Source organism: Sus scrofa, chromosome 12 (genome assembly GCF_054392235.1).
Source record: "Sus scrofa isolate SSC_HxYL_T2T_F1_AM1 chromosome 12, Sscrofa_HxYL_maternal_Yorkshire_Landrace_v2.0, whole genome shotgun sequence".
Classification (NCBI taxonomy): Eukaryota; Metazoa; Chordata; class Mammalia; order Artiodactyla; family Suidae; genus Sus; species Sus scrofa.
In genome coordinates, this window is record NC_139394.1 from 34,792,935 (window position 1) to 34,937,113 (window position 144,179).

At 36.0% G+C, this 144,179-nt stretch overlaps 1 pseudogene; it reads right to left on the bottom strand.

Annotated features, from left to right (window-relative positions):
• Positions 1 to 80,062: 80,062 nt before the first annotated feature.
• On the bottom strand, positions 80,063 to 80,861 carry LOC100521150 (complement component 1 Q subcomponent-binding protein, mitochondrial pseudogene; annotated as a pseudogene).
• Positions 80,862 to 144,179: the final 63,318 nt, after the last annotated feature.

A 144,179-nucleotide genomic window follows, 5' to 3' on the forward strand; every position in this document is an offset into this window, starting at 1 on the left:
TGCACTACAGTGAGATCCAAAAGTTCCTCCAGGCAGAAAATCTATGCAATTGTAGAACTAACCCCATGTGTTTTCCTTGTTTCTAGAATCACAGACATATGCTATCTATTTCTCAATGACTAAAATGAGTTGGTTCTTATACTTTGGTCAGATTTTTGTTGTTTATGGTGGGAGAACTAATCTGGAACCAGGAAAGTGATAAGGGCTTGGAGAAGTCCTAAAGCTGCTTTTGCACTCTATTTATCTCAGTACCTTTGTAAAGTATCAAATTCCCCTTTAAGTGTTAAGGCCATTTTGCTGTAATAACACCTCTTCGTCAGAGTCAATAGACAATTTCCTGGCCTTTAATGTTCACTTATTGAGAGATTTAGACCCTGGGTGACAGACTTCTTATTTGTAGTCTGTATTATCAATATGTTAAGAGATGTCACTATCCATCTAGTGACATGAAAGATCCTGATTCTCAATTCTTTGATTTGTTTTTCTTCAATTGGTTTTCATTCATCTTCAGGTCTGCAGCCTATTTTGTTATCTACTCTCTGGATTTTTATCATCACTTGAAATGTATTTTACCTCTTAAAAAATAAATTCAAACATCTACGTTTGCAAACACATCCTCCTGATCTTTAACTAAGCTGCTCCCATATATTCTTTGACTTCCTTAGGACATCTACTATATGCGTACTTACATCCAATATCTTCCTACCATTTCCTTCTGACTTTAATTTCTCTCTCTGTGTATCAGAGATTCAATTTCAACCACATTTTTGTCAAATACCCTCAGAAACTACATTTATCTTACTTGTTGCGCCCTTCCCGATCAGAATAAGACAAAACAGAATACTCTGTTTCCATCTGTCCACCTTCTCTGTAGTGCATTGCTAAACATTGGACAACAATAGCACCTTACTCAGATTAATGACACTAAAATGTATTTGTGATACACAACTTCCCATGAGGCTTCAATTTGGCACAACACTCCTATGTCTCTTTTGTTATGTCCTTTCCCATTTACCATAGAAACTATATCAAAAATATCTACTTTCTTATTATACCTGGCTGATTCACCATCTCATTCTCAGTCAATACCCTTCTCTGAATGGAAGTCATCAACTGATAAGTCTATAACTTCCTTCCACCAGTCTGACCAATATTAGCACCATTTTGCCCATCTCTCCCATGACAATGGATTATGTCCCTTCCCCCCCTTTATCACCCTACCCATGACATGGACTGTGAACTGATTTCTTAATATCACTGTCTCTTCAAAGATTCCCCCATCACAGCTTCTTTATTTTAACATCTAAATATATTCGAGTGTCTCTTTCCAAAAGCCTCTCTTGACCTCAGGTCCCTCTAATTCTATTCCATTTCTTTTTCATAAGGAGGCTCTGGAGGCAGATTATTTGAGTGTACATCCAAGATCTGCCACATATTAGTTACCAATAATGTAACATTGAACAGCTCATTTAATCTGACTGTGGTTTCCTCCTCTATAATACCTACCTCATAGGTTAGACTAAATACTAAATACATGAAGCATTTACAAATGCCTTAAATTATTATTTAAGCCAAACTTCCTGATGAGAGTATTATTACAAGTTGTATTTAATTTTTTATCTCTATCATGGCCCTGAAGATTCAACAATCTGGAAGCTGTATCAGATATTTAGTGAAGGGTTTTTGCTAAGACATTTGCTCAATCCCACGGGTATTTCTGTCTTTATCTGGCTTTAGACAGTATTTGACATTGCTAAACATTTTAGCTTCCTATAGCATTTTATCCTTTTTATTTCTTTCAAGTCACACTCTTGATTTTCTTCTAACCTTTAGATATATCTTCTTACTGTATTCTGCATGTTTCCTTTTTTAAATTTAATTTTACATATTTTTAAATGTCTTAAATGCCAGGTTCTCCAGAATTCTCTTCTAAGTCTCCCTGATCTCATTAACCCTATGCCTTCAGCATACTTGCTGATTATTTGTGAATCTTAGTCTTCAGCTTAAACCTATCTCCTTATTCAGCTACTAAAATCTCCATAGTTACCTTAGATTCAAGTCATAGAAAATTTAATTCGTCTTCTGCTTCCTTAAGTTGGTAATATTCACATTTTTCTCCAACAGGGACACAGGCTGAAGAACCCCAGAGGCAACATTCTTTTTGCAGTAAGCAAGGGAGGGAATGTACATAAAATACAATTTAAAAGATGACCCTAGATTCATGTACTATGGTCATCTACCTTGTAATCTAAGTCAAAATCCCATATATTCTCTTGAACCTATCTCTCAATCACATCCTATCAATTTCTGCCAACTCCAACTTCTAGTTCTCTCATGATCCCATCCTCCTCCCAATCTCCAGTCTTGACACCTTCCTGATTCTTTTAAAATGAAGCCCAAACTTCCTCACTCAGTTTTTATTATTTTCAGGTACTGTCCCCTTTTACCACTCTGTCTTCAACTCTAGCTATTTTGTCTTAGCACTTGACAATCAAGTTTAACTGAAAGTTTCTCCATTATGCTACACATTGTCTTACCTCTACGCTTCTAGTCATGCTTTTCTAGTCATCCTTGTCTTGGAAAATCTATTGATTCTTTTTCCCAGAAAAGACATGGCTTTGAATCTAAGTAGTTTAGTTAGAAGATAATTTCAGAAAAAAAATTAGGAAAGTGGGTGAGATAGAAGAAAAGAGAAGTAAAAAAGGCCATATTAGTGAGCATGTTACCACTATGGGCAATAGAAACTCAATTCCATTAGGAATTTTTGTGGTATAATATAGGATACATCTCAGAATAGTCCCACATAAGAATCATGGTAGCTGGGCTACCCACCTTCCATCTCTTGTCCCTCTTTGCCTGAGAGCATTTCCTGAGGGATCAGTGCTCCAACATGGCATGGACAGATTAGGAAAGCTTGAGAAACTACTAAAGCAGAGCATGGCTGGTATTGCAAGTGGAAGGTCATCAGCACACACTGGAACATACACAGAATGCCAAATTTTATCACTGGTATTCCTTTAATATTCCTCTCCTGTGCTCCTTTAAGTTCCTTACCACCTTAACCTTGTCATTTATCACATTTTAATGTGAGAAATTACAATGAAACAATAAAGCACCATGAGTCTAGTTCAACATGGTTTGCCTAAAACATGACCCTAAGCAGGTACTTCCTGTACCTTTGGCTGAATTTTCTTTTGTTGAATGGGATATTCTGTGTTTGGTAGTAGTAACTAAACTTGATTATCCAAGGTATTGTAAAGTTTTATTCCATGATTTCTGCCTCATTCATGTAGAAAGACTATTATTTGGAAATGAATTTGCCATAAGGTGCAAGTCACTGTTTGAGGCATTGAAGAGCAATTGTTAAAATATAATTTTCCGGAGTTTCCGTCGTGGTGCAGTGGTTAATGAAACCGACTAGGAACCATGAGGTTGCGAGTTCGGTCCCTGCCCTTGCTTATGGGTTAATGATCCGGCATTGCCGTGTGAGCTGTGGTATAGGTTGCAGATGCAGCTCGGATCCCGCGCTGCTGTGGCTCTGGCATAGGCTGGTGGCTACGGCTCCGATTAGACCCCTAGCCTGGGAATCTCCATATGCCACTGGAGCGGCCCAAGAAGTGGCAAAAAGACAAAAAAATAAAAAATAAAAAAAATAAAACATAATTTTCCTACAAAAAGAGCCTGCACCCAATTTGCCCTTTATCATTAACCTTCCATCCTGAAATCTTGTTTGAAAGGTTTCCTTTGAATGCTCACATTTTAGAAATGCCAGAAGACAAATGTTTATATTATGCAAGATTTCATTTTTAATATGTACTAATTGGATCTAATCATATTGTCTGGTGAGATTTCCTCTCCAAAGATAACTAATTGGAATGGCATAGTTGTAACAGTGAGTTCTGGGTGAAATAATCAGACATTTCCAATCTGAATAAATGATTTTTTTGTCAAAAGTTTCAGAGATGAAGTATTACGTTTTGTTTCCAGGTATATGTTTTCCACTTGGGTTTAAGGTCTCACTTTTTCTTCTCAGCTTCCTTTTTCTAGCAGGAAAAGTCCTTACTTTCTTCCCCTGCCCCAAACATCATGGATCTCATTCCCAAAATTGTCAATTTTCTCTATCCTAAAAAGCATTAATGGTGTCTTGTTTGTTTATTTATGGCTCTCATTCTTTATACCTTAATGGTAATAGTGAAATGATGTTTTTGAGGCTCTAGTTATTTTTGCGTGCCAACCACTACACTTGATATTCTACACATCATATCATTAATTTATCCTTAGTGAAAATAAGATAATTATCCATGTGGAACCAGATTTAGGTTGAATAATGTATATAAAGCCTGCAGAGATACAACTAGGAAGTGATTCTAAGCCTAACTAAAAGCCAGGATCCTTATCCTTGACATCTGCTGACTCCTCCCAGACTCCTCTGAGGGCGAATACTACTTCATACATTAATATAGAGCATCTCGCTAAGCATTGAAATTCGTACCATAATTATTTCACAGATAATAAAACTGAAGTCCTGCAAGGTTAAAATTTTGCCTGAAATCACATAGTCACTAAGTGGTAGAGTCTGGACTCAAGTCATGTATATATGAATACAAAATCTATTGTTTTTCCACTCCATCATATATTCTCATTATGTGGGAAATTCTCCTCTTTATTCTTCACCTATCAAAATTCTACCTATCCTCCAAGTCTTATCCAAAATACTATTTTTCTGAGCTCCTTCCTCTGAACTCTAGTGGAAATTATCAAACTTATGACACATTAGCATTGCTTTATATTATGATGACATGTCAAAAAATAAAACAATAGCCTATCTGTAGTATAAAGGATATTTACACAATCATTAAATCATTTGACTTCTAAATCTGTCCTCATCATTTCAATTTTATATAACAAATTGAAGTGACTTGCTAGAAACTACGTATCTGCTAGTCTGTCAAGTTTTGATTTAAACCAGTCCAAGATTGTATATGTATTTGCATTGGGAAAAATATAGAATTATATGATAAACTGCTAAGACTGAGGTAATTCCAACTTCAAGATTCCTCCTGTGTATGTATATCCTACCTAGGAAATGAAGAGGAAGAGGGATAGTGAGAAGTAGAGTTAGGAGGAAAACTAGGAAAGCATGACAACTGGAAGCCAAATGAAGAAAACTTCTCAAGGAGAATATGGTGGGAATTTGGCTCAGATGTGGCTAATGTATCATGTAGAATGATGACTGATAATTGATCACTGGATGCGGCAATATGGAAGTCACTGGTGACCATCATAAGACTGGTTTTTTGTGGAAGGGGGATAAATCTCTGATTGGAATAGATTAAATAGAGAAAGGAGAAGAGAATTTAAAGACAAGGACTATAGCTGCCCAGGGAAGTAAAAAATTAGAATGGTATCTGGCGTTGGAAGGGGTATCAGAACAAGTTTGTTTTAAGATGGTAGAAAAATAACATGTGCGTATTTGGGGAGAATGACACACAGAGAGTGAATTTTTGAGAAAATAGGCAAGAAGGGAACATCATGGTAAAATATTCTAGAAGATGGAAAAATAAATGACATCAAGTGTAAAAGTAGGGAAGTTGGGAGAGTTAGCTTTAAAGAAAAGCATAGATAGTTCATTGATGTTAACAGTCAAGAAGAGAGTATGTGGAAACAGGTGCTGAAGCATGGATAAATGTGCTGGTAGGATTCTATAAAAGTTTCCATCAAATCATTTTGATGTTCTCCATGAAGTAAGAAACAAGGTCTTCAGCTGAGAGTGAGGCAGAGGTTTGTGGGGGGTTAGGGAGAGAGGAAGAGGAATGGAAACTTTGTCTAAAACATGAAAGAGGAAAGAAATTATCCCCTTCATAACCAACACTTAGTAAAATCTTACTGTGGTAAGTACCCTACTGTCATGTTTCAGTTAATCTCTCTATGGTGTGAATTCGCAACTGTTAGTATTCTCATTTCGTAGATGAGAAAATTGAGTTTCATAGAAAATAGGAAACTTACCACAAGTCACATAGGTGGAAAATGATGTTATCAATATTTAACTCTATCCTATGTGACTTCAAACTTGAAATTTTATATTTTTTTTCTTTTTGTGGCCACACCTGCATTATATGGAAGTTTCCCAGGCCAGGGACTGAAGCTAGCCACAACTGAGACCCAAGATACTGCAATTGCATTCTTAAACCACTGTGCCACAGTGGGAACTCTTAGAATATGTTTTAATATAGCCAAGTTCCCTTGGACATGAAAACGACTTAGAAGAATTGAAAAATATTAATTGACTCATGTGTGTGTGTGATAGAGAGAGAGAGACAGACAGACAGACAAAATTTAACCACATAATTTCTGGTTGTTAAAAAAAAGTTATTTGATGAAAACTTCATTCTGAAAAATATGCAAGAGAAGGAAATGTTCTAAGTTCAATTCTAAGTTCAAACACAATCTTTTACTTCATCATAATATTACCTCTTTTGATATGAAAACTTATCTTCAATTTTCTAAATGATGTCAAGAAGTTATGATGGTTTTATTATTAATTTCAAAGATCTGTATGTCCTAAGCTTGTGTTTGATTTTTAGGAGATGATAACTGTTAGTTTTGAGTTTAAAAGTTTTGTTGATTAGGAATGTTTTCAGCAGCAAGTAATTGAGGGATCCAAATAAGTGTGGCTTTAAAAAGAGGGATTTTTCCCATCTTACAAAACTCTAAAAATAGCCTTCTCCTAGTTTCAACTCAGCATCTCCATAATATCAGCCTTGAATCTCTGATTATCTTGTGTTTTTATTTTTGTTTTTTCTCATGCCCACAATTCTAGGCATCATAACCATTGAAACATGAAAAAGAATAGATCCCACAATCAATAGTTGTCCTTTTAATTAAAAAAGAAAAATAAAGTTTTCTGAGGAAACTCCTGCCCTAGCAGACATCAACTCACATTTCAGGAACCACAAATTCTCAAATGTCCACCAAGAACAAGAAGGGTGTTTAACAAAGTACGACCCAGGAGAAAAGATTGGGGATGGGTGTCGGGGTTGTCAACCAAGAGCACCTATCTCAATAGTCATTTTACTTTCCTAGATATATCTTTTTTACAAGAACTTCTGCTGAGCCAAGGCCTCTCATCTTATGTATATATAATTTTATTGTATAATTAAAATTGTAAGGTTTTTAATTACTTTGTAAAATATCTTATTGGATTTTGACCCACATTCTTATTTAATGATATGTTTGAACCTTGTTTAATTTTTATATCATATTGGTAATTCTTCCTACCTTGGTATCATATGCAAAAGAATGATAGGTGTTTTTGTATCTCCATCAACATCATAAAAGTCTGATAGAATTATAATCATGTAACAGTAAAATGGGAACTGATCAGAAAGGCAGACACACTGAAGTAGGGAATATTGGAGTACAATAGTAGCATATCTGTAGATAAGTGAAGATAAAGGATCTAATTACACAATTTTAAATTATGTTTCATCTTCTTGCATGAATCTTCTCACCTTTCTTTTTTTCTGCAGCATATGGAAGTTCCTGGATTAGGAGTCAAGTCAGAGCTGCATATGTGACCTACACCATAGCTTGTGACGTTGTGATCTTTAACCCTCTGAGAGAGGCCAGGGATTGAACCCACATCCTCAAGAAGTGAACATCAGGTTCTTAATCCCCTGATCCAGCATGGGAACTCCTCCCCACCTACTTTCAAATTCAATTGAAATAGATTTTTAAAATCACATTCTCACTTCATATGGAATGAGAACATAAACATGTATTTTTATCTTTTGTTTGCTATATGGAAGACACTGCTATGTGTGTTGGGAAAAGGTGCAATGAACAAACTAAGAAGGTAACAACCACAATCATGAGATAAAATTATTGAGTTTCTGCTTTGAGACAGACAGTTCTGTGCCTTATTTACTTGATCCTCATAACAGTCTATAGAATAAATATTATTAATCCACCCCATTTTAGAGATGCACAGAAATACTGATTAATTTTCTGAAGGTCACACAGTAAGAACAAAGTCAAGATTTAAATCCAGGAAATCTTGCTCCAAATATTGCTGCATGTTAAGTGAATTGTGGAAATAAAGCTGCTAATGTAGTCATGGAAATAAAGCTGCTAATGTAGTCATGCAAATAGCAATGAATTTGGGATCAAGAGACCCAAATCTCTATTCTGCTACTTACTTAGTCAAGATCTCTAATCTCTCTAGGCTTCAAATAGTTTTATAAAGTCCACCTAATGCTGTTGTTTTGAGGATTAAATGATAGCATAAATGTTGTAGAACATAGGTTGTGACCATATTGTGGAAAGATATGAATACAATATGGAGAGGATAGCACTAAGGCACTCATAACAGTGCTTTCTGAGAAAGAGAATGAGAGAGGGACGTGACAAGAATTGTCTAGAGTGTAATCTAGAAGCAAACATAGGATTGTCTGGAATATGGAAAGCAGGGGTGAAGACAAGGAAATCAATTAAGAGTTTATTAAAGTAGGTTGAGATATGAGGATCCAAATTCCAATTACGTTGGACTTGAATATCAGAAACACTTAAAGAAGTAGACAAAATTGGTTTCACATTTGATTTTGGTGGAAAATGGAGAAAACTACTCAACCATGATTCTGAAACCTTAAACCTGGTGACTAGGAGAATAGTCATTGACTAAAAAATATCTTGATGAAGAAAAGATTTTCTTGGGAAAGAACATGAGTTCAAGGAGTTGGTGAGACATCTTGGTTAGATTATCCTGCAAGCAGTTGAATATGTGTATCTGGGGTTTGGAAAGAGATAGAGATAAGGAAGAGTATGTGGCAGATAGAATATTAAACACTTAATGTGTCCATATCCTAAGATGCAGAACCAGTGAATATGCTAGATTACATAGCAAATAAAGAATTAAATTTGGAAATGTAATTAAGGTGATAATCAGCTGAATTTTAAATAGGGAGATTATCCTAGATTACCTGGATAAGTAATTACAAAGATCCTTAGTGATAAAGAAAGGCAGAACAGAATGCTGGAGTGATATGAGGTTTTTCATCAATCAGCCTTTTCAGACTTTGAGGATAAGAAAGAGAATCACAAGCCAAAGAATGTGCCCTTTCTAGAATCTGGAAAGGGCAAAGAAAAGCATTTATCCATTAAAGGCTTCAGAAAGGAACACAGTTGCCAACAACTTGATTTTCACTCAACAGGTACATAACTTATAGAAATTGTAATATCATAAATTTCTGTTTTCTAAACCACTAAGTCTCTGGTAATTTTTCACAGTGGCAATAGAGAACTAATACAAAGTGATTTTGGAAAACTCGGGGTGGAAAAACGTGTTTAGAAGATGTGAATTCTCTCTGAAACAAATATAATTTCAGGAAAAGTGGTAAACTCTTAGCATGAATGTACAGTTTTCTTGTTCTAGCACAGATTATTGGAATTTTAGGAGCATATAAATTATTTCATTTGCTATATAGTATGATACTACAGCAAAAAAGTCATCAAAAGTTATCTTAATCCATTCCAGAATCTTCTTCCTCCCTTAAGTGCATGGACCTCAGTATTGTGAAATAAAGAATTCCATCTTGGTGAGGAGGAGGAATTTGATCAAATTTAGACATTCTGAGTTAAGTACCTATTAAATAATAGAAAGAGAAAATAGAGAAAATTTCAATCTTCTCCTCTCCATAAATTGGCACTCTACTTTCTGAAAACATTCAGTTTTTCTATCTCATAGCCTTCACCATGGGCTGCATTTGTGTGCAGGGATGGCACTGGTCCAGGGTGCAGAAGGAGAAGCAGGATTGTTTTCCATTTCATTGGATACAGAAAACACCTCAGCAAATTGTACTTCCCTATTGACTCAGCTCCACTGAGGGTCATTTCTCAAGTTATTGCTGGTCATTGCCTAGATCTGCTATAATTATGCCCACTCATAGAGAATATGTTTACCCTAGATGGGCATTAGTGGGACAGGGTCTATGGTATATGAGGGCAAGCATCCCTTTCTTTTTATAGCCCAGGTATTTTATTTCCCACAGCATAAAGCTGTGTTAGAACATCAGATTTCTCCATGAGGTAGTATCAATAGATATATTAAAAGCTGTTTAATATGTCTTCCTCAGGGTTATAAAGGAAAAATATCCTTATTTTTATAAGTCCCTTTATTAACAAATCCCAATTTTAGCCTTATCTTCTTTATCTCTGAAAATGCAACACATTTTCCCCTTTCGAACCAACACAGAATGCATTTCTCCTCTACTGTTGTTACTCACACACCCACAATATCTCCAATACCCATCCCTACCTCAGAGCATGGATGAGGCCCAATGTAAAGCAAGGCTAGATTACTGATCAGTGCTCATACAGGGAAAGAAGTAGGAGAGGAGGGTGATCCAACATTTCAGCAGAATAGCCCAGGTTGGATGTTAGCAAACAAAGCCTTGCCACCTTTGATGTGCAAAAAGCATTCTTCCTGCTTTTCTAATAGGTAGATGTTTATTTAAACATAAAGCATATCAATATCTCTTGCATAGCAAATATTAATTCTCAGTGACTGTGGAATCTAAGTCCAGAAAAATAATACTTTTTACATGTGCCATAGATATATACAGACCCCTGTTCACAATAGTAATCATAGTTTACTGTATACCCAGAAAAATGTCAGTGTCCTTTCAGCACCAGAAAGCATACATCTTCTCTATATTTCTGTATTAATTTTCTAAATCTGAGGCTGTACTCTTGGACATATTGGTGTCAGAATAAATATTCACTGATTTTTATATAAATATTGAGCAAAATTTTCCAATTAACATTGTTCTCTTCTTAGGCAAGTATAAATTTCTGGTCAAAAATTCTACCTTAACCTGACTTTAGGGAAGCATATATGTGAGAATATTGGACTATAACCTCTCAAATTATGTGGATGAATATTCTATTAAATAAAAACAGAATGTTGAAAGTCTTTCCTGGTGCTTTTCTTTCTGCAGTATAAATTTATGGTCAACAATTCCACACTAACCTGACTTTAGGGAGGGTATGTGTGAGAATATTGTATTATAACCTCTCAAATTCTGTGGATGAATATTCTATTAGATAAAAACAGAATGTTGACAAGTCTTTCCTGGTGCTCCTTTTCTGAAATCATGACAAGAGCTATCCAAGAAGGAGGGTAAAATATGCAAGAAACACATCAAAGGATTTGATGAAAACCTGCTTCCAACTGCTTCCCCATCCTTATTGGATATCCTCATGAGCCCTAGTAAAAGGTGGATCCATTTAAAACTTCTCTTTTGCCTCTTTTCTGGGCCCTAGGAGCTATGATTGCAATTATCTTGGACATCAGTACTGAAAGTATGTGAGAGCCAATGGTTGCTCTCACATAAGGTATGCTAAAACTGACAGATTTAATGTAATCAATTATATTCTGCAGCCATCTTGCAGAGCTGTAGTTCTGAGTATGGAACATCTGGAGCTACACTTTAATTGGTGGTGATAAGAGCTAAACAGCTGTTTGTAACTTTTCTATGTTAATCACAGCTGCAATGATGCTTATCAGAAAGCTGCACTAGAGAGGCCAATTCATGAGTATCAACAATTGTTGACTTAGAAGTTTACATTATATACTTCCCTATTTAGCAACATATAAAGAAAAATTAAAATACTTTCTTATATAACTCACATGTGGAATCTAAAAAAATAATAAAATGAATGTGTAAGTAATATAGACGCAGACTCACAGATACAGAAAAAATTAATAGTTGCCAAAGAGAAGAGGAAAGGGAGTTAGAGGTATGGTATTAAGAGACACAAATTCCTATGTATAAAACAGAAAAGCAACAAGAATATATTTTGTAGTGCATGGAAATATAGCCATTATCTTGTAATAACTTAAATGGAGTATAATCTGTAAAAATACTGAATCAGCATGCTGCATACCTGAAACTAAAATAATACTATAAATCAACTATACTTCAATAAAAAAGAATCAAAAGGGCAAATGAAGAGTAGAGCTAATAACAATCTCAAATGATAAATTTCAAAACATGTTTGAGTTTAGAAACATTAACAGATCATTTCTTGAAATATACAACCAAACTACTAAAAACAAGGGTCAGTCACTGTGTTGCAGGAATTTTCACCATGAAAGGAAACATGTTTATAGCATAGTGTTTGGCTTAACAGAAAAATAACAGTCACAATAACATAGAAACTGATTTCTATATAAAAGTTAACTATATTGGAAAAACAGAAAGGAGAAATTCAGGATAGAGGTGGGTAAAGGAGCTATATATTTATCCACATTTTCACAAATTGACTGTAAGTTCTGGATAATACTAAATTGATAATATCTAAATATGATAAATCAAGAAGTTACAGCATAGGAGTTCCCACCGTGACTCAGCAAGTTAAGAATCCAATGTAGTCTCTGTAAGGATGCAATCCAGTCCCTGAGTATTTTAAGGATCCAGTGTCACCACAAGTTGCAGTGTAGACTGCAGATGAGGCTTGGATCCAGTGTTGCTGTGGCTGTGCCATAAGCCTACAGCTGCAATTCTTATTTGACACCTAGCCTGAGAACTTCCACATGCCACATGTACAACCATAAAAAGAAAAAAAAGAAGTTACAGTATAGGTGTATTACTTAGAAGAGAATTGGGTAAATGCAAGAAGAAACAGCAAATATTTTGGTTGCCAAGGGGGAGGGACAGGAAGTGGGATAGACTGGGACTCTGGGGTTAATAGATGCAAACTATTGCATTTGGAGTGGATAAGCAACGAGATTCTACTGTATAACACGTGGAACTGTATCTAGTCACTTATGATGGAATGTGATGGAGGCTAATGTGAGAAAAAGAATGTATGTGTATGTATGTGTGAGAGAGAGACCGGGTCACTTTGCTGAATAGTAGAAAATTGACAGAACACTGTAAATCAATGATAATAGAAAAAATTAAAAGCATTATTAAAAAACAATAAAAAATAAATGAAAATCAGTTGGCTTTGGTTAATGGGCTTGTGGGTGGTGCAGGAAAATGTCTTAATTCATTATAAGCCTTTAAAAATGATTTATCTTTTTGACCATATATATCATCTACACTGAAAAAAAAAGATTTAAGCTGAAAGTAAATAAAAGTTTCAATCTCAGCAATGAATAGAGATATTTACAGACTAAAGATCAATTCTAGAACTTGATATTTCTAGGAACAAATATTTTAATATATTAGGACCCTTAGGAGTCTCTCCTATACCTTTCTTGAGCAAGTCACATGCTTCGCTATGCCCTTTCACCTACTCTCTTCTAATGGTCAGAATTTGCCATTTTTCCTCTCCTTACTATTCCTACCCAATTCTGCACGTATTTTTAAGAACAGCTAAAATATCTCATGTATAAGATGCTTTTGGTCTTAATCTCCCCTACCCCATTAGGCACCTTCAGTAATGTTGATGTGGCACAATGAAATTTGTAAAGTTCTACTACTCCATGTATTTTTTATTTTGATCAGTCATTTGTTAATGCAAAAAAGTTATTGCGTTTCTGTTCTAAGTCAGTTATCCAGACAAGAAGATGTTAAAATGTCAACAGAATAAACAGGTTTACTGACTTCATTGAACTCCTTATTTTCTAGAGGAGGCACACAAACATAGAGAGTATATGTTAAAGATATTTGCTCTGTTTGTGGTTATTTAACATTGCAGATAAGATAAAATCATTAAGCATGATTTCAAGTTTAGAATCTTTAATGAATATTCCAGGTTAAAATATACAATGAATCCAAAATTCAGCCATAAGGGCATGCTTTATTAATCTAATTTCCTCATGTACAATGATTAGTTAGACCTAGTCTTCACCACTTCTGCTCTTTTCACCCCTTCCACTTCAAATAACAGTCAATTGGCCAACCCCATGAAGCTGGGGGTAGGTACACTGTAATTGTCCAAGGCTTATTCACAGACTGAGGCTTCTGTGATCAATTTTACTTCCATTCTCCCGTGCTGGTTCCCTGCTAGTGTTTCAATTTCCCCTCCCTGGAAAGGAAAGATGACATCCCTTTCAATAGTGCCACAGTTCAAAGGGAATTCCTATCATTTTCACTGTAAAGAACATCAATCCTTAAAAAAAAAGGTTTGAATTCTTGAGCTGGGACTTAAACTGAGGTCTTCTCACACCAAAACCTGGTCTGATTCCATTCCACCATGCAACCTCATTTTATCACTCACTGAATCCCAGTGGTTTGTAGCCTTTAAGGCCAGTGAAAAGAACTTTCACTATGTACAAATTCCTACACATACATTGCTCAATAAATGTTAGTTAAAATGAAATATCTATTACAGTCTTTTTATGAAAGTACTATCTCTGAAATACAACCATTTCTTTCTATTCCTTTGTCACATATTTCTTCCTATTCCATTGTTCATTTTTTCTCAAGAACCACTCATACCATTTTTAGGCAGACAACCTTCTAAAAGTCACGCTCCCTGTGCTGGAGCCACAAGAGAAATAAAAAAACTATTTAAAATTTTTTTTGGTTCTCTAGGGTTTGCACAAGAATGATTATTTATCATGAAAAATCCAAGTGGGCATTTGCTTTTCTAAAGCAGCTGAGACACAAACCCATGCAAGATCACCCAGTAACCTAAAACCAGTGGAATAGAACATTTTGTGTTAAGAGTAAGCCATGCAGATATGCCCAGACTTGATAAATAAGAAAACATATTACAGAGTAAAATCCTAAAATCCTAGTAAGAGAATAACTGAAGAAGAAAAAGCAATATTTAGAAATAAAGATACATAATTAATACTTTGTCTCCAGTTTAATAAGCATTTGTTCAATCGTCCATTTATTCAAAAATAGCTATTGAGTGCCTAATGCATGAAATGTAGTGGTTTGAAGATTTAAATATATTTCTAAATGTAAGAGTTCATAACCTAGAGGGAAAGCCACACTGAGAAACTTACAAAGGGAAAGCTATTGTCTTAAGTACCAAAAGTAAAAATAATTACCTGAACCTCAATATAATCTTTAATTTATAGAAATAATTGATTTGCTTTTATAATTTTATTGAAGTGTAATTGGCACACAAAAAATCTGCACAGATTTAATATGTACAATAGGAGAAGTATTTGACATATGTCTATCTCCCTGAAACCAAAAATACAATTAAGAATTCACTAGCGACGCCTCTGGGTCTGGGTTGTTCATGCTGTGAAAGTTCTTAAACACAAATTCAGTTTTAGACACATATATATGTGTATTTATATATTCAAGTTATCTATTTTTCTGACATCTTTTATTGAGGTGTAATTGAGAAAATCATAATGTATTTTAAGTGTACAGTATAATGATTTGATAGACATATACATTGTGAAATGATTCCCACAATCAAGTTAATTAATATATCCATTATTAAACATAGTTACTTGGTTTTTGTTTTTTTTTTCTTTTCTTTTAGGTCAGGATGCTTAGGAATTATTCTATTTGCAAATTGCAATTAGAGTATTTTTAGTTATAGTGACAATACTGAACAATAGATCTTTAGACTTTATTCATCTTACATTCTTTGACCAGCTTCTCCTCATTTCCTCTACTCAGCCCCTGGCAACAACCTTTCCACTCTGTTTCTGAGTCCAACTTTGCTTTTTCTTTTTCTCCTTTTTTTTTTTTTTTTTTTTTTTTTTTTACGTGTCCCCATATAAGTGATACCATACAATTTTTGTCTTTATCTGACTTATATATGGTAATAAGTCTTTCTTTCAGGTTAATTTAGTGTAATATCTTCCTGGTTATTTGCATCTTTCAAGGAATTTTCCCATTCATCTAAGTTGTCAAATTTATTGACAATGAAGTTGTTGATAATAATCCCCTAGGATTTATCTACTATGTAGAGAATCTATAGTGATAGCATGCTTCTCATTCCTAATATTTGATAACTTGTGCTTTTTCTCATTATTCCCCAATCTGTCTGACTAGAGGGTTTATAAATGTTATCAGTCTTCTAAAAAAAAAAAAAAAAAAAAAAAACTAAACAAACAAAAAACCTTTTTAACTTTGTTGATTTTTTTCCCCTATATTGTTTCTCTATTTTAACCTCAAGAATTTCTGTTCAAATTTCCTTTCTATTGCTTATTTTGAGTTCAGTTTTCTTTACATTTTCTGGTTTCTTATTATGGAAGTTTGGGTCACTTAAAATCTTCCTTTTTTAACAAAGGTATTTAGTGCTATACATTTCTTTATAGATATTTTTTATCTGCATCCCAAAAATTTTCATGTCTTGTTTTCATTTTCATTCACTTCAAAATATTCTGCACTTTCCCTCTGTTTCTCTTTGACCCATGAGTTATTTAGATATGTGCTATTTAGTTTCCAAACATTTGGTCATTTTCTCAATATTTTTTGGTTGTTGATTTTCTAGTCATTGTACATGCTTTGTATGATTTAAATCCTTTCAAATTAAATGAGACTCATTTAGTGGCTCTGAGCATGGTCCATTTTGGTAAATGTTCGAAGTGCACTTAAAAAGAGTGTATATTATGTTTTTGTTAGGTGGAGGGTTCACATTTTATTTTTTTTAATTATTTGTTTCATTTGGATAGTTTCTACTGATTTTTCTTCAAGTTCATTGTTTTCATTTACATGTTTAAAATACAATTAGTACCTTCCAAGGCATTTTTCACTTCAACAATTACAATTTTCATTTCTAGAAATATTAGTAGGGTCTTTTTATTTTCTCTCTGTCTCCATCTAATAAGTTCAACCTTTCTTTTACTTTTCTGAATTTATAAAGTTATAACTATTCAAATGCCTTTGTCTACTAACACTACCATCTGTGTCATTTCTGCATGTTTTTAGTATTTGAATGTTCTCATTATGTATCACAATTTCCAGCTTCTTTTCAAGCTGAATATTTGTGATTGGATGACAAAAAAATTATGATTTTCACCTTTCTGTATGCTTGTTATTTTGTAGACCTACAAATATCCTTAGCTTTGTTTGAGACATGGTTTATTCACATGGAATCAATTATTCCAAACTTGCTTTGAAGATTTTTTCAGGTGATATTAGAGTAAGCTGTATTAATGAGGCTTTTACTCTGGCTGATGGGAACACTGGCAATGTGTAAGCTCTGAGAGTTACTCCCTCTCCTTTCTGGATCACTCTCTCTCAGGCTCTTGGGTGAATCCATCATATATGGGCACTGAGCAACACTCCATAAGGACTCTTTTGGTAACTCATGAAGATCTCAAAAGTTCTCTGTGTAGCTCTCTTTTCTTCAAATCACTATTCTCTGACCTTGAACTTCCTTGGACTCTCTGAATTCCAACTTCTTCCTCTTCAACTCAAGAAGATCCTATGTTCTGTCTACATTCCCCTCCTTACGTTGTTGCCTGGAAACACTCTCAGGAAGTAACCTGGGGCCATTGTATTACTCACCTCATTTATTTATCTTCGGTCTTTCATCACTGTCCTCTGTTGCCTGGTGTCCCAAGGCAGAAAAGCATTGTTTTTACATGTTGTGAGCAACTTTTTGTCTGCTTGAGGTGGATGGATAAATTAGATCTCCATTACTCTATTGGTCCAAAGTAAACACAGATGCTTGATAATTGATTTATCGTACAATTGGACTTTTCTTGGTCTAGTTAGCAATTCACCTTATTCCATATTCCATACTTTTGAGATAATTTTATTTTTCTTTTCCTTTTCAGAATGTCTTTCTTTTTTTTGTATTATAATTGCATGCCAGAATTTAGTCCTTAAGGATCAAAAATGTTTGTGACATGTCACATGAATTGCTATGTTTTAATGAGTTTGTGACAATGCTCTCATTGGTATCCTTTCAAACACAACCCATGAGGGACAATTTTCATGAATATCAAAGTGTCTTTAATGATTAGAATAACAGGAAATATTTAACATGGGATAGAGAAAGTCCTTTGGACATAAAAGCTAGTGTCCAACATAATAGTAGCACTCAGGCTGTTAGGTCACAGTTATTAAAAAGAACTTTCTTAAATTAACTAGAGTAAAATAAGGAGGGTAGTTATTATAGCACTCAATATGACACACAGGAAATCATCCAAGAAGAGACACTACTGTACCGCTGGGCCACACTGAAACTTGAACTAGACCCAGAAATTGGAACATGTTTTCATTGTCCTTCACTGTTCTCTACTTTTTTTGTTCCCTTTCAGTGTCTTTTATTTTTGTTTTTGTTGTTTATTTACATTGTTCTATCAATTTCTACTATACAGCAAATAGACCCTGTAATACATCTATACACATTCTCCTTCCTGTATTATCTTTCATCATGTTCTATCACAAGAGATTGGACATAATTCCCTGTGCTATAGAGCAGAACCATGGTGTCTATCCATTCTAAATGTAACACTTTTCGTCTATTAACCCCAAACCCCAGTCCATCACACTCTCTCCTGCTCTCGTCCCCCTTGTCAACCACAACTCTGCTGTTCATGTCTGTGAGTCTCTTTCTGTTCGGTATAGGTTAATACGGGCCATGTTTTAGGTTCCACATATAAATGATATCATGTGGTATATGTCTTTCTCTTTCTGACTTACTTTACTTAGTATGAGAATCTATAGTTCCATCCATATTGCTGCAAATGACATTATCTTGTTCTTTTTTATGGTGGGGTAGTATTTCATTGTGTATATGCATCACATTTTTTAATCAATTTTTCTGTCGATGAACATTTAGATTGTTTCCATGTCTTTGCTATTGTGAACAAGGAGGCAATGAACATAGGGGTGCATGGATCTTTTTGAATAAAAGTTTTAAACAGATATATGGCAAGGAATGGCATTGCTGGATCATATTGTATTTCTATACTGTTTTCCAAAGTAGTTATACCAATTTACATTCCCATCAACAGTGTAGGAGTTTTCCCTTTTCTCCACACCTTCTCCAGAATTTTTTATTTGTAGTCTTATTAATGACAGCCATTCTGACCAGTGTGAAGTGGTACCTCACTGCAGTTTTGATTTGGATTTCTCTAATAACTAGTAATGTTGAGCATTTTTTCAATGTGCCTCTTTGACCATCTGTATATCTTCTTTGGAGAAATGTCTATTTAAGTCTTCTGCCATTTTCAATCGGGTTGTTGGGGATATTTTTGCTGGTGAGTTGTAAAAGTTGTTGATATATTTTGGAGATTAAACCATTGCCATTTGAATCATTTCTAAATATTTTCTGCCATTCAGTAGCTTGTCTTTTTTTTTAAGGTTTCCTTTGCTTTGCAAATATTTTAAGTCTGATTATTCCCCATGTGTTTATTTTTGTTTTGGGAGACTGACCTAAGAAAACATTTGTACGCATGGTGTCAAAGAATGTTTTGCCTATGTTCACTCCCAGGAATTTTAAGGAGTCTTGTCTCATGTTAAAGTATTTAAGCCATTTTGAGTTTATTTTTGTGCATGTGAGAGTGTGTTCTAGTTTCATTGATTTCTAGGCATCTGTCCAGTGAGTGTGTTCTAGTTTCATTGATTTCTAGGCATCTGTCCAGTTTTTCCAGCACCACTTGTTGAAGAGACTTTTTCTCATTTTATATTCTTGCCTCCTTCATGATAGATTAGTTGGACATAAGGGTCTGGGTTTATTTCTGGGTTCTCTATTCTGTTCCATTGATCTGTATGTCTATTTTTGTACCAGCACCACACTTTTAATTATTGTAGCTTTGTAATATTGACTGAAATATGGGAGAGTTATGCCTCCTGCTTGTTTTGTTTTGTTGTTGTTTGTTGTTGTTTTCTCCCTGAGGGTTGCTTTGGCAATTTGGTGTCTTTTGTGGTTCCATATAAATTTTTGGATTGTTTGTTCTAGTTCAGTTGAAAAATGTCCTGGGTAATTTGATAAGGATTGCATTGAATCTTTAGATTGCTTTGGGGAGTACAGCCATTTTAATAATATTAATTCTTCCAATCCAGGAGCTCGGAATATCTTTCCATTTCCTTGAATTCTCTTTAATATCCTTGATTAATGTTTTATAGTTCTCAGAATGTAAGTCTTTCACCTCCTTTGTTAGGTTTATTCCTGGCTATTTAATTTTTCTGGGTGCATTTTTAAAAGGTATTGTATTTTTATATTCCTTTTCTGATGTTTCATTTTTAGTGTACAGAAATGCAACCAATTTCTGAATGTCAATCTTGTATCCTGCTAATTTGTTGAATCCATTATCAGTTTAAGTAGTTTTTGTGTGGAGTCTTTAGGGTTTTCTATATATAGTATCCTGTCATCTGCATAGAGTGACAATTTTACTTCCCTTTCAATTTGGATACCTTTTATTTTTTTTGTTTGTTTGTTTCTCTGATTGCTGTGGCTAAGACTCCAATACTATGTTGAATAAAAGTGGTGAGAGTGGGCATCCTTGTCTTGTTCCATATTTTAGTGGAAAGGCTTTCAGCTTTTCTTTGTTGAATATTGTATTGGCTGTAGGTTGTTCATAAATGGCTCTTATGATGTTATGTTCCCTCTATACCCACTTTGTTAAGAGATTTTATCATGAATGGATGTTGGATTTTGTCAAATGCTTTTTTTTTGCAAATTTTGAGATAATCATGTGGTTTTTGACTTTTTTAATGTGGTGTATAACATTGTTTGATTTATGCATGTTGAACCATCCTTGTGAACTTGGGATGAAACCTACTTGGTCGAGGTGTATGATATTTTATATGTGTTGTTGGATTCGGTTGGCTAAAATTTTGTTGAGAATATTTGCTTCTATATTCATCAAAAATATCAGCCTATACTTTTCTTTTTTGACACTATCTTTGTCTGGTTCTGTTAGAGTGACGGTATCTTCATAGAAAGTCTTGGGGAGGGTTTCTTCTTCAAACTTTTGGAAAACTTTAAGTAGATGGGAATAAGCTCTGCTTTGTATGTTTTGTAGATTTTAACTCTGAAGCCATCTGGTCCTGGACTTTTGTTTTTAGAGAGTGTTTTTATTACATATTCAATTTCATTTCTAGTGATCTGTTTGTTCATTGATCTTCTTCATTCAGTTTTGGAGGGCTGTATTTCACTAGAAAATTATCCATTTATCCTACGTTGTCAAATTTGTTGGCTTATAATTGTTCATGGTGTTCTCTTATGTGTCCTTTACCTTGAGGTGGGTCTCTTGTAGGCAACATACTGTAGGCTCTTTTTTTTTTTAGCCAGTCTACCACTTCATGTCTTTTGATTGGAGCATTGAAATTTAAGGTAATTATTCATAAATATGAAATTATTGCCATTTTAAACCTTGTTTTCCAGTTGATTCTGTTTTTCCTTTCTTACATTCTTTCTTGATTGGATGATTTCCTTTATGGTAACCCCTTCTTATATCTGCTTGTTTTACCCTGATATTCATAGAGGCTAGAGCACATTCTTAAAAAAAAAATAAAAAGAAGAAGAAGAAGAAGAAGAAAAGAAAGGGATCTATATTTTCTTACTTTCCTTCTCCTTCCCCACATTTTATGATTTTGATGTCCTTTTTTACGTCTTCATGTTTATCCTTTTGCTGTTTCTTGTGTATATTGTCACTTTTACAAATAGGTTTTTTTTTTCATTTTAGGTCTGTATACTGGTTTATATTAGTGGTTACTTTGCTGTTGTGATTTCCTTCATCTTATATCTTCTTATTTCTTTCCTATTTCCTTCTTCTCCCCTTACTTCTCCTGTTGGCTTTAGCCTCCTCCCTTGATCCCTTGGCTTGTATGCTCAGCTGCCCAGCACCTGGTGCAAAGATTCCTTGTCCCTCAGACTGTCTCCACAGAGCCAACCCTAATCTTCTCTCTTGAACTGACCTCTGAAGCCTAAGTGTCAGCCCCCAGCCCCCACCTGAAAGTCTCTCCACTTGAGGGAGGGCAGTGGTACCAACTGTCTATGCAGCTTTCTGCTTTGCCCTCCTCAGTCCTTCTGCTTTGCTCTTCTCTGAGGCTGTGAGGTTCCCTCTCTGGAACTGTGGCCTTCCACAGTACAGATTCCTTTTCTCTTTCATAGCTCCCTCTCAGGAATGCTGATCCTGTCCCAATTGCATTGATTTTTTTTTCTCTTCTCTCTCTTTTTCTTTTTTCTTTTTGTTTTCATTTTGTTCTACCCAGTCATGTGGAGGATTTCTTTCCCTTTTTGGAGGTTTAAGGTCTTTCTTCCAGCATTAAGTATATGTTCTGTGCCAATCATTCTATATATAGGGTTTTTTTTTTTTTAATATGTTTTTGGGAGAAGGTAAGTGTCATATCTTACTCCTCTGCCATCTTGTTTCAGCCCTTCTTTCACTGTCTTCTTGATGCCTATTTCCCCATCCGCTGGCTCTGTTGCCTTCTATGCAGTACTATGTTTCTCTATCAAGTTCAGTTTTTCAGAGTATCTTCCTTTCTCTTATTTAAACTTACTATGAAATCCACTCTAGGCCTCCCCCATGCTTGGTAGGAGAGCACTATCATTTTTATTTCACAACCACCTATTTCATATATTTTATTATTCACAATTGAAGTATTCAAGAATAATAATTCCATTGACCTAACTCATCTTTTGGCACAAGAATATGCCAAAGTTGACAGTTTAGACTTTGAGTTGGTTTCCTAGTGATCAACTATGCAAACATGTAAAGTTTCAAAGAATTTTATAACAATCATAAATGGATTATAACCTTTAAAATTGTGAACTACTATATTGCACACCTGTAACTTATATACTATTGTACATTGACTATATTTTAATAAATAATAAAAATATAAAGTCATCTATATAACTTCCTTAATACACATATAGATGATGTAACATTCTTCAGAATGTGCCATGAAGCTAGAATACACTGTGATTCACAAATCTGGTACAAATGTGGAAAAGGAAAAATTGATTTTTTTTTCTTTTTATGACTATATCTGTGGCATATGGAAATTCCTGGGCCAGGGATTGAATCACACCACAGCCATGGCAACACCAGATCGTTAACCCACTGAGCAAAGCCAGGGATTGAACCCACATCCTTTCAGAGATAATGTTTGGTCCTTAACCTATTGAGCCACAATGGGAACTCCAAGGCAGAATTGAATTTATGAGGAAATAGTCTTTGGTTCAAGGAATGATCACCTGAAAAAAGTGCTATTTAAGATGGTTAACTTGAGACCCAAACAACATAAAAGTTGAATCTTTACTTTTAACATTGAGATTTTGATTTTTAAGTTTTTGAGATTATAGCAAATCACTCTAAATCATTGAAATATTTTTTTCAATTTAAATGAGATCATATCTCTGAAGACTACAACTTGGAGTGTGAATGGCTAAGTATTTTTTTAAAGACATGGGATCCCAGGGATTAAGATGGCGGAATAGAAGGACTGGAGCTCAACTTCTCTCCTAAAAACAACAAAATTCACAACTAAAGACTGAGCACTCTTCACCAAAATGGACCGGAAACCTTAAAAAAGGTACCCTACTCCAGAAGAAAAAGAGGAGGCCACATCAAGAGGTAGGAGGGACGATTTAGTGATATAAACAACCCCATACCTCCTGGGTGGGAAGCTCCACAGACTGGAAACTAACTGGTTCACAGAGACCTACAGGAGTGAGAGTTCTGAGCTACACATCAAACTCTCAGTGTGGGGATCCGGCAGGGGGGCAAAGAGCCCTGGAGCATCTGGCATTGAAGGCCAGTGGGGCTTGTGCACAGGAGCTCCACAGGACTGGAGGAAACAGAGACCCCATTCTTAAAAGGTGCACACAGACTTTCATGTGCACTGAGTCCCAGGGCAAAGCAAAGTCTCCATGGGAATCTGGGTCAAACCTGACCGCAGTTCTTGGAGGACATCCTGGGAAAACAGGGGTAAATGTGGCTTGTTGTGAGGGGAAGACATTGAAAGCAAAGCTCTCAGCAGCTGCATTTCTCTGGAGGTGGCCATTTTGGGAAAATCTGGCCCCACCCATCAGCCAGGTGCTGAGAAGCCCCAGGGTAAACAACAACCCAGGTGGGATCACAGCCCCCCCTCCGTAAACAGGCTACCTAAAGACCACTCAGGCACACAGCTACCTCTAATCCCTTCCAGAGACTAAGCCCCACCCACCAGAGGGATTAGAATTGGCTCCTCCTACCAGGGGGCAGGCATCAGCCCCTCCCATCAGGAAGCCTACAGCAAGCCCCCATACTGACTTCAGCCACAGGGGGGCAGACAACAGAAGTAAGAGAGGCTACAACTCTATTATCTGTAAGAGGGTCACCACACCAAAAACCTATAAAAATGAAAAGACAGAGGACTATAACTCAGATGAAGGAGAAAGGAAAAACCCCAGTAAAACAGCTATGTGATCAGGAGATTCTCAGCCTCCAGGAAAAAGACTTTAGACTGTTGATGCTGAAGATGATGCAAGGCATTGGAAATAAGCTGGAGGCAAATATGGATAACTTACAGGAAACACTGACCAAAGAGATACAAGATATAAAACTTAAACAAGAAGAGATGCAAAATACAATAACTGAAATAAAAAATTCACTAGAAGCAGCTAACAGCAGAACACGGGAGGCAGAAGAACGAATAAGCAAGGTGGAGGATAGATTAGTGGAAATTATGGATGCAGGATAGAAAAGAGAAAAAAGATTGAAAACAAATGAAGAGAGACTCAGAGAACTCTGGGACAATGTGAAATGCACCAACATCCATATTATAGGGGTACCAGAAGGAGAAGAGAGAGAGAAGGAGACAGAAGACATATTCCAAGAGATAATTGCTGAAAATTTCCCTAACATGGGGAAGGAATCACTCACTCAAATCCAGGAAGCACGAGTACCATATAAAATAAACCCAAGGAGGAACACCCTGAGACACAAACTAATCAAACTGACCAAAATTAAAGACAAAGAGAAAATCTTGAAAGTAGCTAGGGAAAAGAAACAAATAACATACAAGGGAACCCCAATAAGGTTATCAGCAGATTTTTAGCAGAAACTCTGCAGGCCAGAAGGGAGTGGCATTATATACTCAACGTGATGAAAGGAAAAAACTTCCAAACAAGATTACTCTAGCCAGCAAGGCTTTCATTCAGATTTGAAGGAGAAATCAAAACCTTCACAGAGAAGCAAAAGCTGAGAGAATTCAGCAACACTAAACCAGCCTTGCAACAAATACTAAAGGAACTTCTATAGGCAGAAAAGAACAAGAGAAGAAAGAAAGGAAAAAGAGCAACAGAAATAAATCCAAAGTAATTAATAAAATGGTAATAAGAACATACATATCAATAATTACCTTAAATGTGAATGGACTAAACACCCTAACCAAAAGACATAGACTGGCTGAATGGATACAAAGACAAGACCCATATATGTGCTGTCTTCAAGAGACCCACTTGACTTCTAGGGACACATACAAATTGAAAGTGAGAGGATGGAAGAAAATATTTCATGCAAACGGGGATCAAAAGAAAGCTGGAGTAGCAATACTCATATCAGACAAATAGACTTTAAAATGAAGAATATTTTCAGGGACAAAGAGGGACATTGTATAATGATCAAAGGATCAATCCAAGAAGATGATATAACAATTTTAAATATCTAAGCACCCAACATAGGTTCACCACAATATATAAGGCAACTGTTAACAACCTTAAAAGGACAAATCAACAATAACACAATCATAGTGGGGGACTTTAACACCCCACTTACATCAATGGACAGATCATCCAGACAGAAAATTAATAAGGAAACAGAGGCCCTGAATGAAGCATTAGACCAGATGAACTTAATAGATATTTATAGGACATTCCATCCAAAAGCAACAGAATACACATTCTTCTCAAGTGCACATGGAACATTCTCTAAGATTGATCATATCCTGGGCTACAAATCCAACCTCGGTAACTTTAAGAAAATTGAAATCATATCAAGCATCTTTTCTGACCACAACGCTGTATGCCTGGAAATCAACCACAAGAAACAAACTGCAAAAAACACAAACACGTGGAGACTCAACAACATGCTACTAAACAAACAATGGATCACTGAAGAAACCAAAGAGGAAATTAAAAATACCTAGCAGCAAATGACAACAAAGATACAACACTCCAAAATCTATGGGATGCAGCAAAAGCGGTTCTAAGAGGAAAGTTTATACCAATACAAGCCCACCTCAGGAAACAAGAAAAAGCTAACTAAAAGCAAATAAATAAACTAACTTTACATCTAAAGCAGCTCGAGAGAGAAGATCAGACAAGACATAATGTTGTTAGAAGGAAAGAAATCATAAAGATCAGAGCAGAAATCAATGAAATAGAAACAAAGAAAACCATAGAAAAGATCAATGAAATGAAAAGCTGGTTCTTTGAAAAGATCAACAAAATTGATAAACCCCTAGCTAGACTTATCAAGCAAAAAAGAGAGAGGACTCAAAGCAATAAAATTAGAAATGAAAAAGGAGAAGTAACAACGGACATCACAGAAACACAAAGGAACATAAGAGACTACTATATGCAACTATGTGCCAATAAAATGGAAAACCTAGAAGAAATGGACAAATTCTTAGAAAAGTATAATCTTCCAAGACTAAACCAAGGTGAAATAGAAAAGATCAATGGACCAATCTCAAGAACTGAAATTGAAACTGTGATTAAACAACTTCCAACAAACTAAAGTCCAGGACCAGATGGTTTTAGAGGCGAATTCTCTCAAACATTTAGAGAAGAGCTAACACCTCTCCTTCTGAAACTACTTCAAAAAACTGCAGAGGAAGGGATACTCCTAAACTCATTCTATGAGGCCACCATCACCCTGATACCAAAACCAGATAAAGACTCCACAAAAAAAGAAAACTATAGGCCAATTTCACTGATGAACATAGATGCAAAAATCCTCAACAAAATACTAGCAAACTGCATCCAACAATACATTAAAAGGATTGTGCATCATGATCAAGTGGGATTAATCCCAGGGATGCAAGGATTCTTCAATATCCGCAAATCAGGCAGTGTGAAACACTACATTAGCAAACAAGAATAAAAACCGTATGATCCTCTCAACAGTCACGGAAAAAGCCTTTGACAAAATCCAACACCCATTTCTGATAAAAACACTTCAGAAAGTGGGCATAACGGGAACCCACCTCAACATGATAAAGGCCATATATGACAAACCCACAGTGAACATCTTTCTCAATGGTGAAAAGCTGAAAGAATTCCCCCTGAGATCAGGAGGTACAAGACAAGGATATCCACTCTCGCCACTACTCTTCAACATAGTTCTGGAAGTCCTAGCCACAGAAATCAGAGAAGTAAAAGAAATAAAAGGAATCCAAATTGCAAAGGAAGAAGTAAAACTATTGCTATTTGTGGATGACATGATACTATACCTAGAGAATCCTAAAGACTCTACCAGAAAACTGTTAGAGCTCATCCATGAATTTGGCAGTTGCAGGACACAAAATCAATACACAGAAATTGATGGCATTTCTATACACTAACAATGAAAAAGCAGAAAAGGAAATTAGGGAAGCAATCCCATTTACCATCACATCCAATAGAATAAAATACCTAGGAGTAAACCTACCTAAAGAAACAAAAGACCTATACTCTGAAAACTACAAGCCATTGATGAAAGAAATCAAAGATGACACAAATAGATGGAAAGATATACCATGCTCATGGATTGGAAGAGTTAATATTATCAAAATGACTATACTACCTAAGGCAATCTACAGATTCAATGCAATCCCTATCAAATTACCAAGAACATTTTTCACAGAACTTGAACAAAATATTTTAAAGTTTATTTGGAAGCACAGAAGACCCAGAATAGCCAAATACATCCTGAAAAAGAAAAACGGAGCTGGAGGAATCAGGCTCCCCGACTTCAGACTATACTACAAAGCAACAATCATCAAAACCACATGGTACTGGCACAAAGACGGAAATGTAGATCAGTGGAACAGGATAGAAAGCCCAGAATTAAACCCACACACCTACAGCCAATTAATCTATTACAAAAGAGTCAAGAATACACAGTGCAGAAAGGACAGCTTGTTCAATAAGTGGTGCTGGGAAAACTGGATAGCCACATGGAAAAGAATGAAATTAGAACACTTCCTAACACCATACACAAAAATAAGCTCAAAATGGATTAAAGACCTAGACATAAGACCAGACACTATCAAACTCTTAGAGGAAAACATAGGCCAAACACTCTCTGACATAAGATGACAGCAACATCTTCTCAGATCCACCTATCAGAGTATTGACAATAAAAATAAAAATAAACAAATGGGACCTAATCAAACTTCAAAGTTTCTGCACAGCAAAGGAAACCCTAAACAACACAAAAAGACAACCCACAGAATGGGAGAAAATCTTTGCAAGTGAATCGACTGACAAGGAGGGATTAATCTCCAAAATTTATAAACAACTTCTCCAGCTCCATACCAAAAAAACAAACAACCCCATCACAAAATGGGAAGAAGATCTAAACAGTCAGTTCTCCACAGAAGACATACACATGGCCAAGACACACATGAAAAGATGTTCAACCTCACTCATTATTAGAAAGATGCAAATCAAAACCACTCTGAGGTACCACCTTATACCAGCCAGAATGGCCATCATCAAAAGTCTACAAACAATAAGTGCTGGAGAGGGTGTGGAGAAAAAGGAACCCTAGCACACTGTTGGTGGGATTGTAAATTGGTGTAACCTCTGTGGAAAACCGTATGGAGATTCCTCAGAAAACTAAACATAGAACTCCCATTTGATTCAGCAATCCCACTCCTGGGCATCCATCCAGAAAAAACCACAACTCGCAAAGACACATGTACTCCAATGTCCATTGCAGCACTATTTACAATAGCCAAGACATGGAAATAACCTAAATGTCCATCGACAGAGGAGTGAATCCAGAAGATGTGGTACATATTCATAATGGAATATTACTCGGCCTTTAAAAAGAATGAAATACCAGCATTTTTTGCAACATGGATGGACCTAGAAACAATCATGCTAAGTGAAGTCAGCCATACAATGAGACACCAACATCAAATGCTTTCACTGACATGTGCAATCTTAAAAAAGGACAGACTGAACTTCTTTGCAGAACAGATGCTGACTCACAGACATTGAAAAACTTATGGTCTCCAGAAGAGACAGTTTGGGGGGTGGAGGGATGTGCCTGGGCTGTGGGATGGAAATCCTGTGAAATCAGATTGTTATGATCATTATACAACTAAAGATGTGATAAATTCATTTGAGTAATAAAAAAAATGGAAAAAAAAAGACCCTTAAAAAAAAAAAAGACATGGGATTCCAATGACTTATCATTATTTTCTACCTTATTAAGATTATTTAATATGAGCAGAGGACAGGACGAGTCAATCCCAGATGTTTTGCTAGTAGCTAATTTTTTTTCAAGATTGTTCTGAAATGTGAAGTTTAAATGTAAAGAACTAAAATTTTTTTTACCAAAACAGCTTTTCTTGTAACTAGAAAAACTTCCAGAAAAGTACCTGATAGCAATTGTCTCTCAGATGTCTCTTATTCACCCTCTGTATTCTAGAAGGCACCAAGCCTTCATTGATTACATTTTCTTTGCAAAATTGTAATTGTCAGTCAACATCAATCTTAACCCAATATCTGAAATGGTAAATAAATGGAAAAAGTATCACCAAATAGGGCAGTATCATTTTAAATGCATAATAATATAATCAGTGATATTAGTCATAAAACTAAATTGTGAGACTCTGAAGCCTAAACTAGATACACATAAGAAAATCATTAAATGTTTATGTCAAAATATCCTGGTTGATCACACTACATTTGAGATTTTTTAAGTGTAAAAGCTGCTACTTAAAGAGCTATCCACAGGAAGAGGTAAAAAAAATGCCAAAAACCCACTTTCTGAATAAAAATTTTGAAGTAGTCTAATCAAGCATATCTTCAAGCAAATGTTTGTAGAAATCCTCTTATGTAGAAAGAATTATTGAGATGAAAAAAATAAGAGTCAATATGTATGTACCCCACTTCTTCAGGAAAATAATAAATGTTACATCCAGGCATTTGCACATCATTAAATTTAAAGCCATTTTGATAGTTAACTATCCAGTTACAGAAGTCTAACTTTGCAACATAGCAGTAATCACTCTATGGAAAAAATGCTTATATTAAACACTTGAGAAAAAGGACAACCTGATAACATAATAAAATCCTTTACATTAAATTTAGTCTGTTTCTCCTAATGTAGATTCAGGCATCATTAGTTTTTGGTGCATAATTCTTTTTTTTTTTATACTGTTAGATCTTATTTATTTATTGTAAAAAACATTCAAATTTCATCTATAATGATATATGTTAGAATATTTTGTTTGGCTAATTCCATGATCTCACCTTAAATAGAAGGCTATGTATGCATTTATTTCACGGAGTTTATTTCAACAGTTAGAATTTTTACTCTTTTACTTTAAAAATTATCTTCTAATTTAATAAATTCTCATTAAGAAATGTAATTCTGGAGTTCTCATCGTGGCTCAGTGGTTAACAAATCCGACAAGGAACCATGAGGTTGCAGGTTCAATCCCTGGCCTTGTGCAGTGGGTTAGGGGTCTGGCATTGCTGTGGGCTGTGGTGTAAGTCACAGACACAGCTCAGATCCCACATTGCTGTAGCTCTGGCATAGGCTGGCAGCTACAGCTCTGATTAGATCCCTAGGCTGGGAACCTCCATATGCCACAGGTGCAGCCCTGGAAAAGACAAAAAGACAAAAAAAAAGAAGAAAGAAATGTAATTCTGAAACATTTTGTTTTCACAATGAATCGTGTTGATTTAAACAGAATATTATCCTTTTATACCATTTTCCTCTGTATGGGTGGAATAAATAGCTTATATCATTGCATTAGCTTGCTTATCCATATGCAGATGTAATTACTTTTCCTATTACTTTTTAAAGTTTTTGAGGAAAACAGCACCAAGAAAATTTTTAAGCAAAACCATACAGTATGATTTGTAAAAGTTCAAAGAGAACAGAAAAAAACATTTGTATCTACATTATAAAAACAATGTCCATGAAAATTATAGTGAAAGAGATGCACTAGTTTTTCCAAACTGTAATATGTTCTTTAAACCTGTATTGATTATCATCTCTTTTTTTTTCTTCTTAATGCAAACACTGCCACCACCAGCATCTTCAACACGATCATAGACTGTTCTCCATTATTACTCAGAATTTCTAATTTGTTCTCAGTTTCAATAAGGGATCAGAGATATAGTACCTAGGACAATGTTGCTAATATATAACTTTCTAAAAGTAATAACATAGCTCTCATAAAAATGTAAAATGCAGAGTTTTAATTTTGGCACAGTGGGTTAAATATCCAGCATTGCTGTCTGTAACTGTGGCAGAAGTCACAGCTGTGGCTCAGATTCTGTCCCTGGCCTGGGAGCTTCCACATGCCACAGGAGCAGCTGGAAAAGAATAAAAAAAATGTAAAATGAACATGTCAAAGATGCTATTTAACTCATTAGTTAATGGAGCAATGTTAAAACTGGTTCAGTTGAGAATTTAAAAAGCTACTTACAGAAAATTTAATAAAGAAATGTTAGGATAGGATTGCTGAATGATAAAAAAAATGTATTAATGGACAATCAGTCAATAAAACATAACTTTTGTGACTATCCTAGTGGAAAAAATTATTTGCATCTCTATGCTACATAAATCTAGAAGTTAATCTGTACCCCTTCAGAGTTATAAAATATGCTAGTCAATAGAAAGACAACCAAAAGGACAAACTCAGCACTGCACTGAAAGAACACACAAGAATATCTTTTTATCATTTTCCAATTTTAATATTTTGAAAGTGACTTGAACTTAGCTGACATTTATTAAATATGTGTGGAATTGGAAGAATGAAGACCAGGTGGATCTGAAGTTTTATATCACAATGTTAGGGCATCACTGTTTAAAACAATTTGTGGCTACAGCTCCAATTCGACCCCTAGCCTGGGAACCTCCATATGCCGCGGGAGCGGCCCAAGAAATAGCAACAACAGCAACAACAACATCAACAACAACAACAGGCAAAAAGACAAAAGACAAAAAAAAAAAAAAAAAAACAGTTTGTAACTGGGTGACCATGAAGTACAGTAGAAAAAAATATGTATATATACATATATAAATAAATGATAAAAAATAAATAAAATGTAAAAAGAAACATGCAAAAAAGAAAAAAACCAGTTTTGATTAAAGGCCATAGGATTGTTGCCAAGCAGGCTCCACTAGACAAAGAGCAGATCAAGAAGGTCAGGGGACATAGAACAGAAGTGTAACTGCTTTCTGAGCAAATCTTGGAAAATAGTCCTGGGCAAAATGCAAATGTCACCGCTCTTGTGATATCTTGAAAACTTGAAAGAACTAAAGGAATTTTGCAGGATTCTGAGATTAGAAAGTGCTTTTTGCACTTACCTTGTTGAGGATACTCTCATGTATGAAGCCTCCAATAGACTTGGGGGGACTTCGTTTTAAGTCTTATGTGTAAGAAAGAATTGACTAAAAGTTCAAATTTAAGCACTGGTTGCCACAAAAATTTTGTTTGGATTTATTTTCTTTCAGTCTTTTTTTATCCTTTTTTCCCCTTCCTAACATTTGAATTTAGGTTTGAACCCCAAATTCATTTTACCTTCCCCGTTTGTAAAAGTATGCCAAACATTATCTTCTTAAAAACTTTTTTTCAAAAAATATATAAAATGAATAAAAGTTGATAGTTCTATGCCAACTGTTTAGAACCTGCTTTGTTATAATCATCTACTGTGAAATATTTCCTACGTATCCTAATAATGTAACTTCTCTTAAAGTTAGATTTTTGTTATAGTCTATGTCTTAGATTGAATTTCTATAAATGTCTTTGAAATTCCATTGAAGTTTTGGTAGAGTAAATTTCTATTTGTATAATTTCTAATTTAAATGATATACATTAATTTTAAAACAATTTTAGGTGCATTGTCAAATTTTCATCCAGAAAACAAAATTTTCTTACCCTTTCAATTAACAGTTTATGCATGAGAAGGCTCAATTCTCACTTACTCATCCTGTTGACAATTTGAAGGTTATAAAGGAGTCCTTAAATTCTGTTTTTAATTTTCATATATTTCATTACTAGGATAAAATATGTATTCAAGTGATTGTTGATCAAAATGCTGTGTTGATTAGTAGATGTTTTTCCATTTGCCCCTCCAGAATCACTTTTCTCTGCTTTACATCTTTGATCCATGCCATCCTGCCCTTTATAGGATATGGCAACAGGCGACTTCTCCCTCTGTGTCCAGCTACATTTGGCTCCTGGGAGACACTGACAGGAGATAGAATAGTGGGAGTGATATTAAGCCATTTGTTCCTCAGTTGCCTATCTCCTGCTTCGCCATGTACTGGATACGTCCCTCTAAGTACTGGAGAAGTAGGCCTGCCTCCTGAATCCTCTTTACTGAAATAGTGTGTCCATCTGCCAGTTGTTTATTGGTTGCCAACAGCTTCCTTTTGTCTTCAGAATTGGCCTTGACCAAACAGGAGTCCCCTTGCCAAGGAAATTATTCCTGTGCCCCCTGGAGCAGCCAAAAGGCAAAAACCAACTTCCATGGGATAAAAAATTTGCCCCTCCTTCCCTCTGGTAGGATCAAATCTGCGGGATTCAACTCCAGAGCTCTGGGTAGGATCAGATTGAAATTCTCTCCTGCTGAAGACACACAGTTTCTTAGCTTTTTCTTTCCCTGTTCTTTTCTGCTTCACTCATTCACCTTTCTCTTAAGAGTACTTACTCAGTAAGTTGATTGCCCAAGAATACCTGATTTAGGCACTCCTAAAGAATTTAACCTAATACCATCTGTACCAGGATGAATCTTAAATAGTAGATTCTATTGATGAGTTTGGATATTTTGTAATGAGAATTCCATCACTGGTGAGGTACTGATGGGCTGTGGTGGTCTGTAACTGTGCAATGTTTAAGATTTTATCTCTGGTGAAAAAATACTGGAAAAGGTAGAAGGAAGGTTATTTGGGGATTTTCTTTTCTATTTGAGAAGTATACAGAAAAGAATACAAGGACTATGGTACTGGATATGTGTCACTAAGTATTCATTTAAAATGCAGATGAAAAATTCAGATCTAGTGATCATCAACACAAAGCAAACTGTGAGGTTCAGAAGCCTCTCTTTGGCTTCATCATAGGGATCTCCACATCCTATAGTTGGTGGATAGTCAGGGACTAAAGATCAGGCACAGGACATCATTATGAGTGACAGAATCTCATACAAAGCTGAAATTTCAGCCTCAGTAATTCTCTCATGCCACAGTCAGGGCCTGGCTAGGGAAAGTCTAGGGTAGTGACATGGAATACAGGGATATACTGGTAAATACACTTAACCTTGAATCCCCTGACTACTCTGATACTACTGTGTCTGCAGAAGTCAGACCCTCCCTGCATTTTTTGGTTGTACCAAATATTTTTAAAATTGAAAAATAGTTGAAAAATAGTTTAAGGTATACAACATAGAAATTCAATATTTTTATAGATTGCATACCATACTATAGGGAGTTATTCTATTGACTTCTAATGTTCCCAGTGCTGAACATTATATCCTTGGAGTTGATTTATTTATTTAACTGGTAGTTTGTACCTCTAAACCTCCTTCACTTATTTCACCCCTTCCTCCACCCTTCTCCTTTTTGGTAACCACTAGTTTGTTCTCTGTATCTTTGAGTCTATTTGTATTTTGTTATATTTGTTCAATTTTGTTGTTTGTCTTTTAGATTCCACACAACAGTGTAAACAGTATTTTTCTTTCTCTACCTGATTTATTTCACAAGTATAATAACCTTCAGGTCCATTCATGTTGTCACAAATGCCAAGTCTTCACTTTTTTCATGGCTGAGTAATTGTGATAGGTATCTACATATATATTATGTATATCATCTGTTGATATACTTAAATTGCTTCCATATCTTGGCTGTTGTCGATAATGCTGCTAAGAACATTGGGGTGCATATATCTTTTCAAATTAATGTTTTCATTTTCTTCTGATAAATACCTAGGAGTGGAATTGCTGGATCTTATGGTAGTGTTATCTTTAAATTTTTTTATTTATTTTTATTTTCTTTAGTGGCTGCACTAATATTTTAATAATATTTTCTGTAGTGGCTGCACCAATTTACATACCCAAATTCTCCACACTCTCATCATGACTTATAAATTTCTTTCTTTTTCTTTTTCTTTTTTTTTTTTTGATTTTTATGGCTGCACTCATGGCATATGGAAGCTTCCAGGCTAGGGGTCGAATTGGTACTACAGCTATCAGCCTACACCACAACCACAGCAATGCAGGAGCCCAGCCATGTCTGCGACCTACACCACAGCTCACAGCAATGCGATATCTCTAACCCACTGAGCAGGGCCAAGAATTGAACCCACATCCTCATGGATTCTAGTTGATTCATTTCTGCTCTGCCACAATAGGAAGTTCACCACTTGTAATTTTTTATCTTTTTTTCTTTCCCTTGTAATATCTTATCTTACACTTTCCCTTGGCTGCACCTACAGCATGTAGCAATTCCTGGTCCAGGTATAAAATCCACAGAGCCACTGCAGTGACAACACAAGATCCTTAACCAACTGAGCCACATGAGAACTTTTTGATAATAGACATTCTAATAGGTATGAGGTGATATCTCATGATTTTCTCTTGTGTTTCTCTGATGATTAGTGATGTTGAACATCTGTTCATGTGGTGATGGTCATCATATGTCTTTTTTGGAAAAATGACTACTCAGGTCCTCAGCCCACATTATAGTTGGACTGTTTTTAAATATTGTTATATGAATTTTTATATATTTTGGATATTAAGCATTATCAGACATATTGCTGGCAAAAGCTTCTCTCATTCACCAAGTTGCTTCATTTACAGTTTCCTTTGTTGTATAAAAGATTTTTAATTTTGATTAGGCTCCATTTGTTTATTTTTTACTATTGGTTCCCTTGCCTGAAAAGACAGATCCAAAAATGTATTTCTAAGACTGATATCAAAGAGCATACTACCTGTAGTTTCTTCTAAGTGTTTCATGGTTTCAAAACTTACATTAATTATTTAATCCATTTTGAGTTCATTTTTTTAATGGTGTGAGAAAATGTTCTAGTTTCATTCTTTTTCATGAAGTTCTCCATTTTTCTCAACACCACTTACCAAGGAAACTGCCATTTCCCCATTGTATGTAATTGATTTTTTCTCATAGGTTAATTGACCACATGTGTGTGGGTTTATTTTCAGGCTCTCTATTTTGTTCTATTGATCTATGCACCTGTTATTTATACTGTTTTTATTACAGTGGCTCTGTAATATCATCTAGAATCAAGGATTGTGATATTTCCAGCTCCCCCCCCCCCCAAAGATTGCTTTGGCTATACAGCGTTTTTTGTGTTTCCATGCAAATTTTAGGATTACTTGTTCTAATTCTGTGAAAAATGCTATGGATATTTTTATAGGAAGCTGGGTAATATGAATAATTTAACAATATTAATTCTTCCAATCTATGAATGTATTTTCATTTATTTGAAATGGGTAATATGGATATTTTAACAATATTAACTCTTCCAATCTATGAATGTATTTTCATTTATTTGAAAATTCAATTCAATTTACTTCTTCAATATCTTATAATTTCCAAAATATGGGTCTTCTACATCCTTGATTAAATTTATTCTGAGATATTTTATCATTTTTGGTTTGATTGTGTACAGGAGTTTCTTGATTTTTCTTTCAGATAGTTAATTATTAGTGAATAAAAATGCAACTGATTTTTATATAATAATTTTATATTTTATAAATGTACTGAATTTATTGATTAGTTGTGGTAGTTTCTTTGTGGAGTCTTTAAGTTTTTCATTATATAGTATTACGTCTTCTGCAAATGCTGCTGGTTTTACTTCTCTTCCAATTTGGATAACTTTTCTTTTCTTCTTTTTTTTTCATCTGATTGTTGTGGCTAGGATTTCTAATACCTTCTTTAATAGAAATGATGAGAGTGGGCATCCTTGTCTTGTCCCTAATCTTTGAGGGAAAACATTCAACTTTTCTTTATTGGATATGATTTTAGCTGTGGGTTTGTCAAATAGTCCCTCTATACCAATTTTGTTAACAGTTTTTATCATGCATAAATTTGAATTTTATAAATGCTTTTTCCATATCAATTATGATTGGGTGAATTTTTTTCTTTATTTTCTTAATGTGATCTACCACAATGATTGATTTATAGGTATTGAACTACACTTGCATCCCTGGAATAAACCCAGTTGATCATGATCTATGATCCTTTATTTTTATGTGGTCGAATTAGTTTTGCTAATATTTTTTGAGGATTTTTGCATTTATGTACATCAGAGACATCCATCTGTATGTTTCTGGGTTTTTTTTTAATTTTTTTGAACTCACAGAATGAGTTTGGAAGTGTCCCTTCCTCTTCAATTTTTTTGAAGTAATTTGAGAAAAATAAGTATTAAGCCTTCTTTAAATGTGTGATATGATTCACCTTTAAAGCAGTCTAGTCCTGAATTTTTATTTGTTGGGGCTTTTTAAATTACTGATTCAACCCATTTCTAGAAATGAGTCTGTGCAGATTTTCTTTTCTGACTCAGTTTCAAAAGATCACATGCTTTTAGGAATTTATTCACTTCTTCGAAGTTGTCCAATTTGTTTGTATATAACTGCTTATAGTATTCTCTTATGACTGTTTATGTTCCTATGATATCAGTTACAAATTATGTTTCACTTCTATTTATATGTGTTTGAACTCTATCCCATTTTTTCTTGATTAGTCAAGTTAAAGTTTTAATAATTTTGTTTACATTTCCAAGGAACTAATTCTTGATCCTTTCTATTGTGTGGGTTTGTGGGGTTATTTTGTTTACTTGTTTTTGTTTGGGGGTCTCTATTTTATTTATTTCTGCACTGATCTTTATCATTTTCTTCCTTCTGCTGACTTTGGACTTTGTTCTTTTTCTAATTACTTTAGGTGGAAATTTACATTATTTATTTGAAATATGCCTTGTTTCTTGAGGAGGGTTTGTACGACTATAAACTTCTGTCTGAGAACTACTTTTGCTATGTCACACAGATTTACAAAGTTGTATTTCTGGTTTAATTCATTTCAAAGTGTTTTATAATTTCCTCTTTGATTTCTTTGTTGACCTATTGATTTTTAGTAGCATATTGTTTACTCTGCTTATGTTTGTGCTTTTCCATTTTACTTTCTAGTTTCAAAGTAGATTAAATCTTGTTAAAATTATTGAGACTTGTTTTGTGCCCTTGGATATGATCTATCCTAGAGAAAGTTCCATGTGTACTTGAAAAGAATCTGCATTATGCTGTTTTTGAAAGGAATAGATATCTATTAGGGTCATCAGATATAATGTGCCATTTAAAGCTACAGTTTCCTCATTGTATTTTCTATAATTTCTGTATCTGTATTGATTTTATGTCTAGGTGATCCATCCTTGGTTATAGATAAACTGTCCTGTGAATATTTTGGTAATTTTCAGAGAGAGTTGCTCTATATGTAGTTGTAGTTTTAATATGTTTGGGGGAGGAAGTGAGCTCAGCATCTTCCTATTCTACAACCTTGACCCAACCTCCCACTCCCTTTAGTCTGAAGATAAAGCCCTCACCTCCTGCAAAAAAATATTATGCAGAAGCTTCAAGTTAGATAGCTGCCTTACAGCAGAATGCTTCCCTTCTTCAGGATGCTACCACCCTCTCTCCTGGCTACTAGACTTATAATAAGGATCAAATCCAAGCATTATCTTGGTCTGCTCCGGGATAATGATGAATATAAGCACATAAGCTTCAGGACCTATCCAATATACTGTGAGGAACCAAGATATTATCTCTAAAAATGGATTATGAGGTTGCTGGATCATGGAAATTAAAATATATAACTAGATAAATAAGAATTTGTTAATATGGGGCCACTATAAGTGTACCTCATTTTATTTCACTTCATTTTATTACACTTTGTAGACATTGCATTTTTTACAAAATGAAGTTTTGTGGCAACCCTACCTTTTCAGATGATGGTTAGCATTTTTTTTTGGCATAAAGAATTTTTTAGTTAAAGTATATGAAGTGTTTCTCAGACATAGTACTATTTCACTTAGTATACTACAGTATAGTATAAACATAAGTTATATGCACTGGGAAGCCAAAAAATTCATGTGACTCACTTTGTTGCAATATTTGATTTATTGCAGTGGTCTAAAATAAAACCCCAAATATCTCTAAGGTATACCTCTATTATGACATAGGATTTAACATCCTAGTGAGAGCCCTTGTAGAGGATTCTAATACGCTGCTGAAATGTCTCTTGGAAGCTTGTAACAAGGAGAAGTACAGATGCCAAAACTGCCACAGCAGACTATGAAGAAAAAGATCAAAATCTCAGAAAGTGGGCCTTTTAAAATAAGTCTACCTGTAATACAAAAAAAAAAAAAAAGAAAAGAAAAGAAAAGAAAAGAAAAAACAAAAGAATTAGTTAACTATACTTCTCATGAGCATCCATAGTTTTTTCCAACATATTTACAAAGATGATAAGGAATGCTCTGAGGAGAGGAATGCCAGTATCATTTAGAGGTCTGGGTTGGCTGGGGTATGTAAGCAGAGCTAAGAGCAGGAGATAATATTACAAACCGGGCTGTATAATAACAGTGGGTATTATAAAATCATAGGAAAAAGGCAAGATGGCAGTGTTTAACCATCAGAATCATGGTGGGCATAATTACTATGGTCAAGATCAGCATGGCAGCTGGAAGACTTAATCTAAAGAAATGTATGTAGATGCTCTTAGGATCTTGATAAATAAATGGCCAACAAAGGTATTTTTTAAATCTATACAATAAAAAGAAAACAAGAGCTGGGCAAAAAGCTGAGGTCAGCTGTCCAACAGAAAGCTACCTCCTCTTCCCAGTTTCCAGCTCTAAGCAGTCCTTAGATCCAGAGCCAACCAGTTGAAAATGTGTCTCCATCCTGGTGAGAAGAAACTCTACAAAACCATGGCAAGAACATAGAGTATTGATTTCCTCCAAAGGATGTATGACTTTTAATTCAGGTAGCCTTGTCCTACCTGAAAGATGAAAGCATATCTTTTGAGCATTATTGGATATATGTTCAAGTTAGTGCTTCTATAGTTAGAATAGAAATGTGTAGGTATCAGGGCAGATGATGAATAGAGCCCTGGCTCTTGATTCATTGGCAGAATCTTCACATTGTTTCCTAGACTTGTAGATTTTTATGTAGTTCTGACTTTTGTATGGTTGTTAAGTGTATTATGTTCTAAAAACAAGAAAGAGAATGCAGGGGAAGAGTGTTTCTAAATGGAATACAACAGAAACAAGTGAACCTAACTGTATTTCACATACAAAATATGACTAAACTAAATGAGGGAAAGGAAATGATCCAAGGCACTTTGACACATAGGAATGGACAAGAGGACATCCTGTCTCCTGATGTGATGTATCAAGAAGTATCTTTTATTTGATGTTGTTTCAAAAATGTATAACCTAAATCTAATCATAAGAAAGCATTAGCTAACCCAAATTGAGAAACAGTCTACCAAATAACATTTATATCTTTAAAAGCAACAGGTCATGAAAGACAAAGAAAGTATTGAGTTAATCACTTAAAGGAGAATACAGACACATGACAAATAAATGTAATGTATGATCTGGATTAGATTCTAGGCAAGAAAAAAACTTATTTTGTAGGACACTAGTGAAGTAATTGGTGAAACTTAAGACCTTCAATAATAGCATCTTGTCAATATCAATTTCCTGATTTTGATGATTGTACCGTGGTTAAGATAAATATATTGGAGTACTTAGAGTGAAATATCTGGGTGAAGCATATATGAGAATTCATGCTAGTTTTGAATTTTCTCTGTCAAATTATTTCATAATTTAAATAACTTTAAAAATTTATGCAGAAGTTGTAATTAAAAGGAGTATTATTTTTCCTTTTAGGGTTGTACCTGTGGCACATGGATGTCCCCAGGCTAGGGGTCAAATTTGAGCTGAGCTGCTGGTTATACCACAGCCACAGCAATGCCAGATCAGAGCCATATCTGAAACCTACACTGCAGCTCACAGTGACAATGAATCCTTTAACCCACTGAGCAAGGACAGGAATTGAACCCTCATCCTCATGGATACTAGTTGGGTTCTTATCTCTTCGAGCCACAATGGGAACTCTTAAAGGTCTATATTTTTGGATTCACAACAGCATTTAGAGCTTAGTGGGCATTTTGTTTTCTGTACGTAGAAGGATAATATATCTGATAATAATGTCATAATTGTAACAAAAACTTTTTTCAAATTTTCTCTGTATCGAAATGACTTAGCATCCCAGGTGGGGAGGGGAATTTAGAAAACAAGCCACATAATCGAAGTATATTTGGCCCTCTTCCTTTAAGCATTCCTTACACCATATCTACGTACCTATAAAACAAAACATGGCTATCCCTGTGGTTTTAATAGCAGTCCTTAATACATTTTATTTGATTCTATACTTAGTTTTGGCTAAGTATAGAATTGGCTCCAAATTCCAGAGATTTCATTTAATATTTCTTGTATTTAGTCTTATTGTATTCATTCATTCATCAGCAAATACTTATTGACCATATAGCTGGTGCCTAGAAATAGAGTTTTACAAGATTTTTACATTCCTCAAACTGCCCCGTTTATGACATTAAATTCTCTCTGAAAACACCAACTTATAGTCATGTCTCTTGGTTTGTCCCAATTTGAGTATCTATAAGAGGATGTTCTGCTCCAATTCTTCAGAGCCCAACTTTATCCCCACTGAGGCATATATGGTGAAATCAGTCCAATAATCTGCAAAAGAGAGATCTGGTAAAATAAAGTTGAGTGAATACTTCAATGAGATTTCATTCTTTCCAATCTGCCTGACATGCTCCTTTAACAAATTTAAATAATCAGAGAAAACATGTATGTATGAATGTATTCAGAGCATGATAGTAGAAAATGATCTCAAGCTAAAATGTACATAAGGATAGTGTATTTTAAAAAGCTCAAATAGATGTAACACACTAAGGAAATATAACACACTAAAAAAGTATTTATTTTCAGCTTCACAATATTGGAAACTAATGTTGGTCATGTCCCTAGGTTTCCTTTTGGCAATTAGGGGGAATTTTAAGCAATTTAAGGTTAAGAGATGGCAGTGAATGAAAATCACTGACTTTATTCAATTCAGTTATGACCAACCTACCATAGTTTTAACCTATTCCTCTGCCTAATATAAGAATATTGATCCACAAACACTAAAGCCTTCTTTATGTTCATGATGTATATTTAGTCCAAAACCTTGCTTTTTTGTAATTATTATTATTGTTTAATAGCTATTTACCCAATACAATTTTTTTCTACTGTACAGCATGGTAACCCAGGTACACATACATGTACACATTTTATTTTTTCACAATATCATGCACCATCATAAGTGACTAGACAGAGTTCCCACTGCTAAGCACCAGGATCTCATTGCTAATCCATTCCAAAGGCAATAGTCTGTATCTATTAACCCCAAGCTCCCAAACCACTGCACTCCCTCCCTCTCCCCCTTGGCAACCACAAGTCTCTTCTTCAAGTTCATGATTTTCTTTTCTGTGGAAAGGTTCATTTGTGCTATATATTAGATTCCAGATATAAGTGATATCATATGGTATTTGTCTTTCTCTTTCTGACCTACTTAACTCAGTATGAGAGTCTCTAGTTCCATCTATGTTGCTGCAAATGGCATTATTTTGTTCTTTTTTATGGCTGAGTGGTATTCCATTGTGTATATATACCACATCTTCCTGATCTGATCGTCTGTCAATGGACATTTGCATTATTTCTATGTATTGGCTATTGTGAATAGTGCTGCAATGAACATGCAGTGCATGTGTCTTTTTTAAGGAAAGTTTTTTCCAGATATATGCTCAAGAGTGGGATTGCTGGGTCATATGATAGTTCTATGTAAAGATTTCAAGGTATCTCCATACTGATCTCCATACTGGTTGCACCAGCTTATATTCCCACCAACAGTGCAGAAGGGTTCCCTTTCTCCACACCTCCAGCATTTGTTATTTGTGCACTTATTAATGATGGCCAATCTGACTGGTGTGAGGTGGTATCTCATGGTAGTTTTGATTTGCATTTTTCTAATAATCAGGGATGTTGAGCATTTTTTCATGTGCTTGTTGGCCATCTCTATATCTTCTTTGGAGAAATGTCTATTCAGGTCTTTTGCCCATTTTTCAATTGGGTTGGTGGCTTTTTTGTTGTTGAGTTGTATAAGTTGTTTGTATAGTTTATTGATTAAGCCCTTGTCAGTGCATCTTTTGAAACTATATTCTCCCATTCTGTAAGTTGTCTTTTTGTTTTCTTTTTGTTTTCCTTTGCTGTGCAAAAGCTTGTAAATTTGATTAGGTCCCATTGGCTTATTTTTGCTCTTATTTCTGTGACTTTGGGAGAATTACATGTGAAAATATTCATAAGGTTGATGTCAGAGAATGTGTTGCCTATTTTCTCTTCCAGGACTTTGATGGTGTCTTGTCTTATATTTAAGTCTTTCAGCTATTTTGAGTTTATTGTTGTGCATGGTATGAGGGTGTGTTCCAGTTTCATTGATTTGCATGCAGCTGTCCAGGTTTCCCAGCAATACTTGCTGAAAAGACTATCTTTTTCCCAGCTATATTCTTGCCTCCTTTGTCAAAGATTAATTGACCATACGTGTCTGGGTTTATTTCTGCATTCTGTATTCTGTTCCATTAGTCTATATATCTGTTTTGGTACCAGTTCCACACTGTCTTGATGACTGTGGCTTTGTCATGTTGCCTGAAGTCTGGAAGAGTTATGCCTCCTGCTTGGTTTTTGTGCCTCAGAATTGCTTTGGCAATTCTGGGTTTTTTGTGGTTCCATATAAACTTTTGGATTATTTGTTCTAGTTCTGTGAAAAATGTCATGGGTAATTTGATAGGGATTGCATTGAATCTGTAGATTGCTTTGAGTAGTATGGCCATTTTAAAAATATTATTTTTACCAATCCAGGAACATGGAATATATTTCCATTTCTTTACATCTTCTTTAATTTCCTTGATTTATGTTTTATAGTTCTTAGCATATAAGTCTTTTACCTCCTTGGTCAGGTGTATTCTGAGGTATTTGATTTTTTGAGGTGCAATTTTAAAGGGTACTGTATTTTTGTATTCCTTTCCGAATATTTCATTGTTAGTATACAGAAATGTGACTGACTTCTGAATGTTAATCTTATATCCTGCTACTTTGCTGAATTTGTTGATCAGTTCAAGTACTTTTGGGGTTGAGTCCTTAGGGTTTTATATATATAGTATCATGTCATCTGCATACAGTGACAATTTTACCTCTTCTCTTCCAATTTGGATACTTTTATTTCTTTTGTTTGTCTGATTGCTGTGGCTAGGACTTTCAGTACTATGTTGAGTAACAGTGTTGAGAGTGGACATCCTTGTCTTATTCCAGATTTTAGTGGAAAGTCTTTCAGCTTTTGTCAGTTGAATATTATATTTGCTGTGGGTTCATCTATAAATGGCTTTGATTATGTTAAGGTATGCTCCTTCTATTCCCACTTTGGTAAGAATTTTTTATCATGAATTGATGTTGGACTTTGTCAAATGCTTTCTCTGCATCTATTGAGATGATCTTGTGGTTTTTGACTTTTCTTTTGTTAATGAGGTGTATGACGTTGTTTGATTTGCATATGTTGAACCATTCCTGTGCACCTGGTATGAATCCCACCTGGTCGTGCTGCATGATTTTTTTATATGTTGTTGGATTCAGGTGGCTAAAATTTTGTTGAGAATTTTTGCCTCTATATTCATCAAAAAAATTGACCAATAGTTTTCTTTTTCAGTGATATCTTTGTCTGGTTTTGGAATTAGGGTGATGGTGGTGTCATAGAATGTCTTTGGGAGTGTTCCTTCTTCTTCAAACTCTTGAAAAAGTTTATGGAGGATGGGTATAAGTTCCTCTTTATATGTTTGGTAGAATTCTCCCGGGAAGCCATCTGGTCCTGGACTTTTGTTTGTAGGAGGTGTTTTTATGACATATTCAGTTTCATTTCTAGTGATTGATCTGTTCAGTTGATCTATTTTTCTTGATTCCGTTTTAGCAGGCTGTAAGTCTCTAGAATGTTGTCCATTTGTATGTAGGTTGTCAAATTTATTGGCATACAATTGTTTATAGTATTTTTTTCATGGTTTTTTTGTATTTCTGTATTATCTATTGTGACTTCTTTTTCATTTCTGATTTTGTGTATTTGGGTTTTTTCTCTCCTTTTCTTGGTAAGTCTAGCCAGAGGTTTGTCAACTTTGTTTACTTTTTCAAAGAACCAGCTCTTGGTATTATTGATTTCTTCTACTGATTTTTAATCTCTATTTTATTGATTTCCTCTTTAATATTTCTGATTTCCTTCCTCCTACTGACTAGGTTTTGTTTGTTGTTTTTCTAATTCATTTAGGTGTTGGTTGAGTTGTTGATTTGAGATTTTTCTTCTTTTTTAAGGAAGGCCTGTATTGCTCTGAATTTACCTCTGAGCACTGCTTTGGCAGCATCCCATAGATTTTAAGTGAATGTGTCTTCATTTTCATTTGTCTTGAGGTATTTTTTAATTTCCTTCTTGATTTCCTCATTGACCCATTGGTTTTTTAGTAGCAGGTTGTTTAGTCTCCATGTAGTAAATTTTTTCTCATTTCTTTTCCTGTGGCTGATTTCTGGTTTCATGCCATTGTGGTCAGAAAAGATACTTGAAATAATTTCTGTATTCTTAAATTTGTTGAAGTCAGCTTTGTGCCCCAGTATGTGATTGATTCTTGGGAATGTTCCATGTGCACTTGAGAAGAATGTATATTCTGGGTTTTTTTTTTTTTTTTTGGATGTAATGTCCTGAAAATGTCGTTAAGTCTAACCTTTCTATTGCATCCTTTAGGATCTCTGTAGCCTTATTGATTTTCTGTCTAGAAGATCTGTCCATTATTGTAAGTGGGGTGTTAAAGTCTCCTACTGTGATTGTATTCCCATCGATTTCTCCTTTTATGTCTGTTAGTATTTGTTGTAGGTATCTGGGTGCTCCTATATTAGGAACATATATATTGATGATTGTAATATCTTCTCCTTTAACCATTAGTGTCCTTCTTTGTCTCTTTTTATGTCCTTCATTTAAATGTCTATTTTGTCTGATATAAGTATTGCAACTCCTGCTTTCCTGTCCTGTACATTGGCATGAAATATCTTTTCCCAGCCCCTCACTTTCAATCTATATGTGTCCTTTGCTCTAAGATGAGTTTCTTGTAGGCAGCAGATCGAAGGTTTTTGCTTTTTTATGCAATCTGCCACTCTGTGTCTTTTGATTGGATCATTCTTCCATTGACATTTAACGTGCTTGTTGATAGATACATATTTATTGCATTTTAAACCTTGTTGTCCAGTTGATTCTGTGTTTCCCTTTTCTTCTTTTCTTTTTTGGGTTGGATGGTTTCTATTTATTTTATTCTTGAGTACTTTTCTCTTCAGTTTTCGTGAATGTAATGTTTGGTTTTGATTTGTGGTCACCCTATTTTTTAAGCACGTTAAGTCCATCCTATATCTGCTTGCTTTTGCCTGATAGTAATATAGGCTCAGACACATCATTAAAATTAAAGAAAATAATCTATATTTTCTTACTTTCCTTCCCCACATTCTATGATGTTGATGTCCTTTTTTTTTTAAATATCTTCATGTTTAGATCTGTATACTGCCCTATTTAAATGATTGCCTTCCAATTGTTGTTTCCTCCATCCTAATTCTTATTTCTCTCTCTCTCTTTTTTTTTTAATTTAGAGAAGCCCTTTCAGTATTTCTTTTAGAATGGGTTTAGCGTTGCTGTACTTTTTAGCTTTTGTTTGTTGGAGAAATTCTTTTTTTTTTTTTTTTTTTTTTTCCCACTGTACAGCAAGGGGGTCAGGTTATCCTTACATGTATACATTGCAATTACAGTTTTTTTCCCTCAACCTTTCTTCTGTTGCAACATGAGTATCTAGACATAGTTCTCAATGCTATTCAGCAGGATCTCCTTGTAAATCTATTCTAAGTTGTGTCTGATAAGCCCAAGCTCCCGATCCCTCCCACTCCTTCCCCCTCCCATCAGGCAACCACAAGTCTCTTCTGTTGGAGAAATTCTTTATTTCCCCTTCTATTTTAAATGGTATTCTTGCTGGATAGAGTATTTTAGGTTGCAATTTTTTCCTTTTAGCACTTTAAATATATCTTGCCACTCCCTTCTGGCCTGTAGTATTTCTGTAGAGAAATCAGCTGATAGCCTTATGGGGGTTCCTTTATAATTAATGCTTTGCTTTTCTCTTGCTGCCTTTAGGATCCTCTCTTTACCTTTAACTTTTGCCATTTTTATTATAATATGTCCTGGTGTGGGCCTATTTGGATTCAACTTGTTTGGGGCCCTCTGTGCTTCCCGTATCTTGATATCAATATCCTTTAGATTTGAAAAGTTTTCAGCCATAATTTCTTCAAATATATTTTCAATCCCCTTTTCTTTTTCTTCTCCTTCTGGAATTCCTATTATGTGTAGATTGGCCTGCTTTATTAATACCACAGGTCGCTATTATTGCTTTCATGTTTTTTCATTTGGTTTTCTGTCTGTTTTACTGATTGGTTGATTTCCATTATTTTATCTTCCACATCTCTAATTCGTACCTCTGCATTATTCATTCTACTCTTTATTGCCTTAAGCTCAGTTTGTATCTCTGCAAAAGAATTTTATAGTTTTTCTTGACTCCTTATATTTTCTAGTTCCTTTCTAAAGGAATCTGCATTACTGTTAATATCCTCTCTTAATTCCTTCAGTATTTTTAATACCTCCCTTTTTAACTCAATGTTGGTCAGATTGCAGAAGTCTGTTTCATTGGTGACTGCTTTAGGTGAATTCTCCTGTTCCTTTAACAGGGAATGGTTTCTATGCTTCACCTTGCTTGTGTTTTTCTTTTTCTTTGAGTTTGGGGAAGCCAAACTGTAGTCTTGTAAGGCTACTTCTATGCAAGAATGCTGCTTTGTATTTGGGGGGGGGGGTTACTATTTATTTTTGGTGTGGGAGTTTGAATATTTGCTGTCTCTTTCTTCTGTGTGAGCAGGCTGTTTTCCCAGGATGCTCAGTGTGTTTTCAGGATGAAGGAGGCAATGGGTAGGACCAGCAGTCTGTGCCTGATTGTTGGGCTCTCAATAGCAGCAGGGACCTTCAGGAAGTTGGCACAGGCTACTCCTAGTTGCAGAACTCTGTGAAGTGGTAATAATCTCTAGGCAGAACTTCAAGGTGACCAGAGTATTTGGCAGTAGCAACAGCAGGGCTTGTGAGTTCCCAAGGGAGTGAGAGCAATAACAGCTTGTGTTTGATTGCAATGCCCTCCTCTTAGTTGATTGGAACCACAGGTGGTGCCTATTCCAGGACCCCTATTGGGAGTAGGCCATGACCCTCTCTAGAGTCAGTGATAACTGTGGTGGTTTGTTCCCACCAACTGTAGACCATTCATAAAGCAACCCATCTCACTTAGCCCACATATGAGGTGTCCTGGGAAGTGACAGAGATCAGTTCTGGGTACTGCCCAGAACATTTGGCAGTGACAACAACAGGGTGGGTGTGCTCCCAGGGATTCAAGAGCACCAGCAGGTGATGTTTGGTCACAATGCCCTCCTCTGTGATGCCCTTTAGGTGAATAGATATCTCCAATGGCAGTGGGCCACCCCCCCACCTCTGGAATCAGGGATAACTGAGGTGGTCTGCCCCTGCCACACGCAGACCATGCAAGAAACACCCTGTCCTTCTAGCCCACACAGGGGGTGCTGCACCAGTTGCTCCTGTCTGGGCATCACCCAGAGTGTTTGGCAGTGGCAGCTTCAGGGTAGGTGTATTCCCAGGGAGTGAGAGCAACAGCATATGGTGCTTGGTTGCAGTGTTCTCTTTTTTCTTTTTTGTCAACCCCTGAGGTGACTGGGGTAACTGGGGGAGCCCACTCACAGGACCCCAGTGGTGGCAAGACATGCCTCTGTCTGGCCTCTGAGACAACTTCTGCAGTCTGTCCCTGCCACCTGTAGATCATGAAAAAGACACCATGTCGCACTTAGCCCCCTTATGCCCTTAGCCCACACAATAGGTGCTTGGCCACAGGTAGTCTGCACAAGAAGGGCCTAATCTCCCGTAAACAAGCAAGAGGCTTCTCGCTACCCATAGCCTCTGCAGAGCTGCCCCACACTCTAAGCTCAAGGGCATGTCCATTCTCTGGTGCAGGGAGTTTCCTATGTTGGCCCACCCCTCCTCTACTTCCCTCCCCAACAATGGCCCCTTGCCTCTCCTACAGGTCCAGACATTCTTCCAGGTTCTCTCTACCATGGTGTCCCCCTCCTTAGCCCATGGCACACTGCTCCTTTGCCCCTCATGCCATCCCCTGTTCTCTCCCTGGGGCTGACATCTGGATCCTGAGTCTAGCGCACAGCCCCTGCCCAAGCATCTTACGCTGTGGTGTCCAGGCCAGTGGTTCAGATAGTCTGTGTGTCTCTCACTCTGCTTTGCTGTTCTCAGTCCAGCTTCTGTGCTTTTCTTGGAGACTTTGAGGTCCTGCCAACTCAGCTGATCTTTTGTCAGTTAAGTGGCATCCCAGGAAGTGGGTTCCTTTTCTCCTTCATGGCTCCCTCTCTGGAATGCTAGTTCCATCCTGATTCCTTTTCTCTCTCTTTTTTTCTTTTGTTCTACCCAATTAAGTCAAGAGTTTCTTGCCATTTTTGGTGGTTTAAGTTCTTTTGCCAGCATTCATTTGATGTTCTGTGCGAGTAGTTTTACATGTAGATGTGTTTTTTTTTTTTTTTTTATGTGTTTGTGGAGGAAGGTGTGTGTGACCTCTTACTCCTCCACCATCTTGCTCCTCCTCCTCCTCCTGTTTCTAAAATATATTATTCCATCTTTTACACACTTAAGAGTCACAAGGTTTTGCAGATGCATTCAAAGTAATTAAACAAAAATTGAGTTTAAAATTCTATAATTGTCAAAGTCAAATAATAGTTAGATTATTGATAAATCCACCAAGCTTATAAATAAAAATCATCCCTCTTCTTCCTAAGAATCATAAATTAAAAATTTTTGAGTTAATGCTAAAATAATGATGATAACCTTCAATATAATCAGTAGTACCTCATCTCTCTATAGCACTGTGAGACCTAGCAGGGCCCATTTATTACATGAAATAACATGTCTGCATCCCCCCTTCCTTGACATTTGACTCTGAAGTTGATGTGGAAACAAATCAATGAAACTATCTATCCTTAAACAAATCAAGAGCAAGTTAAGGTTCCTGAATTTTTGAATAAATTACATCTTTGGCTGCTCTGATGAAATTAAGAAACATGATCTAATTCCAGGAAATGGCACTTTCCTGGCATTTGGGGATTCTACCATTGCTGCCTTTGTCAAATTCATACAACCCTGCATTTTAAGCAGGATTACAAAAGCAAACAACTTGTATTCACCCCACTGGGGTTGATTGCAAATGGTTAGTGTAGAATAAAACTCTGGCAACAAATTCACATAGCACTCTCATAGGACCAAGAGATCAAATAAGGTCACCATGACTATGAGTTTTGGCTCAAAGCTCCCATTCCCATTTACTTGAATTCCAATATTCTTGTCAAGTTTTGTTTTCCCAGCATCTTAAATTGTTGTGACCATTTCTCATTTGTACTGATTTTTAAAAACTCTTGACCTCTTAACTTTTAATTACCCTAGATTTCCTCTTTACTGTACACTCTATGGAGATACTATACAGTCTCAGAACGTTAAATATTGTATGCATACCCATACCCCCAATTTTATATCTCTATCTCATTCCTCTCCCTGAGCTCCATGATCACTTATCCAATGTCTACTTGTCATCTCCACTTGAATACCTAATGGTTATATTAAAGTTAACATAGCTAAGACTCTATTTATAAGTTGCATCCTCAAACCTCTAGTTCTGGCTTCATATACTACTACTATATATTACTTAATGATAATTCAAACTGTCTACTTTTTCAGAATACAACTCTTAGAGTGATATTAGGATAATGTTGAATCTTCTCTTTATCACACCGTTTATTCAATCTATCAGGAATACATACATGATCTCACTTCAAATTATATTCAAGAAAAACATTGTTGTTGCAGATAATAACATTTATGACAGCAGCAAAAAGAATAAGATACGTTGGAATAAATTTAACAAAAAAGGTGAGAAATTTACATGTGAAATAATGAAATACTGATGAAAGAAATTGAAGACACAAATAAATGAAAATATATCCTGTGTTTTTATATTGGAAAAATTAATATTGTTAAAATGTCCATTTTACCCAAAGCAATATACAGATGCAATGCAGTCTCATTCAAAGTCCCAATAGCATTTGTCACAGAAATAGAAAAAAATCTAAAACTTATGTGGGAGCAAATGTGAAGATTCCTAGCTAATAGGAACAGAGACTTCCCAGCAGAAACCACCATGGACATCAGCACCTAGGTAGAAAAACCCTGAACTGCAATTTATGATTTGCTGAAGGATCAGTGTAGACCAGTCAGTGAGTTAAAACTGCAGAAGGACCTGGTCATGGGGTTGGGGGAGCCCAGGATATTGTGAGATTTACCTTCAGAAACTTTACCAGTTTCCACAGTAAACATAAGAGAAAAATCTCTTTGTGCATCCAACAGAGTGAGAGGAAAAGTGAAATACATAAGAGCACTCTTCCTAAGAATTTCTCACATCAAGGAAATTGGTCAGCCTTCCTGTCATTGTGACTATATTAATCTGTTGGAGTATTAGTAGAGTCTAACTGGTATGGGGAAAGAGAAATACTCAACTGCAGCTGATTATAGTCTTTCATGTGGGAGAAGGAAAATACCCAACTCCAGCCTACGCTACCCATTCTGTCTCATCTAAGAGGGGGAGAAAAACAGTTCATATTTTTAAGTTCACATTCTAGAAATATAGGCTCACTGAAAGACTGAGATCTACTCATAGGGCAATACAATGCTTCCCTCCCCCTTTGCCTCAGCACAGCATGGCTGAAAGCATATTATATCAGTTCCTTTTAGCCAGTACATCATGTCTGACTATCAAAAAAAATTACTAGATATTTCAAAAGGGAAAAGACACAAATTGAAGAGACAGAGCAATCATCAGAACCAGACATGGAATTATCAGGCTGGGAATTTAAAATAACAATGATTAACATGCTGTGGACTTTAATGGATAAGGTAGATAGCATTCAGGAACAGATGGACAATATAAGCAGAGATGTGGAAATCTTAAGAAAGAATCAAAAAGAACTGCTAGAAGTAAAAAAAAATACTGTAAAAGAAATGAAGAGTACCTTTGGTGGGTTCATTAGTAAATGGATATGGATTTTTCTGAGCAAGAGTCTGTACTGATGGACTCCTCAAAAAGCAAAGAAAGCAAAGACTGAAGAAAAAAAATAATAATATCCAAAGACTGTGAAACAGCTAAAAAATGTAGTTTTCTACTCAAAATCCTTTAATAGCATCTCATTTCATTCACAGTAAAAGTCCAAGTTCTTACAATAGCCTACAAACCCTACAGCATAATCTGTTCCCATTGCTGCTCTGAATTCATCTCACTGCCTCCACTCCATTGCTGCTCCTGAAACAAATCTTGCATAAGAGACCACAATCACTATTATCCTTGCCTGAAATAATCTTACCTCAACAATTAATGTGGTTCACTCTCATATTCATTTTAAATCTTTTCTCAAATTTCACCTTCCCTGAGATGTGTCATCTGATTACATAATTTAAAAATGTTCCCCTCTCCCTTTTCCTTCTCCAATTATCCATACTGTTTTATTTTTATCCATATTACCAGATAACTTACTAATTGATCTACATGTTTATTTTCTGTCTTTTCACTAGAATACAAGCTTTCTTAATGGAAAGACTTTCATTGATTTTATTCACTGCTATATCTCCGGAACCTAGAAAAGTGCTTGACAAGTAACTAAATATTTGCTACAGGAATAAATGAATTTATTTTGTATACAAAGCACTATTTTTTCCTCTTTTTAAATTTATGTTTATTTTTTATTATTATTTCCCCAGTATAAATTTTTTTCTACTGTACAGCATGGTAACCCAGGTACACATACATGTACACATTTTATTTTCTCACAATATCATGCTCCATCATAAGTGACTATACATTGTTCCCAGTGCTACACACCAGGATCTCATAGCTAATCCATTCCAAAGGCAATAGTCTGTATCTATTAACCCCAAGCTCCCAAACCACTGCACTCCCTCCCCCTCGGCAGGCTCTTCTTCAAGTCCACGATTTTCTTTTCTGTGGAAAGGTTCATTTGTGCTGTATATTAGATTCCAGATATAAGTGATAGCATATGGTATTTGTCTTTCTCTTTCTGACTTACTTCACTCAGTATGAGAGTCTCTAGTTCCATCCACAATCACTATTCTTATCTGAATCAGCCTCCTGGAAATTGCCCTGATGGTATATCCTCTTAACATACTTCTGATTTTGAAAATAGGCATGTGTAAGCAAATTTTACTTAAAAAAAATGTGGTCAGTAGATAACAATTAAATTTTCACCCAGAAAAGCAGACACTCTTTTCTCAAAAATGTCTGCATTCACCCTGCACAGGATTTCACCCTTAGATACATTTCTCCACAAGCTCTCATTACCTGTCATGCAGTTTATTGCCTCCCTCCCACTTTCAATACCTTACCTCCTACCTTCCCTACTCTTATCTCTAGCTGCTCTCCCAAACCAAATATTTCTGTTGTCCTCTTATATAGATTGTCTAATTACCTCTTTCAGTGCTCTTTCTCCAGATCATGATTTTCATACTATCGGGTTCACGATTTTAAAATCTGACCAAACCAATCTGTTCATAGCCAGAGAAAATCCTCTTTTCAAGAATATCATTTAAAGCTGTTTAAAATACATAGCTTACTTTGCTACATAAGTTAAAATTAGAAGCAAAGAATTCTGAGATATTTTTGATGACAGATTTCTCTGGAGCACTAATGAGTCAAATTTTCAGAATTACTATGGAAAAATCTCTATTAAAATTTAGTGTCTCAAATGCAGACACTTGTAAGTGACTGGTGTGAAACTAGGATATGCCATCTTTGTGAAAAAAGGTACTTGCTTTTAACAGAAAATACCAATTTACATAGAAAAATCACATTTTTAAATTGAAGTCAAGTCCATATTATCAAACAATTAATCTTTTAATTAACCCTTACTTAACATTAAATAAGTAGGGGGAAAAAACTGTAACTGCAATGTATACATCTAAGGATGACCTGACCCCCTTACTGTACAGTGGGAAAATAATAAAAAAAAAAAAAAAAAAAAAAAAAAAAAAAAAAAAAAAAAAAAAAAACATTAAATAAGTAGCCTTTAGGACAGGCTTATTTTTCCTCCAGTTTTTAGACCTTGTTTCTTTGATGACTTGGTATGGCATTTCCTACAACTGCGCCAGAGCTTGATCCACAGATTGGGGTATAGAAGCCTTTCTAAAGATGTAACACACACTTGAAAATACAAATTATTCATTATGAAACTTTTCACAGTATACATTATCTAATTTAAACCATGACATGGAATTCTTCTCTAGGAAAATCAGATCTTTGAACACATACCAAAAGAATAATGCTCAAGGAGAAGGAAAAAAAAAAAACAACAAAAAAAAATGCTTTTAAAGTTGTATCCAGAAATGCTAACAATAACACACTGCCCCAGGGACCACAGATTTAAATTAAGAATATTGCTTTTATTGCACTATGAACTATATATTTTTTTTTGCTCAAGCTGAGACATTCAGCAACTAACAATGTTACTGTTAAGTGCACTGTTAAAAGGAAACTAGGGTATTTCTTTGTGCAGAAACACCAAAATGGGAACATACTGTAATCACATTGCATTTCCTAATGGTACCACAGAGAAATGGACAAAGAACAAAAAATAAGTGTAGATAAAACCTTAGATTTAATGTATAAGCTATCTCATATAAAAGGAATTTAATATAGAGACATCTTCATAACAATCAATGTTGCCTCGGGAAGATAACACCATAAACCATTTTATCTGCTATAGAGAGAGTAATGCAGAACTTAATAAATGCATTCCAAATTCTTTGCAAGCAAGGCAAAGTAAAAGTTAGTTAAATTGTTAAATGATGAGATGATTAACTGTGTTCAAATAAAGAGGTGGCTATGTTGTGAATGGGTTAGATCTTTATTAGAAAATACAGCTTTTAAGTATAGGCTTCTGTGCAGATCATATTTTCAACTAATTTATGACTCAGTTGACCTTAGGAGATCAGATGCCCAGCTTCTTGTGTTCATAAAGGGTCTGATATACATTTTTCTAAAGTTGTTTGTATTTGTGATTTTTAAAAATACTTGAAAAAAGGTGATATCCTGGTCTACCATGGCACAAATTATCTGAATATAGAATCACCTTCAACTTCTTCTGGAGAGGTTTCCTTTGAAGTTTTTCTGGGTTCTCTATCATGTGTAGATATCAAATGTGACATGAGACAGTTAGTGGGTCCTTTCAGCTGTCACAATGAGAATAGTCATCCACCACCCTATTCCAAGGGATGTCATTTACTTTAATTGGAAGGAGTATATATGTACTGTTATTGTTACTGGCCTGGGTTCTAGGCCTTCTTTAATTAATAAAAATTGATAAGAGGCAAGACAAGAAACTCAAGCAAGGCTTTATTGGGGCCTCTGCTATAGCAGAGGGGAGCCACAACAGACAGCCATTTCCCTTGCTTGCTTCATTACCAAGGGCGTGAGGGGAGGAGAGTTGATTCCTTATATGAGGCAAGGGTAGGAGTGGGCCCAGGGGTCAGGCCAGAGGGTTCTGCCCACACTTTGGTAATGTCATGTGCAGGGGGTATACATAGTACCTGACACCCTGATTTTGTTCTCAGCTCTTCAGAAGTGGCAGTTGTTTTGTTGTTGTTGTTGTTGATTTTTTTTTATCTCCTTTCCCATAATTTGCCCCAACTGCCATGTACCAAATTATTTTTAGTTCTTTATAGTATCTTGTTGCTGGAAGAGATGTTTGTCCAGGTACAAGCATAGCAGCCCCAGTAGCAAGGGTTCCACATCCCAGTCTGTCTCAGAATCAGACAGAATCCACTTCACAACTTTGGAGATAACTTTAAAAGTCTATTAACTTCACTGACAACCCCTTCCAACCTTACCATTTTCCCCACTGTAAACTGTATAAAATGTCATCCACCACTCCCGGCTGCTCTGAGGATTAAATGATAATAACACACAAAGGGCCTGGCATATAGAAAGTATTAAGTAAATCATTTTTCCATTTCCTTTTTTTGTCCTGAAAAATACACAACATGAAATTAAGTCTAATCCGGCCAAGTTCTCTTTCAGTAAACCTTATATGTTTGATTTTATTTTCTACCTGAGAACCCTTTAAATTAAAAAACAAATAAACAAAAATGGTTTTGAGAAAGAAACCAAGAAATTATTTTTAAAATTTATAACAACTAGAATGGAAAATGTCACAATTTATTACTCAAACATGTAACAAATGAGGGCATTCCTGCTTCTATGATGTTCAAACTTTGTAGCCAAGTCAAAAAATGTAGAAATGTCTTAAATTTAGAACAGGGTTACCCCTCCCTTGGAGCCCAGAGAATCTTAGGATGGTAGTTTAAGACACTTTCTTTTTCCAATATTGGCCAAAATCAAAAAGAAAAATTTAGAGAAAAATGAAATGTATTGCTTTTTTATTATCTTAAAAATCACATGTCTGATCAAGCTATACTTTATTCAATCTAAATAAAACATCTGGTCTCTGTGGATAATTGAGTAGTGGGGTCCAAACTTGCGGTGTTGGACTATTGAAAAAAGAGAGTATAAATCCTATATATAGAAGGAGTATTCAAAGTGAAATGGATGATGTAAATCCCTTTGCAAGTCCCTTCTGCAAATCCTTTTGACTTATAAAAAAATCAGTATGTACTTCACTCATATGGTAGAATCTTTAGTCTCTGTGATAATATAACTAATATATAATTGAGTTCATTATCAGTTCAAATAAATTTTTCTTTTAATCTGCTATTGCCAGCATTATTCTAGGCACTCAGGATAGAGAACAAATGAACTACAGCCTGTCCTTGGGGAGCTCAGAGTATAGTTGAGGAAATGCTCAAGGAAAAATGTCAAACTGTTGTTTAAATGATAGCCACATGATTTGAAAGCTAGTTCCACATTTTGAAAAAGCTTAGTAAGGAATCAGAGTCCCCGACTTCAAATGATACTACAAAGCTACAGTAAACAAAACAGTATAGTACTGACACAAATATAGACATAAAAATAAATGGAACAGGATAGAAAGCCCAGAAATAAATCCACACATATATATAGTCAGTTAATCTCTGACAATGAAGGCAAAAAATATACAATGAAGAAAAGACAGTCTTTTCAATAACTGGTCCTTGGAAAGCTGGACAGCTACATATAAAAGAATGAAATTAGAACACTCTAACACCATTCACAAAAATAAACTCAAAATGGATTAAAGGCCTAAATGCAAGACCAATTATTGTAAAACTACTAGCAGAAAACATAGGCATAGAACTCTTTGACATAAATCACAGCAATAAACTAATGGAAATAAAAACAAAAATCAATAAATGGTACCTCACTTAAACTTAAACAAAATGAAAAGACAACCCACAGAATGGGGGAAAATATTTGCAAACAAAGCAGCTGAAAAGGAATTAATCTCCAAAATATATGAATGATTCATATAGCTCAATATCAAAAAAAATTTAAAAAGGGCAAAAAATCTAAATAGACATTTCTCAAAAAAAAGAAACATAGATGGCCAAAAGGCACATGAAAAACTGCTCAACATAATTAATTATTTGAGAAATGCAAATCAAATCTCACACCAGTTAAATTGTCATCATCAAAACATCAAAAATAATGAATGTTTGAGAGGGTGTAGAGAAAAAGTAACCCTCTTACACTGTTCATAGAAATGTGCAATCACTGTGGAGAACAGTATGGAGGTTCCTGAAAAAAACTAAAAATGGAACTACCATAAGAATTAGCAGTCCCACTCCTGGACTTATATCTAGAGAAAACCACAATGTTCATTGCAGCACTGTTTGCATTAGCCAAGAAACGGAAGCAACATAAATGTCCATCCACATAGGATTGGATAAAGAGATGGTACATATATACACAATGAAATACTACTCTGCTATAATGAAAAAAATGAAATAATACCATTGCAGCAACATGGATGGACCTAGAAATTATTATATTAAGTGAAATAAGACAGAGAGAGAAAGACAAATATTATATAACTTATATGTGGACTCTTAATAAAAAAAAATAATACAAGTGAACTTATTTGCAAAATGGAAAAAGACTAAAATATTTTATTTTATTTATTTTTTATTTTTATTTTTAGGGCCACACCTATGGCATGTGGAAATTCCTAAGCGAGGGGTCGAATTGGAGCTACAGCTGCTGGCCTACACCACAGCCACAGCAACATGGTATCTCAGCTTCATCTATGACCAACACCACAGTTCACAGCAATGTCAGATCCCCAACCCACCTGAGCAAGGCCGGGATCAAACCCACATCCTCATAGATACTAGTTGGAGTCATCTCCACTGTGCCATGATGGGAACTCTCAAGACTCAAAATTTTGAAAATAAACTTATGATTACCAAAGCAGAAAGGGGAAAGAGTTTGGGATTAACATATACTCATTCCTACATATAAAACAAATAACCAACAAGGGCCTACTGTATAGCACAGGGAACTATACACAAAATTTCATAATAACCTATAATGAAAAGAATTTGAAAAAGAATATATATATGTATGTACATGTAACTAAATTACTGTGCTATACACCTGAAAAAAACACATTGCAAATTGATGATACTTCATTAAAAAAGAAAGCTTAGTATTTTTTTACTATTTAAAAAATAAATTTCAGTGAGAAAAATACATGCCAAATAAATTTCTATAGAAAGTCTATGGTTTTTATCATTTTATTTTCCTGTGAAAATATGTCACAGGAATTTCAAAAGTTATTATTTTTTTTCTTTTTAGGGTCACACCTGCAGCATATAGATGTTCTCAGGCAAGGGGCTGAATCTGAGCTGTAGCCTCTGGCCTGTGCTACAGCCAGAGCAACACAGGATACAATTGCATCTGTGACTTATACCACAGCTCAAGGCAACTCCAGATTCTTAACCCATTAAGAGAGCCAGGGATCAAACCCACATCTCCATGGACACTAGTCAGGTTTGTTACCACTGAGCCACAAGGTGAACTCCAATAATTACTATTTTAATATAACAACCACAGTAACATTATCACATATAAATTATTCATACATCTCTTAATATCACCCTAATAATATTTACTGTTAAAATTTCCAATTGTCACATAAGTGACAAGTTTTATTCATAATTTGTTGTTTAAAATCAAATAAATTCTGTTTATTTTGATTGGTTGATGAATCTCTTAAATCTCCTTAGTCTTCAAGTGTCTCCTCTCCCCTTTCTCCATCCTTCCATTTCTCTTTGTCATTTATTTGTTGAAGAAACCAGGTTGTCCATCTTTTGTTTCCCATAATTTGTGTCTTATTTGATACATCCCAATGTCCGCTTGGTTGTGTTCAACTGGAATCTTTTTATTCCCTGTAAATTGGATCTAAAACTCAATCCAATTCAAGTTTTATTTACTCACTGAATTAATTTAGGCAAGGTTATTGCATAGACAGTATCATGTCCCTTTATCAGAAATTATATGTCTTGTTATTTCTCTTTTTATTATATTGGCAGTCATTGATAATAGATGTCTGGATCCATTCATTCATTAGGGCCGTGATATGGTGACATTCTAGTTCCATCAATTCTTCTTCCTTTATTAGCTAAAATACTTCCATCTACTACTAATCACATCTACTCTTTGGTTTCCAATGGAAACATTCATATAGAAAGTCAAGAAAAGTGCTTGATACTTTAACTTACTTGGCAATTTTAAAATAAATGAAATCACTACTACCCAATTTCACATTTAATATCATTATGATCTCACAGGTTTTAGTATATCTGATATGTTTTCTCTTTTAGGCATACTATACTTAGTGCTCTATTTTTCCCATTTTTGACCAGTGTAAGCTTCCTTAGTTCTCTTAAATCTTTTTAGTGCAATCATAGCAGTCTATTATAGCCTCATTTTCTGATCATTACAAAGTAATCCAGGTTTATCTTGTACATTTTATATGCCAAGACTCTAATGAACCCTGGTTCCTTTTAGTGGGAAACAATTTTAAGAGACTGTTCATTTCTATAAAGTTGACAGTTGGTTCTAAACTTTTTCAGTATACTGAGTTAAGAAATATGTTTTCCTCTGCAAGAATAAAATACACACAGAATATATATCCATTCTGATTCTTCTAGATCAGATTTTAATGTCATTATTGAAGATATTCAGAACTGAACCTCTTTTATCAAATATACATTTCCCTTTCCTGCTTGGAAATTCAAGTTTTCAATATTCCTAGAAATCAGGAAATCCAGATCTATTTTACTCCTATAAACAACCATTTACAATACCTTTTTTTTTTTCCAATCCCAAGGCATGTAGAAGTTTTCAGAATAGTGACTGAACCACAGCACAGCAGCAACCCAACCCACTGTGCCACAAGGGAGCTCCCTTTATTTTCTTAATATAATTTTAGTGGAACAGAATTTGCATGGTTCCAAATTCTACTATAATTTTAAACATTCACTGAGTTTTTACCATTTAATATTATTTAAACTTTGCAATAACCCCATACAAAGGTATTATTCTCAGTTTATAAGTGACAACATTTAAAGCTCAGAGATGTTAAGTAATTTACAGAAGGTGATACAGTTACTAATAGGGACTCCAATCACTAGTTTTGCTGACACTAAAACCCTCAGAGTTAACCAATTATTAATGATCATGCTATAGTGCCTTTTTAATTAATAATACTTTCCTTTTCTTATAATCAACTAATCCAAACCTATTAGCTAGAACCCTAGTGGCAGTTAGAAAGAGTAAGTGGTACATAAATGATTAAGGCCTCATGGCCTATTATTTCACACATGATACTTAATTATATATGCATGTGAGTGTAACAAGCTGGGCATACCTTAGGAAAGTTAATAATATTTTGCTTGTGAAATCACATAATTTGTTTGACCATAGGCTCTTCTCAATCATCTGATATACTCTCAAGAGGAACTTTGTAAAGCTCTTCTAGGCTATGGTTTTAAGACCACTTAGCAGATTTATAAACCCCATTTTTATAATCCTTTTGTTAAAAGTAGAGCTGAATTTTGTATTTCCAGGTTTTGTTTGAATACTGGAATTCAAAAATTTTAATTGGCTTTAAAGTTGTAGGAGAGACACCAAAGTATTCATTTACAATTTGATTTTGAAGTGTGTGCCAGAAGAAATGATAAATGTTTGCAGTATAGAGTACTATACTTGAATTATAACAGTCAGCATTTAAATAGGGTAAATGTTATTTATTCCCCCTGCTACACACTGTGAAGATGGGCACCCATTTAAAATAGAGGTTCTGAGTCTACCCTTTTCATTAGCTTCAGAAAAAAATGGTTCAATCCCTCCAAACTAATCAGGAGTGATTGGCAGAAGTCAGAAATGTGTTGGTGAAGGAGTAGGATGTGAGGCTCACCTACTCCCACAGATTCATCAAAAATCCATCTCCATTTTTTTCCCAGAAAATTTGCTCAATGCTGACAAAGGACCCTAGGGTTCTGATAGAGGAAGAAAACCTTCATGAAACTGGGTGAGAAAAAAGAAAGAAGGGGAAAAAAAGGAGAGAAAAGGAGAAACAAAGTATGTCAGGACCTGCACTTCTGGGAGGGAGTTGGAAAAGGAAAAGGAAAAAAAAAAAAAAAAAAACCATACCCTGGGAAGTCCCCTACACCAGGGAGGAGACCAGCTGACACAGAGGAAGAACTTTGGGGTATTGGTGGGGAACACAGAATTCTGTATAAAGCAGTTAAAATGGAAATTGTCCTTTATAAATGGTCACTGTCACCACCCTGCACTTCCCAACCATAAACTGAAGTGTCCAGGGGCCAGGAGCTGAAACTCCAGTTCTGGCTACATAGAGAAAAACTAGGATTGGTAGCACAGAGTCAGACTGAAGGGACTGGAGGCTAGTGTGACCACATTTTAAGCTGTAAGCTGAGGAATCTGGTCAGGCTTGGAGGCTAGGTGCCATTGTTAGGGGGTGCTGGAGGGAAGGGGCAGAATCTACCACCATAGCCCTACCCCCTGTGAGTGCTATCAGGCTGTAAGACCCCGACTGCCCCAGCTCCAGGATGTATCTACTCTTGAGCAGTGGCTTCTTAGCAATAGTTGTGAAGTAGCCCACAGCCTTTAACACTGTAGAGGAAGTGGACCAAGTGAAGGAAACCCATGGAGCAGGTGGAGGGATCTCAGGAATACCAGAGTCTGTGCATCGCCAGCCAGCAGCTGGGTGGGGGAACACTGAAGCAATTGCTGTAACAGTGCAGAAGCCTCAGGGAATTGCAGATGGCCCAGTGTGGGTAGAGAGCCCATATTTCCCTAGGGAACAGAGGTGATTTTGGACACAGCACAGATGGGTGGTATTCTGCAAAGGGTCCCCAGAGCAGACAGAGAGCCTCAATTTGCATAGGGGATGGAGAAAATTATTTCAGAAATAGCATCAATGATCCTGGATCCTGGGGAGTCCATAAAGGGCCTTCTGGTAGGTATAGAACTGCAATTTACCTAGGGGGTGAGGAAAGTTGTTCCAGAAACAGTGCAGAGTAGCATGATTCTGCAAGGGGCCTCCTGGGTGGGCAGAGAGCATAGATTTCCCTAGTGGGTGGAAAAATTTACCTTGGAAACGGAAATATCCTGGGAATCTGCAAGAGGACTTCTGGGATGATGCAGAGCTACAATTTGCCCAGGGGACAGAAGGTGATTTTAGAAACAGTGTGGACTGACTGGAACTCTACAAGCATCCACCTTGGCTGATGGAGAGCCTCAATTTACCTAGGAGGTGGAAAGAGTTATTTCTGAAGCAGCACGGAGTGGCAGGATTCAGCAAGGGGGCTTCTGGGCAGGCACAGAGCTGAGATCTACATAGAGGGCAGAGGAAGTCATCTCAGAAAGAGTGAAAGACCCTGGGAGATTACAAGGGGTCTTTGGGGTTGGCAAAGAGCTGCAACTTGCCTATGGGATAGAGAGTGATTTGGGAAACAGCTCAGACATTCCAGGACTCTGCAAGGGGCCTCCTGAGTGGACAGAGAGCCATGAATTCCCCAGGAAGAGGAGAAAGTTACCTCAGAAATTGGCAAAGATCCTGGGAGTCCTGGGCCTTCTGGGTAAATGGAGAGCTGTGAAAAGCCCATTGAACTGGTAAAGCTATTTCAGAAATGCAAAATGTCCTGGGAGTCACAAAAGGCCTGGTGTGTGGATAAATAGCCATAATCTGCAAAAGGGACAGAGAAAGTGAACTTGGAAACAGCTCAAATGATCCTGGGAGTCTCAAGAGGCCTAGTGGGAAAGTGAAAATCTGCAAAAGGACCAGTGAAGGCGCAAAATGAACCTGGAAACAATGCACAAAGCCTGGGAAAAACAAAGAGCCCAGTGGATTGGCAGAGTGATCTCAGGAATAGCACATGCTCTGTGATCCCTTTCAAAAATCAAGCAGGGGACCACAGAAGTAATGTATGTTGCACACCTAGCCAAAGCAGCCCAGAAAGGCCCACTGGTGTGCATTTTTACTTTGCAACAGCCACAGGGAGAACTCTGCCATCAGCCCAGTAGTGGGAGGGAACACTGGAATGGTGCTGGCCTTACAGCTACAGAGAAATGCTTTTAGCAACATTTGGAGCATCCCCTGCCTCTGGGGCTATAGAGAATATCCCATAGAAAAGCCAAACAAAAGGAGTGACCACAGGAAGGTGCCTGCCACCCCAGCTACAGAGAGCCTGACAAAGGGAGAGACTGTAGGATCAACTGCTGAGGTTGCTAATTACAGAAAACTATCCTATGAGCTATATGGAATAAGGAGGGGATCACAGGAGCCAGTCCTGACCTCACCGCTGGCAAAAAGACCAATCCTGTGAACCATGAACCACTGCCAACACCAACACTGTCTACATTCCTAATAGCTACCTGACTTCAGGGGAGGTAGCATAATACTACAGATCCCATCACATGCTCTAGGTACATTTGAGCCACTACCACCCTGAAAAGTCAAAGATGAGACACCAGCTGCTGTATCTACATACTTGTCATCAAGGGGACAATAAACATAGAGAGCTAGACATTATGAGATCACAAAGAAATAGCTTTCAGACAAAGAAACAAGCCAAAAACAACTAAATGAAGAGGAGATAGTTAATCTACCTGAACAAGAATTCAGACAAGGATAGCCAACAGGCACATGAAACAAAATGCTCAACTTCACTAATTATTAGAAAAATGCAACTCAAAACTACAATGAAGTGTCACTTCACACCAGCGAGAATGATCATCATTAACCAATTAACAGATAACAAAAGCTGGAGAGGGTGTGGAGAAAAGAGTACCCTCCTTTACTCTTGGTGGGAATGTAAGTTGGTACACCCACTACAGAAAACAGTATGGAGGTACCTCAGAAAAGTAAATATAGAACTGCCACATGATCCAGCAATCCCAATCCTGAGCATATATTTGGATAAAACACTCATTCAAAAAGATACATGCAGAGTTCCCGTCGTGGCGCAGTGGTTAACGAATCCGACTAGGAACCATGAGATTACGGGTTCGATCCCTGCCCTTGCTCAGTGGGTTAACGATCCGGCGTTGCTGTGAGCTGTGGTGTAGGTTGCAGACGCAACTTGGATCCTGCGTTGCTGTGGCTTTGGCGTAGGCCGGTGGCTACAGTTCCGATTAGACCCCTAGCCTGGGAACCTCCATATGCCACAGGAGCGGCCCAAGAAATGGCAAAAAGACCAAAAAAAAAAAAAAGATACATGCAATCCTATGTTCATCGCAGCACTATTCGCAATAGTCAAGACAAGGAAAAATTTAAATGCCCAACAAGAGATGAATGGATTAAGAAGATACGGCATATATACACAATGGAATAGTATTCAGCCATAAAAAGACAAACTAATCCCATTTGCAGCAACATGGATGGAACTAGAGATTCTCATACTAAGTGAAGTAAGCCAGGAAGAAAGAGACAAATATTGTATAATATCACTTATTTGTGGAATCTAAAATATGGCACAGATGATCCTATCTATAAAAGAGAAACAGATCATGGCCAAGGAGAGCATGTGCTATGGGGGTTGGGGAAGGGAGTGGGAGAGACCTGCAGTTTGGGGTTTTTGGATGCAAACTGTTATATTTGGAATGGATATGCAATGAGACCCTACTGTAACTCTGTTTTATTGGGTCTCTTTGCTGTACAACACAAATTGAAGAAACATTGTAAATCAACTATAATTTTAAAAAGTGATTGACAATGTTCATATCTCCAAAAATAAGATTTTCAGCTCCTAAGGCAATGAGCAGTCTGGCTATATGGCCTCCTAAATCTTCTAGTGACAAGACTGCATGAGGACCCTACCACTGAGGGAACAAGTTCCCAGTGGTGGACTGCACATAGCACCAGCATCTAACATTACTTCTGAAGCAATTACCTGCAACAATTTAGAAGATTTAGGGTGGGAATCATAAAGGTGGTAGGAGAGCAACTACTAGATATGGTCCTATGCCATGAGTAATACTGTTTTACATGAGTTAAAAGAAAACATAATAATGGGCAATAACTGTAGAAATAGAACTTTCTGTCATTGTTTTCAGTAAATGTGCACTAAAAATAACAAATTTATGTTTTTATTTATAATAAAACAAGTCAAAGAAGGCTACTTCATGTTCATGTGTTTTCCATCATAGAATGTCACTAAGGATGCACTGTTGGATCAATTTTGTCATGGTGCAGTTTAAGAGCAGCATATGTGGAGTTCCCGCCATGGCACAGTGGTTAACGAATCTGACCAGGAACCATGAGGTTGCAGGTTCGATCCCTGGCCTTGCTCAGTGGGTTAGGGATTCAGCATTGCCATGAGCTCTGGTGTAGGTCGCAGACATGGCTTGGATCCTGCGTTGCTGTGGCTCTGGCATAGGCCAGCAGCCCTACAGCTCTGATTCGACCCCTAGCCTGAGAGCCTCCATATGCCACAGGTGCAGCCCTAGAAAAGACAAAAAAAAAAAAAAATTAAAAGCAACAGATGTGTATTTGCATGCATAAAGGACCAGTTTAAAAAGGAGAGTTCATATGCTAATATTATCCAAGTGCTGTTGTTTAGACATTCCACAATACAGACTCCTTAAAACATATTAAGACAGTTACTGGAATGCCCCACTTTACAATGAAGTGGGGCATTCCATTTTTTTTCTTAGTAAAAGCTAGAAATATGACACACTTTAAGCATAGAATATCTCATTTAAGGCTTACACAAATTCCTATAAGGAAAGCATTATTCTCATCCCCAATGTACAGATGAAAAATTGAGATCATGGAAGAGTAGATCAATTGGTCAAAATGACACAAATAGTAAAGATTAGAGCTGGAAATTTAATAAGACATCTTGACTCTTAAAAAGCCAGGCCAGGCAATACTCAGCCTTCAAGCAAATGCAAACACAGGGGCTCATAATGGGTAAGTCAATTCTGAATCATTTTGAATATAAAATCAAAAGCTCTATTTTCACTGTAGCATCCATAGATTACACAAAACAATTTTATTTACATTACCGATTACATATTTTACATTTATAGCACACTCTGTAATATATTTTAATTAATATAGCACCAAGGAATGAAATAAAAACTAAAGTCAAAATAAAGATCCAAATTTAATGGAATAAAATAAATGATGCTTTCAGCAGAAAGAGAATTTTTACCCAGAAAGAAAGAAGGGTGTGAAAATGAGGAAACGGTGTTCAGTAACTTTTCATGTCCCATTTGAGAGAATTAGAGAATCTGTCCTAAAATGAAAAAATGGGAGTTTTTTCAGGTATTACAGTAATCTTTCTTCACGGACTAGTCAATGAATCTTGAAGAAACTGAAAACTGTCTTAGAGAAGTTTTTATTTTACCAAAATTAATGTCCTCCTTATGTAGCTTTACCTTATTTAACTCAAAACTTTCCTAAACAACAGGATAATTCTTTAAGATAAAGTATCAGGCTCATCTAAAAATGTAAACAATATACTATTCTAAGAAGAGGTGTAGTTGTGCTATTTTTATTGGCTTCAAAAAAATAAAACTTCTACAAAGTTAAAATGAATTTATTATATCCCAATAAAGACTTCAAATTTCACCTGGAAATAGAAATGTTAAATTTTATAAAGTGCTTTCTATACAAATGACATTTCAATTAGGAATTGGGGAACAGGAGTCTGTAGGCAGAACATGTCCAGATAAAGGACACTATCTGGTCCCTGGGCATTGGATACACATTTGCTTGCTTACATTCCTCATTCTGTATATTTTTACATTCTGGCTAATTTCAATATCAACCACACTTTCTCCCACTATGATCCATTTCTTGCTAATAATTATTTTCCTCTGTCTATGACCTTGCATATCCTTAGATCTACTCAAATTTCCAATTTCCAGTCCTCTCATCCTGAGTTTTAATGCCCTATACAGCTCTCTAGAGGCAATAGACTTCTGTTCTTGCCATTTTCCCACCATTATTCTTCATATTTTCCTGTCTTGATTTGGCCAGTTGCATTGAGATTTACCATTGAAGTGTAAGCAATGGTCTGTGTCTGTACTGGGTGATGTTAAAGGAAATGCTGAATTGAGTTCAGGGATAATTTTATGCTAATAAATGGAAAGCAACAGAGAAAATAAATTTTTGAGCAGAAGTTGAGGTAATGTCTTGATCCAAAAGGATCATCCCAATAGCCTAGGAAGAGAGGAATAATCTTAATACAAAGCCAAGTCATGAAAATCACAACAGCAGATTAAAGCAAGAATATTAATTCTATTTATACCTTCATTCCACTTATCATGTGTCAGACATTGTTCAAGGAATCTTATAGATCATTTTTAGAATTCTGCCTGTTTTAGCTCAGTACCTGGAATAAAATCTGGCACCTCAAAGGCAGTCTGTACCAGATCCTGTGCTCCTTTACCTAAAAATTCCATATCTTCTCATTGACACAGGGTCTAGATTATGGCAAAATGATTCAAAATAAAGAATAGAAAATAAAACCTGAAAAAATTCCTTGCCAAAGGAAAGTGACTTTTTAATGATTGCTTGGATCTGTGCCTCTTTAGAGACACTGGTCACAGTTGTGGTTTAACTGGAGACGCCATCCGAGGCTTTTTGTAAGCTGAACAACACTGAAAATTTTTATGTAAATAAATGCTATACCAGTGAAACATATTAACATGCAAAATGAGCTAACTCTTTTGTGACTTCTGATTTTTATTATTTTTCCTATTGATCACATTTATTATTTACTTTATAATAAAAATCCATCACAATGTGGCAGTTTAGAAAACCATTAGAATGCTGATGGTCATAGTATAAGCTTTCGTTTTAGCTTGTATGTCATTCTCCAGATCTCTGTTATAAACAGAAATGGAAAATTCAGGACCACATTTGTTTTTATTTATTTTATTTTTTCAAATATTAACAGAGCATTCTTTCCAAGGACTTTGTCAAATTTTTCTCTCAAGCTCCAGATTGAATTCTCAATGTTGAATGAATGAAGTTTTTCTTCTGCTTCTGTTTGAATTAGCCTTGTCAACCTTTCCATTAAGTGGCAACTCAAGGGTCAGTAGGTAGAGTGAGACATTTCAGCAAGGCTTAATAAGCATAGGAAAATTAATACTCTTTCAACCATGGCAAAAGTAAAAGGGTAATTATCTCATAAATTAATCAGTATACACAATCGATGAAAATTTTTCTGAACAAAAAATCCTTTTCATCTTTGCAATAGGGATTTTTGTAGGAAATACATATACATTTATCTTGGTTGACATAAGACCAATCTTATACTAGACATCCAATTGTTTTAAAATTTTGATATTTCATCATTGTGTGAGAACTGACTCTGATTGGACTGATGTTCCATTAAGACTTCCAGGAGACAATAACTTATCTGAATCTTCAACTACATTTTTTAGCATATTTGCCTTCCTCTCTCCACATTTTTTATAATCTATGATTTGTTTATCAGTTTTATTTTATGTATATTTTGAGTGAATACAAATTCACTTGTATATAAGCATGAAAATTTTTATAAATAAATAATAGAATAATTCTTAGAACTTTGCCTAAATTTCTTTTGTGTGTGTTGTAAAACAGAGGGAGTAGAAAAGCACTTCTCAAAATACAATACGTAATAAATTCTGACAAACAAATATTTCTGAGGAACTTTTATTAGAAAATTTATATGCATTTATCATGTTTGAGTCTACCCTTCCAGAGTTCATTTTTATACATGTTAATTTTAGTGTACACTCTATTCTTAATGAATGAATCTTGTTCATAAGCAAAGCAGGAATTATCATAATGGTAGTACCTAAATGACCAAAGAAAATATTTCAGAATATTGGATAATTTCTAGCAAATGAATAGTCAAAAAGAATATAAAGCATAAGATTATTTCAAGAGAAAACATTTAGTTGTTTTCTTGTGTTAGTCAATGACAATTTGGTTCTATCTAGAGTCATTGGACTTTGGAGGTGAGGGTTATAGTCACTGTTAACTGATTTGCTCATATGCATTTTATTTCTTTGTCAATACCAATTTCCCATGATTTTTTTTCCCTTTTTAGGGCCACACCTATGGCATATGGAAGTCCCTGTGCTAAGGGTTGAATTGGAGCTGCAGCTGCAGGCCTATTCCACAGCCACAGCAAACCAGATCTGAGCTGCATATATGACCTACAATGTAGCTAGTGGCAAGGCCAGATCCTTAACCCCCTAAGCAATGCCAGGGATTGAACTCACATCCTTATGGATACTGGTTGGGTTCTTAACCCACTGAGCCACAAAAGTAACTCCCTATTAATAGTTTAAAACCCTTGTTTATGAGAACATTTTACAAAGTTCAAAGAAAATTTTTAATTTGAAAAACTTTTATTTAAATAATTCAGTCTTGATTATTCTTACCAACTTAATGTATCTCCTGATCAATGAATCAATATTAATTCCTCAGCATTATTCTCTATATGTTCTTAATGTGTCTTCTCTGATTTCACAACTACTTATAAAAAAATAGCTTATCCTATCTCACTGCTCTCAACATCTTTCATAATTGTCTTGGGATGCTTAAAGTTTCAGATAATTCATATATGAAGTATGTTTGTCTTTAATGTATCCCATTTCTTCAAATTCTCTGCCTTCAAAGAAACCTTAAATCTAATTTAAAACAAAGTTCAAAATTAGACCTGTATAGCCTTAAAAAAAAAAAATCTGTATAACATCCATGCTGGTATTTTCACTTTGAAGATACATGAAATATTACAGCCTAGCTTTTTTAACAGGAATGAAAAGAATAAACATCAGAAAGAAAGTATTTTAGTGCAAAGTAGTTGAGAACTCATAAGACATCATCTGTTTGTTTCAGATAAATGTATGCATTTCATCTTGACAAATTGTGTTTCCAAATAATGAAAGAATTTAAAGGTATAATTTCATGCCCACCATCATTATTCTTGGAAAACAATGTAAATGAAAGTGATTTATGACCAAAGACAGATACACGATTCCATTTCCAAAATGGCATATTCTAGAAACTTGTGTGATGTTTTTAGTAAATTTGATAACAAATTATTAATGTAATAGGCAATGACCTTATAGGATAAAAAGTGAGGCTTATTTAAAATCAGTATGAGTTTCCTGGGAGGAAATTAATCTGCAGAAATATAATGTTCTTTCCATGGTAAATTTTTAATGTTATTGACCAGTAAAACACTGCTAAGGTAATGTATTATTCTCAACAAAGAAAAGTATCTTTCTGACTTATTTCACTCAGTATGTGAGTCTCTAGTTCCATCCATGCTGCTGCAAATGACATTATTTTGTTCATTTTATGGCTGAGTAGTATTCCATTGTGTATATATACCACATCTCCCTAATCCAATTATTTGTTGATAAGCATTTGGGTTGTTTCAATCTGGCTATTTGAAAAAATAAAAATCATTATATATATAAAAAAGAAAGAAACAGGAAAAAAATGTATCATGATACATTTGGAAATAAAGTAATAAATACTAACTGAGTGATAGTACTCTTACATTATTATTTAAGTATTGGTTAACAGCTCTCTATAACCCTGAATAATGCTTCAACTATAGCACTGTAGTTTTCTTATTCTATTGGGTACCACTGAATCAATTCCTGGATGAGAAAACTGAAGCTCATATCATATATTTATTTTTAATATAAATTATATATCTAGGATGGGATTAAGATGGCAGAATAGAAGGACTGGAGTTCAAATTCTCTCCTAAAAAAAACAAAATTCACAACCAAATGCTGAGCGATTTTCAACCAAATGGACTGGAAACTTTCAAAAAGATATCCTATTCCAGAATACAAAGAGAAGCCCAAATCAAGAGGTAGGAGGGGTGATTACATGTAAAAGCAACCCCATACCTCCCAGGTGGGAAGCCCCACAGACTGGATAGTAACTGCTTCACAGAGACTCACATACAGGAGTGAGAGTTCTGAGCCCCACATTAATTTCCCATGTGTGGGGATCTGGCACTGGGAGAAAGAGCCACCAGAGCATCTGGCATTGATGGCCAGTGGGGCTTGTGCCCAGGAACTCCACAGGACTGGGGAAAACAGAGACCCTATTCTTAAAAGGCATACACAGATTTTCACATGCACTGGGTCCCAGGGCAAAGCAAAATCTCCATAGGAATCTGGGGCAAACCTGACTGCAATTCTTGGAAGACATCCTGAGAAAACAGGGGTGAATGTGGCTTGTTGTGGGAGAAGGACATTGGAAGCAAATCTCTTGGGAATATTCAGCAGCATGCCTTACTCTGGAGCTACCTATTTTGGGAAAATCTGGCCCAACCCATCAGTGCTGAGAAGCCCCAGGGCAAACAACCATACAGGTGTGATCACAGCCCCACCCATCAGTAAATGAGCCACCTAAAGACCCCTCAGGCACACAGCTACCTCTAATCTCACCCAGAAACAAATCCCCACCAATCAGAAGGATAAGAATCAGTTCCACCTACAAGTGGGCAGGCATCAGCCCCTCCCATCAGGACGCCTACAGCAAAGAAAAATCAACTCAAATACAACACTAAAGATAGTCATCAAACCAGAAGAAGGGGGAATAAGAGAAGAAGAGAAGAAAACAGAGCAGCAAAACAAATGCAAAGCAATTAATAAAATGGCAATAAGAACATATCAATACCGACCTTAAATGTTAAAGGACTAAACACCACAACCAAAAGACATGGAGTGGCTGAATGGATGCAAAAACAAGACCCATATATATTCTGTCTTTAAGAGACTCACCTCACTTCTAGGGACACATACAAATTGAAAGTAAGAGAATGGAAGAAAATGTTCCATGCAAATGAGAATCAAAAGAAAGCTGGAGTAGCATTACTCATATCAGACAAAATAGACCTTAAAATAAAGAATATTTTAAGGGACAAAGAGGGACATTACATAATGATCAAAGGATCAATCCAAGAAGATGATATAACAATTTTAAATATCTATGCACCCAACATAGGTTCACCACAATATATAAGGCAACTGCTAACAACCTTAAAAGGACAAATCAACAATAACACAATCACAGTGGGGGCTTTAACACCCCACTTACATCAATGGACAGATCATCCAGACAGAAAATCAATAAGGAAACAGAGGCCCTGAATGAAGCATTAGACCAGATGAACTTAATAGATATTTATAGGACATTCCATCCAAAAGCAACAGAATACACATTCTTCTCAAGTGCACATGGAACATTCTCTAAGATTGATCATATCCTGGGCTACAAATCCAACCTCAGTAACTTTAAGAAAATTGAAATCATATCAAGCATATTTTCTGACCACAACAATATATGACTGGAAATCGACAACAAGAAAAAACTGCAAAAAACACAAACACGTGGAGACTAATCAACATGCTACTAAACAAACAATGGATCACTGAAGAAACCAAAGAGGAAATTAAAAAATACCTAGAAGCAAATGATAACGAAGATATGACATTACAAAACCTATGGGATTCAGCAAAAGCCATTCTAAGAGGAAAGTTTATAGCAATACAAGCCCAACTCAGGAAAGAAGAAAAAGCTCAAATAAACAAGTTACCTTTACATCTAAACCAGCTAGAGAGAGAAGAGACAAGATGCAAAGTTAGCACAAGGTCAGAAATCATAAAGATCAGAGCAGAAATCAATGAAATAGAAACAAAGAAAACCACAGAAAAGATCTAAAAGCTGGTTCTTTGAAAAGATCAACAAAATTGATGAACCCTGAGCCAGACTTATCAAGAAAAAAAAAAAAGGAAAGACTCAAATCAATAAAATAAGAAATGAAAAAGAAGTAACAGTGGACATCGCAGAAATACAAAGGATCATAAGAGACTACTATTTGCAACTATATGCCAATAAAATGGAAAACCTAGATGAAATGGACAAATTCTCAGAAAAGTACAATCTTCCAAGACTAAACCAAGATGAAATAGAAAAGATGAATGGACCAATCTCAAGAACTAAAATTGAAACTGTGATTAAAAAACCTCCAACAAACAAAAGACCAGGACAAGATGGCTTCACAGGTGAATTCTATCAAACATTTAGAGAAGAGCTAACACCTCTCCTTCTGAAAATACTTCAAAAAGTTGCAGAGGAAGGAACACTCCCAAACTCATTCTATGAGGCCACCATCACCCAGATACCAAAACCAGACAAAGATACCACAAAAAAAGAAAACTACAGGCCAATTTCACAGATGAACATCAATGCAAAAATCCTCAATAAAATACTAGCAAACCACATCCAACAATACATTAAAAGGATTGTACATCATGATCAAGTGGGATTTAATCCCAGGGATGCAAGGATTCTTCAATATCGGCAAATCAGGCAGTGTGAAACACTACATTAGCAAACAAGAATAAAAACCATATGATCCTCTCATTAAATGCAGAAAAATCCTTCTGAAAGTGGGCATAGAGGGAACCTAACTCAACATAATAAAAGCCATATATGACAAACCCACAGTTAACATTATTTTCAATGGTGAAAACCTGAAAGAATTCCCACTGAGATCAGGAGGTACAAGACAAGGATGTCCACTCTCACCACTACTATACAATATAGTTCTGGAAGTCCTAGCCACAGCAATCAAAGAAGTAAAAGAAATAAAAAGAATCCAAATTGCAAAGAAAGAAGTAAAACTATCACTATCTGCAAATGATATGATTCTATACCTAGAGAATCCTAAAGACTCTACCAGAAAACTGTTAATGAATTTGGCAAAGTCTCAAGATACAAAATAATACACACAAATCAACAGCATTTTTATACACTAACAATGAAAGATCAGAAAGAGAAATTAGGGAAGCAATCTCATTTACCATCTCATCCAAAAGAATAAAATACCTAGGAGTAAACCTACCTAAAGAGACAAAAGACCTATAATCTGAAAACTACAAGCCATTGATGAAAGAAATCAAAGATGACATAAATAGATGGAAAGACACACCATGCTCTTGGATTGGAAAACTTAATATTATCAAAATGACTCTACTACCCAAGGCAATCTACAGATTCAATGCAATCCCTATCAAATTACCAAGGACATTTTTCACAGAACTCGAACAAAATATTGTAAAGTTTGTTTGGAACCACAAAAGACCCAGAATAGCCAAAGACATCCTGAAAAAGAAAAATGGAGCTGGAGGCATCAGGCTCCCTGACTTCAGACTATACTACAAAGCAACAATCATCAAAACCACATGGTACTGGCACAAAGACAGAAATGTAGATCAGTGGAACAGGATAGAAAGCCCAGAATTAAACCCACGCACCTACAACCAACTCATCCATGACAAAGGAGGCAAGAAGATACAATGGAGAAAAGACAGCACATTCAATAAGTGGTGCTGGGAAAACTGGATAGCCCCACGCAAAAAAATGAAATTAGAACATTTCCTAACACCATACACAAAAATAAGCTCAAAATGGATTAAAGACCTATATACAAGATGGGATAGTATAAAACTCTTAGAGGAAATCATATGCCAAACACTCTCCTAAATAAACCACAGCAACATCTTCTCAGATCCACCTCTTAGAGTAATGACAGTAAAAACAAAAATAAAGTGGGACTTAATTAAACTTAAAAGTTTCTGTACAGCAAAGGAAACCTTAAACAAAAAGAAAAGACAACCCACAGAATGGGAGAAAAATATTTGCAAGAGAAGCAACTGACAAGGGATTAATCTCCAAAATTTATAAACACCTCCTACCACTCAATACCAAAAAAACAAACAACCCCATCCAAAAATGGGCAGAAGATCTTAACAGAAAATTCTCCAAAGAAGACAGAGAGATGGCCAAAAAATGCATACAAAGATGTTCAACATCACTCATTATTACAGAAATGCAAATCAAAACCACTCTGAGGTACCTCCTTACACCAGCCAGAATGGCCATTATCAAAAATTCTACAAACAATAAGTGCTGGAGAGGGTGTGGAGAAAAAGGAATCCTAGTACACTGTTGATGGGATTATAAATTGGTGTAACCTCTGTGGAAAACCGTATGGAGATTCCTCAGAAAACTAAACATAGAACTCCCATTTGATCCAGCAATCCCACTCCTGGGCATCTATCCAGAGAAAATCATGGTTCGAAAAGACACATGTACTCCAATGTTCATTGCAGCACTATTTGCAATAGCCAAGACATGGAAACAACCTAAATGTCCATTGACAGTGGAGCAGTCAAAGAAGAAGTGGTACATATACACAATGGAATATTACTCAGCCATTAAAAGAAACAAAATACTGGCATTCTTAGCAGTATGGATGGACCTAGAAATTATCATGCTAAGTGAAGCCAGTCAGTCAATTAGACACCAACATCAAATGCTTTCACTGACATGTAGAATCTGAAAAGAGGACAGAATGAACTTCTTTGCAGAACAGATCCTGACTCAGAGACTTTTAAAAATTTATGGTTTCCAAAGGAGATAGTTTTGTTGGGGTTGTGGGATGGATATCCTATAAAATTGGATTGTGATGATCATTGTACAACTATAAATGTAATAAATTCATTGAGAATAAAAAATAATAAGATTATATATCTAAAGCTGCAAAGATTTGTTAGAGTGCTAGTCTGAAATAGCTAGAGTCCCTTCAACCAAAATCAATGAGGTAATGTTTAAAGTTACAGAAGGATGATCTAAGAAATCTTACACAGTCCATTGTGAAAAATATGATTTCATAGTAGGCCCTCTGAAAAAAATATCAAGAGGACTGATTTATTCACAAGTTTTATTTTCATTCATCCATTTAATAAATATTTATTACAATGCCCTATTCTAAGTACTGGAAATATAATAGTTAATCAGACAAAAAAAGACCGTTTTCTTCTAGAGCTTATATTTCAATAGGTTGTAACAGAAGATTAACAAGTAAATAAACAAGATAATTTCAAGTAGAAATAAATCCAAAGTATATCAATTAGAAGGAGTAGTATTGGGAATGCCCACTGAGGATATGGCATTTGAGCTCAGAATTTAAAAGAAGAGTCAAAATATAGGAAAATCAGGAGATAATGTTTTAAGGAAGATAAAATATCAGATCTAACACATAAGGAGGAGGATTAACACCCAAGTCAAACAAATAGCAAGTGATAGAATAAAGAGGTTGCAATGACTGTGTGGAGTAAGATCATTTTAGGATTTTACAGGTCACAAAATTGAAATGTACTTTATTCCAAATGCAATTGGAAGTTTTTGGACAACCTTAAGTAAGGAAATTATATTATTTTGGATAAACTTTGCATTTTTAACAGACCATCCCAGTTTCTTTGCAGGAAACAAACAAACAAACAAAAAGACAGTGAGAGGCCAAGAGCTGACACAGAGAAATTAATTGAGTAATCCTGGTGAAATAATTGTGGCTTTGACCAATATTGCGTCAATGGAAATGAAAAAAAAAAAAAAGTTGAATGGATCTAGAATATAATCTGAGCATGAGTCAAACAGAGTGAGTGAGAAATTAAACATGAGGTTACAGAGAAGAGTCAGGAATGACCCTTGGTCATAGGGATTAGGAAATGAAGTAAAGTGTGATATAATTTACTTAAATTGAGTGATAAATGTAGGGGAGGCATATGTTAAATTTAAGGTATATTTTGGGTATTCAAACATAGCTTTTAAACAGATCATTAAATATTAATGTACTCACTACCAATTAAGATCATTAGAGAGGTCAGATCTAGAGATACAGATTTATCAGATGTCAGCAAATAGATGAGATTTAATGCCATTGAGAATTCGAAATGAGAAAATGTAGTAGAAAAATGCAAGAAATATGGGTAAGCTCTATGACATTAAATTTTGAAGTCAGAGTAGTAAGGACAAGTAAAGCAGTTTGAGAAGGAAGAATAAGAGAATACAGGCAGACTATGATGATATAGAAGCCAAAAAAATAGATGGTTTCAAGAATGAAGACATGATCAATTAAGTAAGATATTGCTGAGACGTTAAATAAGATGAATAAACAATGAGTGACCATACGACTTCTTCTGGCCACAGAGGACAAGCTAATGCAGGCTAACCCTTCCACTAATAATAACTAAAAGTGGTAAGTCAAATATTAAAATAATACCTAATATTTAGTGATAAATCAGAAAAAAATGATAGAATCTGTACATTGAAAATATAAAATATCACAGAAATAAACTGAAGAACATGTAAATAAGTGGAGAACAGAGAGAAAAATTTGTTCATCTTTTGGGAAATTCAAAGGTTTGTTTTTGTTTTTGTTTTTTGTCTTTTTAGGGCTGTACCTGTGGCATATGGAAGTTTCCTGGCTAGAGGTCGAATTAGAGCTGTAGCAGCTGGCCTACTCCACAGCCACAACAATGCAAGATCCGAGCTGCATCTGCAACCTTCACCATAGCTCTTGGCAATGCCAGATCCTTAACACACTGACTGAGGCCAGGGATCAAAACTGCATCCTCATGGGTACTAGGGGATCCTTAACACTGAGGTTTCTTACCACTGAGCTATAATGGGAACTCCATCAATGTTTTCAAGATGTCATTTTCCTTATATTGATCTATAGCTCCAGTGCCATTCCAATCAAAATTCCAGCAGATACTTTTCAAATATTTGGAAAGCAAATCCCAAAATGCATTTAGAAAAGACCTTGTTCTCCACACCCCCTCCAGCATTTGTTATTTGCAGACTTATTAATGATGGTCATTCTGAGTGGTGTGAGGTGGTATCTCATGGTAGTTTTGATTTGCATTTCTCTAATAATCAGTGATGTTGAGCATTTTTTCTTGTGCTTGTTGGCCATCTGTACATCTTCCTTGGAAAAATGTTTATTCAGGTCTTTTGCCCATTTTTCAATTGGGTTGTTGGCTTTTTTGCTGTTGAGTTGTATAAGTCAATCATATATTCTAGAGATTAAGCCCTTGCCAGTTGTGTCATTTGAAATGATTTTCTCCCATTCTGTACTGTTTTCTCCCATTTCTTTTTGTATTGTTGGTGAGAATATAAGCTGGTACGACTGCTATGGAGAATAGTATGGAGGTACCTTAGAAAACTATACATAGAACTACCATTATGACCCAGCAATCCCACTCTTTGGCATATATCTGGACAAAACTTTCCTTGAAACAGACACATGCACCTGCATGTTCATTGCAGCTCTATTCGCAATAGCCAAGACATGGAAACAACCCAAATGTCCATCGACAGATGAATGCGTTAAGAAGATGTGGTACATATACACAATGGAATAGTATTCAGCCATAAAAAAGAATGAAATAATGCCATTTGCAGCAACATAGATGGAACTAGAGACTCTCATACTGAGTGAAGTAAGTCAGAAAGAGAAAGACAAATACAATATGATATTACTTATATCTGGAACCTAATATATGGCAAAAATGAAACTTTCCACAGAAAGGAAAATCATGGACTTGGAGAGAAGTGTTGTGGTTGCCAAGGGGAAGGGGGAGGGAGTGGGTTGCATTGGGAGTTTGGTGTTAATGCATGAAAACTATTGTCTTTGGAATGTATTAGCAATGAGATCCTGGTGTGTAGCACTGGGAACTATGTCTAGTCAGTTATGATGGAGCATGATAATGTGAGAAAATAAAATGTGTACATTTATGTGTAACTGGGTCACCATGCTGTACAGTAGGAAAAAAATGTATTAGGGAAATAACAAAAGAATAATAAAAAAAAAAAAAGAAATGCAAAAGACTTGGAGTAGCAAAAAAAAATTGACAAAGAAAAAAATGGAAGCCTTATATTACCTGATTTCAAGATTATTTTAAAGCTTATGTAGATAAGGCAGTACAATATTACATCAAGAGAGACAAATGAATCCAGGAAAAAAATGAAGAATCCTGAAATAATCCCACACAAATGAGGTCAAATTTTATCATTTTGGAGATTTTACTGTCCATCATTATGTTATACAAAAATCTAGAAATAATAAGTTTGTAGAGAATAAATGAATAGTAAATAAGAAACAACAGAAATAAGGACTAAAATGGAATTAATTTCCATGAAATAAAGATGAAAACCATTTCAAAGCATGTGGGTCCAGCTTTAGAGTAGGTTTAGTTCTGGCCAAATCTCACCATGAAATTAAAATGTTTGGCACCTTGTTGTCTACTGGCTTTTGAATAAAACTTTCTGGTACTCAAGAAAAGTAACTATTCCTGGTGCTCCAGGATTATGCTGAGCTCCACCAACTCATCTGCAAAAGTGTTGTCCATACCTCTGTTGACAAGGAAATCCATCAGGTGGTCCTATAAGCCCCAAATAATGAAATTTGTAATTTGAGTGTGTAATTTGTGTTATTTATTGATAGAGCAAACATCACTGTGCTCCTCTTTTGTCCAATCTTATCTTCTGGATAGTGACAGTCCAGCACAAGGGACTTCTTGCCACCATTCTTTAAAACTAAACCATGAAATTTGGAACGGACATCAATTCTGGCTCCTGTTCTTCGAACTTCTGCCTTTCAGAGGGCTCTTCCCCACAATCATATGGGGTTGGGATGCTACTATCAATGTTGAAAGTGACAATGATCTTTTCTCTAGCAATTTTCCACACTAATTTGGCTTCTGTCCATCTCCCAACATCCAGTCATCTTGGGAAGGGGTTTATACTTCTTTATCTTCTTTTCTTCCTTATTCTCATTCTTGAGGAATTCAGTTAAAGCTGTGTCCTCTTTGGTGTGCAGCCCACCACATCCGCAGCATAGGGCCACAGGAGGCCTGGCAGCTGCAATGATCCCCTAAGGTTGGGCCAGACTGCAGCAGCTACTGGAGCTACCAGGGAGGGAGCCATCACACTGAGGCCAAGGAAGGTGGTGCCCAGGGCCTCAGGCAGAAAGCACAGCAGTTGCAACATCTTGGTAACAGAGGTTGCATTGATACATGCGGATGCAAAAGGAGACTCTTCCCAAGAGTGCAAAGTCAATTTTTTTTCAACAAAGTTTCAAAAGCCATTCAGTACAGAAAGGATACTCTTTCTGATAAACATTGCTGTAATTATTTGGAAGCCCATATTAAAAATAAAAAGTGAATTTCAGTCCATTTTTTTGAATGATTTACAAAAATTATCTTATGATGTATAATAAACTTAAATTCAAGAACAAAAACTATAAAACTTCTAGAAAAAAAGGAGAAAAGTTTAGTTAGGCAATGATATATATGACACAAAAAGAAAGACCTAATTAAAATTAATAAATGACACTTCATCAAAATTGAGAACATCTGCTCTTCAAAAGACACTTAAGAGAATTAAAATCAAGCCAAAGTCTTAGAGAAAATATTTTTAAACTATATATCTGGTCAGGGCTTTGGGTCTAGAATTTTTTTTAATGGAAACAAGACTCTAAAATCTCAGTAACAAATGTACACAATTCAATAGCACATGGGCATAAGACATACAGAGAAAATTCACTAAGGAAATACAGTTGGCACATAAGAAAATGGAGAGTTACTCAATATCATTAGTCATCAGGAAAATGCAAATACAGATTGAAATGAGACACCACTAAATATCTATTAAACTGACTAAAATTTAAAAGATTATCAAGTGTTAGCAAAGAAATGAGACAAATGAAACTTTAGAGGCTGCTGATAAGGATGTAATGTGGTATAACCAATTTAAAAAATATATTGATACTTCCTACATAAATTATATGTACGTCTACCATGACACTCAACCATTCTATTCCTTGGTATTTACACATGAGAAAAGAAGGCAGGAGTTCCCGTCATGGCGCAGTGGTTAACGAATCCGACTAGGAACCATGAGGTTGCGGGTTCGGTCCCTGCCCTTGCTCAGTGGGTTAACGATCCAGCGTTGCTGTGAGCTGTGGTGTAGGTTGCAGACGTGGCTCGGATCCCGCGTTGCTGTGGCTCTGGTGTAGGCTGGCGGCTGCAGCTCCGATTCGACCCCTAGCCTAGGAACCTCCATATGCCACCATATGCCACAGGAGCGGCCCAAAGAAATAGCAAAAAGACAAAAAAAAAAAAAAAGAAAAGAAGGCAAATGTCCATATAAAAACAAATACAGAAATATTCATGGAATCTATATTTATAATGTCCAAACTTATAAACAATCCAATGCCTATAAAAAGTTAATAGACAAAGAAATTGTGATATATTCATACAACAAAAATATGATTCTGAAAGAAGAAAATATGAAGAATGGATCCAATAACATTCATTGTATGTCATTTGTATGATCCAGTGTACACAAAATTACTTAAAAGGAATATTAATCCATAGTTATAGAAAACAGAACTGGGATTGATGGAGACTGGGAATGCGCAGGGAAGGGAAGAAGGGGAGAATATCAAGTGGTCCAAGGAAATTTTGGGGGGTGATTTTTATGTTTAACTTGATTGTGATGATTTCATAGATGCATGTATTTCTCACTTGTCAAACTGTGTGATTTGTTCTGTTTCTATACCCGTTAACCTTAATAAAATTTTTATACTAAATGTAAAAACATTCCCCTTGCCTATGGAAATGAGAACCAAGGGAGATTTTTATTGTACTTCCTTTGGATTTGTATCATGTAAATGTTTCTTCCAATTCGACATGTAATTAGTTAAAATCTTCTGTCCAAGCTGGTTGACATACTAATCTTGGTATCATCCACCACTTTGTACCTTTTTCTTCTTTTCAGTCTTCTCTGTTTAATCAATCGCAAAATTATTCCAGTTCTATCTTAGAACCATGTTTTGAGTCTGTTTTATTTCTCCTCTATTTCCATAGTTTTTGTCTCAGTTTGCCAACTTTTGAAAATGTCACCCTTTTGATGAAGTCATTTCTGATTCTCCCAGAGGGGTGACTGCCTTGGTCTTTGAATATGGTCTTTTGACAGATTTCTGTAACGGATCTTAGAATGTTTATTATAACTTTTTGTTTCTATGTCCATCTCCACAAAACAATATCTTATTCCTATTCAACAAATGTTTGTTATACTGAATGTGAAGAATTATTAAATGAAATAAAATATTTCTTCTGGAAAGATTATCAAGGGGAGATAAAACTGTTTTCATCTACCTTTAAAGTTATGATTTTCAGATGGCTATATACTTACTTTGTATTTTTTTTAAGATACAAACCACAGGAAATAACTGGAAAATAATTTTGACTAACCCAAGGAAAAGAAAAACTATTCAAATCTATTGTAATTGGATATGTAATACATAAAAGCAGTAACTTTAGGAGATTAAACAATAGAGGTAAAATAAAATTTCCTTTTATATAATGTACTGAATTTCTTCCCTTACCTTGCCTCTTGCCAAAGATAACCAGTATTGTGGGTTTGATGTGTATTCCTTCATATTGTAAAATTATTTTCTTTATAGTTAGATTTTCTCTCAAATAAAATAACTGTGAAGGAGGTGAATTCCTCCATCATAGTCAGAGACTGGATGCCCAAATGCTATAAAGACTTTCAATGAAATACCTGTATTAAAATTTGAATTTGAACTCAAATATGTTTTCTAGCAGTATTATTATATAATTATATATTTCTATACCTGCAAACATGTATATTTTGCCCATTTTACCATTCTCAAATTGGAGTAACTACTTATGACCCAAACTCTTACGACTTTAGATCATAATTAAAATAAAAATATCTGTATTCAACTAACACCTACTTCTACCTTCTTTCATTGTCTCTCAAGACTTCCAGTTCTCATACTCTTAACAGTTTCATTCTTTTAAAATCTGCAAGTAGCTGGACATAGGAAAAAACTCTCAGCCCAACTGTCTTTTCAGAGTGTGTTGAAACAATATTTTGGATTGAAACTGAAATGTCCTCTCTAAGCTACCTGGTTATAAATAAGTGATTTGTGATTTATACTGAAAATATAATTTTTGGTCTTTGTCCCCATTTTTGGCATAGAACTCCTAGAATCCTTGGAATTTCCTACGTGATGAGAGCCATAAATATATCTTTGGTTATGTTAATGAGGTGATTTTTGATACCTGGGGGCTGGTTCCCAGTGAAGCCAAGGGATTGGAGTATTTGGAACTTTTCATCTACCCCCTCCCCCCTGCAACCTTCCAGGTTAGGAGAGGAGCAAGGGATTGAATCAATTGCTAATAACAACCACTGATTGAATCAATCATGCCTAGGTGAGGAAGCTTCCATAAAAACCTGAAAGGGTGGGGTCCAGAGAGCTTCTGGGTTGGTGAATAACACAGGGAGGTTCAGGAAGAGTGGCATACCTGGAAAGGGCTTGGAAGCACTGTGCCCTCTCCTCATACTTGTCCCCTATCTCTTTTATCTGGCTATTCCTGAGTTATACCCTTTTATAATAAATCCATACTCTAGTAAGTAAGCTCTTTCTGTGAGGTATGTGAGCCATTCTAGCAAATTAATCAAACTCAATAAACCTCTGATTTATAGCCAAGTGGTCAAAAGTACAGGTAAGGTGGTGCCTGAAGTCTAGTGGCGGGATTCAGTGCTTTCTCTGGGTAGATAGTTTTAGAATTGTGTTAAATCATAGGACCCTGTGCTGGTGTCTGGAGAATTGCTTGTTGTTGGTGTGGGGAAAGCTCCAATCTCTCCAATGTTGGACTTGATCCAGGAACTCGAAAGAAAATAAACAATGATAACCATTTTCACTTGCGACATTTTCTAATTATGGACCTGTCATGAAAAAGTTGTCAATAGTCAATCTAAGAAAGAAATGGAAAATTTTATTCCAGCCAACCTAAGGATTATAACCCGGGAGACAGTCTTGCAGAAAGCTCTGAGAATTGTTCTGTCTCTTACAGGTCAAAGCACAGTTATATAAGTTTTTGAGGCAAAAGGTTTGTGGACAGGGTGTGTTGCCTGCCATTCCAGTAAACAAGGAATATTGCCAGGCATCCTGGTTTTACAAGGATCAAGACTTTAGCCACAGTAGCTGCACACTGATGGTGCATTCAGAGGGAAATTCAGGATAGAGAAAAACAGGAAGCATTTTGTGCTTTGAATACTGGCCCTTTATAGTAAAGATGCATATCTAAGGAATAATTTTAAGGTACCCAGATCCTTGCATCTTTCAATATGTAGAAAAGCATTAAACCCATTAACTTGAGATGTCTGGAGCATTTTGTGTGTGTGTGTGATTAGCAGTAATCTTTTGATATTGTTTTTTTTTCCAGCCAAAACATTCTCAAATATCCTGGCTCCTTCTGTACCTCTTGGCCAGGGTTGTGGTGGGGGAGTCCTCCTGGGCTGTACAGTCTTCAGTAAGATCCCCAAATAAAACTGAACTTGCAACTCTTAGGCTATGCATTTTTCTTCTGGACAGTTTATACATCAAAGTAATATTGACAGTTTGCATAGTTTCACAAAGTAAGTGGTGGAGTTGTTGTGACCTCTTATAAGATAGAGAAATGAATGTTATCTCTAAGAAGTTAACTTGCTGGTGTCAAGAGGAAATTGCCTTTTTTTTCTTTTTTCTTTTTTTTTGCAAGTAGGCATTCCTGTGTCTTCCATGGGGACCTACACTATGTGTAATACAGATGTGCAGTGCACACTAAATGGGATAGAGTAGTGGCTCCAATGGGCAGAGAGAGAATTTTATGTTTAAGAATTTTCTTTCCTGGAGTTCCCTCATGGCACAGTAGATTAAGGATCTGGCATTGTCATTGCAGCAGCTCAACTTTGCTGTGGTGTGGGTCTGATTCCTCACCCAGAAACTTCCATATGCTGCAGGTGCAGCCAAAAAATTTTTGTTCTTGTCCTGGCTTAAAAATAATTTATTTTACCTAACACCTATATAACTGTCCAATTCATTATGCATGCAGAAATGTTTTAAAATGTCAGAGATACTAAATAGTGCAACTTGTCTGTGCCACCAAAATAATAACAATAATCACTGCATTATAAAAGTTGTATAAAATATAATTACAAATAGAGATTTATATCACAAATAGTATAAAATATAACTCTTCTAGATTAGAGTAATTTTACTAACCTTTTGCTCTTTAAGAAACAAAAAGATGTCCAGATGTGTTGCTAAAAGTTTTGTATAATGATCAAATACATTCTTAAATTCAATAAAGTAGCAATTCTATAAAATGAAGGACTGTGCCATCTGCTTTCTTCATTTAATAAAGCTTTTTGTCCTACCAGGATAAAAATTTCCAATGGCCAGTCAATGCCTACAAGATCCATTTTCTATTTCTAGCACAGAATTGATGACACTACTCAGTTTGGCCTCTTGTTTCAACCACTTGGTCAACAGCACCATTAGTGTTTCTTGAACACAATCTGTATCTTCAGACCTTTGTCATTTTTCAATAACTATCTGTACACCAAAATAGATGACAATACATGCTATGTGAAATATACTATGCTAGGTGCCACATGGATAAGACAGAGTTCTTACCTTGAGAAGATGAAAGAAGCATAGGTATATTTTTTTAAAAGGCCATACAGCATGAACAATCACTATAATAAAGTTATGTAGAAAGTGTAATGACAGCTCAAAATAGCAGATCATGTTCCATATCTTCCACTTGAGATATTTGTTTGGCATTTCTCTCCTAAAATACTTCTGACCCTTCAAGAAGTAGTACAAATGTCTCCATCCCAATGATGTTTCACGAAGGAACAGATCTAAAGTTGACCAAGAGGGTGACACAGGTGGTCCCAAACTCTTCCTCCCATAGATGCACAAGATGTACAGCCACACATGCAGCACATGCCTCTGGAAAAAATCCACAAACTAATGAGCAGCTCCTATACATTAGGAGAATGAGAAAATACCCATATCACAATAGGCAAGAAAGGCTAAAATGCACTCTAGCCAAAACCCCACTCCTAGCACAGTGCCATATAATCAGAAGGGAATCTCTAACTCCCAACTTCCCTGAGCTGTGAAGGGTTTTTAGACTGCACATCTAGCATCACAACTTTTATAGCTCCCACCTGAGGCACAGGCCCCAAAACACCTTCTGAAAGCCAACAGGGCTTGTGTCCACGAGTTTCATGACTAAAGCAAACAAAGAAGCACTTTTGAAGGGACAAAAGCATGAAGCACTCGCCAAGACTATTCCCAGGACTCAGCACAGAAGGAAAAGGCTGAAAATACCTTCCCAGTCCCCCCTGCAAGATCTGTCTGCATACTTTACAGATGATGCTGGAGGGTTCAGTTTCTAATTTAAATGCATCTAGAGACTGGGAAAACTAGCAGGCATTTTTCCTACCATCTCCCTCTGACCCATTCCAACAATGAAATCAAGTTGCCAGTATCTCCCTGATAAAATCTTGTGCACATATCAGGTGCCCCTACTTTTGGCGCTATTGCCCAAGAGATAGGCCTCCAGGTTGTCTGGCTCTGATAGCCAAGAGGACTTGCAATTATGCGTCCTACAGGACTGCTATAAACAAAAAACAGTTTTTAAAAATTGTAAGCACTAACAGGGGGATCCTGTCCAAGTGTTCAGCACAGAGGGAGCAATATTTCCCTGAAAGGGTTCCCACTGCATATTTTACAACTGTGGCATGAGGGTCTGGATTCTAATTTAGGACACGTCTGAGGCTGACTGTGATTCTGAGACTGGGAATCTGGTGGACATTCCGCAGCCACTACCCCTGATGAACACAGATATGAAAATGCTCAACAAAATATTAGAAAACTGGATCCAATGGTATATTAAAAGGACCATACACCATGGTGAAGTGGTGTTTATTCCAGGGATGCAAGGATGGTTCAGCATCTGCAAATCAATAAATGTAATATACCACATTAACAAAATGAGGGATAAAAATCACATAATAATTTCAATAGATACAAGTAAAGCATTTGACAAAATCCAACATTCTTTCATGATAAAAATTCTCAATAGACCGTATGCATAGGGAACTTACTGCAGTATGAGAGCGGAAATAAATGACAATCCCACAGCTAACATTAAACTCAGGGGTAAAAAGTTTACTCTAAGATCAACAACAGGGTCAGGATGCCCATTCTCAGCACTTGTGTTTTCAATTTTGTATATTTTTTAAAAATTGTATGGCCACACCCATGCAGCCATGGCATATGAAAGTTCTTGGGCCAGGGGTTGAATCTGAGCCACAGCTGTGACCCATGTTGCTGCCGTGGCAATGCTGGATCCTTGAACCCACTGCCAGGCAAGGTTCCAACCTGCACTTCCACAGTGACCCTCTAGTCGGATTCTTTTTTTTCTTTTAAGGTTTTTTGTTTGTTTGTTTTGTTTTGTTTTTTGTGGTTTTTATTTGTTTGTTTGTTTTTTGGCTTTTTGCTATTTCTTGGGCCGCTCCCACGGCATATGGAGGTTCCCAGGCTAGGGGTCAAATCGAAGCTGTAGCCGCCAGCCTAGGCCAGACCCACAGCAATGTGGGATCCGAGCTCGTCTGCAACTTACACCACAGCTCAAGGCAATGCCAGATCATTAACCCACTAGGCAAGGGCAGGGATCGAACCTGCAACCTCATGGTTCCTAGTCGGATTCGTTAACCACTGCCTCACGACGGGAACTCCTGTAGTCGGATTCTTAACCCACTGTGCCACAGCAGGAACTCCCACTCTCACCAGTTTTATTCAGCATAGTAATGGAAGTCCTCACCAGAAGAATCGGCATGATAAACAAAGAAATTCAAAAGAAAGGAATGCAAATCAAAAAGGAAGAGGTAAAATTATCTCTACTTGCAGATGATATGATCCTATATGTAGAAAACCCTAAAGAACTCACACAAAAAACTGTTAGAGATAATAAACACATTTAGTAAATATGAATATTACTAAATCAATACACAAAAATCAGTTGTTTCTATATATTGCCAATAAACAGAAAGAGAAATTAAGAAAACTATCCCATTTACAGTAGCATCAAAAATAATAAAATATTTAGGAGTTCCCATTATGGCACAGTAGAAACTAATCCAACTAGCATCCATGAGGAGGCAGGTTTGATCCCTGGCCTTGCCCAGCGGGTTAAAGATCTAGCATTGCCATGAGCTGTGGTATAGGTCACAGACACAGCTTGGATCCTACCTTGCTGTGGCATAGGCTGGCAGATGTAGCTCAAATTTGACCCCCAGCTTGGGACCTTCCATATGCCGTGGGTACAGTCCTAAAAAGAAAAAAAAAAGAATAAATATTTACAATATTTAGCAATAAATTTAACAAAAGAGGTTTGTACACTGAAAACTATAAGACATTGATGAAAGAAATAGTAAAAGACAATTAAATGGAAAGATATTTTGTGTTCATGGATTGTAAGAATTTTGTTAAAATATCCATACTATCTGAAGAGATCTAAAAATTCAATGATATTCCTATCAAAATTCCAAGGGCATTTTTCACTGAAATGGAAAACACAATTCTAAACTTTGTGTGGAACCAAACACCCCTATTAGCTAAAACAATCTTGAGAAAAAAGAACAAATTCTGAGGTATCAAAATGCCTGATTTAAAATCACATTATTTTTTTCTATAATGTTTTTTATTTTGTTCTGTTATAGCTGGTTTACAGTGTTCTGTCAATTTTCTACTGTACAGCATGGTGACTCAGTTAAATATACATGTACAGATTCTTTTTTCTCACATTATCATGTTCCATCATAAGTGACTAGATATAGTTCCCACTACTACACATCAGGATCTCATTGCTTATCCATTCCAAAGGCAATAGTCTGCATCTATCAACCCCAAATTCCCATCTACAGATGATCGGACTAGGAAGATGTGTTATATATACACAATGGAATACTACTCAGCCATAAAAAAGAACAAAATAATGCTATTTGCAGCAACATAGGTGGAACTAGAGACTCTCATACTAAGTGAAGTAAGTCAGAAAGAGAAATATAAAACCATGTTATAAAGGCAGTTGTAGAGTTCCTGTTGAGGCTCAGTGGTTAATGAACCCTACTTCCTTCCTTTAGGAGGAACTACAACAACCATTCATTTATGGACACACACACACACACACACACACACACACACACACACTATTCAGCCTTAAAACAGAAGAAAATCCTAACATTTGCAGCCACACAAATGAACCTGGAGAAGCAAGACAGAAGAACAAACATTGAAAGGTATCACTTATATGGAGAATCGTTTTTATAAAAAAATCAAACTCATAAAACCAGAATGTAGAAGAGTGGTTGCCAGGGGCTAGGGTAAGCAGAAGTGGGTGGTGGTGGGAGAAATTAGAAGAGGTGGTAAAAGAGTACAAGCTTTCATTTCTAAGATGAATAAGGTCTGAGGATCTAATGTTGAACTTATTGACCATAGTTAATAACACTGTGTTGTACAATTAAAATTTATTAAGAATGTAGAACTTAAATATGTAAATATGTGAGGTAATCCATGTATTACCTACCTCAGTGTTGTGGGGAAGCTTTCACAACGAATATGTCTATCAAATCATCATGTTGTACACTTTAAATATCTTATAATTTGGTCAATTATACTTCAATAAAGCTGAAAAAAGAAAACATATCCATCTCTTTATCATGCCCATAGCAAGCGGCATATATATTTCTTTGGGGGGGTATTTATCACACAGTATACTATATATCAGTTTCCCCAGATGACATATGAAAGTCTCAAAAGCAGGCACCCTTTATTAACCAAGAAGTAGCAAAGAGAACATTGAATGTTCATTCAAGGAGATCACTGAATGATCAAAGAGATAATGAAATGTTCAAAGAGATCATTGAATGAACATCGTTGAACATTCACTGTGCGTTGTCATGATCAGAGAGCGCTTTTCATAAATTATCTCATTTAATCCTTATATATATTGAAATAGATACTATTATGTCAATATTTACGTGGAAGCTCAGAGAGATTAAGTCACTGGCATCAATTGACATAACTACAAATTTTACCACTAATCTGTTTGACACTCAAATGTATGTCCTTATGGTTACACTGTAGTGGTAATTTTTAAAATTTTAACACATTGTTTGACTAGCATCGTAGGTACTAAATAAATACATCTTACATGAATTAAAAATAAAGTTAAATTAATTTATTGCTTTGCATGGTATATTAAGTTGAAAATTTTTTTACAATACGTCCTATTAATCAGTTTGACCTATAGAGCTCAGACACTGGAGACCTTCTAGAAAAGTGAACTATTTCTCTGGTTCTGTAATAGCAACTGTATATATACTCAAGAAGATATATAGATAGGTGACCAGTGAGTGACTTTAATAGGTAGCTTTTCTCAGAATACAACTGTACATTGAAACAGAACTTCAACATAAAGCATTTAAAAGCAGAAAACAGGTGGTAAATAAGACCAGAAATCAGGAATGCAAAGGTATTTGTGCGATAAAAATGTGGAAAGTACATCTAAGCAGAAGATGCATAATATTTTGGATTTAATTTTATTTTACATTTAAAAACCTTTTTTTAATTTAATCTTTCTCTTGGATGCACTAAAATTAAATCTGGTGATTACAAAAAGAAAACTTGGTGTCAGAAAAGGAAAAACATTCCTTTGACTGGGTTCTGAACTCAGATTACGTTTTTCAAAGAACTAAAACTTCCTTCACATAGAAGTGCATAGCTGACATGAGCTATTTCTTCATTACTGCTTTATTATTTTTTATTTTACATGTATGATATGACTTCTGAGAAAAAGCCTCCTTGTGTTTGATATGATACAACTTGTATCAGTGAACTGGTACTTAATGAGTAACTGAGATGCTTAGGATCAAGTGATTTGATTTATTCAGTTTCTTGTAAACAACCTGTCAGGAGTTATTTAATTCCAGATATCCTCCAGAAAAAAATAATGCCAAGGACTTCAACCTGTGGTGACCTAATATTTAAATTTTAAACATAAAAATGGATGGAGTTGCCTGGTGGCTCAGTAGGTTAAGAATCCAGTGCTGTCATGTCTATGGCTCAGGTTGCTGCTGGGGTATAAGTTTAACCCCTGGTCTGGGAATTTCTGTATGTCATGGGTGTGGTCAAAAAAAAGTAAGGTGGAGGTAATCATTACTTCGCTTCAGACACTTATTTACAGAACAGAAACAGACTAACAGAATTTGAAAAACTTACTCTTACCAAAGGGGACAGGTAGGGAGGGGGAGAGATGGACTGGAGGTTTGGATTGGCATATTTCACATGAAAAAATTTAGGAATGAAAAGGTTACTTGGAAAATCTCACAGAATATATTCAAATAAAATTCTTAGGTATTCAGTTTTCAATTTGATTGTCTGACACTCTATTTCATTAGTTTTCATGATCTTGTTTTCTTTATCCTCTTGTTAGTGAATGCAAGTTTGTGTGAGTCCAGACAAACCAAAACGTCAGATTTGGGATCAGAGAAATGTTTAGTGCAGGGCCAAGTAAGAGTAATGGGCGGCTTATGCTCCAAAGACCCTGAACTCCTTAATGGTTTTCCAGAAAAATATTTTATAGGCAAAATTTAGGGTGAGGACTGTGGCGTGTGTGACTTTCTTCTGATTGATTGGTGGATAAGGTAACAGGACAGCGGTCTAGGAATCTGGTGCTCAGCTTCATCCTCCACCTTAGTAGGCGCCTTAACTTCTGCAGAAAAACTCAGTGGTATTATAATGTACATTCCTTCAGAAGAAACCACAACTAACACTGCCCTTCTTGACTGCTCCTCTGTTTCTACATTCCCTCACTTCCCTGAGTAACAAATATTTGAATCTGCTCTTTGGAACTCAGGGAAGGTCTAGGAAGCTGAAACCTTTTTCCTGCAAATAAGAAACTGGTTACGTGGAAAGATTTTGTACCCAGGAGTGCCCCCACAGGGTCCTGCCAGTTGCATTGTAAAAATTGTGGAAGAAGGCACTTGGAATTTGGAGCCAAGCAGATTTGTGCTTGAAATGAAGTTCCCACTCTTACCAGGTATCACAGACATGGATCATAATCAAGGGATAGTTTCAAGGAATCCTTTTGTTCACCTGCAAATGTATAAAAACAACCTGGTAGAAGGCACAGACCCAGTGGGCTCCCTAACAAATGGCAAGTGCTTACTTATTTGCATTGAAATCATAGAAGGAAAGTGAAAAATAATGTGCAGTAGAAAAATAATTGAGATTCAAAAATATATTGAAGGGGGGAAGAATTTTCTGCCCCAAAATGTAGCTTTTTGGCAAAAGAATTATTTTAGTCTAATTATTTTTAAGAAATAGTAGGCAAAGGAGAAGATCTGAAAACTGGAAAGTCACCCCTTATAAGAGACTTTTATACTTATAAGAGAAAGCTTATAAAGGCTTTTTTTTTTTTTTTTTTGCTGTGCCAGGAAAAGGAGGATGAATTAATATCTAGAAACTTTTATCAGTGGAGAAGTTGATGTAAATCTGCATACCAACCTTAGCCTGTTTATTGTGTTTGCCTAATAACCTTACATATCTGACTCTCTTCCATCCCAAACATCTTTCTTTTGCTTTATCTGAAGACAGTTTTCATATGATGGCTTGGGTCATTTCACAGACTTACTGGATATCTCCCATGTATATAGCAGGTATACATTTTGCACTTTGTTAAACTTCTATTTGTTTTCTCCTGTTAATCTGCTTTTTTGTTGTTGTTGTTACAGTGAGGTCTCAGCCAAGGACCTAGAAGGGTAGAGAGAAAATTACTTTTCCTCCCCTACAATACAAAAATGTGACTTCTGCATTCAATGAAAATTCATTTCAGTCATTATTAGTATTACAATTCTATTCATCAGATTATACAATTATAAATAATGAGTAAAAACTTACATTAGCAATCATTTAGCACTTTACATTATGCCAAAAATTGAATATTACCTTTAAAAATCTGCAAAAAATAAAATGACTATGTGGGTTGCAACCCCAAAATAACCTCCAAGGAGAAGGATGTTGGAGAGGAATTACATAATTGACACTGCAACCAAATCAATACCCAGGCTGCTCACACCTAAACCTCAGGTTAACTTTCCAAATCCTAAATGAATACGATTCCTTCCTGAATATGATACTGATGCCTCTTTGCTCTACTTTAGTGAGGTTGTCCTGCTTCCTGTTTAGGTCATGTTTTTTCATAAACAATAGGTACAGCCCCTTTGTTACTGCCTTCCTTATTCCCCACCCCCAAGTCCCTTCAAGTTCCATTCTGACAATTTACCACCTTGGTTTGAACCTAATGGCCTTCACATCATATGTGTATATATATATATATATATATATAATTTTTTTTCTTATTAGACAAGCTGTGACTTACATAAGGCATTAAGTATATCCCCATTTAACAGAGTCAAAATTATACATAGAAGATGAAAGACTTTAAACAAAATAGTAAATAAGTACCAGAGCTTAGAGTCAAAGTGAGGTCTTCCAACTCTAACCCTAACTTTAACTTATTACACTACTCTCCCTCAATGTAAGTAAGAAAGATGTTTATCACAGCTAGTAATACAAAGGGTAACATTTCATTTTTTCCCCCAATGTACCAGGTACCAGAAAAAAATAAACATTTCCATTCAGAGCATTCAGTTATAAAAGGAACTTGTTTCTGTTAGGAGCAACGAAAATATAAATTATTCACGTACAATATATTTAGCACTAGGTCCACGAAAAAGGAGCAGATTTTATCCAGTATAGACTAATGGTTCTGGTATGTTTCCCAGAAAAATATGCTACCTTCTGAAACCATGCAGTATTACCCTGAATTAACAGTGCATTCTTCTGTTTAAAAGAAGACTTGTACTTGTTCTAAAGGAGCCTGTGACATTTAAAGAGAAAGCATGAATTAGGAGTAATTAGATGAGACTCAGCTTAATGATTGTTATGGAAAATATAGTGCTGATTCTTTTCCAAGTGAGGTGCCTAAGGCTGGAGACAAAATACCATGGAAAAAGTTCAGAATGAATCCAAAGGATTTATTATGCATAGTCTCTCAAACAGGAGACTTAATTTTCTATTTTTATGATCCTTAGCCACATGCTGACTTGCACATTCAAATGCTCTATTACATAAGAAATATATATAAAAGCCAATTAAATCATCATCAAGAGAGAAAGAAAATTGAAAAGTCCTGATAGGCATTTAAGTTATAAGAAGGGGGTACAGGTGGGTTCAATTTTCTTTATATTTTAAATTTTCCATAATGAAAGGTTTGGTGTTTTTTAAGTAAAAAGAAATACCCTCTGAAGCCCCAAGGCTCAACTTGTTTTAATTTCCCAACTATAAACTTTATATATATACATATTTTTAAAAGTAGAAATATTGAAGAGGAAAATAAGAAATAAAAACATTTCAGTTACCAAAAAGGTGATTGAGCAAACTCTCATCAGACACATGAATAACATCCAAAAAAAAAAAAAATGCTGACTTACATGCTCTTATATTTCCTTTTGGAGGAACTGCTACCTTAGATAAAATTTATAGCACAAAATCTTTTACTGAGGCTGCTATAATGCTGTGGCTATTAGCTCATGCCCGAGTTGTTTCAGCAATGGCTGTTGCCCTTGTAAAAGTAGCTGGCAAATCAAAAATGGGAGTTCTAGAAATTTGTCAATATGAGAAATATTTTGTGTCAATTTTTTATTCTCAAAGCTAAAGTTTATTTTCTGAAACATTCCTATGATTACTAGATAGAAAACCAAACAAGATCTCTCTTTTTTCTCATCAATGGAATTAATAATGTCTGGCTCTGCACATTTCAAAGCTAGTTGAAATAATACATTTCAGGAAAATGGGGCTATAGTGAGGATTAAATAAGATTGTTTATGAGAATAATAACAATGATTTGTTGAAAATTTAACAGATCCCAAGCATTTTACAGAAATCATCTCAGATCTTTTCAACAATTCTCCAGATTGATATCTGCAAACTCCAATTTACAGGTGAAAAATCAAATTCAGTAAGTTTCTCGGGTTATACAGCTAATAATTACTGGACCTAAAATGAAGTCCTCATCTTTTTGTCTCTCTGATTCTGTCCACTCTTACCACATATCTCCCATGAAACATGAGGAAACTGACATAGTACAAGTACATTCTATTATCTGCAAATTTCTTTATTAACAGATTTCAAGCCAGAGAAAATTACTCATCAGAGGTAACAGAGGAAGAAAAGCATGCAATCTCCAATCTGGTTTCTCTCATTTCTGTTTTCCTCTTAATGACTCATAACAATGCAAATTACTGAAAATATTTTTTGAACCTTGAATAAGAAACCAGGAGGAAAACAAACCCCAGGCCATTTATTATCCCTATTTATGCAACATGTAAGTCAATTAAGTCTGTCTAAACAATCATAAAGGTAGTTATTTAATTGCAATTTTGTTGTATTGTTAGCAGACTTCTTTGTGTCATTTACTTCTTAAATGAAGAGACTGTATTGACAGTGAAACCACGTGGTCAACTGGCATTGGGGCTGCAGTTCATTAGAATCTGAGAGGCAGGATAACTCAAGTACATTTAAAATCCACCATTTGAATTTTTATTACTTATATTGACAGTTCTTTAAACACAAAAAAATAAATCAGTAGGCAGTACAAGAGAGCCACCTACTGGAATAACTGGCTGGATTTTGTTTCCACGGTTCCAAAAAATATAAACTCACTTAATGTTAATTCAATTATGAATTTGTCAAATTCAGGTTTCTTTACCCTAAATATACATATCTTTCACAGAAACTTTCCAACTAAACTTAGAAATTACAAAGACAGCATTGTTACAAAAGAAGGCAGAAGTCTGAAACAGGAAAAGAAGTATTCATTGAACATTAATTGCTTCAAGATTCCTTCTCTTTATTTTGTCAAGAATGTACAGCCTAATAATTATTTTACCCAGATATCATACTTACATATGGCAAATTATTTAAATGATAATATTTTCATTAATATTAAGATGTATTTTAACAAAAAAACATGCTGGTATTAAAGGAAAAACAATACATCTAATTTGGGATCAAGTGAGGAAGTTGTTTTTTTTTTTTCCTCTTCTAAGCTGTCTGAAATCAATCTATATTAAAAGTTATTGTCTACAATTTTTAGTGCTGATAAATGAAAGATTTTAGCTGAAGGATGATTAGTCTAGCATTTTTTCCCTTGACTGTGTTGTTCAAAATCTGTACTAAATATAGCTACCCGCTTTCCTTCTTCTGCAGCACTATGTGCACAGTGAACATGAAAGACAGGTTCCTTGATGATGCTTTTATGTTGCCTAAGGTCACTATGCTAAATATACTCTCTGTGTATAGAATAGAAACTTAGTAAAAACAAGATAAGAAAGATTGTTCTGAATATGAACTATTTCCAACTAAGATAGCCTGGAGCTGTTTTCCTTGCAGATTCCCTATTATCTGTTTGTTTTATTATGACTATCTTCATTCTCTAAAGAATAACATGCCTAAAACTTCCATTTAGTTGAGGATTCCTGTTAATCAAGGCTATGATTTTATGTATACACAAACACTTTCATAATGCTATGAGGCGTAAAAAATATGGGCATGCAAGGATAATTCTATAACTCCTCTGCTGGGCTGACAGTATTTGATAAGTCCTGTACTAAATACAGTTACTTTATTCCAAAGAACTTCTTTTGACTTAATATTGGTAAAGTCTTGGCTAAAGGTGTTTAGGATATACCAAGTCATTTGCCTTAACTTATCCAATACCTAACAAACTTGAAAGATGTGATTCTTATCTTCACTCTATAGGTTAGTAAGGGAAGTTCAGATAAGTTAAATAAATGCCCCCCACCACATCCTGAAGAATAATTAAGATTCAAGTTCCTGACAAGACCACACTGAATCCCACAGTATATCCAAGTTCTTAAAAAGAGAAAAACATTTTTGTGTGTGTTCATATTGCTCCCTTGTTCTTATGCTTATTATATTAGAAGTATCCATTTTATTTCCCCCAAAGTCAGTAAACTTCTCCAAACTGTAAACTCCTTTTTTCTTTTTAAATATTCTCAGAAGTTGGCACAAAATCTGATAATCATAGTAGATGATAAATTAGTGCTAGATAAATTTTTTTGGAATTTGTTTGAGAAAACAAATTTGTTGGTGAAAACTTTGTTTTCCTTAAATGGTAACAATGCAATCATATACTTACTTTTGTTTACATTTCATGGAGAATAGTATTTTATAATGAGAAGACATTGGACATGATGTACAAGGAGGCCTTACTATGCCAAGTCCCATGAAAGTACCTTCAATTCAAGCCTCGCCTCTAAGGAATATAATATGATATCTACATTAAAAACAAAGAAATGGAAAAACAAAGTAGTTAAGTAACTTGCTCAAAGTACCCAAAATAACCTAAATATTTTTCAGCTTTTTTCTGATCTCCTTTTATTATTTTATGCACTTTCTTAGTTTCAATAATCAATCACTTCTATGGAAATGACTACCAAATTTATATCTATCACTCCTCAATATCTCACAGCCTTAAAGTACATTTGCAGTCTTGGATATTCCCAAGAAATAGTTATGGAATGACTGCTTAAGTAAATACTTACAAAGTTCCAGGCTCTGTATTCAGTTACGGACATCTAAAATGAGCCAAACAGCCTTCTTCTGCCTTTAGAGACTCTCAAGCTAATAGTTAAGTGATATGTACTATTATAAAATCCATTAACAAACAGGGTTTAGTAACAAACAAGGTTGCCAGAGATGGGATCCTTGAGGAGTTACAAATAGTTGAGGCCTGAAAGATGCAAAAGCATCAACCATGCAAAGAGTGAGAGTAAAGTGGTCCAAAGAGAAAGAAGACCCTCAGGCAGGGCAGACTGCTCCAGATTTTAAGAACTGTAAGTTTGCCTCTGAGCCTGAACATAACTGGGAGTTCCAAAAGGGCTTCAAGCAGGGCATTAAAATACTCCATTTTATGATTTAAAAAAAAAAATTCTGACTGCTATGTTATGAGGAAGAGATCAGAGCTGAGTACAAGTGGAAATAGAATCATGAGGAGACTTTTTCAGGAGTCTAAGCATGAGATTACTGCTTAGGACCAATGAGCTGATGGAGCACAGATAGAGAAAAACAGAGATTAAACATATATTTTTGGATTTTAGAGAAAACAAATTGATAGGCTAAACAGAAGAGATATATTCAGCCTTTATTCTGAATAACTGAAAAGATGGTGAAAGATATTTTGTTCAGGTTCATTCTGGGAACAGCCTGGTGAGAAAATGCCTAAGCAAAATTAAGTATACTGATTAAAGAGGAAAAATCAAGTATAGAGAAAAATTAAAAGGAAGGTTTGGGACATGATAAATTTGAGAGACCTAAGAGAAATATAAAACAGACTGTATATTATTTCCCCTAATAGGTCATGACTTTCCTTTCTTGTCTAAATCTTTTTTAACATTTGCATGTTTTAACTCATTAATTCCATCTAAACTCCAAATTCCCTCAAGAAGGAAAAGAATGGTGTGATGCGTTTGCTTAGCCTCTCCTTAAAATAAATGTCCATAAATTCTGTCCTGGTGGTTGCTTGTCTTACTCCACTATTAATCTGTAAGATCTCTCTCTCTCTCTCTCTCTCTCTCTCTCTCTCTCTCTTTTTTTCTTAAATGGCTACACCTGCAACATACGGAACTTCGAATCGGAGCTTCAGGTAAGACCTGCATCACTGCCATAGCAATGCTGGATCAGAGCCACCACTGCATCCTATGCCACAGCTTGAAGCAACACTGGATCCTTAACCCACCGGGTGAGGCCAGGAATCAAACCCACATCCTCACAGAGACAATGTTGAATCCTTAATCCACTGAGCCGCATCAGGAACTCCTGTAAGATCCCTGAAGGCAAGGCTATGTCTATTCTTGGTACCTACAGTAGCAGTGGAGGCCTAGTAAATATTTGTTAAATGTAATTGAATTAAGTTTACCTTTTGTAGGAGAATACTCTTAATTTCTTAATTTCCTAATAAGAAACTGTGTACTTTGTTAGTAAAAGGAAGTAGAGATAAGGTTCCATGGATATTTGGGATCTTTCTGGTGTGCATCCAAAATTATGACATTCTCTAAATTTTCTACTTCTGTTTTAACAAAGCTTAACTCTGAAAATTTCCAATCCACTAAAACAGGGATCAGAAAACTATAGCCTAGGCCAAATTCAAGCACAAGTGATGCTGAGTCTGTCCACACTCATTTGTTATAGCTTTTGTGCCTTAATGTCAAAGTTCAGGAGTTGTAACAGGAACTGTGTGACCTATAAAGCCAAAAATATTTGCTATCTGGACCTTTACAGAAGATTTATGCTAATCTTGCACTAATGGAACTCTTTGAAAGCTTTGTCAGTTTCTTTCTAGGAAGTTTGGTGAGAATATACCTAAACAATATTAGGTATATTGAAGCCTTACCATTTAGCATGTTTTCATGGAGAAAATGACACATAATGACTGGGATCAGAGCTGAACAATAAGAAGAAGGAATGGAATCCAGAATGAAAACTTGCAGTATAGGAGTTAAGAATCAATAACAGGATTCAAAACAAAGAATTGCTCAGATCAATACTAACTAGTGAAGTCAGTTAATTTATCTTTGGGCTCTTAATTCTCGACTTTACTGTTCCCAATCTTAAGGCCATCGCTCCAACTCTCTTTCCCCATGATACAGAGCTATTTCCACATTCATAAAGGCTCAGCTAAAATTCTAACAATCCCATGAAGTCCTTTTTAAATCTATCTACTCAACAAAACCAGGCAAGATGGCCCATACTTGGATTTCTTACTAATAATGCTAGTTATTTCCCATATTAGATTATAAACTCTATATGGGCAGATATTGTCCTTAGATTAACTGAAGTGAATATATGAATTGAACTGAAATGAATTCATGTTAAGATCATGAATTCACCAAATACATAATATGCCAAAATTGCCTGACAAAACTTTAGAATATATATACTTTGAGAAAATGATTATACAAATGAACAATACCCAGACCATATATGACAATCAACCTCTGAGCCACAACCTCTGCAGCAATCAGCCCAGGAATCCAAAGCACAACCTCTGCACCTATTGGCTAAGAACAGCCAAGACTTGGCAGATGACTGTCAGCTTCCCTCATTTTTGCTCATACTTCAAACTCAGGACCAATCAAGAAAGCCGTATATAGTCTACAAACTAATCATGTGTGATGCCCTGTTTCTAGTTAGCTTGACTATAGCTTTCCCAGGCCAGCAACTCCAATAAAAGCATATCTGAAGCCTTTCTTCTTTTTTTTTTTTTTCACTCTAACCCTTTTCCACTCCCCTACATGTCTTTGAATCTTCTAAACACAGGTGATGGTAGTTGACTTGCTTGCTATAGCAAACTTCATTCATAATGTCTCTTCTCATTTGGGTTGTCTTCATGTATTTCCATAACTCCCTCTATACTTTTTCTTAAACTTAGAGAGATAAAGCATTGAAGATTAAGCTTTCACCAGACCAATGTTGGAGATGGAAGTCACCATAGCATTCCATCTACTGCTTTGAGTCTACTGTTGACTCAACGTGTAAATACTAAGTTTAGGACTCACAGGCATTGGTTTCAAAATAATGAGCCTTCAAGACCAGCTGAAGAATTTGCCAGAGCATGAAATTTCAAATTCATTGGTTCTACCTCAGCAGTCAGAGAACCATGGTTTAAGTCTAACCATGAGTCTCTGGGTTCATCCTAATGCAGCATATTTACTTCTTTGTCAATCCTTGCAGGTTTAGATTTCAGTTTTACCCAAGGATACTCATCCTCACACACAGCCTTGCTCAGATTTGCTACATTGTGTACTTTTATTCTGTGTCTAATTATGGCCTAACTCCAACTTTGATTCATTCCCTAGATGAGACTTTAGTGATTCTTCAACGTCCTCCTGTTACAAACCTGGGCTAAAACCCTCATATTGGACATGATTTCCCAGCATCAGCATGACTGGTCTTTGTAATATTCCTGCATTCTGAGGACTAAGACAGGACAAGGATGGACCAGCAGCTATTGAAGTATCAAAATCAGAGCAGGAATAAATACATTGGAACATAGAACTTAATTTGGAAAGACCAGCGAACAGCAAAATTCAACCGGGTAAACACAATAAAAGTGGCTCTATACCCAAAAAAGTAGAGTGTGATTCTGTCTTCTTGGGCCCGTTGCTCTCTCACTTTCCTACAGTTAACCTCCTTATGCAACAACCCATTGGCTCATTAGGGAAAAGGCATTATAACTGAGTAATATCAGATAGAATTGTCAAAAGTATACATAATTAGTTAACCAAACTATGAAACATAAGTCAGGGTTCCATTTGAGAAAATGTAGAAACAATATCAAAAATCTGGTTTAGGTCTCATGGAAAGAATATCATTATTCTCATGTTTGAGGTATGTGTACCCTGACTCCACCAATGACTTTAATAGGTAAACCATGATTAACTTGCTGAGTTCTGTAGCAGAACTAGCCTGGGAAAAGGAAAAAAAAAAAATCTCAGCCAAAAAGTTAGATGTAGAGTGTTTGGTCAAGGGCCAGTAATCTTTAACAGCCAGACCCTAATAATTACCTGGGCAGAGTCATCTTAAAATAAATAACAAGTTAAGAACGCCAGTATTGGAGTTCCCACTGTGGCATGGCGGGTTAAACATCCAGCATTGCTGCAGCTGTGGTATAGGCCATAGCTTTGGTTCATATTTGATCCCTGGCCACAAGTGCAGGAAAAAAAAAAAAATGCCAGTATTCCCATTTCCCCACATTTTATTTATTTAAATTTACATTTTATGAAACAATGCTTATTGGAGAGGGATGAGTAGTTGAGGAATGCTTGGAGAGAGGAGGTTCATCCTGATCCTGTACAATTGAAAATCATCAGCATAATATCAAAATTAGATATGATACTCAAAAAGATACTTTGAAGATATTTACTCTTGTGAAGGATCCAGTGTTGTCACTGCAGCAGCTTGGGTTGCTGCTGTGGTTCAGGTTCAGTCCATGACCTGGGAATTTCCATATGCTGTGGGCATGGCTGCAAATCAAAACAAAACCAAAACAACAAATGCAATAAACTTAATTAAATCAGATAAACTTGGAGATGCCAAGGATGCATGTTGTGCTTTCTCGGGTGGGTGGGATGTCTTTAGGTCAGTAGAGGAAACCTTCACTGCCACACATCCTTCTCATCATTGTTCTTAACAAAATGGCTGAAATTTTACATTCCAGATTAAAGTCCTTTGTACCTAAAAGAGTGGTCTACTAAATATGCACATATCTGACACCCCATTAACTTATAATACCATTTGGAAACATGATCCTAAAAAGATAAATAGAAACTTAAGAAAAGAAGTCAAAAATTTGGGGTTAAATGTTAACCTTATTTATTTATTTGTTTATTTATTGTCTTTTGAGGGCCACACCCACGGCATGTGGACGTTCCCAGGCTAGGGGTTGAATCCGAGTTGCAGCTGCTGGCCTACACCACAGCCCCAGCAATGCCAAATCCTTACCCTGTCTGTGATCTACACCACAGCTCAAGGCAACGCTGGATCCTTAACCCACTGATGGAGGCCAGGGATTGATTACTGCTGAGTCACAAAGGGAACACCATAAAATGTTAACTTTAAAAAATAGTAGTAAAATTAGGAACAATTAAAATATCCATTGATATGAGAATTAGTTTTAAAATAATTTATGTTCATGCACTGAACTCATGGAGGCTTTAAAGTAAGTTTTTTAAATATTTAATCACAAGATAAAAATCTCTTCATATATCTAAAGTGAAAATACAATATTCAAAAGTACTATGCAGACTGACCACAAAGTATAAAATATAAATGTTTTATATCCTAGTGTCTATAGTAAAAGGATTGAAAAAAATGATATGAAAATGATTATCTTGATATGGAGGAATGACAGACCATTTGATTTTCTTCATTATTTTATATATTTTCAAATTTTCATAATGAGTATATATTATATTCATTATTTTAAAAGAATAATAATTATAATTAAACAAATATGAGGATATATATCCAGACACCCTAGGGAAAGATAATACCTCTAGCTATTATTCGTTAAAGCATTAGAGAAGATTATGACAATTAGCTAAGCACTGGGGTGGGGATGATGGCATAGAGAAAGTGAAGTAGATTTTTGGAAGATTCAATTCAATTGAAGAAATAATAATCCATTACAAGTTAATAGTGTTTTGTCTTTTCAAAGTGTTTTGATATTCTATGAGAACTCTTTCAACTTTTTAGTGCACATATATACCCATGCACAGGCACAAAGAGTTGTCATTCATTATTATAAATGCCTAGGAAGACATATTTACCCTATAGCCACAAAAGTAGGTTTTTATAACCTATTTTTTAGTGCAAAGAATTTGGAAAGCAGCTTTAGTAAAAGACAACAAATGGTGACATATTCTTTTCTACTCTACACTCTGGTTTCAATGTGTCCTCTTGTTTCCTGTTAGAGCTGAAGCTGCCTGCTTAGAATGCAGACCAGTATCCATCCTCAGGCTGCAGCTAACCCCTTCCTGGCCTTGTTCTCCAAAGCCATGCCCAGAGCTGAGCTTACCACCCTTATTTTTCTCTTTGTTGATAGAAAGGACAATAATATTACAAGCCTGGTCTCATCAGCAAAGACCCAGGAGCACACTCCAGCTCTACTGATGCCATAAAACTGTTACAAATAACCAGGTCAAAGTCAGGACCAGGGTATACAGCCCAATACATCACCTCATCAGCAGAATGCCAGCTTCTGACTTTGCTTCTTGGCTTCATGAAGGGAGGCCTGATCATGGGCCACAGACAGTTGTCTACCAGTTACTGTAGAGAAAACAACGCCTTGGTGGATAAGCCTGGTGATCTAAGCCATGCTAAGCTGCCACATGTTCACTTGATATGTATCTTAATGCTGTACAAATTTCTTTCAGTTAAAAATAATGCACCCCCTTTTGTTTAAATAACAGGTGAATGCCGGAGGGTTGTTTGTTTGTTTGTTTCATTTTTTAGAGCCATACTCATGGCATATAGAAGTTCCCAGGCTAGGGGCTGAATGGTGCCACAGCCACAGCAACGCAGGATCTGAGCCATGTCGGCAGCCTACACCACAGCTCTCGGCAATGCCAGATCCTTAACCCACTGAGGGAGGCCGGGGATCAAACCCTCATCCTCATGGATCCTAGTTGGGTTCATTAACCCCTGAGCTACGAAGCGAACTCCAGTTATTTTTTTAAATATTTTTTATTTCAATTTTTTTTTTAATTTATTTTTTTGCCACACCCAAGGCAAGTTCCCAGGCCAGGATGGAATCCACACATCAGTGACCCAAGCCACTGCAGTGACAAGGCTGGATCCTTAACACGCTATACCACCAGGTAACTCTAATCTTTATTTCTTTATTGAAGAGACATCAATTTAATCCTTCTTTTATCTATGTTACTATATATTCAAGGGAACTCCTGGAGTAGTTATTTTTGCTTTTACCAAAAGGACAAAGAAGAAAAGGAATCAAATACTGTGTTTGAAGCAGAGGGGTTAGAGCACATAGTAAGGCAGCAGCCAATAAGAGAATAGAAGAGTAGCCTATTCTTCTGAATAGCTGTCCTTCTGGGAAATGCTTATAGATAAAGAGAAGTTAGGATAAATGACATAACCTTGTAAATATTAATAAAGATTGGGAATTATTAAATAATTTTCCCTAATCTGCACAACTTGAAGAAATCTAACTGGTCCTGGAAGATAGATACTTTTGATATCAAATTTTGAGCTTAAATAAAATCCACTCAAAAAACCATTGTATTTCATTTGTGACATGACATGACTCCCTGTATGTATGTGTTAGGAGAGTGGATACCCAGGGACTAAGGATAGAGTCCTTTTCCCTGCTTCGTAATGGTTATGTTACTGACCCAGGTTCATTTTGCCTGCTGCACAGCAAACCTAAAAGGCTGAGACAGAGAGGTTTACAGCAAAAATGGGGTTTATTCTCAAGGCAGCCAAGTGAGGAGATAGGAGAATATATCTCAAATCTGCCTCTTTGAAGGCAAGAAGCTCTTGGTACCCATGGAATAATGAACAAAGGAGATGGGCATGGGGGGTATGGGGAAAGAAATTGGGGGGAAGTGCAGTAATATTGGTTAAATGCAGATATACTAGGATACAAATCTCTGCATGTTATAAGGATGGAGTTTTCAGCTCTCCAATGTCAAAAGGTCACTATATGGACACTCACATATGCCCAGTTGAAGGGTCAGTAGTCCTATTCAGTATTAACCAGCTCAGCTTAAATTGGGTTCCTAGAAAATAATGAGGGCAAACGTCTTATTGTTAGGCTATGTGCAGTCTGTAGGACATGCAAGTCTTAAAATGACCTTATTAGTGCAGGTTGGTGAATGGATTTAATCCATGATTTCAGTTGCATGCATAAATAATGACAGATATAAAACATAATAGACATCACTATTAGGGGAAAACAACATAAAACATGCAAACATGTTCTACGAATTGCAATGCACCATGGAAATCTGAACTGTTATGCTAGGTGCTACAGTAGATACAAAAGATGCTATTAGAAATTGGCCTACTGCACAAAGGAAGTACAGCAGTCTCCCATCATTCTTTCTTCCCAGCTTAAATTTGCCATCTACACTTCTACCCCACTCTTTGGCAGACACTTCCCACCATCATTCCATGGCAATGTCCCGACGAGACTTGGAGTCTGAGTTATTTATAGCCATTGCCGGTCCCCTGACTACCACATATGCAATGCCTCCTGGTGGAAGCAGCATGACCTGCAGAGTGGGGCCAGTATAAAGTCACGACCTCAAAATTCAGTTAATCTTGCTTCCCAGCAAGACCTTCAACTTCTTACTATCCCTCTCTATTCTTCATGGCAGCAACTAAGCCTGTGCACTCTTCTCAAATCTCCCATTTCACCAGCTCCTTCCTCACTCCCAGCTGATCATCAGTTCTACACATCTGCTTCCCATACATACATGGAAAGCCATTGGGCTCCTTCCACTTCCTCCCATCTTAAGGCTTAGTCTTCACCTGGACACATCAGGTACTCCCTTCCTCTAACGTCACTTAAAAGTTATCCCTTCTCCTACCTAAAAATTATCATCCTCTCTCTGATGATTCTCGCACCCCTACCTTCTCACTCTATTTTTAATATGTTTTATTAAAAGATAATTCACACAGCATACACCAACTTAAAGTGTTTGATTTGATGGTTTTTAGTATATTCACACATTTGTGCAACTGTTACAACAATCAATTTTAGAAATATTTCACCCTTCTCCAAAATAATCTTACCCTCTTTACCCTGACCAATTCACCCCACTGCCACCCCTAGACAATAAATTATCTATTTTCTGTCTCTGCAGATTTGCCTGCCTGGGGATATTTCATATAAGTGGAATTGTATACTATCTAGAGATCTCACTCAATTTTCTCTCTATCCCCTGAATTTTTAATATATCCTCCTCCACTTGTGCTTTCCCATAAGCATTACACATGTTCGAATCTTGTACATCTTTACACCAAGGCAAACGAATTATAACTATCCATCGGCATCCCATTCTAGTCCAGTTTCTGCACTGTTTCCTTCCCAGCTAAGCTGTCTAAAGAATTGTTTCTGGCTCTTCACATTCTTACTTCCCACTCACTCCTCAAACCATTTCCAACTGTTCCCTACCAAGGCTGTTAATGAACTCCTTCTTACTAAATTCAATGGATTTCTAACACCTAGTCCTTAAACTATCAGATCAAACATCACTTCCACTAAGAAGTTTTCCTTACTCTTTACATCTAGATCAGGGTTTCTCATCTTGGTGCTATTGATGTTTTAGGATGAATAAGCCTCTAATGTGGGGAATGCCTGTGTATTAGAGGTTGTTTAACTGGATCTCTAGCCTCTACCCAGTAGCATTGCTCGCCCCAACTATGACATCCAAATATACCCACATATATTGCCAGATGTCCCTCGGGAGGCAGAATTATCCCTGACTAAGAATTGCTGATCTAGATGATGTGATTTCCTTGCATCTCTCAGGCCAAACTTGATTTCTCTTTTCACAGTAGTTGTTGAATTACATTTAGATGTTTGTGGGCTCCTCTGTAACCCAAGCTGGACCAGGATTGGTTATCTGGTTCATTACAACGTCCTCTGTATCTGGAACAGTGCCAGGCTCACAGTAATTAGTCAATATGTATTTGTTGAATGAATGAGTGAATGAATGAATGAATGTAGTGCCTTTTTGGCTTGTGTATTAAGCATTGAGAGCATCTTGAAGAATTTATTTTTTTTCTCTATAGATTTTGTTTGCTTATTTTTCTTTGGTTATGTCCTGTTAAGGAGTTTGTTTAGGACCATAGCTAAAAATCATGACATCTGAATTAGAGTTTACAAGTGGAAAGCAGTGTCAGGAAGTAGGAAAATGTTCTTACATGCAACCCTATTACTCTTCATTGTCTCTTGGTTTAGCCCTTTTATCACAAGTACACTTATGCAAATGCTCTATATTACTGGGCTTCAAAATGGCCTCAAAACAGCTCCAAAACTAACACTTGTTGGCCCCATTTCTAGACTCTGTCAATCACCTCAGAATTCTCTCATGTTCCAAGTTCTCTCTGATATTAATTCTGCATTTTCCAGAGGGAAGTAGTTCATAGCCATAAATTAGAATCATAAACCCTTGGAACTAGCTAATGGAACCACATTTTTACAGATGAAGAAATTAATCCATAAGTGATATGTTGAAAGTTCAGGAGTAATATTTGAAGAAGTAAACTAAAACAAGTATTTCATGATTTCAAAATAAGTACGATTCAATCATCTTTAAATAGGTCTCACTTGTTGACTACTTACAATGTGCTAGACCCTGAGCCTCATGTGCACACATGGTCTCATTTCATCTTCACAAGGTTGCAACCTCTTTACAATGTTACAAATGTAACAGCATGACAGACACTGTAAACCAGCTCTAATGGAAAAAAGTCAAAATCATTAAAAAATAAAAATAAAAAAAAGTAACAGCATGAGATCTAGATGTTGGATCCCTAATTGAGCTCAAAGCCCACTCTCTTCCATTACTATAGATTGCCTATGCCGATCTCCACTGTTAAAGTTTTTTCTTTTGTTTTGTTTTTGCAGTTCTACCACATTTAGTATGTTTGAGGTATTTAACAAGTACTCTATACTTAGTTAGTGATTTCATGTTATTCCAAACTCGATCTTAGATTTCTGTTATGGTGATAAAAGTACACAATTATCTGCTTAAAAACACGAAGAACATCGGTGGAATTGAAAAGAGAAGAAAAAAGAGTTCCTTGGTGGCTCAGTGGGTTAGGGATCCTGAATTGTCACTGCTGTAGTACAGGTTTGATCTCTGGCCAGGGAAACTTTTATATGATGAAGGCACAACCAAAAAGAAAATAAAAGAAAAACTGCAGTTTTTTTTTTTTTTTTTTTAAGTTCCTGTTGTGTCTCAGTGGGATAAGAACATAGTTTCCATGAGGATGCAGTTTCAATCCATGGCCTCCCTCAGTGGGTTAAGGTCTGGCATTGCCACAAACTCAGTGTAGATTGCAGATGTGGCTCAGATACAGTGTTGCCATGGCTGTGGCACAGGCCTGAAGCTGCAGTTCTGATTTGGTCCTTAGCCTGGGAACTTCCACATGCAGGTACAGCCACAAAAAGAGACAGAGAGAGAGAGACAGAGAGAGAGACACTGGAGAAGAAGGAGGAAACATTAATGAGAGAAATTACCTAATTTCCAGGATAAGGCCAAGATAAAGGGTGATATATTACTATTAGTTTATCATGGCCAATTAACACAGGGTTTTTAAGAGAGTTGGATGGGCTTTATAGGGCAGGATTTTGACAGAATGAATGAGCATGGCCCAAGTTACTTTGTGAGATGGCATGTTTTAATGACTTTGAACATCCACTCAAATACACCAGAAAACCCTTGTGGCCAGGCTTGTTTGCTGATTACAGCATCTCCAATTTAAACCATATTGGTTTAAAATAAATTTTATTTCCATAAAAAAATGTAAATATTAGCTGTTCTGCAGTATACATACCTTAAAGTCCCAAAATGACCTGAGACTAAAACTCCTCACTGTCACTTTCTGATTTGGGTTGGAGAAAATTACAGGAATCAGTGATTGCAGGCGCAATTGTGTGATTCTTCCATTTTTTCTATGTCTAACATAGTGTATGTTGCTTCCCTTCCTCCCCTAGCAGGGCTCCCACTCTGCTAGTTGTCTGCTGTTCTAGTGTCAGGGACTGTTTCTTGAACCAGTGTCTTTTTTCACTTCACCACAAGAAGCAACAGTTTTCTCTCTATACTGTAAGAACAAGGGGACTTTGGGAGTTGCTTTCCTGATCTAAGGACTATATCTCCTTCAGCAGAGTAGAAAGAAATAGCAGGTCAGATGCAATTACTGTCTTCTTGGAAGTCCTCATGTTTTATAGCTCAACAACTTCTTCATACCTAGGAATCTACTCTTATCTGAGCTTAATTCTACCTTTGGCTACAGGGGTACCATCAGTATTCATTCATATTCAAAACATTTAACAACTGGAGAGTCTTAGGTACTGACTAATCAGGGAGCTTCTGGCCATAAACAACTGTTGCAGCCATATCTGTGTTGCTGCTGACCATCGGTAGGGTGAATAGAGTTTCCCTCTACCTTGATGTCTTTTCCAAGTGAAGAAGCATCAATTCCCTGAGAAGTACTCCTTATTTCATATATGAATCACCTCAACTATCCCAGAATTTAGTCCTTCAATGCCTTTGAATAATAGTGAAACAAATCCAAACTCTAAGATATTAAATGCCTCCCGCCACCCACCATCTCCTATCACAGATGAAGTGCCTTCAGTTTCTGAAAGACATGATTGTTAGGCCCTTCCTTCTCTCTACTCAGAGATACACATCGGAGTCATTTCTAGCTAATCAAGGTTACAAATGCATAATGCCAGGGACCAGTCCAATACATAAAGAGAACCAATTATGTGTTCCAGTCCATAGACTGATCCCTGAAAGAAGAGACCTATTAAACTTGCCAGATTCCTGTAAGAGGAAATGAAAGGACAGGGGAATCTTTCCATCTTTCCACCTACAGCAGGTAGGTGGAAATCCAAATAGACTCAACAGTCTGTGCTTATTTGTGCGCTGTTTGGATTGCTTTAATTGCCTGAGTATCTTGTTTTTTAAAGTCAATCACATGGGAATTTACCTAATGGTTTCCAGCCATTCTTACATTAGAAAAGAATCATTCATAAATCAAGTCAGGCATCCTTGGGCTTATTAAAGAGACCAGAGATTGAGGTACAAATTAATTTTGAATATCTTCTATATGTATGTAGCATAATAGACCTCTTTTGGTCAGTTTAATTATTGACAGGTATTACAATATGGTGTATATAATAGATTTTATATAGGTATTATATGGTATATGTAATAGGTTGAGAATATGGACTTAGGATGGGAATTAGCCAATGAGAACTAACTCTTGGTTTGGCCAATTCATAAATTACCCTCACAAAGTCTCAGTATCCTAAGTTGTTAACTACTTCATGGGGTTGTTAAGAGGTTCAATAAGGGGCTAAGACTAGTGCCTGATATAATCACTAGTTATTGTAGTTACTATTATCATCCATAACTATCACAATCACATCTTACAGGGATGTGTAGTAGATCCAGTTTTGCAGATGGGGAAACAAAGACCAACTGAGGTTAAACAATTTCCAAAGCCTGTGTTTCGTGTAGTGCATCATGCAATAATTATGTGACTACTACTCTTGCATAGTTTGAAAACTGCCTAAAGCTGTGATTCCCAACAAGGAGCCAAAATATATTCTGTACAACAATTTATTTCTCTACTCCTCATCCCCATATACAAGGCAGACAGCTTGAAGGACAATATTCATAAGACTGTGTAAGTTCTCTAATGTGTATTTTAAAAATTCACATTACTTCATGAATAAAATCCCTATTGTTTTCATTTTCTTACCCACTCTTTCAAAGCTGCCCGATTTTTTTCTTTTAGAACTAACTGGCAAGATGTTCTGGAAACAAGATGTTTCTTAGCAACATTTTGTTTATATAGATAAAAACATAACCTTTACTGCCACCCACTAGAGAGAAGAGATCCTCAGCATTTAAATGATACATACTTACTGAAGCTCTTGGTTTTAGTTTATATATATGGTCCTGTGTGTTTTTCTTTCCTTCAGTTAGGAGTGTCCTTCATTTTAACAATAGCTTTTCCTCAGGGCCATAGCTAATTTTATAGCATGTCCTCCTCCTGGATGGACGGTGTACATGTTTACATGTGTACAACAAGCTCACGAGGGTGTACAGTGCATGTCTTAAAAGAAACACATGACTGGTAAGTTTTTTCTGTCTCTGCTGGTTTGCGTATCTCCCCCATTCTACCTCTCTCCCTTAGAGCCCATCAAAATTATTCCTCCTGCAACTTTTTGAATATATAGAGGATTTACTCTTTCCCTAAAGAAACTTCATAAAGCAATTTAGAAAAAACCTGACAAAAAGATCAATAAATCTTGAGAATAACTAGCCTTCTCCATATCTCCTTTATTGTATAGAAGAGAATCATATTCCTCAGATAAGACAATTCCCTCACCCAAATGAAGTCCTTGCAAGTGAGAATTTGCACTAGGGGAAGGTTAGCCTTAGAGAAACAACAGACACTGACCAGAGAGGTATTTGAGGGAGGGTCAAGGTGTTTACTTTTATAAAGTTTCCCTTAGGCTGCTTCTGTATTTATGAGAGTTCTCCAGAGAAATGGAACCAGTAAGCATGAGAGATAAGAAATTTACTCATGTGACTATGTGGGGACCGCTGAATCTAAAATCTACAGGGCAGGCCAGCAGATTGATGTTGCAGTCTTGAGACTGAAAGTGATCTGGAATTACAAGTCCTTCTTCTTTGAGGTCCTCAGTCTTTTAAAGTCTTCCACTGATTGGATAAGGCTCATCAACATTATGGAGGGGAATTTTCTTTACCCAAAGTCTACTATTTTAAACATTATCATAGCTCATACAGATGGCCTAAAGTCATGTGAAAAGATGCTCAACCACCAATTATTAGAGCATGCAAATCAAAACTACAATGAGTTCCCTAGTAGCTTACTGGATTAAGGATCAAGCATTTTCACTGTTGTGGCTCAGGTTGCCGCTGTGGCATGGGTTTGATCTCTGACCTGAGAACTTCCACATGTGATGGGCATGGCCAAAAAAAAAAAAAAAAAAAAAAAAAACTGGCCTATCACCTCACACTGTTCAGGAGGGCCATCATTAAAAGTCTACAAATATAAATGCTGGAGAAGATGTGGGAAAAATGGAACTCTCCTATACTCTTGATATTAAGAGTATTACGACCACAATGGAGAATAGTATTCAAGTTCTTGAAAAAACTAAAAATAGAACAACATTATTATTCTACAATCCTACTCCTGGGCACATTTTTGGAGAAAACCATAATTCAAAAGTGTACATGCACCCAAAGTTCTTTGCAGCATTATTTACAATAGATAAGACATGGAAGCTACCTAAATATACATCCATCAATAGATGAATGAATAATGATGTGCTATGTTTATAAAATGGAATATTACTCAGCCATAAAAAGAGTGAATAATGCCATTTGAAGCAATGTGGATGGACATAGAAATTATCATACTAAGTGAAGTAAGCCTGACAGAGAAAGACAGATATCATATGATAGTGCTTATTTGTGGAATACAAAAAAATGATACAAATGAACTTATATTAAAAAAGATAAACAGACCCACAGACATATAAAACAAATTTAGGATTACCAAGGGGGCAAAGTGTGGGTTAAATTAGGAGTGTGGAATTTGACATATACACATTAATATATATATATATAAAATGAACAAGGACCTACTGTATAGCACAAGGAACTATACTCAATATTTTGTAATAACCTATAAGGGAAAAGAATCTGAAAAAATATAGATATTTATGTATGTAAAACTGAATCTCTTCGTTGTACTCCTCAAACTAACACGATATAATAAATGAACTGTACTTTAATAAAAAAATGAAATGAAATACACAAATGTTAGTCACATCTAAAAACTTCACAGCAAAATCTAGACAAGTGGCCAACCAAATGACTGGGCATCATTATCTATTTAAGTTGACACATAAAGTTAAACATCACAGCTTCCCACTTGGCATGGATATTCTTCCCTTATTGTCATCTGGAGGCAAGCACAATTTCAGATGGAAGACCACACACTTATCTGGGATATTCTGAGTTCCTAAAATCACCTGAAGCACCTATCACCCTGGTTATTCTTTGGAACCTGCTAAAAGAGTATAGCTGGATTTCTTCTTTTTGCAATTCCTTTTTTCCTTTTGAGATCGTAATAAATTCACATGTAGTAGTAAGAAAAAATACAGAGAAATTCTACATACCCAGTTTCCCCTAATAGTAACGTCTTACAAAGCACAAGTACATTATCACAGCCAGGATTTTAACAATGGTAAGTCAAGATATGAGCATTTCCATCACCCGAGATCACTCATGTATCTCTTTTGTAGCCACACCCACTACCCTCCTGCCCCTACTGCTGCTTAACTGCTGGCAAACACTAATGTGTTCTCTATTTCCATAATTTCGTCTTTTCCAGAATGTCATATAAATGAAACCATGTTATATAACCTTTGGGGATTGACTTTTTGGTCACATAGTATAAATCTCTGAAGTTTCATCTAAGTTGTTGCATGTACCAGTAGTTTCTTCCTTTTTATTTCTGAATAATATTCCATGACATGGCTTGTTTGACCCTTCATCTATTAAAGGACATATGGATTGTTTCCAGTTTGGCTATTAGAAATAAAATTGATACAAACATTTGAGCACATGTTAGGGGGGAAAATAGGATTTTATTTCTCTCAGATACATATGAATGAGTGTAATTGTTGGGTCCCATGGTAGTTTCTTTCATATTTAACTTGCCAAGAAACTGTCAAACTGTTTTCCAGAGTAACTGTACCATTTTACATTCCCTCTAGCAATATATGAGACATTCAGTTTCTCTGCATTCTTGATAGCATTTGGTGGTGTTATTATTCTTTTATATTACCCATCCTGATGGGAGATAGAGTTATTTCTTTGTGGTTTTCATTGGCATTTCCCTAATGACTAATGATGTTGAATATATATTCATGTGCTTGTTTGACATCTGCACATCTTCTCCATTGAAGTGTTTCCACAAATTTTTTGCCTGTTTTGTAACTGGATTTTTTTTATTTTTCCCTTTTGAGTTTTGTGAGTTTTTATATGTTCTAAATACTAGTCATTTGTCAGATATGTGGTTTTCAGATATTTTCTCCCAGTCTGTATCTTATCTTTTATGTTTTAACAGGGTCATTCTCAGAACAAAATTTTTGTTTTATTTTTATAAAGGTCAATTTATCATTTTTTTCTGTTAAGGATTGTGTTTTTGGTGATAGGTTTAAGAATTATTTACTTAGCCACACATATCAAAAATTTTCTCTTATGATTTTCTTTCCTTAAAAGTTGACAGATTTACTTTTACACTTAAGTCGGTGATCCATTTTGAACTTTATTGTTTTTAAATAAGTTGTAAGTCTTACGTCAAGGTTTTTTGCTTATTTATTTTTCTTTTCCTATGGACATCCAGTTGCTCCAGCACCATTTGCTAGAAAAGGCATTTTTCTTCCATTAAAATAATTTTGTCCTTTGTCAACAAGTAGCAGGACATGTTTGTGTAGATTTAATTCTGGGTTCTCTACACTATTGGTGATCTCTCCTCCCACAAATATCAGTGTTTTTTTTTTTTTTTTTTTTTGGCTGTGCCCATGGCAAGTGAAAATTCCCAGGCCAGGGATTAAATCTGAACCACAGCAGCAATCTGAGCCACTGCAGTCACAATGCCAGATCCTTAACCTGCTGTACCACAAGGGAATTCTCATCAGGCTTGATTAGAGTTGCTATGTGGCATGTCATAAATTCTGGTAGAGTGATTTCTTCCACTTTATTCTTTCTCAAAAATATCTTAGCTATTCTCGTTCCTTTGCATTTCCAAATACATTTTATCACAATCTTGTGATATACAATTTCTATATAATTTCTTACTGGGATTTTTGACAGTAATTGCACTGGACCTGTCTATAAAGTTGGAGAGAGTTAATATCGTTATTATGTTGTATTCCATTACATGAACAAAATTTGTGTTTTTATTTAGATTTTTTAAAAATTTCTTATCAGCATTTTGTCATTTTTAGCATACAATATTTATATATGTTTTGTCAGATTTACAACTGTATTTCCTTTTTTTTAAGAATAAAATAACAATCTTTCTTTTCTTTTTCTTTTTGCCATGCCCATGGCATGTGGAAGTTCCTGGGCCATGGCTCAAACCTACAACATAGCAGTAACTCAAGCTGCTACAGTGACAATGTCAGATCCTTATAACCCACTGAGCCACCAGGCAATTAAAATTTTTATTGAAGAGACATCACTTTAATCATTCTTTTATCTATATTCTATATATTCAATGTTTATTAGTTGGGGTTTTTGTTGAATTTTCTTAAAATCATGTGTTTTCCATTTAGAAAAAATATCTTCTGAGTGGAACACGTTAAAAATTGCTGATATAACTGACAGAATCAGAGAAACTAGTAGCTGCAAATTAGGTGGCTTTGGTACAGTTCATCCCTTTCCGTTGATTCTCATCAGAAGATGCCTTCTAGGAGTTCTTATTGTGGTTCAGAGGGTTAAGCACCCAAGATTGTCTCTGTGAGGATGCAGGTTCAATCTCTGGGCTTGTTTGGTAGGTTAAGGATCTGGCATTGCCAAAAGCTGCAGCGTAGTTCATAGATGTGGCTTGGATCTTGTGTTGCCATGGATGTGGCATAGGCCACAGCTTCAGCACCAATTTGACCCCTAGCCCAGAAACTTCTATATGCCACTGGTGTAGCCATAAAAGAAAAAAAGTTGTGTATGCGTATATATATATTTCCTTCTAGCAGCACTAGTGGAGCCCAATGTCTTGCCATATATAGTTTTCTTAGTCCTACTTATATGCAAAGCCAAAGTATTTTTCTAGGCTCTTGATTATCTCACATTGTGCTAGGACAGCATTCCAATGGAAAATAGAGGTTTAGATGCAGAGCTTTTGATACCAAAAATATACTTGAAATGAGAATCCAGACTTCAGGGCTCCTACTGAAATTAATTTGCAGCTCACAGTGTAAACTATTGATATGCAATGGCCTTGCAGCACCAAAAATATTTCATTGAGACTGAACAATGCTTAGATAATGTGGTTTGTTTCTGAATGAAAGCTGTGTATTGCAAATTACTTCTTTTCTCTGATTAACTGCAGAAATTTACTATAAGCTCTTTTCTCTGACTAATTTCAGAATTTCACTATAAGTTCTGAGGTTCAATATTTCTCTGCCACATCTCCTGAGGTTTCAATATTAAGGAAGAATGCAATCCAAAAGACAGGATGAATCTTGGTTTGTTGTACAATCAAAAACAAGTAAATCATGAAACCCCTGGTAAGAAACTTCAACCTTATAAGCCTCAGTTTCCCAGCCTGAGAGATCAAAGATACATTGAGAAAACCAAATCATTTACATGGAGCAGTGAAATGCTAAGATATAAAGAAAGGATAGAAGCTTGCATTATTTGATTCATGTTTCTCCAGCTGTAGTGAAAAATTTGTCCTGGCTTGTCCAGGACTTTCCTAGTTTTAACAATGAAAGTCTCATGACCCAGGGAAACCCCTTACTCCCAATGTTAAAACTGAAGCCCTATATTTCAGAAGTTCCATCTTCCCAGGAAAATAAGAATCATTGGTCACCCTACCTCCAACTCTCCCTCCTATTAATTTTGGGATTTCAAGTGAAACCTATCACTTGTCTGAGTCTAGTTCCTCATTTTTAGAAAGTGGAAAGTGACCATTCTATTCCTTCCTCACCCCAAGGTCTTTCAAATGAGTAAGTATGACAATGTAAATGGAATGCTTTGTAAATAGTGGCACACTATACAAATGTATGGGTTCAGTACCATCAAAATCATGGCCACCCCAGGCTAACAATGTATTTATTCCATGCTTTATTCAACTGGACTCTCTGGCAAAGAAACAGTCATAAAATAATGGGAAGTTTTGCCCAATTGCTCATCTCTTTCCAACCATAACTATATTTTCTTCCATACTCTAGAGAACCCATTAGCTAAACACAAAGATCATCTACCCCCAAATTACTGCTAAATGCTATTTACCCTCCAATCTCCTAATTCTTTCATCTTGACATCACTTTATGGATCTGTGGCAAATAACACAGTTCAAGTGTATAAGCGCGGGGGTGGATTTGAATAATTGCATGTTTGTACTCAAGAAGAATATAATAAAATATTTACAAATCCAATTCCCTTCCCAAGAGAAATACAATGTTCTATGTTAAAGGCAATGGGCTGGTTGCAAATTGCCTTCTGCATTCTAATGACAGAATTTAGGAAAGTAATAACAGGGCTTTAGGTAGAGGTTCTATGCAAAGTTTCTGGAATGTAGATAGTTGAGTGTAGCATGCCAGCAGATTTAAGCAAATTCATGAGGCTTCAAAGTTAATATCTGAAACACTGTCAAGTGCCAGATCTTTTGTTTCACTCTGTTAGTAAATGTAACAGATGGTTTGCAAACATGTTTGGGATCTGAAGGCTGACCGATCATGTCAGTCTGATAGAAATAGAATGCAACCATTTACCACCTCAGAATGTGAGAAAAGGAAAGCCTCAAAATTAAACCTTAAAAGAGAGCAACTTTCTCACTGGGGCTGACTAACAAGAGAAAGCAATGAGTTTAAGACATCTGTTATCTCATCACTAACTTTTGAGTTTTTCTTTTTATTTGATGCCAATATGGAATATTAAAATAAGTATATGTCATCTTCCAAAAAATAAATAAAAACCATATGAGAATCTTTGATGTAATAGTGAATTCACCATCATAGATATGGTTCTGTTGCCATGGGAACGATTATGCTCTCACAAAATCCAGTAATTTAACCCCTTCTCTGTGAATCCTGATAAATGAGAGACAAAACTTTGTCTTTTTTTCTTCAGTCTGCAAACTGAACATGGTTAACCTTGCAGAAAAGAGTGCTAATAGCTGGGCTGCTCTACCTGTCTCACTTCCACCTCTACCCTTCCCATCACCATGTCAAAGCATAATGTAGGTCAGCCAGGACCAAAGAGAGTTGCTGCTATTACCGAAAATGCATGTGATAACACATTTAGCTTTATTCTTGTACCAGTTTGAGGAAGAGCCATAGCAAGACAATTTCCACAATCCAAGGCTCTGAAATGACAGGGTCAATGACAGGCTTATCAGGGGTTTCTGACTGAGAAGGTACACAAAAACCTCAATCATTCTAGGAAGGCTGCTGGTAAATGATTATTTGATATTGAATGACTTCAAAATGAGGATGCCTGGAGTATTGTAGAGCAGCCCTTAAAGTAAACTGTTCACTTTCTTTGATCTTCATCCAACAAGTTTAATTGAGGACCTCTTCTTTATCAGGCACTGTGCTGGCTATGGGAGATATAACTGAAAAGACGGGCGGTGTCAGCTATCATGGAGTTTACATCCAAGAGACACCAGGGGAGATCTCTCTGAGGTGGTCACAGTCAGCCTGAGCCTGGTTGTACCTAGTGAGGAGTGTGCTATTTTGTAAATATTCCTATAGTAATCTCACATTTTATCTAAGGCTTTTCTCTATGGTGAATGTCCCCAAATGGAGAAACTAAGATGCAGAGTGGCTACAAGATATCCAGGTATTGAATGGTATTCAGAGAAGCAAGGAAGAGATCAAATGAAAAGAATCCAATAGCTGAAGGTTCAAATCCCATCTCAACCACTGAAGCTGCCAGCCTACACCAGAGCCATGGCAACTCTGAATCTGAGCTGCATCTATGACCTGCAATGTAGCCTGAAGCAATGCAGGATCCCTAACCCACTGAGCTGGGATCCTGGGATCCTGGGATCAAATCTGCATCCTCATGGACACTATTTTGGGTTCTTAACTCACTGATCCACAATAAGAACTCCTAGTTGTATAAGTATTTAACACATCTGAGCTATCTGAAACTATCTGATATTTAAGTATTTAACACATCTGAGCTATCTGAAACTATCTGATATTTAAGTATTTAACACATCTGAGCTATCTGAAAGCTATCTGAAACTATCACCAGCAACACCTATATTGACATGGCGCCCTACCAGCCACATTACTACAGTGTATATTTTTTACAAATAAAGTCATTGACAACACAAAAGCAGGAAATTAACATTGATAAATTAGCATCTCATCTTCAGACTCCATTTGAGTTTCACCAAATGTCCTAATTATGTGCTTTACAACAAAAGGATACTGCTCAAGATTATACGTTCCATTCTGTTTATCATGTCACTTTAGTTCCATTCTGTTAGTATAAGTCCCTCAGTCTTTCCGTGACTTTCATAGTGTCTGTGACATTTGTAAATAGACAGGCTGTTTATTTTGTAGTGTGCCCCTCAGTTTGGTTTGTCTGTTTTCTTATCACTTGATTCAGATGCTTCCCTCAAGCTGCACATCTCTGACATAACATGATTTGCCACCCTCCCATATGGTCACTCTCCCCATCCTGCTTGGGCTCTTATCTGGAGAACTGCCTTCCTTTTTTTTTACCTTGACCCCCAACACCAGCTTGCCCCCTGGGGATGATTTCCGACTGGAGCTCTGACTTCCCTGCCAGGCAGCCCTGCCATGTATAGGCCTTTCCCCACTCTGTTCTGAGCCACTGTGCTTCTCCCCACTCAAAAGCTTGTCTACTTTGCTCAGCTCTACCAACTGTCTTTAGGGTGAAGTTCTTCAGGAAGGAAAAAAGAGGAATATGCTCAGGAAAGGAGAAGAGAAATGTGAATAATCTGAATATTGTTCCAGAATGTTCCCGAGTACTTACAGACTTGTATTATTTACAAATAGATCCCATTATTTGGGGACACACTGTCCCAAAACCAGTGAAAATGGAATAATTTTCACTATGCTCTGCCTCTCCTCAGTAGGAAAGCTATATTAAACCTTCACTGACATAGCCCAAATCTATCCACTTGGGTGGGACGCATAAGCTTCTTAGCAGAAAATGATTCTAAACTTGTCCATCTGAGCATAAGCTCCCTTCTGCTTTGTCCATCTTCACTTCCCAGTTCTGCAAGAGATCCTCAAAATTGTCCTTATCCACAAGTAGTTTTATGCTTTCATTATCAATTTATTTCTAGTATGTCCATTCACCTGACATCTCCATCTATCCCACATCTACATATACAATAGAGCTTGTTTATTGATGAATGCAAATGCTGTCTTTTGGTGTTATACGTGACTTGCTGACACTTCTTCAGTGTCTTACTTTATAGACTATTATTATATCCTAAACTAGATCATGTTACCAATACAAAGATAACAAGCCTCTCCTGCATCTTTCACACACACACACACACACACACACACACACACACACAAACACACATACACACACACACAGATTTTATAAGTGTCATAGTAGCAGATCATAGAGACTTCTGCCATAATTCGTTGATATACACTTTTAACACATATTTTTGAGCATTGGTCATTCCAAGTCCCAGGGATAGGCACCAGATTGGACACATGAATCAAACTGAACTCTAGGTCAGTGTCTGCTGAGGTTCAGCGGCAAAACTGAATATATCAACAAAGTTGAATATATTACCATTTATTGCATTGCACTGAGTGTTGCTTTTTCCCTTTTGGCTAAGTCTTCTAAATTGACAACAAATGCGGCCAAAGAAATAAACGTAATTTTGGGAGTTCCCATGGTGGCGCAGTGGAAACAAATCCAACTAGGAACAATGAGGTTGCGGGTTCAATCCCTGGCCTCATTCAGTGAGTTAAGGATCTGGCATTGCCATGAGCTGTGGTGTAGGTCAGAGACATGGCTCGGATCTGGCGTTGCTGTGGCTGTGGCGTAGGCTGGCAGCTACAGCTCCAATTTGACCTCTAGCCTGGGAACCTCCATATGCCATATGTGTGGCCCTGAAAAGACAAAAGGCAAAAAAGAAATAAAGAAATAAATGTAATTTTAATTTATTTTTAAAGGCTTTATCCTTTTAGAGCAGTTTTTAGATTTACAAAGAAAATGAGAGGAAGGTATGGAGATTTTTTTTTTATATACGCCCTGCCCGCAAATATATAGCTTCCCTACTATCAACATCACTCACCAGAATGGTGTTTTGTTTTTGTATTTTATCAAGAATGAAACTGCATTGACAGATCATAATTACTCAAAGTCTATTATTTACCTTAGGGTTCATTGTTTTTGGTATTGTACTTCCTAAGGCTTTGTGGCATGTCCCTCTGTGTTCTCTGTGTTATTTCTCTCAATTCTTGCCTCATGTAGCAAGAATTTGGAAGTGTGTGCGGACTGGCTTGGGACTGTTCTGGCTGGGAAGTGCTGCAGCAGCAGTCTTGCTGCATAGGGATGGAGGCAGACAGGCTCTTTAGACAGGAGCTTTCATTTCAGGATGGGAGCAGCTCTGGGTTGAAGGGAATTCCCCTTAGAACAACATCATCTCAGGTCAAATTTACTGCTTTCATCAGGGCACTTTTTAAGGGACTCCACCATCCATTTCCTGGAGCAAAAAACACTCCTGCTGTGGGTTGTCTCAAATTTTATTCACGCCCTCAAAGAGAGAGGGCCATCCTGGAGTAGGGACTAGCTCTGCTTGCAACAGGGTCTTCTCCTGTATTCCCATGCTCTGGATCCCTTAGTGGGGATCCTACTTCTCCCACCCAAAGATCCACTAATTTTTTTTGTCCCAGTCCCCCTGCACCATGTGTAAGGGCTGAGTATTGTTTGATCTCTGTATGGTGATGCGTTTTGATCCTCTGGTTTCAGGCAAGTTGTCTTATCTGCATGGACAATAGGTTATAGGAATGTGCTCTCTAAAGAGCATGCCTCAGTTATACAGGAAAGTGCTCCGAAGAGCATTCGTCTGGTATCTGTGTGTGCCCTTATTGTCGGGTTGCAGGCTTCCTGTTTTTGATAATGATAAATGGCCTGTTCTGAGTCTCCAGGTCTGATTCCTTATTCTATCCTACCTAACATTTTGACAAAAATATAGTGACATATATCTATCATACAGCATATTCTCACTGCCCTAAAAATCATTTGTGCTGTGCCTACTCATCTCTCCCCATCCCCTACCTCAGGCAACCAATGATCATTTTTTTATATATATGATTTTTATTTTTTCCATTATAACTGGTTGACACTGATCTTTTAATTTTCTACTGTATAGCAAGGTGACCCAGTTACATATGCATATATACATTCTTTTTTCTCACATTATCATGCTCCATCATAAGTGGCTAGTTATAGTTCCCAGTGCTATACAGCAGGATCTCATTGCTTTTCCATTCCGAAGACACTGATCTTTTTTTTTTCCCCCCCCCAGGAAATTATAATTGATATATTTTTAAAATTTTTTTATTTTCCCACTGTACAGCAAAGGGGTCAGGTTATCCTTACATGTATACATTACAATTACATTTTTCCCCCACCTTTTGTTCTGTTGCAACATGAGTATCTAGACAAAGTTCTCAATGCTATTCAGCAGGATCTCCTTGTAAATCTTTTCTAAGTTGTGTCTGAGAAGCCCAAGCTCCCGATCGCTCCCATCAGGCAGCCACAAGTCTCTTCTCCAAGTCCATGATTTTCTTTTCTGAGGAGATGATCAGTTGTGCTGGATATTAGATTCCAGTTATAAGTGATATCATATGGTATTTGTCTTTGTCTTTCTGGCTCATTTCACTCAGTATGAGAGTCTCTAGTTCCATCCATGTTGCTGCAAATGGCATTATGTCATCCTTTTTTATGGCTGAGTAGTATTCCATTGTGTATATATATACTTCTTCCGAATCCAATCATCTGTTGATGGACATTTGGGTTGTTTCCATGTCCTGGCTATTGAGAATAGTGCTGCAATGAACAGGCGGGTGCATGTGTCTCTTTTAAGTAGAGTTTTGTCTGGATATATGCCCAAGAGTGGGATTGTGGGGTCATATGGAAGTTCTATGTATAGATTTCTAAGGTATCTCCAAACTGTTCTCCATAGTGGCTGTACCAGTTTACATTCCCACCAACAGTGCAGGAGGGTTCCCTTTTCTCCACAGCCCCTCCAGCACTTGTTATTTGTGGATTTATTAATGATGGCCATTCTGACTGGTGTGAGGTGGTATCTCATGGTAGTTTTGATTTGCATTTTTCTAATAATCAGTGATGTGGAGCCTTTTTTCATGTGTTTGCTGGCCATCTGTATATCTTCTTTGGAGAAATGTCTATTCAGGTCTTTTGCCCATTTTTCCATTGATTGATTGGCTTTTTTGCTGTTGGGTTGTATAAGTTGTTTATATAGTTTAGAGATTAAGCCCTTGTCAGTTGCATCATTTGAAACTATTTTCTCCCATTCTGAAAGTTGTCTTTTTGGTTTCTTTTTGGTTTCCTTTGCTGTGCAAAAGCTTTTCAGTTTGATGAGGTCCCATGGGTTTATTTTTGCTCTAATTTCTATTGCTTTGGGAGACTGACCTGAGAAAATATTCATGATGTTGATGTCAGAGAGTGTTTTGCCTGTTTTCTTCTAGGAGTTTGATGGTGTCCTGTCATATATTTAAGTCTTTCAGCCACTTTGAGTTTATTTTTGTGCATGGTGTGAGGGTGTGTTCTAATTTCATTGCTTTGCATGCAGCTGTCCAGGTTTCCCAGCAATGCTTGTTGAATAGACTTTCTTTTTCCCATTTTATGTTCTTGCCTCCCTTGTCAAAGATTAATTGACCATAGGTGTCAGGGTTTATTTCCGGATTCTCTATTCTGTTCCATTGGTCTGTCTGTCTGTTTTGATACCAGTACCACACTGTACACTGATCTTTTTATTGTTTCCATAGTTTTGCCTTTTCTAAGATGTCATATAGTGAGAACCAGATAGTATGTATCTTTTCCAGATTGGCTTCTTTCTCTATGTAATAGGTATTTTTAAGTTTCTTCCATATCTTTTCATGTCTCCATAGCTCATTTCCTTTTAGAGTTGAATAATATTGCATTATGTGGATGTACCACAACTTACTTATTCGTCCACTTCTGAAGAACATCTTGGTAGCTTTAAAGTTTGTAAATTATGAGTAAAAAAATCTATAAATATCCATAAGCAGGCTTTTGAGTAGAAATGCTTCTAAAACTCCTTGGAGAGAGCATGATTGCTGGGTCATATGGTAAGTCTACATTTAATTTTCTAAGAAATCACCAAATTATTTTCTTAAGTATCTGGATCATTTTGCATTCCCACTGGCAAAGTATGAGAGCTCCTGTTTTCCTCACCAGAATTTGGTTTTGTCAGTGTTCCAGATTGTAGTCATTCTAATAGGTATTTAGTCTTATCTCTCTTTTGTTTATATTTTTTTAAATTTTTTGTCTTTTTAGGCCCAAACCCATGGCATATGGAGGTTCCCAGGCTAGGGGTTTAATCAGAGCTATAGCTGCCAGCCTACACCATAACCACAGCAATGCCAGATCCAAGCCACGTCTGGAATCTACACTGAAGCTCACGGCAATGCTGGATCCTTAACCCACTAAACGAGGCCAGGGATCGAACCTGCAACCTCATGGTTCCTAGTCAGATTCATTTCCACTGTGCCATGATGGGAACTATCTCTCTTTCAATTTTAAATATAGTTTATAATTAAACTATAAGGCATAATATCAGTTTAATGAAAACTGTAAATGCTGATATTCCCATTACCTATATAAAGAAATAGAACATTTTTAATTTTCCAGAAGTCTCCAGGCTTCCCAATGATCATTCCCATAGAAGTAACAACAATCAGGGCATTTTAATGGGTCTTTTTCTCTTTTTCAGAGATTTATTACCAACTACTTTCCTGTTTTAAACTTTATATTACTGAAATCATGGAGTATGCATTATTTTTTTCTCTTTCTTCCTTTATTCAACATTAGTTGTACAATTTATCAAAGTTGTTGTTGGAGTTCCTGTCATGGCTCAGCAGTGAATGAACCCGGCTAGAATCCATGAGGATGCGGGTTCAATCCTTGGCCTTGCTCAGTGGGATAAGGAACTGGCGTTGCTGTGAGCTGTGTAGGTCACAGATGCAGCTCAGACCTTGATTTGCTATGGCTATGGCAGCAATAGCTCCGACTGGACACTTAACCATGGCTGTGGCCCTAAAAAAAGACAAAAAAAAAAAATTGTTGTTCACGCGCGTAGTTTGTTCATGTCATTGATATAAAATATGCTATTGCTGGGGTGTTCTTTGTGCATATCTGTATCTATCTATCTATCTATCTATATCTATCCATCTATCTATCTATCTATCTATCTATCTATCTATATTCCCCTTTTAAAGGACATTTGAGTTTTTTCAAATCTGGGGCTATTATGAATATACCATAAACCTGATGCATAGCCTGGGGCACATATTTTCTATTTAAGATTGTAAGTACTAGGTTCTGATTGTATATTCAGTACTATCAGAAAATACTTATTTTCAGAACTAACTATACCCATTTGTACTGCCATTAGGAGTATTAAAGAGTTGGCATTTATTACTTATCTCCATCAATATTTGGCATTGTCAGATCTCTAAATTGTTGTTATTTTGATGGGTGGGTAATGATACTTTGTTGTGGTTTTAATTCACATTCCTTTGATTACTTAGGAAGTTAAACATCAATTCACGTACTTGTTCATTCAAATGTTGGCCATTAAGTCTAAAAAGAGCACTTCTTATCTGATGATGAATAAACAAACGTTCTCCACTGGGCTATAGGAAAATTACTGTAGAAAAAGGAAAATCCCTTATCATTCTTAAAAATGAGAGGAAGATGATAACCCTTAATCTCTATATGCCATGGGAGCGGCCCAAGAAATGGCAAAAAGACCAAAAAAAAAAAAAAAAAAAAAAAAAGAATCAATATTAGAGTCTGAATGTTTGTAGTTTAAAGTATCTCTTGTCTAAAAGTAGTGTTAGTGCATTGTTCTAGTCAATAACAAGTACATTATTTTTAACAGCTATTTCTAAAGATATATACAAGTTTATATAATTTCATGGCATGTATATCTGTTCATTTCATGACTTTGAATCTAAGTAGTTTCTAAGATATTGATTTGACTCATATTCCAAAAGTAAATGAAGCCCTGAAGAGTTTTAACTTTTTGTTGATTTATTTTCTATTCACACATTTGTATTAGAAGTGTTTTCTTATCTAAGTCAGTTAATTAGCCAAAAAGGACAGACAAATGCTGTGAAAACACTAACTCATTGCTTGGAGACTTTTACCTCAAAAGCACACTTTTCAAGCTCATTATATATAGGTATTTCTTTTGTTGATTTGAATGTTGTGAAAATACAAATCACATGAAAATTTAAAATAGTAAGTTTCTAATCCAGTTGGGCTTCAGCAGACTGGATTGTGTTTGGTTTGTTATTGCTTAGTTTACTGCTGGATTCAGCTTGAGAGAAAGCACTTTGTATGGGGGAGAGAGCAAAGATGTTACTGATGAGATTGGCAGTGCAGCCCAATCTTGGAGAACTGGTCCTATTGTTGCCAGTTACTCACGGGGAGAAGTGTGACAAGTTGTTTCATCTCTTAGCTCCCATTTCCTAATTAGGATATTGGGGAAAATAAATTTATCTCTGAGGAACTTTGGGAGGGTGCTATGTTATTTCAAACTTGATTTAAGTACCATTCTTATCCTTGGGACCACGTCTAATCACAAAATATCACCTAATCTAGCTGACTTCAGGCTGGGTACACCCAAAGACCATAACCATTCTTTTACCGTAAACTGAAATATCCCTGGAGAAGGATATCTCCCAACCTGAAAAAATCAGCTCAAATTATAACCCTTTATTTTAAATTTTCTTCATATCTAATTCAAATCTCTTGCATTTGTAATTTGGGCTTATTTTTTTACCTCTTATCCATGGTGAAAAGAAAAAGTAGGAATTAAAACTGTTTCTCATACTTCTAATCTAGCTATGGAAAACAGATTTTTGACATACAAAAAAAATAAAAATATACAAAGGCAAATTATAAGCTGAGAAAAAAAATTGGAATTTATATCACAAAAAATTTATTTTCCTTAATATATAAAGATTGCTCTTATAAGTCAGTAAGAAAACACCAATAGTCCAAAATATAAGTGGGCAAAACTTAATCTGAAAGTTAAGAGAAAAGAAATTATAAATTATTTTGAAATAAATGGAAATATGCTCATTTTCACTCATTTTCACAAGTCAAAAGAATATTGGAAAAAAAAAGGAGGGGGGGAGTTCCCATCATGGCGGAGTGGAAACGAATCCGACTAGGAACCATGAGATTGTGGGTTCGATCCCTGGCCTTGCTCAGTGGGTTAAAGATCTGGCATTGCCATGAGCTGTGGTATAGTTCACAGATGTGGCTCAGATCTGGCGTTGCTGTGGCTGTGGTGGAGGCCAGTGGCTACAGCTCAGATTCAACTCCCAGCCTGGGAACCTCCATGTGCCACAGTTGCAGCCCTCAAAAAAGACAAAATAATAATAATAATAATAATAATATTGAGACTATTTTTCACCTTTGAAAGTGACAAAAATAAAAAAAAAAGATTGAGGAGAGATAGGAAGTATGCATTTCTTACACTTTAGGATTAGGTGTTATAAATTGTTACAGTTTTTGTGAAGGGCAATTTGCCACAATACCTTTTGACAAAAAAATTCCATTTCTTAGGCTATATAGAGAATGATACCTATACAGAGTTATTAATTACAACAGTATTTCTGTATAGCAAAATATTCAAAATATCTTAAAAATCTTTAAGTATAACACTACCTTTTTCAAAAAAAGGAAGAAGGTCTTGCAAACTGTTACAGAAAAATCTGTAAGTTACATTTTAATAGAATAAAGCAAGATACAGAACAATGATTATAACATGCTACTAGAATTTGGGCTTAAAAGGGTGGACTATATTATATTTTCTTATATTTTAAAGATTATTTCTGAAGTAATGTGTAAGGTACACTGTTGTCCCTTAAGAAGGGAATTGGATGAGTGAGGGGACAAGAGTATAATGGATAATTGAGTACATTTCTTGTCCCTTTTGAATATTGTGCCATGGGCAAAGATTCACTATTCAAGATTAAACAATTTAAATGGAAAATTTTAAATTTCTCACTTCTCACTTCTTAAAATTCATTTGTTAATTCAATATTAATAAACATGGCCATATACATAGATGATTCATTCTGGAAAGAAAAAATATTTTATAAATTTTATTAGCTATATATGCTGTCAACTACATGTTATATATAACTGAGTGATGATATGTCAGTTTATAAAAATCATAAATTTCTATCCCAGGAATTCACTTCTAAAAACATATCCTAAAAAAATTATGCAAGTTGGAAAGTATATATCACATCATTTTTTATAATAACATTTGAATAACAGGTCCCACAGTGAGGGATTAAATAAATTGGTGTACCCATTGTTAACAGAATACCCCACAGTTGTTATAGAGTCCACCCTTGGTATCTAAGGCTTCTACCTCCATGGATTCCACCAGCCCAGGGACATGGATAGCTGGCTCTACTACACTATTTTATATAAGGGATTTGAGCTTCCCTGGGGGGCTTTGGTATGGAAGGGGTAGTCCTAGAAGAATCCCTGAGGATATTGAAGGATGACTCTGTTGATGAATGTGGATTGCAAATTTATAACCATAAAAGGCTTTAAGGATTCATTCTTAAATAAAATAAAAGTTATATAGACACATAGCCTATATGCTAATCTGGGTTTAAACAATGAAGGATGTGTACCTGAGTATTCCCCAAAGCAGTTTATTCTGAATTAGCCTCTCACTGTAAGCCTGGAGCTTAATGGAGCAGACTTCACTGGACTTTCCATTTTAACTATAGAAATATCTGCTTACAGACATGTAAGTTTGTTCTTGAGTCTCTGTCTATTTCAGAGCCTTTTGCTGTCACTTTCTACTTTATTTTGGTTTCTCAGCTCTGAATTGCTTATGGTTTCCTAAAAAGTTGTTGCAATACATACATGTCTATGTATATGCCTTTTAGATGTCCTTCTTTCAGTCTCCACTGTCTGGAAAATATTTATTCACCTTGAAAAACTTTGCTCAGCTAGCGTCTCCTTCAAGATGGCTTTCAAGATCCCCCAACATATCACTCTTCCCACTTCCAAAGAAGATTGCCCTGCAAAGATTATACACATTATAACTACAGCCTTTAAAATTTTTATTATTGAAAATATAAGGGGTTGTTTATTTTATTTTTTCTACTTATGGTGAGCTTCTTGTGGTGGGATATTTCATTTTAATTATTAATTTATTGAATAATGTCTTGTGTGTTACATAATAAGAAATAAATGGATAAATACTCCAAGAAGAAAAACAGACACTGTAAAATTACAATGTATAAAAGTATAAAATGATTGATTTGACTTCCCTTTATGCTAAAGCCTCAGAACTTAAATCTATGAGTAAATCATATTGAGATATAGCCAAGCTCAGTAGTAGAATCTTCCTCCCCCAAAATGTAAAGGATTCATCACAGTAATATATTTTAAATTTGTTCCATTTGCATTTTCAGATGTGTTTTCAATTTCTACTTTTTAGATTGATTTGTGACAAACTAAATGGCCTCATCAATTTCTCTTGTTTTACTATGGGAGATTGCAATGGGGAAAAAAATATGCCTGGGGAAAAAAGGTAAATAAGCAAGTGCCAATTCTTTGAAAGACTCAACTGCTCAGAGGAAAGAAAATCTCAGATGTGAGGGTAAAACATATCTGCTCTCCTCCATAAATTTTTAGGAAACCCCAAGAAAGAATGTTAATTCCCACCATATTGCATTGACTCCTTCCTCTCTTTTTCATTCTTTTTCTCCTTCTCTTCTTTATTCTGTCAACAAGCTTTGTCTTATTTTTTTTTTTTTCAATTCTATGAGTGTCTATTGAAACCCTAACCACTGTGATTTGATTATTATGGACCTTCACTGTGAAGTTCTCCAAGTCTAGCCTGACTTCCTACAGTGGGGGTCAGGCATTTAGTACTTATTGTTTATGCCAGAGTTATCATTCTACCTCTACTATGTCTCTGAGTAACTATAAGTTCCAAGGGGCAGGGACCATATCTTCTACATCTTTTTTCACCCAAGTGTTCTAGAAGATGCATTTGCATAATGTGGACTCACTTAACAGGTTGAAGGGGTTAAAGGAGGAAATAAAAAAGTATGTGATAAAAGATAAATAAACATTTAATTTCTTTATTGGAAAAGGGATTAGAATGGAACGCAGATAATCTATAGCTAAATATTTTGAGTCTTAGTCTAAATATTTTGAGTCTTGAACCTTTGGTTACTGATTCCTTTTCCTTTAAAAAAAAAAAAAAAAAAAAAGTCACAAATCTAGAAAGGAGGAGTTCCCGTCGTGGCGCAGTGGTTAACGAACCCGACTAGGAACCATGAGGTTGCAGGTTCGTCCCGGCCCTTGCTCAGTGGGTTAACGATCCGGCGTTACCGTGAGCTGTGGTGTCGGTTTGCAGACGCGGCTCGGATCCCGCGTTGCTGTGGCTCTGGCGTAGGCTGGTGGCTGCAGCTCCGATTAGACCCCTAGCCTGGGAACCTCTATATGCCGCGGGAGCGGCCCAAAGAAATAGCAAAAAAAAAAAAAAAAAAAAAAAAAAAAAAAAAAAAAAAAACTAGAAAGGAGATTTCAGTATCACAGGCAGTTACTGAACTGACCACAGAACAAAGTTACCTGTACAGGTGTGAGAGAGATCCACAATTAACAGTAACCACATCATCACAGTTGACAGCACCCGCGTATTTACAGAGCATTAGACACTTGGCAAAATTAATCTTAGGTTATCCTCACAATGATAGAGAGAGGTACTCTTAATTTTCCAGTTTTACAAATGAGAACATGTAAACCTCAAAGAGATTAAATAACTCGTTGTGGTTATTCAACTCATGATAAAATCAGGAATCAAATCCTGATTGGCTCTCAGAGATACTCTAAAGCCCCAACATGAAGGAAATTTAGAGATATAATACATAAGCCACTCTTTTTTTGGTTAAAAATATATATTATACCTGTGATTAAAAACATAATTTATATGAAAATCACATTCTAAAAATATTTTCATAAGAAACAGCCTAAAGCTCAATTGAAGCACTCAAATTCACTGTATAATCAACTCCCTGTTTCCTGCCCTTTCTTCCCCCACCTCCCACATTCCATTAGCTTTTTTCCTTTCTTGTAAAGCTAAATTGTAAGACTAATAGTGAGTGAGTATTAGCATGTTAATATCTGTCATCTGGACCTGCTTATTTCTACTAATGCAGCCTAAGTAGATTGCTTTGGATTATTAGAGTCAATCACACTGTTACTTATGCTGCTGCTGCATTTGTAGTTGTAACATCTAGGGATGTCTTCTGCTGCAAGTAACAGAAAACCTGATATGGGGGTTCAATAATAGGAAAATGGATATCAAATACAAAAAAAAAATTGGAGATGCAGTCCCTGTTGTTGTTTCCATGGCTTGACAATCTTCTAGCCAACATCTCTGTGATTTCCTTGGCTATTCACCTTCTATGTGTTGCTTCAGGACACCAAAATTGCTGCCCTGCTGCCATGTTAAACGTAGGTAACTAGAAGGAAGGAGAGCTTTCAACTGCATTTTTCTTTTCTGAGAAATCAAACTTTCCCAGATTTCTGCTCTGGTCTCATAGGCCTGATCTGAGCTACATGGCCACCCTTTGGCAAGGGAGAAGGGATTTGAAATGGGTTTTAAGTAGTCAATAAACAATAACTGCTATGTAAGACTAAGATGGAGAGTTCCTTTGCTTGGATATTAAGATGCTTCATCATTCAAATCAAGTGTCACTTGCTAGAGACATCTTCTTTGACCCTCCAGGCTATGTCACACCCCCCTCTTATCTGTTCTAAGAGCATCCCAAGGTTGTTTTCCATCATCTCTGTCACAGTTATAATGTATACTTATTTAAGAAGGAACATTCTAAAATTTGGACATTTCTTAGTGCTTTGGAGTACACATTAAGAATTGGCTATGGTTTAAGGGTTTGGGTTTTTTACAGCTCACTATGCACATATAATATGCCCTGAAATATTTCATTTATATAGCTTAGATATTGAAGCTGAAAGACATTTCATGTGATATTTGAAAATTCAAGCTAGATACTAATTTGTCCAAAAAATGCATTACGCATGCATTTTCATTCAGAATTATTTCTAAAAGTGAATTATAATTTCCTTCTTGTTAGCCAATTTCCACTTAAAGAATGAACTATACCCCTAAGCACAATTGCAAATCTTGCTAAGTGTGACCTATGCTAACATATTAATTTAGGACAGCGTCTCCTTACATGGTTTTCTCCATGACATCAGGTGAATTGATCATAAGAGACTTAATAACTTTGGTTTAAGTCTACATCCTTTATAAATCTGTAATCACTTCACATCAGACATTCCATTAAAGAGCCGATATTTGTACAGCAAATCATTGGATTCTTCCCAAGCCATTTGCTGAATGATCACATGAACTAATGAATGTTTGTTACAACCTGCATACCTTTTAAGAGAAGCTTTAAGCAGGCAAAACAGCTTAGAGCAATATGTAACTACAAAGAAGACAGAAAATTAATTTGAACACCTACATATTCTTTTAAGACTGCCCATTAGTTTCTCAAACCCAATAAGTAATAATTCCTGAAAAGGCCATGCATGGTCATTCTGATAAAGACAAATGTGCCATGATCAATATATTTTAATTAAATACAGAACATTTGTCAATGTGGAGAGGCACATTTACAGGACTAGGCTGATTGCATCAGCTCAATTGTTGCAATTTTTTTAGGTTATCCTTCTTAGGATGCATGGGCATATTAGTCTTATTAAGAAATGAAAACTTTCTCTATTTAAATTGCAGTTAAAAAAAATCTGCCTGGGGTTCCCTGGTGGCTCAGCAGATTAAGGATCCAGTATTGTCAACTGCTGTGGCTGAAGTTGCAGCTGTGGTGTATTTCCAATCCCTGGCACCAGGACTTCCACATGCAGACATGGCAAAAAAAAAAAAAAAAAAAAAAAAAAAAAAAAAAAAAAATCCTGTTACTTACTTAGGAAAAGAGGTAAGTAAAAATGTAACAAGAACCTTAAAAATGATCTGCCCAGAGGAAAAAAAAATATTCACAACCTACGGGTGAAATAAGCCACACTTTAATTCTACCGCCTCTATTCCTAAGACCTAATGAGAAAGAAAAGGATAAATACAAAATAAAGAGATAATCAATCTCACCATTCACAGAATATTATGTTCTTGTTCCAACAGTATATTGGATCCCCAAGAAATTAATTCCTTCCTTCTATGGTTGAGGGAAGACCAGGATTTGGGTCATTGTGTCATACCAGGTGAAACAAAAGCAGCATCTTGCATTGCAAGCCTGACTTATTTGCTCAGTCTGCCCCAGAGGACATCAAATCCCTCTTTTGAAGGAACCATATGATATATTTCTGATTCATGTCACCCAGGCACAATTAACTTGCTAATGTGTTTTGTTTTATAATATTACCTGTTCATTTCTTCTCTCTTGCTTAACTATTTGTTGTTTATTTTCTTCATATTACTTCTAGAAAGTAATTTCCATAACAGCAAAGGCTGTTCTCTTTTGACTACCACAGTAACCCCAGAACCTAGAATGTGATTTGGTATACAGCAGATTCTTAATAATCCTTTGTGAAATGAACGGATTAAGGTGAAGTACTTAAAAAAAAAAGCAATGGCCTGCAGATTCAATTAAGTATTGGTATTTTCCCCCCATAAACTCCAAATAAAATTACTAGAAACAAAAACAGAACAAAATTTTGTTAAACATTTTCTATCTGGTCTGCTTGGAAAATCCTATTGTCAACTTAATTCTCTCTTCTCTCCTGAATATTTTAACTAAGGAGTTTTCATCTGCACTGTCTGATAAAACATGCTATTGAGCCAAAGCACATCAAAAAAAACCCAAAACCAGGGCACTGATGATCAAGAGGCACTAGCCTCGCAGATTTTGAAATATAATGAGGAGGATATTAAGTCCTAGGAGTGCAGTCCTAGCTATTTGACAATTCCTTTGGGTAAAGAAGCATGCTTGTTTTTTCCCAGATTACTAGACCATGATCCAGAAAGTTGATTCAAACATTCTGGGATAGATAAACCACAAGTGACACTGCTGGGAGCCAAACTGAGGGGAGACTAATAAGAATTTTCCACCTCCTATTTCAGATACATTGTACCAGATGTGGAATCAAATCTTTTTCATACCCGAGCCATTCTGGCAGTCTAAAAAACTGCTGTTTTCTCTGATTTTAAGATTTGGAAATCCCACTGGAAATAACAGACACCGTATGTTAAGAGTCACTCAATCACACAAGGAGAGGGGTCCTTCTTTCATAGAACTTTACAAGTCATGATATCTATTGACAAAAGACATTTAGAAGTTGTTTTGCTATTCTTAACCTCAATTTACTTTAATTTACAGAACTGTGAGGGGAAAGAGTAATGCTCTTAACTGTCTTTATTTGATAGTAATTCAGCTCAAGATAATCACCCATATTTCTTTAGCTATAGCTTTAAAAAATAATTAGTCACAATAGTCTCCCCTGCTAAACAGAAAACTCTGAGAAGGCAAGAATTAACCTTGCCATAAATGCCTGATTTTCTTTTTTTTTTTAACCATTTTAAATTTTATTTATTTATTTATTTATTTATTTATTTATTTTTGTCTGCACCTGCAGCAGTGGCAGTTCCTGGGACCAGAGGTTGAATCCATGCCATGGCAGCAACTAGATCCATAGCAGCAACCCAAGCCACAGTAGTGACAATGCTGTATTCTTAACCCACTGCACCACCTGGGAACTCCAATGCTTGATTTTCTTACTAGTATAGTAAAGGGTATTGACCATATGATTAGCCTCTTAGCTACCCAAATGCCAGAAATACAAAGGTTTTATGAAGAAAGCCACTGTTGAGAAATCCTACTAACTAGGCTTATAATATTAAACAAATAGCTTATGACCACTTGGCTTCTTTTTCCTTATATATAACATAGGCATGAGAATGGATATAGTCCAGTTACCTTTGTTTCAGTTAGAACAGATTAGCTGTTTTTTTTGTTTTAAGTATTAGGAGTTTGTACAAGTCAGTGTAGTGGGTTGAATTGTGCCTCCCAAAAGATATGTTCATGTCTTAGAAACTGTAAGTGTGACTTTTGTGGATGTAGGTAAAAATCTTGGGATGAGATCATCCTGGATTACCCTGGTAGACTTGAATTCCAATGGCCAGTGTCCTTGTAAGAGGACAGATGCCTTGTGAGGACAGAGGCAGAGACTGGAATAAAGTGCCTACAAAGCAAAAAAGACCTGGAACCTTCTGAAGTGTGAAGACACAAGGGAAGGTGGTCTCCCAGAGCCTTCAGAAAAGCGTGGTCCTGCCAACACCTTGATTTCAGACTTTGGGACTCCAGAACTATAAGACAATACATTTCTGTTGTTTCACATACCCAGTTTGTGGTGATTTGATTCAATGGCCACAGGAAATGAGTATAGTCAGGTTCTGACAGGTATTTAACTTCTAATTAAAATGGTTATAAGGAAGAGAATTTCGTGAGGATACTACTGAGAGAGGCGTGGACAATACTGAAGGACCCAAATGAGTGCTCAAGGATAAGCAACAGCAAGCAGGAGTCTTTGGTACCTCTGGGCCTAGACAAGGAGCAGCTTTATCTTCATGAGGCTAAAATATCTGGAGCCCTGCAGGAGGCACTATCCAGGGGAAGCTGTAGAGGTATACCAGCGCTGAGGAAATGCAAGGTCAGAAAGGGAGCCAGAACAGAAATGCAGAAAAAGCACTGGCCTCTCTTTCTTCTCCTTCTCCTCCAGGTGCTTGGTGGTTCCTTTCACTATACAAATACAACCAGAAGCAGAGAACAAGGGAACAAGTGTTCCATTCCATAGGGTTCATGCCTCTGGGCAACTGAGCAGGGCAGAGAAATGGCTGGGGGAAATCAAATGGAGAATAACCTGCAGAAGTACCAAATAAGATTCAGTTTTTAAAAAGAAATTTATTGGGAAAGAGAAAAGCACAAAATCTCTGGAGATTGTTTCCAGGAACTATTTTAAATCTGACAGTTTATGATTCTCTGAAACAGTGTTTCCCTTTCTAAATTTCAGTTTTCTCTGCTTTGAGAGAAATTGCCTCAGCAAAGTTTAATAAATCTTTAATAAATCTCTTCAATAGAAGGAAATTAGAATTTCTATAATACTTCCTGGAACACTTTTAGGTTGTTTATATAAATTCTCAAGTAGGCCTTATAACAACTATATAATGAAATTATTATTGTATCCATATTAAACAATATTAAACTGAGACTCAGAGAAATTGAATGAAATTTCACAGCTAATAAACAACTGAGCTGAGGTCTGAGTCATTTCTGTCTGACACCAAAAGCTGCTCTTGCCATTCTTCCCTGATGTCTTAATTGTACCTCATATGTAAAAATAAAGGTATTATTGCCCCATCTCCTACCTTAAACTATAAAACTATATATTAAAATTCTGTTGAATAAAATAATCACAAACATGCTGCTTTATTCTGAAGTTCTATTTTTATATCAACCAACTATTTCATGATGATTCCCAGTCATATCTGGAACAGAAAATTAAAATATCATGACCACCAGCATAATCTTTATTGACATATCCAAATCATCCTCATATTTACTGATTATTAATCACAGAATGTATCCCATTCATCATGGCATAATAAGAAAAAAAATCTGAGTCAAGAATCCTTGAGGACAGGATTAAGATGGTGGAGTAGAAGGAATGGAGCTCATCCTCTCTCATGAAAACAACAAAATTACAACCAGCTGCTGAACAACTGTCAACCAAATAGACTGGAAACTACTGAAAAACTAAATCCTACACAAAAAGACAGAGAAGAAGCCACATTGAGATAGTAGGGGGGTGCCTATGTGATATAAGCAATCCCATATCCACCAGGCGGGCAACCCAGACTGGAAAGGCCCACCCACAGGAGTGAGAGTTCTGATCCCCATGGCATGTTCCCACACACAGGTATCTGGCATTGGGAGGAGGATCCCCTAGATCATTTGGCATTGAAAGCCAGCAGGGCTTGTACACAGGAGCTACACAAGACTGGGGCAAACAGACTCCACTCTTGGAGGATGCACACAGGCTTTATTGTGCACTGGGTTCCAGGGTAAAGCAAGGACTCCATAAGAATCTGGGTCAGACATACTTGTGGATCTTGGAGGACCTCCTGGGAAAACAGGGGGTGATTGTAGCTTGTTGTAGGGGAAGGACTTTGGAGGTAATGTCTTGGGAATAATCATTAGTATGAACTCCACTGGAGGTAGCCATTTTGGAAAAATCTGGCCCCATCCATCAGGCCAAACAACATCATTACAACTCCACCCATCAGCAAAGAGGATGGCCTAAAGACCTTCTAGGCACACAGGCACAAAGCCATCTCTATTCCCATCCAGAGACAAAGCCATACCCAAGAGAGGGGTAAGAATAAGCTCCACCTACCTATGGGCAGACACCAGTCCTCCCATTAGGAAGCTTTCAGCAAGACCCTGTACCAAGTTCAGCCACAAGAGGGAAGACATCAGAAACAAGAGAGGCTAGAACCCTATTGCCTGCAATGAGAAGACCACACAAAAAATCCATACAAAATGAAAAGGCAGAGAATTATGACCCAGACAAAGGAACAAGTGGAAAATAAAAAGATAACGGTAGTAAAGATGATTCAAGATCTTGGAAATAAACAGGCGGCAAAGACTGATAAATTACAAGAAACAGTGAACAAAAAATAGAAGATTTAAAGATTAAGCAAGCAGAGATGGAAAATATATTAACTGAAAAAAAATAAAATATATTAACTGAAAAAAAAATAACCAAAAGCAGAATACAGGAGGCAGAAGAGTGAATAAGCAAGGTGGAAGACAGACTGGTGAGAATCACTGGTGCAGAACAGAAAAGAGAAAGAAGATTGAACAGAAATGAAGACAGAGAAGAACTGTGGGGCAACTTTAAACACACCAACATCCATATTATAGAAGTTCCAGACAGAGAAGAGAGGGCCAGAGAAAATATTTGAAGAGATAATAGATGAAAACTTCCCTAAGATGGAAAAGGAATCACTTGCTTGAATCTAGGAAGTATAATGAATACAATACAGAGTAAAACCAAGGAGGAACCCCCCAAGACACATTTTAATTGAAGTGACTAAAATTAAAGACAAAGGGAAAATATTGAAAGCACCTAGGGAAAAAAAAAACAGATAACATACAAGGGGACCCTGATAAGGTTATCAGCTGATTTTTTAGCAGAAACTCTGCAGGCTAGAAGGAAATGGCATGATATGCTTAGTGATGAAAGGAAAAAAACCTCTAACCAAGCCTTGATACCAGCAAGGCTCTAATTCAGATGTGAAGGAGAAATCAAAAGCTTTACAGATAACCCAAAGCTAAGAGAATTCAGCACCACTAAACCAGCTTTACAACAAATACTAAAGGAACTTCTCTAGGTGGAAAAGAAAAGGCCACAACTAGATACAAAAAAGTTACAAATGACAAGGCTCACCAGTAAAGACATACATATATATAGTAAAAGCAGGAAATCATCCACACACAAATATGCTACCAAAACCAGAAATCATGAGAAAAGGAGAGTACAAATGCAGAATATTGGAGATGCATTTGCAATTAAGAAACAGAAATTAAAACAATCCTGCATTTATATTGACTCCCATATCAAAACTTCATAGTAATTGCAAACCAAAAATCTACAATAGATATAGACACAAATAAGAACAAGCAACCCAAACACAACAGGAAAGATAGTCATCAAACACCAAGAGAAGAGAACAACATCCAAAAATTATGAGAGGCAACAAAAGCAGTTCTAAGAGAGAAGTTTATGGCAATAAAAGCCTACCTCAGGAAAAAAAGAAAAATCTGAAATAAACAACCTAAGTTTACACCTAAAGCAACTAGAGAAGAACAGACAAAACCCGAAGTTAGCAGAAGGAAGGAAATTATAAGGATCAGAACAGAATTAAATAAAATAGAAATGAAGAAAACCATTGAAAAGATCAATGAAACTAAAATCTGGTTCTTTGAAAAGATCAAAAAAATTGATAAACTCTTAGCTAGACTCAACGAGAAGAAAAAAAAGAGGGAGGGAACTCAAATCAATAAAATTAGAAATGAAAAAGAAGTTACAATGGACATCACAGAATTATGAAGGATCGTAAAAGACTACTAAAGGAAACTATATGCCAATAAAATGGACAACCTAGAAGAAATGGAAAAATTCTTAGAAAAGTAAAATCTTCCAAGACTAAACCAAGACAAAATAGAAAAGATGAATGGACACAATCACAAGTACTGAAATTGAAACTGTGATTTAAAAACTCCTGATAAACAAAAGTCCAGGACCAGATGGCTTCATAGGCAAATTCTATCAAAAATTTCTATCCTTCTGAAACTATTCCAAAAAACTGCAGAGGAAGGGACACTCCCAAACTCATTCTATGAGTCCACAATCACCCTGATACCAGACAAAGATATGACAAAAAAAAAAAAGAAAATTATAGATCAATTTCACTGGTGAACATAGATGCAAAAAACTCTCAACAAAATATTAGCAAACCAAATCCAACAATACATTAAAAGGATCATATACCATGATCAAGTGGAATTTATCCCAGGAATGCAAGGATTATTCAATATCCAGAAATCAATCAATGTGATACACCACATTAATAAACTGAAGAATAAAAACCATATGATCCTCCCAATAAATGCAGTAAAAGCTTTTGACAAAACCCAACACCCACATCTGATAAAAACCCTCCAGAAAGTGGGCATAGAGAAGCTACCTCAACACAATAAAGGCCATATATGACAAACCCACAGCTAATATAATTCTCAACAGTGAAAAGCTGAAAAAATTCCTACTAAGAATAGGAACAAAACAAGGTTGTCCACTCTCACCACTTCTATTCAACATAGTTTTGGAAGTCCTAGCCATGGCAATCAGAGAAAAGAAATAAAGGTCCAAAGTAAAAAGAAAAAAGTAAAACTCTCACTGTTTGCAGACGACAAGATGCTATGCCTAGCAAATCCTGAAGATGCTACTAGGGAAACTTTTTACATTGTTGATGGGAATGAATTGAATTGCAGGATACGAAATGAATACAGTGAAATCAACTGCATTTCTATATACTAACAATGAAAGATCAGAAAGAAAAATTGGGGGAAAAGTCCCATTTATGATCAGATCAAAAGAAAATAAAATACCTATGAATAAACCTACCTAAAGAGACAAAACACCCATACTCTGAAAACTGTAAGATGCTGACAAAAGAAATTTTAAAAGGTGACACAAGCAGATGGAAATATATACTATGCTCTTGGGGAAGGATCAATATTTTCAAAATGAATGTAGAACTCAAGGCAATCTACAGATTCAATGTAATATCTATCAAATTATCAATGAAATTTTTCACAGAACTAGAACAAAATATTTTAAATATTGTTTGGAAACAAAAGCCCCAGAATAGCCAAAGCAATACTGAGAAAGAAATATGGAACTGAAGGAATCAGACTCCCAGACTTCAGACTACACTACAAAGCTATAGTCCTCAAAACTGTAGGGTACTGGCACAAAAACAGAAATATAGATCAGTGGAAGAGAATAGAAAGCCCATAACTAGACTCACATACCTATGATCAACTAACTATGACAAAGGAGGCAAGAATATACAATGGAAAAAAGACAGTCACTTCAATAGGTCGTTCTGTGAAAACTGGATAGCTACATAAAAAAAATAATATTAGGACACTTCTCAACACCATACACAAAAATAAACTCAAAATGGATTAAAGACCTAAATATAAGGCCAGATACTATAAAACTTAGAGGCAAACATGTCCTAATACTCCTTGACATAAACTGCAGTGATATCTTCTGAGGTCCACCTCCTAGAATAATTGCAATAAAAAGAAAAGATTAACAAATGAGACCTAGTTAAACCTAAAAGTTTTTGCACAGCAAAGGAAACCCTAAACAAATGAAAATATAACCCACTGAATGGGAGAAAATATTTGTAAATGAAGCCACTGATTAATTTTGGGATTAATCTCCAAAATTTATAAACACTTCCTGCAGCTTAATGCCAAAATAAATAAATAAATAAATGGGCATAAGATCTAAACAGACAACTCTCCAAATAAAACACACATATGAGAAAAAACTGAATATATGTTCAGCATCATTAATAATTAGAGAAATGCAAATCAGAACTACTATCAAGTACCACTTTACACCAACTAGAATGGTCATCATCAAAAAGTCTACATACAATAAATGCTGGTGTAGGTGCAGAGAAAAGGGAACCATTTTTCACTGTTGGTGGGAGTGTACATTGGTGCAACCACTATGGAAAACAGTATGAGATTCCTCAAAAAACTAAAAACAAAATTACCATATGATCCAGCAATCCCACTCCTGGGCGTCTATCTCAACAAAACCACAACTCAAAAAGATACATGTATCCCAATATTCATTGCAGTGTTATATACAATGGCAATGACATGATAGCAACCTAAATGTCCATCAACCAAGGAGTGGTTAAAGAAGATGTGGTATATATATACAATTGAATATTACTCAGCCATAAAAAAAGAATGAAATAGTGCCATTTATAGCAACATGGATGTATCGAGAAATTATCATGCTAAGTGAAGTTAGTCAGACAGCAAGGCACAAACATCATATGCAATCACTTATATGTGGAATCTCAACAGGGGATACCAGGATCTTCTTTGTAGAACAGAAATAGGCTCACAGACTTTGAAAAACTTAACGGTTACCAAAGGAGACAGATTGGTGGGGAGAAATAAACTGGAGTTTAATATGGAAATGTTCTAAAATTAGGTTGTGATGATGGTTGTATAACTATAAAATAATAAAATTCATTCATTGGTTTTTTTTTTTTTTTTGGCTTTTTACGTCCACACTCATGGCACATGGAGGTTCCCAGGCTAGGGGTGAAATCAGAGCTTGTAGCTGCCAGCCTACACCACAGCCACAGCAACACAGGATCCAAGCCGCATCTGTGACCTACACCACAGTTCACAGCAACACCGGATCCTTAACCCACTGAGCAAGGCCAGGGGTCAAACCTATGTCCTCAGGGATGCTAGTCAGATTCCTTAACTGCTAAGCCACAACTGGAACTCCTACATTCACTGAGTTTAAAAAAGTAAGAAAAATACTCATCATCCCACTGTAACCAATTAGGAAGTTGGATAAAATATAAAACAAAGGTGTTCAGAGATTAGACAATAGGAAATTTATGACTGTGATGCTTCATAAGTGGGAAACAAGTGAAAGGTAAGCCCCATTGCTTTGGCTTTCTACCTGAAGGCACATTCCAGACTAGTGTGAAGAGTGGTCCAAACAAGTACAATGGACTTGCTCTCTTGGTAAAATAAGAGATTAGATGTCAAGGTAGTGGAAACATTTTAGGTGGGATTTTGGAGAGGAAGGAGCCTCAGAGGGAAAGAAATATAAAATTAAAATAAAGATTATAAAAAATATTATTAAATAATGGTTTTATTTTATTTTATTTTTATTTCATTATAGTTAGTGTTCTGCCAATTTTCTACTTTACAGCATGGTGACTCAATTACACATACATGTATAGATTTTTTTTTTCCTCACATTATCATGCTCCATCATAAGTGACTATATATACTTCCCAGTGCTACACAGCAGGATCTCATTGCTAAACCATTCCAAAGGCAAAAGTCTGCATCTACTAACCCCAACTTACCAATCCATCCTGCTCCCTCCCCCCCCCCATTCTCCAAGTCCATGATTTTTTGTGTGTGCAAAGATTCTTTTGTGCTGTATATTAGATTCCAGATATAAGTGCTATCATATAGTATGTCTTTCTCCTTCTGACTTACTTCACTTAGTATGAGTCTCTAGTTCCAT